At 41.6% G+C, this 144179-nt stretch overlaps 1 protein-coding gene and 1 long non-coding RNA gene across 2 annotated transcripts in view; both read left to right on the top strand.

Moving 5' to 3' along the window:
* foxp2 (forkhead box P2) overlaps positions 1-35059 on the top strand; it is a 95848-nt gene extending 60789 nt beyond the window's left edge. The window contains 15 exon segments of the mRNA XM_088989148.1: positions 4066-4203; positions 6869-6958; positions 7880-7899; positions 7901-8070; positions 8995-9280; positions 11193-11297; positions 18015-18102; positions 19787-19870; positions 23043-23253; positions 23787-23863; positions 24125-24226; positions 27227-27348; positions 28352-28421; positions 28865-29160; positions 32596-35059. Coding sequence (XP_088845274.1) covers positions 4066-4203; positions 6869-6958; positions 7880-7899; positions 7901-8070; positions 8995-9280; positions 11193-11297; positions 18015-18102; positions 19787-19870; positions 23043-23253; positions 23787-23863; positions 24125-24226; positions 27227-27348; positions 28352-28421; positions 28865-29160; positions 32596-32740 — 2004 coding nt within the window. The 3' untranslated portion in view covers positions 32741-35059.
* A 20722-nt stretch (positions 35060-55781) lies between these two features.
* LOC148881731 (uncharacterized) lies at positions 55782-128070 on the top strand. Its single transcript, XR_016113683.1, has 4 exons — positions 55782-55833; positions 56639-56686; positions 64401-64619; positions 128028-128070. It is a non-coding gene; the product is annotated as an uncharacterized LOC148881731 (long non-coding RNA).
* The last annotated feature ends 16109 nt before the right edge of the window (positions 128071-144179 follow it).

The raw sequence follows: 144179 nt of genomic DNA, 5'->3' as shown, positions 1-144179 counted from the left end.
TATTTGATAGCGTTGTCCCAATGCTAATTAGCATCACTAATGCGTTTCTGTAACACTTGATGACACAAGCTGAAAACAAACAATGCGCAGAATATTAAAGTAGTCACTGCCGTTAATTATAATAATACATTTCATTTGTAAGCGTCTTTCAAAACTCGAGGTCACTTTCAGTCACAGGAAAAGTTTTTCTGTGGGGGAGCAGCGGCAGCCAGACGTGCAAGCGTTCACTCAACCAGCAATAACTCAAATAAAAAGCTAGCTGGCTAACCACTAGATAGCTAACAGATAACCAAGCCAGTCAGCTAGCTAACTAATAGACAGCCAGCTAACAAGCTAGCCAGCTAATAGATTGCTAGCTAGCTGGATAGATAGCGAACAGCTAGCCGGCTATATAGCTATTAGATAGCCAACAGATAGTCAGCCAACTAGCTAGCCAATATCTATCTAATATTGTCTATACTCTAGTACTGTAGTCCGTATGTCAGGTGGAGTTCCTCAGGGGTCAAGTCTTGGACCCTGTTGGTTCTTGATAGGTCTCAATGTTTGGATTGGATTAGCCTTTATTAGCCTTGCAGTGGAGAAATTCACATTTCACAGCAGCAAAGTTATGAAAGGTAGAGGAAAGGAAAGGAAGAAGCAGAAAAATAAAAATACAGGAGCTGCTGTAAAGGCAGCCACTCTCGGGGCGCCATTTTGAAGTCAAAGGAACGGAAAAAAAATCTAACAACACAAAGAGTCAATTTTCTTTGTCGTATGAAGCAGTTCTCGATGAAAGAGGAGACGATCAAAGCATCCTTTTCATCAGTGGATCAGGGACGTCATGGTGAAATTCATGCACGTCTACTACAAACTAAATGTTGAAAGCAAACACAAAGCTGTAGCATCCATTGACGAAAAGTCTCAAATCTCCTGTCACCACATAAATCCGTTTCAATTCCAAGCCGCGACAGTTCCACATACGATCTTTCCGTTGAACAAAGCGGGGCTGTGAAAATGCTGCCCGTTACAGGCGCAAAAAAAAAAGCACAATAGCCCTATAGCTGTCCAGCGATGACAGTCAAATGGCATTGAGATTGGTCCCAAATCAAAAACAGTGCTGGCGAAAAGGCTAACAGATAAAAGGCTAATAGATAAAAAAAATGCTGAAAAAACAATCAGTATCCATTCCACATGATGCACAACGACACAAAGTGACAAAAGAAACAAAGGCTGCTGTCGGCCATCTTGGAATTCACCTTTTTACTTTCTATTCCCTTCGTCAATTCAACAAAATGCATTTTTTTACAACTAACTAAATTCTCCGCATTATTCATCGTATAGTTGTTTGACCATGAACGCCTTTATTCCCCCCACTCAGACAACCAAAGAAGCACTTTAAAGTGCAACGCGCGGAATCTCAATGCTCTTTGGCTTGATGTATGCGCCCGCATACGTTTGTTACTACCCCCGCCCCCCCCCAAAATAAAACATCTCTGAGCCGGCATCCAATTAATGCTCTTAATGAGTGCGTCTTTTAATGTTGTTTCCTGTCTTCGCCCAGAACCAGTCGTGGTTGTCGGCGTAATTACTTTACCTTGCGAATGTACCTTGAAGGGGTTCATCACGTTGAAGGTGTAAGCGCGCCATTTGCATAATTACACGCAGGGGCTGTTTAATTTGCAACTTTTTTTGACGTCTTTTGTTCCGATTTCCCCGTTTGTTGTGCGTACCACCTCCGCCACCCTTTATTTTATTTTTTTCCAGAGTAAAGGGGTCGCGGGGGTGGGGGTGACATGACAACAACATCCTCCACCGTATCCTACCTCCGCTCCCTCGCCAAGACTCTAATGAACAATAGAGGCAGGATTTGTTTGAATATGAATATGAATGTGCGTCAGGGGCCGTCTACGGGTTGACCTTCAGCTGTGATTTTCAGTTCATCAGGATTAGTCAAGGCGGGCGATCAGGAGCCACTAATGCATAATGACTTCTAAAATGAAAAATGTGTAGTGACCATGCAAATGTCTCGGCTAATCAAAGAGGAGGGGGAGGTGTGAGGGGGCTAAACAAGGACGTGTCAAGGCGTGACAGCGGCGGTAAAAGGAAAAGGAGGAGAGAGACACACGCGTGGAAAGTAATCAAGGCGCCTTGATTAGCCCGTCGATGTCTTATTGGCCCCTTGACACTACCGTCATGGCCGCTTGGACGACGACCGCCAGCGTCCACACCCGCCGCCACTTGGGCGTGACGATCTTGATATTCTAATTGTTGTGAAAAAGCTTCGGAGGTGGGCTCTAAACGTTTCATCCCAAGAGAGTTGATTTTGCTAAAGGGCGACAAAGTCGTGGGGGAGGTAAATTTCGATAAACAATAAACTACAATAGCGCGCCGCCGTTTGGGTTTGAATCCTTGGTTGTTTCACGTTTGCAGACCTGTCAACCTGCTAGACACGTTGACCTTACTACCACTACTACTACTACTACCACTACTACTACTACTAGTAGTACTACTACCAGTACTAGTACTAATACTAGTAATAGTACTAATTGTACTAGTACTAGTACGAATAATATTACTAGTACTACCTGTACTAGTAGTACTAGTAATAGGACTACTACTAATACTCGTACTCTTACTAATACTAATAATAATAAGTGGTGAGGGGGTTCAATAAACAATAAACTACAATAGCACGCCACCGTTTGGGTTTGAATCCTTGGTTGTTTCAACCTGCTAGACACGTTGACCTTACTACCACTACTACTACTACTGCTACTGCTACTGCTACTGCTGCTACTGCTACTGCTACTGCTACCGCTACCAATACCAATACCACTACTAATACTAAAGCTAATGCTAATACTAATACTACTAATACTACTACTAATACTACTACTACTACTACTTATACTAATACTACTAATACTAATACTAATACTAATACTAGTACTAATAATGCTACTAATAATAGTACTAATAACAGTACTAATAATAGTACTAATAATACCACTAATACTATGACTAATACTACTAATACTACTAATAATAATACATTTCATTTATAAGTGCCTTTCAAAACTCAAGGACACTTGAAAGTCACAGGATATTTTTTCTGCAGGTGAGCAGCGGCAGCCACACGCGCCAGCGTTCACTCAACCCGGAAGTAACATCAAGTTAAAGAAATATAAAATAAATAAAAAAAACTTACTGAGCAAACTATATGCATGTGTAATATTTCATTCCACAATTTTATGAACAAAATTTCACATGTTACAACATATTTTTTAAGCAATAAAAAAAAGTATGATCTTTGTTTTAGAGCATTTTTGAGCTATGGACAAATTGAATTTGTCCACAGCAAAAAAATAATTTGAATTTTTGTTCTTACGATATATGTTTATAAAAAAATATTATGATATTGTTATTTTATTGTATTTTTTACCCAAGATGGCGGCGCGTGTCCACGCAGCGGCTTCAATCTCTCCCGGCAAATTGGCGTTTTCGTGTTTATTATGTTTGTTAAAGTTGTATGTCAAATATTTAAATGCTGTATGTCATGTATATTAGCATATTTGACAATAAAGCTGACTTTAACTTTGATTATGACGGGAAAAAAAAAATAATTGAACTTATTTCAAAATAAAATTCCACTTAACCGGAACGTATCTTCTCGGAACGTTTGTTTCTTCTCGAGACTTTTCGCACTGACTGTTTTCTCTGTGTTTGGTTTTACCAGTAGCGATATTTGTTATCATTAGCATTCCTGCTAATATTTAATAACGGAAACAAAATTGTTGCGTTTCCAGAACAAACTTTCTTGTTTGCCGTCCACATCTATATATGTGTGAAAATCGTACAGAATACAGCAAAATACGGCCAGTTGACAAGTAGGTGATGGGAAAACCGAATATAGGCTACATGCTAATTAAGCTCCGTGTCTATTTTCGCTAGCTTCCTTTTCCCCCCAATGGGAATGACGAAGAAAATAAGAATGGCGCAACCCCCACCTGTCTTACCGCCTGACCCGATCTCGAAAACCAAACCAAAAATGTCCCTTCCTCACATCTCATCTCCGTCTCTTCGCAGGTTCCAGCCTCAGTGGCCATGATGAGTCCCCAGGTGATCACGCCACAACAGATGCAGCAGATCCTCCAGCAGCAGGTGCTCTCTCCCCAGCAGCTCCAGGCCCTCCTCCAACAGCAGCAGGCGGTCATGCTGCAGCAGGTGAATAGAGTCAAAAAAAAAACTCGGGAGATCCAAACGTGAATGAATAACAATACTATCTGGATGCCTAGCTAGCTATCTATTTGCTATCTATTAGCTGTCTAGCTGGCTATATATTAGCTATCTAGCTAGGTAATTGCTATCGAGCTGGCTAGCTATTATAAAATTGTTAAAATAATAAATACTCAATGTTCTGGCTAGCTAGCCAAGTATTAGCTAGCTGGATATCTTTCTTTTAGCTAGCTAGCTATTTGAGTCAGGAAACATATTAGCTATCTAGATAGCTTGCTATCTATAAGCTATCGATTAGCTAGCTAGCTAGCTTTCTATCTAGTTGAGTTACCGTTTGTTGTCGTAATTTTGGTGACGCTATCATCTTTAGGTGGTCACTTAAACATAAAGGTGAAAGATGTTCTTGTCATATGCTAGCTATCTGGCTATCTATTAGCTATCGATCCAGCTGGCTGGCTATCTATTAGCTAGATAGCTAGCTGGCTATCTATTAGCTAGCTAGCGAGCTAGCTGGCTATCTAATAGCTATCGATCCAGCTAGCTGGCTATCTATTAGCTATCTAGTAGCTAACTAGCTAGTTAGCTGGCTATCTATTGGCTATCCATTGGCGACCTGGCTAGCTAGCTGACTATCTATTAGCTATCTATTAGCTTGCTAGCTATTTGTTTATTTGAGTTATTCCGGGTTGAGTGAACGCTGGCGTGTGTGGCTGCCGCTGCTCACCCACAGAGAAACAGATACTGTGACTGTAAAGGCGCTTATAAATTAAATGTATTATTATTATTATTATTATTATTGTAAACGCTATGCTAGCCCAAGGAAAATTAGCATCGGTGTGAGAATGTAAACACACGTTGCGTCTTCCAAACAAACAAAAAAAGCCCATTTGTTAAAGCTGTCAATTACTGCCAAAGGGCAGCGTTACCCCCCCCACCCAACCCCGCCCACCTGCACTAAAACCAACACGCCGCTCGCTACGTCCGTCCTTGACATACTTTTTTACCAACAAGGGATCTGAAATTGCCTAGCTTGTTCCGCCTCGCCTCTAATTAAGCATCTCCCGCGTGTCGAGGGTTCAATTCCCCCGTCTGGTTACGGCGGGCCAGCTGCCGAGTGACACCGTAGGTGACGCTCCGTGTAACGTTTGGAAGCGCGGTTGGTGTCAGAGTTGACGCGCGTTTCTCATTTGCGGATTTGATTAAGGGAAGGGGGATTTTTTATAATTAAGATTGTCACTTATCGCGATGGTTTGTCTTTATTACCGGACTTTGAGGTACTTTAGCCTTCCATTATTCATCGAGGCGGAAATACATTTCGGTACAATGCGAGCTGGAGACGAATTGACCAGAGCATGACTTCGCTATCCGTCATGGATTAGCATCTTTAGCGCTAACGGCTTGTTTGCTTGTGGTCGATATTTTTGTTTTTGGCCAACTTGTATGTAGTTCAACAAAGATTCATGTGAGTGCAGGAATTTAGCATGCGCCCTATGCAAAATTCCATACAAAGTAAAAAAACACGATGATATAATGTATCGTCATTATTTTTTTCTTTTTTTTACTATTTAATGTATCGCAATATTTTTTTACTGTATAATGTATCACCATTTGTAATTTTTTTAACTATATAATATATCGGCATTTTAATTTTTTAACTAAAAAACGTATTGCATTTAATTTTTTAAAACGAACGTATCGCAATTTTAATTTTTTTTTCAATAAAATAATATATCAGCATTTCATTTTTTAAACTATACAATGTATCACAATTTTCATATTTTTTTTAACAAAATAAAGTATCACCATTCACATTTTTTTTCACTATATAATTTGCCGCCGTACAATTTTTTTAACTATATAATGTATCAGAATTTTAATATTTTTTAAACAAAATAATGTATCGATATTTGATATTTTTTTAAACTATTTAACATATCGCCATTTTAAATTTTTTTTCAACAAATAATGTATCACCATTTACATTTTTTTAAACTATACAATGTATCACAATTTTAATTTTTTTAAGTATATTAGTATATTATATATCATTTTTATTTTTTTAGCAAAATTATGTAGCACCATTTCATTTTTTTAAAACTATATGATGTATTGGCATTACATTTTTTTAATCGCCATTAATATATCGCCATTTTCGTATTTTGTTTATCAATATAATATATCGCCATTTTAAGTTTTTTTCACTATATAATGTATCGCTATTTTGCTATTTTTTTTCACAAAAAAATATAGCGCCATTTTAAATATATTTTTTAAGATTATGTGTCACCATTTTCATTTTTTTAACAATATATCGACATTTTACTATCTTTTTCACAAAATAATAATCGCTATTTTAATTTTTTTAACTAAAATATATCGCCATTTTAATAATTTTTTGAACAAAATAATAATATAAAAATAATATTTTTTTTTAAAACTATATAATGTATCGGCATTTATATTATTTTTTATCTATATACAGTAATGTATGAGCACAAAAAAAAACCTAGAGAATGTATCGCCATTTTTTTCAAAATCAATGCAAATATCTCCGCTGTACGTTTCGAGACTAAAAATATGTCCTCACATATGAAAGCAAATTTAAAGACGTTGCACTTTTACGCCTTAACCCTGCGCGTTTTTTTGTGCTCAGCAACACCTGCAGGAGTTTTATAAGAAACAGCAGGAGCAGCTTCATCTGCAGCTCCTCCAACATCAGCATCCTGGCAAACAGGCTAAAGAGGTATTTTGTATTCATTTATGTATTTATTTGTGTATTTATTTATTTTTGTATTTATTTTTGTATTTATTTATGTATTTATTTATCTATTTATGTATGTATTTATTTAATCATTCATTCGGGAAGGTGTGTCCTTCGGCCTTCATCAATCCATGCTACTTAATGCAGCGTGTTCGGCTATTGAAAATGTTGTCGCGCAACAACAACAACAACAATTTATCGTGAGGAAATGGAAATGCGGACTCATGAGCGTCCAAGTTGCACCGGGCGGCGCTCGTCAATCACCTTGACGGACAGTCAATGCAAATCGCTGGCTGATCAGAGAAGAAATACGTTCAAATTGAGCAGAAAACTGCATCTTTTTCTCTCTCTGTTTCTTCAAGTAGACCATTACTTAGCCCCCCCCGCCCCCAATCCCCTTTACACTCCGCCCACTCCCTCAACAGGAAGCGGCCCGGCGGCCTCCCTACGGCTTTGTTTCTGTTTGGATTTGTAAATTGTTTTATTTATTTTTTTTTTGCCGGCGTGAAATATGGAATAGAAATTGTTCCCTTATTTCTCCAGAGGAGGTTGGATGGGATGGGAGGAGGCGATTCCCCACCCCCACCCCCACATGCCGCTTCATTATGCAGCAGGTTCTTTCCGCGTTTTTCCTTTTTTTAATCGTGACACAGAGTGAAATGCTCGTGCGTGCAAGGAGAGGTCGTAGTTCTCTATTTTTGCCCCCCCTTCCAAAAGAAATAAAGAAAAAATAATTTAAAATAACTAGTTTCCTTTGACAGTATGTTTATTTGCTGTTTACATTTACAAAACTATTTCTTTTCTTTTTTTTATACCACTTTTGGACTTTTCCCTAACTCGAGGAGTTACTTTTAGCACAACTGAAGCTAATTCTCCCCATCCTCCACCCCCCTTTCACAACAGCAACAGCAGCAGCAGCAGCAGCAAACAGCAGCTGGCTGCCCAGCAGCTCGTCTTCCAGCAGCAGCTCCTGCAGATGCAGCAGCTCCAGCAGCAGCAACACCTGCTCAATATGCAGCGGCAGGGCCTGCTATCGCTGCCCGGGCCCGCTCCCGGCCAGGCCGCCCTGCCCGGACAGACCTTGCCCCCCTCAGGTAAGCCGTCTTATCGCTAACTTTGCTAGCCGATGGCGCTAAAACCTTCCGTATTCTCATTTTGTGTACGTGTTGTCTGTTCCTGAGCGCTCCATCACCTACTACGCTATTTTAGGAACGTTTTTGTCAGGTGGTCATTCGTCACCAAAATATCACGTCAGCGGTGATATCGACGTGTCATTGGAGGATAAATTTGGGCGGGGCTAAGTGTGTGGTCACATTGTACCTCGACTTTGTCGTCATCGTTAGCTGGTTGGCTGATCTCAGGAAGAAAAAAAACTCGATTTGTCATTAGTGGCTATCTATTGGCTATCTAGAAAGATATCTATTAGCTATCTACAGTATCCTAGCTAGCTAACTATTAGCCAGCTAGCTAGGTTTCTGTCTGGCTATCTAGCTAACGGAAAATGCGACTTTTCAACGACTGGCTAACTGGCTATCAATTAGCTCTCTGGCTGTCTAGCTGGCTATGTGGCTATCTATCCAGCTATCTATTAGCTAACTATCTACAGTATCTATGTGGCTATCCAGCTGGCTATCTATTATCTATCAGTTCTGAAGTAAAAGTTATCTGGCTAGATAGCTTTCTATTAGGTGTCTGGCTATATAGCTGGCTATATATTAGCTATCTATCCAGCTATGTATTAACTATCTTGCTAATGGATAGATGGCTATTAGCTAGCTAGATTTATATTATATATCTGTCTATCTAGCTGTCTATCAGCTATCTAGCTGTCTATCAATTAGCTATCTAGCTAGCTATCTATTAGTTATCTAGCTATCTAGCTAGCTGGATATTAGTTAGCTAGCTAGCTTTTTATCTGAGTGAACGCTGCAACGTGTGGCTGCCGCTTCTCACCCACAGAAAAACCTATCCTGTGACTGTAGAGTGAGCTTGAAAGTTTTGAAAATTTTCCTCTCCAGCCGGTTTGAGCCCGGCGGAGCTCCAGCAGTTATGGAAAGACGTGGCCGGGGCGGGTCACTGCATGGAGGATAACGGCATCAAACATGGCGGCGTCAACAACAATGGCGGCCCCCGCGGTTTGGACCTTTCCACCAACAACCACGTCAACGGCAACGGCAGCAGCAACTGCAACTCCTCCTCGACTACCTCCTCTTCCAGCCCTCTCAAAGCGTCGCCGCCTATCTCGCACCATTCCAACGGACAGTCGCCCGTTCTCAACCACAGACGGGAACGAGAGAGAGACAGGTACACACATCAATGAAATGTGTTAAAAAAAAAAAACAAGAAGAATACAAGATAAAACATATCTGCTTGTTTTCTTTACAACTTTACACCGGGGGAGTTATTTGTTCTGGTTCAAACGTTGTTAGCGACATGGAAAACACGATGTTTTGTTTATTTGTTTCATAGTTGATCACAAAACAACATAAAAAAAAAACGGTTTCGTTCTCCCTCAGGAGCGCTCGTTGCGTTGCGCAGCACTTAAGCTCCCATTTCGGATATCAAAAGCGAGTAAAGGAAAAGGCACTGCGGCGAACACACACATAACAACAAACCTCACCGGCAGACAAGAGGAGATAACACCCCCTCCTCGCACCCCCTCTTCCTCCTTACACCACCCGTACATTAAGTATTTAGTTATATCTGCCGCTTTTAGAAAAAAAAAAACTACCTCCCATGCTTGCTTGTCATGTAAACAGAATACATGATGCCTTGAGTGGCGTTTCCAGGATGTTTATCCTTGTGATGGCGTGTTTTATGAATGCAACCCCCCCCCCCTTGCCGAAAACTGACTCCTCACATATCGCCTGCATGCATTATTCAAAAGCTTTACTTGGGCGATATTATAATAAGGCCTTTACGGGTTCGCCGTTCGCAGGTGGAAGTGTCGCGTAATTGGTTTACAGTAGATGCTATCGACGTGGCGGCAACCGGATGGAGAAAACGACTTTATCTAGCTGCGTCTCGAGAGGGGGTGGGGTGGGGGGGGGGGGGGGGGGCTGGTAATGATCGAACGAGGGGTATTGCCAGAAACGCTGCTTACCGATCGATGCGGGGTAAGCCCTCCGTGCGTAAGCGAAGTCGGCCGAAAGGTTAAACTTGTCATCTTGGATCGGATGAACTTCTCCGTTGTACAGTGATGTCTCAGTTTACGAACTTAATTGGTTCCCAGAAAGTGTTTTAAGGCAAAAAGTGTGTCTTCCAAACATTAATTTCCTATAGGAAAGCATTCAAAATGAGAATAATCCGTTCCCAGGTCCCCATAGAACATACTTTTCTACTAAATAATCCTTAAAAATAAGCAAAATATGCCTTATTTTATGTATAAGTCTGCTATTGTATTCATTTTAAGTCTAAGCGCGAAGAAATTGTTCTATCAAACCGTTAGCCACACTGTATACACTAACGATAATATAGTAATACCTCAGCTCATAAATGTAATTGGTTCCCAGAAATGCGAAAAGTTCATCTGCCACACATTTATTTCCCATTAGAAATCATTAAAAATAAAACATAATTTTCTCCTAAATAAGCCTTAAAACTACGCAAAATCTACCTTATTTTATGTCAAATAAGTCTGATATTGTATTGTAATTAAATAAACTGTACTATATAATAGTCATTTTATTTACGTTTGTGATGGTTGTTGATGTAGTTGCCTCTTGTATGATATCCGAGTGCAGTTGCCGTGCTTTCTTGGCGATAATACCCTCACACACTATCCCCTGCTAGCTGCTTTTCTTTAATCCAAATCAACAGACGTTTTTCAACCTCTTCTATTGCCTGAGATCGTTGCTTAGACAACACAGTAACACCCTTAGCCACACGTAGCAATGGTCGACTTAGCATACTGGTACTGGGACGGGAAGTCACACAAACGCACAAATGGTTGTGGAAAAGTAGTCCGGAAACCAAAGTGGCTCTGTTCGGCCGTGTGGTTTGGTGTTCTTCCGCCGAAAACTAGTCCGCCAGCCACCGTGAGCGCTCCGTGTGTTTCCCGAAAACTAGTTTGTATGCCAAGATTATATTTTCGCAAATTTAATGTTCGTAAGGCGAAAGGTTTTTTTAGCTAAAGCATTCGTAAACAGAGGTATCACTGTAGTTGGTTCTGTTTGTCGTTTTTAACATCACATTCTCACGTCGTTATTCTACGCAGTTCACATCACGAAGAAAACGGAAGCTGCCATTCCTTGTACGGCCATGGCGTGTGTAAGTGGCCCGGCTGCGAGAGCATCTGCGAGGACTTTGGACAATTTTTGAAGTAAGTTCTGTTCATAACTTACCATGTATCTCAACAAGCTAACGTTGCTACATTAAATTAGCCGATGCGGATCTGTGTCTTAAAACGTCCCCCGGGTGGAAAAGTAAACCAACCGCCATTCTAGGAATGGAATATATATGTATATATATACAGGTAACATTGGACTTACGACCAGCTCGACTTACGACCACCCGTACTTAAGACCCTGACCTCCAGACCCTATTTTTAAAATTTGAATTCTGCGCCTGACACCGCAACGCGCTAGCAGGCCGGTAACGCGTAGGACAGTTTTGGTTGGGCAGCCAGCATCTCACTCTCGCACAGCAATCGACCGTGTGATGGCACCAGAGGGGGGTAGTTTGCGTGTCATTTAGCCTCCGAGTCTCTATTCAACATTTTGAACGGATTTCGACTTACGACCATTTCGACTTACGACCATTTTTTAAATTATATTTCATTCATGAAATGTTTTTTTTCAAAAATTATAAAAATAATATTAATGTAAAATCATTTTTCAAAAATTCATACACACACATGTATGTGTATATATATATATATATATATATATATATATATATATATATATATATATATATATATATACATATATATATATATATATATATATATATATATTACATATATATATATATTATATACATATATATATATATGTATATATATATTTATCACAGATTTTTAGGCAGTACTATATTTTTTGTGTATGAAATAAAATAATTATATGTTTTTATACACAGTATATAATAATAATAAAAATAATTGTAATTTAATTAAATCTAATTATTGAAAAAAATACAAAATATATATATACATGCATGTGTGTATGTAAATGTTTTTTACATTATTTTAAAAGAATGTTTATTATTTATTATCATATACTGTATATATACAATACTGCCTAAAAATATGTGATCAAGCCATATATGTTTGTATATTTTTTTTATTATAAATTACAATTATTTTATTGTTTATTATCATTAAAAACTGTATACATATATGTATACGTTTTTCTTATATACCTACAAAAATATACAACGATACTGGCTAAAAATCTGCGATAAACGGTCGGTCCAAATGATGAAGGTCCTTTCCCCGTCACCACTTTGACCTTGTTGACAGGGTTCAGCCCGAACGACCCCGTACTCGGTCAACCGCGATCCATAACAAATGGCCTCGGCGGCGTGGAAGCGACTGATAGGCTTGCGGAGGAAGTCGTCAAAAGGCTAATGGCAACTCGCACGGCCGCACAGCGGTCTCCACAACAAAGGCCCCGCCATTCAATTGTTGTCACGGCGCGAGGCAGCGGAGCAAATGAACTCTTCATGCTCCATCAACAATTTAGTTAATTAGCTCATTTGTAATTGGCCGGCTTTGTTGCCGGGATGTCAGTGAGGGGACATCAAAAGAGGGAAGGTGTTTGCCGCGCTGACGATTACAGGTTATCACGCCGTCACTCACCCGTTCTCCCTCACTCGGGGAAGAAAAGCCGGGGAATGCTTTCATTTGAATATTCTAATTAGATTTGTAATTAACTGTGAAATAACGATCTGCCGTGTATTTTCCGACGGCCGTTAAGCATCCGCGTCCGGAGATTGTTGTGACTTGTATTTTATTTATTTATTTGCAGTCATAAGCCCAAAAACTCATCAGGCTCGTACGAATTAACCGTAATAAACTGTTTATTGGGCGAAACAGCCAGACAGTATATTAAGCCGCATTTTCACGCATTATCAACTCCCTTTTTTAGTGTGAATCTGAATTGACACACAAATGAATCAGAGGCAAATGTAAATGACAGTCGCAGCCTGACAACTGCCTTTGCGAGGTTATATATTGTAAACCGGATCTGAAATTGTGGGGAAAAAATATATATAATTAATGTGAAAGATGTCCTTTGATTTAGTCTTTTTTAGTATAAATTTAAAAAGTTTTTTTTGTTATATTTTGTTCATGAAATGTTTTTTTTTTCATAAAAAAAAAAATACATTTAAAATAATAAAAATCATTCTATTTTGTTATATTCTGTTCAGGATTTTTCTTCATAAAAAAAAATGAAAAAAATAAATTTAAAATATTAAAAATAATTATTTTCATTCCTTATTCGGAAGATTGAAAAGTTGTTGAAAAGTTGAATTTTTAAAATATTTTTTTCCTGATTTCCCCCCCCCCCATTTAAAAAAAAATAACAAAAATAATTTACATTTAAAATAATAAAAATAATTTATATATATAATTTATATTCATTCTCTTTTTGGAAGTTCGAAAAGTCATTGAAAAGTCGCATTTTCTTTTTTAAAATATTTCGTTAATGATTTTTTTTCATTAAAAAATGTAATTTAAAATAATATTAAAAATGTAATAAATAACAAAAATTAAAATAATTTATATTTCCATTCCCTAGGAAGATTGAAAAGTCATTAAAGTCGCATTTTCGTTTGTAAAATATTTCGTTAATTTTTTTCATATAAAATAAAATAATATTAAAAATGTAATAAATAACAAAAAAGAAGCACTAATGCTAATAAAAAAAAAAACATTTTTTTTGTAATCAAACCTATATTTGAAAAAAAGTCAAAATGACATAAAAGTAACCCCCTACAACCCCCCCCCCCAAAAAAAAAAACCCTCAAATCCTATCTATGTCGACCGACATCCATTGTCCTCACATCCATAGGCATCATGTGTCACTTGAGCCCGTTTCTGTGGTCCGGTGCAGGTAGCCGAGTTTGCCTTCCATCTTATGGGACGAACACACGCATGAGGAGGCAAACGCGTGATGGATTATCACCCCATCCTCATATCTTTGCATCACCTCGGTTCGCTTACTTAAAAACGGTTTGTATGCTCTGGGGATGTAGTGGAAGTAGCTTAGGGGGTTAGTTAGGAGACCCTTTGTGGGGGTGGCGGGAGGGGGGGACAACAGGTCAGATTTTGGGGTAAGCTGGGAAAGTGATGCGGAAGGTGTTACAAGGGGGGGGGGGGGAAGTGAGGCACCCAGTTGCAAGGTTGCCTGACAGTTTTTTTTCCCGCTTTACACAACATCACCCGCAACATAACAGAACAGTGACTCGCACCCCCTGAAACTCAACATAAAAACAAGCCGGCGATGAAGAAGGCGGGCTCGTCTCCGCAACAAAGATGGCTGCTAGGCGGCGTGCCTCCGAGCGGTGATCGTCGATGTCACGCGGAGGCTTTTCATGTTTTCCGGAGATGCCATTCGACTACACAGGCGTCGCCTTTTAAACGGGGTTACATAAAGCGGTTGTCGGATTTGGATGACAGTTTCCGTGAGGAGGGGGGAGTTAAGGGGGGGGGGTGTAATCGCTCGCTGTTGTCGCCCGCGATGCATTTAGTCATCTTTTGTTATGTCGCGCAGGTGGAACTTGTCGCCGTCGGCGGTTAAAAGCCTTCTTTTCAAGCCTTTTTTTCACCTGGAAAAGGGGTGTCTGCGACGTGGTGAGCGTGGCGAATCATCGCCTTCCGCCGCCAAAAGTCGTCCGTTCGCCGGCCTTATTACTGCCACTGATGTCAAAATGGCAAACTCAGTCCTCTAACCTGATGTCTGTGACCCGCCGCTAATTAAACCCACAAGGCTAGCAGCCAAGTGTCTCGCTATATAACACACATATACCCCCCCCCTCACACTCCCCCCGTAGCCCCTTGATAGTTGACTTTCCCCTCTACCCTTCCACATGTCTGCCGCACGGTGACAAGACCTTTAAAAAACGAGAAGGCCATTACTTATGCATTGCCGGCGTGTTCTTTGTGCACATATGGCGTACGCGTGCTACGGACGCTAGCATGGAGGGTGGCTGTGACGATACACACAATTAGCCTAGCACTAATCGTCATGTGGATTTATTATATACTACTACTACTACTACTAATAATAATAATACATTTAATTTATAAGCGCCTTTCAAAACTCTCAAGGTCACTTGACATTCACGGGATAAGTTTTTCTGCGGGTGAGCAGTGGCAGCCACCCGCGCCAGCGTTCACTCATCCCGGAAGTAACTCAAATAGATAGAAAGATAGCTAGCTAATAGATAGGTAATACATAGTTGGCTAGCTATATAGGTAATAGAAGGCTAGCTAGCTATATAGGTAATAGAGAGATAGCAAGCTATATAGCTATATAGGTAATATATAGATAGCAAGCTATATAGCTGTATAACTATATAGCTATATAGGTAATAGATAGCTACCTATATAGCTATGTAGATATATAGCTATATAGCTAATAGATAACTAGCTAGATAGCCAGCCAGCCAGCTAGATAGCTATAGAGGTAACATCCGAACTACGACAGAGTTCCGTTCCGACCAAACGGTCGTAAGTCAAAATGGTCGTAAGTCGAAATCCATTCAAAATGTTGTTAGCGCCGGAGTGGACGCTGATAGTTTGTATTTATAATGTATACAGATGTGTGTTAAGGGGGCGGGGCGGAGGGGTGGGGCCTGCTTTTAAGTGTTAAGGATGCCCTCACGAGTCTTAGTATACTTCCAATGCATTTGTGTGCAATTTTGATATTTTATTGGGATTTTTTTGTGACTTAGCAAGGTGTATTTGTTAACGATAGCTTGTGCATGCTACCCCCACACTTCGTCAAACCAACCCCAACCCCCCCACCCGCCCGTCTTGTGGAATTATGAACGCGCAGTCGGACATGCTGCCATTTTCAATATTTCATAAGTGTCATAATCTTCCCTGTAATCACTTGGCTAACTCGCGCAAGGTGGAAGCGTCGGCAAACACGCGGACGGCGGATTGAATTTTGTGGGGAAAAAAAAACAATTCTAGAAATCCCTTCCACGCCCACCCCTTCACCCCCCTCCCTTTTTTTTTTGTAATGAGCTATCTTTAGGGACGGCGAGCAGCGTGCGCCGCTGCTTTTTGAAGCAGCTGTAATTCATGACACACGCCATACATCAAGCGCATAAGATAGCGTTATGGGCAGCGGAATGAAAAAAAATGTGTGGGGGGGGGGGGGGGGGATATTTGCAACATTAGTTCTCCTCATCTTGCAAAGGGAGGGGCGTGATTAAATGATTAATGAAAAGCCCGCTATTCTGCGTGCACATCCTGAAACAGCAATTAGGTGTTGGGTTGCAGGAAACAAGCCGCTTCTTCTCATCCCTCATCTCCCAAATGCTTCCTTATTTTATTTTATTTTTTGTTGTTAATGAAACAACTGTTTGGTTACAGATGTTGCCCAGAAATATATATATATGCAGTATTTTTCAATATTTATAAATATTTTTAAATATATATATTCTTAAATATATTTTAAATATATATTTTTAAATATATATATTCTTAAATATATTTTAAATATATATTTTTAAATATATTTTTAAAATATATATTCTTAAATATATTTTAAATATATATTTTTAAATATATTTTTAAATATGTTTTAAATAAATATTTTTATTTATTTTTCATGTTTTAAATATAAATGTTTAAATATATTTTTAAATAGTTTTACATAAATATTTTTAAATATATTTCTAATATTTTTTAAATATATGTTTTAAATAAATATTTGTAAATATATTCTTAACATGTTTTAAATCTATATTTTAAATAAGTTTTAAATATATATTTTTCAATATGTTTTAAATATATATTTTTCAATATATTTTTCAATATGTTTTAAATATATATTTTAATTATATTTTTAAATATATTTTTATATACGAGGATGCATGTGACGCTTCATAGTTGCTCATATTTATTTTTATTTTTTTCCACCTCGGTATTTGTGTATATTAACTCATTCACCGCCATTCCCGAATGTGTTCGTTTTTTGTTTTGTTTTTTTTTTTGCGTGGGGGTGGTGACGATGAAGCACTGGTTAGACCTCTGGCTATGTTTTTGCCTTCCACAAGGGGGTAACATATGCCTTTTGTCCATGTTAGCGCTTTGTTACAGCTTCATCTGTTGTTAAATCACTATATAAATCAATATGTAATGTATTTTATACATCCGTCCCCATTTCAGACTCAAATAACTCCAGACATATATCATTTAGGAATTAACTATTTTAAGAGAGTCTAAGGTTTTTTACACTGAATTGAATGTTTGTCGTCTTAAAACTCAATATTCTGTGGTTCCTGGAATTTGAGTGACAATGCCAAAAACCCTGGCACTGGAGTGGACACATTTTTTGCACAGATGATTTCTAAAATATTATATTTTTTTTGCTGATGACGATATTTAGCATATCACCGATTAATCTGTCAATTTAAATTATGAGTGTGTATAGTGTCTTTTTCTCCTCCCCTGCTTGTAACTGCTCACCCCTCCCTTGTCTGCTGTAGAGAATTGAAAAACTGTTCATGCGACGCAACATTTTTTTCAGACAAAATCGGATCGAGAGGGAAGATGCTTTTCGTGCTTCAAAATATTGCCGCTGTTGAATACCGCGCATTGTTTTGCGCTAAACGCAAAGACAAAGGCGAGGCGCTGAGCCAGCTCCTTTTATACCCCCCCCCCCCCCCCTCGGGCTAAACTGGCACGGCCCCCTATTGTCATGTCCAAACGCCATCATGTTGCTTCTAATTACTTCGTTTGAGTGCGGAACAATGGCGCCCTAACGGGAACCCGTCGATAGTCACCCGCCAAATTCGCATTGAAGGTGATGTTGTGCTGAATCAGCGATTGTGTTCACCCCCCTCCGTCCCCCTGCAGGCACCTAAACAACGAGCACGCCCTGGACGATCGGAGCACGGCCCAATGTCGGGTGCAGATGCAAGTTGTACAGCAGCTGGAAATCCAAGTAAGTGCTGGCAAAGTCTGTCAATTTGTCTTGTCGTCGCTTGCGAAGGCTGAAAAAATGACAACCCGTCGGATGAAACAAAGCTAGCGCACAATAGGATCCTCGGGCCTGGTGGTAAAAAGCCATTACGGCTTTTTTAATTGAATTAAGCACGCTTTATTTTCCCGGCTTTTTTCTTGTTTCTTTCCAATTAATAGCGAAAGCGTCTCGCCCAGCCTGTCGCGTTAATTAACTGCACTTTGCACCTGAAGAACGCTCAAAAAGGAGGGAACTATTTTCAGTAGGTGGAGCGTGACCTTATTAAGAAGTCATGCCGGCGAGATAATGAGAGCGCTGATTGAGCGACGTTATTGCACGGCGCCGCTGACATCTGCTCGTCATTTGTGTTTCGGAAACAGGACGATGGATCTATTACAATGCACACGTTAGGGGAATTGTCACTAGCCTGTTTTATTTGTAGTTAGTTATGTATTTATTATTATTTTTATTTGTGTGTATTTTTTATGTGTTTGTGTTTAGTTGAATTTTTTGTTTTAGTTTTATTATTGTTAAATTTTAGTTATTTATATCTATATATTTATATTTATATTTATATCTATTTATATTTATATTTATATTTATATCTGTATATTTATATATTTATTATCTACATATATATTATCTATTTATTTTTTTATCTGTATATTTATTTATTTATTTATATTTGTTTATTGTGTTCATGTATTAGTTTAATTTTAGTTTACGTTTTAGTTTTATTGTGGTTATTTTTATTTATTATAATTTTTTATATTTTTACATTTTTCTATTTTTTATTTTATTTTGTTTTAGTTTGTATTTTTATCTTGTTATCTTTTTATATTTTATTCATTTATAGTGTTTATGTATTTATGTATTGAGATAAATTTTTAGTTAGTTTTAGTTTTTTGTTTTAGTTTTATTATTACTAATTGTAATTGTAATTAATTGTATTTTTATTTTTAATTTCTAACGTATTTGTTATTTATTATTATTATTATTATTATTTTATTATTACTATTATTAATTTATTTTTGTTATCTGTTATTCGGTATTTTTTTAATTCATCTTATTTTATTTCATTTTTTGTATTTTTATATTTTCATATGCTAACATTTTCTTTTCTTTGAGGTGTAATTGTTATATTTATTTATTGTGTTTATTTGTTGTTTATTTGTTGTGTATATGCATTGATTTATTGTGTTTACATATTTAGTTTAATTTGTTTTCTTGTTATTTTTTATTTATTTTTTTGTTTTTATATTTTTCTTTTAATATTTATATATTTTTACATTTATTTTATTTATTTATTTTTGTTTTTTTTTATATGAGGCCTTCCTCAAAGTACGTTGATATGTGATATTTCGCAACATGACTTAGATTGATGATTAGCCACCGCTAACAGGACTTAGCACGCCGGCTTCGCCTCCCGTCATAATTTTCGAAAGACCCCCCTCGCCAGCTGCAGGCCGCTTCCCCGTCCCCTTAACAGTGTCCAGGAGACTCGAATCCCACCTCATTATTCGCCTCGTCACCGTCAGATCCTCTCGGCTGACCTAAATTCCGCCATTGACGCCGTTTGTTTTCGCCCGACTTGTCCGCATCATGTGTTTTTTTTTTTCAAATCACTTTTGAACTTCATTTCCGTCTCCTTCTGTGTCTCGAACAGCTTTCCAAAGAACGCGAGCGTCTTCAGGCGATGATGAACCACTTGCACATGCAGCCCTCCGAACCCAAGTCATCTCCCAAACCAGTGAGTGCATATTGCTCCGTAAACACGCCGCCGTCGAGTGACGACGTAATGGGATTTATATCGCCCGCTTCTAGCATTCTGACGACAACTTTGCAAGTATATTTAGATGACCAAAAAAGAAACCCAGCGTGAAGACCCGTGATAGATATAACCGCCAAAACAACCTGTTAGCTGCATGATTGAGCCCCTCGCGCTCACACGTTGTCATTTCGCCAACAAATTATAGCTGAAGATAGCGACTGAATTCCGATAACGACGCACAATTTTGTCCAAAATTGGTCCCGTGCGACGATTTGCTCTCGAACGTGTTTATTTCCCAAATGTTTTTCGGCTTCCAATTGTACGCATTGAAATATTGGATCGTGCTTACGTAGCTTCGTAAGTGTCTGTTAGCTTTGTAATAGCTTTGGATGAAGAGAATCACACGATAGCACAATCGTCGGATAATTCCATCCCGAATCAAACTTCTCTTTCAGTATATCATGGACCCCCCCCCCCCCTTTACCCTGTTTCTTCAAAACGCTAACAGAACCGTTGCGTGTCATCCAATGACGACGCTAATCCGCGCCCGCGTGTGAATGAAAGATGCTAATGATGTATTTTGTTACATAAAGCGCACATGAAAGAGCAGCTAATTGCATTTGATGGAGTTGAATAAAGCACCAGGGGTGGGGGTATTCCAAAAGAATTCCGAAATGAACATTTCGGGGGGGACTACTCATTTTAAGTCTAAGCGCTAAGAAATTGTTGTATGAAACCGTTAGCCAGACTGTATACGCTAACGCTAATACAGTGATACCTCAGCTAACAAACTTAATTGGTTCCCAGAAAGTGTGTTTAAGGCAAAAAGTTTGTCTACCAAACATTTATTTCCCATAAGAAACCATTAAAATGAGAATAATCCGTTCCCAGATCCCCAATAAACATAATTTTTGACTAAATTAGCTTTAAAATTACACAAAATATACATTATTTTATGTTTAATAAATCTGATACTATATTGTATTTAAAATAATAAACTGTACTCTATAATAAAGTCGTGTTTATTTACCTTTGTGATGGTCGATGTAGTTGCTTCTTGATGAAATCCGAGTGAAGTTGCCGTGCTTTCTCGGTGATAATACCCTCACACACTGTCCCCTGCTAGCTGCTTTTCGTTAAGCAAAATCAACAGACTCTTTTGTGTCCTCTTCGGCTTCACACTAGCCTGTGGTGAGGTCGTTTTCGGTCCCATAATAGCAAAAGTACTCCACTTGATAACAAACAACGTTTGCACTCAAAGAAAGGAGGTGAAGAAAAGGTTCGTCTGTCGAAAACTAGTTTGTCAGCCAAGACTATCTGCTCGCAAATTTAATGTACGTGAGGCGAAAAGTTCGTGAGCTAAAGCGTTCGTAAACTGATGTATCACTGTACTTAAGCTAGTGCTAACTTGACCTTCCTTCATTTTTTACATCGTCCGAAATTTGTGCCGGTTAATTTCCAAGCCTTTCTTCAATAAGTGTTAGTTTGGCCCCTCTCCTTAACTTTTATTCTTCGACGCTCATTAGCGCCAAGTGGCGACTTAATCGTACACCCGAAAGGCCCGATGGCTAGCTACCGTTTCCAACTTGACATTTTATCTGATTTATCAACGAAAACCTTCCTTCCTGCCCGCTATCTTTTGAAGTCACTGCCAAACTACGTCCCCACAACGTCGACTCACAATTAAGGGAATTTGGTTTGAATGCATAACCACGTCATTAGCATTCCCGGACCGAAATTAACGACACGACGGAAAGGTCAGTTTAGCGTTTTTTTTGTTTCCACTCGGCTGGAGTCCCTCACTTGAGATTCGGAAGCGGACAATTAGCGTAGCCGTAGCGAGTGGCCTTGTGGTTTTTTAATGGGGCGGTGAGTGACATATGAAGTAAGCGAGTCACTTTTTGTTAACAGAGTTCCGGCCTCTCGTTCCATCAACGTCAGCCAAAAAAATCGCCCTACGACGATAACCCGAAGAACCAGAAGCGACTCCCGATCTGGCGCCCGATAACGACGAGGCTGATCGTTGACTAATCCCGAACAGCTCGCTCTAATTAGAAAATCGCGTGATACAATTTGGAGGTTGTAATTAGCTGAGATGGGCTGGCTCCTTTCCACGAGTCTTGTTAGAGGAAACGCACGGTTGCATCGGGGAGGGAGACGCCAAGGGTTTGCCGGGGGGGGATCTGTACGTTGCTAAGCGCAATGCGAAAAGGCCTTAACGGTCACAAACAATTTCTGTACACATGCTATGTGTGTGTATCCAAAAATCTAATTTCCTATTCAGCATGATTCCAACTTGATCTTGGTTTCTTCTATCTTTGTGACTGCTTTATTCCCTGGATATGATAGCTGTCCATGTTAACTCATTCACTGCCATTCACAAATTTATTCAGGAATTGAAAATATGTCGTAGATGGAGTGCCATTCCTGAATTTGTTCGGATTTTGGGGTTTTTTTTCATGCTTGAGTGCCAATAAAGCACTGGCCAGACCTCTGGTAATGTTTTTTTTTCTTTTCAAGGGGCAGCATTTCCCTTCTTTCCATGTTAGCGCTTTGTTCCAGCTTCAGCTGTTGTTCAAGCGCTATACATATACCAATATGTATGCTATGTGTTGTATTTTGTACAGCCGCCTCCATTTCAAGCTCATATAACTCCAGACCCGTCTAATTTAGGAATTAACTCTTTTTGTTCTGATGAAATAAGAGCGTCAAAGGTGGCTTTTCTTGCGGGGAGGATGTAAATAAAGCGCCGGTCAGACCTCTGGCAATGTTTTTTCCCCTTACACGAGGGGGCAGCATTTGCATTTTGCACAGCTGCCCCCACTTCAAGTTCAGATATCTCTAGACTCATATAAATTAGGAATTAACAAAGGTCCTGGAATTCAAGTGATAATGACAATAACCCTGGCATTGGAGTGGACACATTTTGCACATCATCTAGCAGTGAATGAGTTAAGCGCTTTGTTACAGCTTCAGCTATTGTTGAAGTTGTTGTATTGACCAACTTTGAATTCTTGACCTGAGATTCACCCTCTAATCTTGATCTTCTACTCAAAAGCTGTGCTTTTCGTCAATCCAAAGCCACATCGCCATCAACAGGGATTGGTCATTCCTAGCTTCAGTAACGACGACATTTTTTTTCCCCTTCCAGCTCAACTTGGTATCCAGCGTGACCATGTCCAAGAACATGCCGTCGACGTCGCCCACTAATTTACCGCAGACCCCCACCACCCCCACGGCGCCCATCACCCCGATGGCGGCCATGCCCCAGGTGCCCTCCGTGTTGGGCGGCGCCAACGTGCCAAGCATGGGCGCCATGCGGCGACGCCACTCGGATAAATTCTCCATGTCGCTTTCATCGGGTAGGTCCAACTACGCAGAGCATGACGTATTCGCCGCTACGCACAGCGCTACATCTGCTAGCCATAGTGTTTAATCACTTTATATGTAAATAGGAAAACCGACGTATAAATATTACACGAATGTTAATTAAGTTCAAATAATGGCTTAAGTAAATATAATATTTATTACATTAGGACGTTTTCTGACTTTTGCTATTTAAAAAAAAAAAAGGGTTCCGCCTTTGATGTTTGTATTTACGGGTCTGTGTTTAACGCATCAATTATTCAGCGTGGGGGGCTAACTAACTGCGCGGATCTCATTTTATGGATTTATTAGTGTTTAAGATCTCTCACGAGAGACATTAATTAAAAATGCATTTTGTTCAACATGGAAAATGATGATTTGATGTGCACCCCCCTCCCTTTTCCCTCCCCCTGCCCCCTCCCCTTCTGCCTCCCCTTTTAATTTGATGAAAGCGTGAGCCAGTGCAATACCTGGAGGAATAAAAATTTACCAATTATTTCAGGTGGTGACACAGTATTTATTTTTCCAGAGATTGCCCCAAACTACGAGTTTTATAAGAACGCAGATGTCAGACCACCGTTTACTTATGCAACCCTCATAAGACAGGTGAGTGGGAAAGAAATTAACTTTGCCTGATTAGATTCAAATTAATTGTGGCACGAATCTCTGCTTGCGATTTGCGTGTGTGTGTGTGTGTGTGTATGTGTGTGTGTGTGTGTGTGTGTGTGTGTGTGTGTGTGTGTGTGTGTGTGTGTGTGTGTGTGTGTGTGTGTGTGTGTGTGTGTGTGTGTGTGTGTGTGTGTGTGTGTGTGTGTGTGTGTGTAGCATGTCGTTAGTAATGCATTATTTGATGTCATCTCATTCCAGGCTATCATGGACTCGTCCGACATGCAGTTAACGCTTAATGAAATCTACAGCTGGTTCACGCGTACGTTTGCGTACTTCAGACGCAACGCAGCTACTTGGAAGGTAGGCTTGGCCCCCACCCAATCAGTAAAAAAAATATATATATATATATATATATATATATATATATATGTGTGTATATGTATATGTATATGTATATATATGTATATGTATTTATATATACAGTATATATATGTATGTATATATATATATACAGGATGTATATGTATATATACAGTATGTATATATGTATATACATATATATACATATATGCAAGTGTCCTTGAGATTTTTGAAAGGCGCTTATAAATGACATTTATTATTATTATTGTTGTTGTTGTTATTATTATTGTTTACATTTATTATTTACATGTATTATATTTATATATATTATTTATATTTATATTTATAAAGAAATAATATATATATATATATGGATATATATGGATATTTTTATGTTTATTTATTTTTACATTTATTTCTGGATGTGTGTATGGATGCATGTGTGTATGTATGAGGATATGTATGTATGTATTTATGTGTGTATGTGTTTATGCGTTTATGTGGGTGTTTATGTATTTGTTTGTGTTTATGTATTTGTGTGTTTATGTATTTGTGTGTTTATGTATTTGTCTATGGGTTTATTTTTGTATGTATGTATTTTTTGTGTTTATTTATATATTTGTTTATGTGTTTATTGATGTGTTTATTCATTTATTTGCTGATATAAAATTGACTCAACTTTTTGGGGGTTAACTGCACACAATAAAATCCTCTGTCTCCAGCTACATCTTTTTAAAGTAGAAAAAAAAATATCTCTTGCCATGCAATTTGATTTTATGCAACCACTTGACCAAACAAAATGGAGTCCATTCAACAGAATATCAATATTTTTTTTATCAATCTACTTCCTCCTCTTCCATCAAAACTGACAACATCTCTCATCTCATCTTTTTAATAATATTTTTTTTCCTTCTTCCGTCGTATGCAATTAATTGCAAAAAAAATAAATCTCATGGTGGAGAGTGCTCCGGCGGACTAATTATACAGCAGCCACTCCATCATCAGCACCTTTTGTTGAGCGAGACACCCACTCCACCCTGCTTCCTCCCCCGCTTCCTCCCCCTCTCCCGCCTACTCGGCGCGCCTCCTTGCCTCCGCATATCATTGATTAATTAGGAAGAAAGATGGCCGTCAAGCCAGCAGGGGTAGAACGGAAGGTCAAACCTCGTCCGGCCTGTCACGGAGGACGAACTCTTTATTTACCCACACAATAGCGGCCCATTTGTATACGTGTCGCCGTAACTTTATTCGCTTGTCTCCGTGCACAAAGGTGGTGACAAAAGAAGAAGAAAAAAAAAGTCTTCTGGTGTTTTTGAATACATTTTAGATTGGCTATGCAAATGAGCGCTTGGTGGTGGTGGTGGACAATAGCGCCGACGTCACCGCGTATTTCCCTTTTTTCCAAACGGCGATGAGCTTCCTTTTGATTCCCGGAAAATAAAAATTGTTGAGGGGAAAATAAAGGAATGAAAGGTAGTTTCGTATCTGATCTTCTTTCAACCCCCCCCCCCCCCATTTTTTTCTCGTCTTTCTCTAGTCTCACCCAGAAGCTTATTAGTTCTAACTATATAGCATGCATAATAAAACTGCTCATTTGCTCATTAATATTAAAATTATCATATTCAGAGCCATGGGCATTAAGATCAATCAAATCCAGGGATTTTCAGGTCAGATGCGAAGATCTGCTTATGAGTTACCCCCACTCTCACCCACCCCCCCCCCCCTTTTTTTTCATGCACGGCAATCCGAGTGAGGTGATAAATATGAGAGGCAAGGGGACATTAAAGCCGCGTTGATTGTTTGAGCCTGATGCGGGTTTTAATTATACGGTCATAATATTTTTGGGGGGGAGGGAGGTGGGGGGGTTGCGCACATTGCGATGAAGAGAATCACCTCATTTGGGATGAGTGTGGCCATTTACGATTTTAAGAGCGAAAAAATGGCGGCCATCTTGCAGCTGTTGGATTGGATTGGATGTACGTTTATTCGTCTCGCAGTGGAGAAATTTACATTTCACAACAGCAAAAGTTATGAAAGGAAGAGGAAAGGAAAGAAAGGAGTAGTAAAAATAAAAATAAAGGAGCTGCTGGAAAGGCAGCCACTCTCACGGCGCCAACTTGAAGTAAAAAAATGTCATTTTAATTTTTTAATTATTTAAATTTGTAATTTTATCTTTATTTTATTTTTTCTTTTATTGTATTTGTATTTTATTTTTATTATTTATTTTATTTATTTTTTTATTATTATCATATGTTGTTTTGTTTTGTTTGTTATTACTAGTATAGTTATATTATTATGATTATTATATTATTTTATTGCATTATTATTTTATTATTATTATTATTTTATATTATTCCTCATTATTTGTTATTTGTTTTTATTCATGATTATTTTTCTTATTTTTTGTTATTTTTTATTAATTTGTATTAGTTTCTATTATTTTTTTATAATTTTGTCATTTTTTTATTTTTTATTATTTTTTGTTATTTTGTATTAGTTTTCATTTTTTTATTATATTTTATTTTTTATTATTTGTATTATTGTTTTTTTTCATTATGTATTTATTATTTTTTGTTTTTTTATTGTTGTTTATTATTGTTTATTTTTTATTAATGTTTATTAATGTTTATTATTTGTTATTATTTTATTATTTTTTTAATTATTTTTTTATTATTATTTATTATTTTTTTATTATCTTTTTTTTTACAGCGCGTTCATTAAAAGACAAGAGCGGGTTATTGACATGGCCATTATCACATCCGCATTATCACTTCTGTCAGCACCATAAGCCATTCGCTATGCTGATTACCTCCTTTTTTAAAGTCTTCTTACTTTGATTGATACGTACTTGGAAGAGCATTTCACTCATTTTTCTCCCTCTTTTATTATATTTTTTATTGCTAATTAAATCAATCGAGCGTTCAGAATTTTAAAAAAAATCAATAATGGGGTGCTAATGAGTGACCGGAGCATGTTCGCAATCTCCTTGTGACCCCGTAGAACGCCGTGCGTCATAACCTGAGCCTGCACAAGTGCTTTGTGCGCGTGGAGAACGTGAAAGGCGCCGTGTGGACGGTGGACGAGGTGGAATATCAGAAACGACGCTCGCAGAAGATCACGGGGTATGTCGCTTTTGTTTTTTCATGCTAGGGTGCCGATAAAGCGCTGGCCGTCGCCTCTGGCAATGTTTTTCTATTCCACAAAGGGGCAGCATTTGTCTTTTTTCCACGTTAGCGCTTTGTTACAGCTTCAGTTGTTGTTGAAGCGCTACATAAATCAATATGTATTGTATTTTGGACAGCCGCCTTCATTTCAAGTTAATATAACTCCAGACGCATATAATTTAGGAATTAACTCTGTTTTTCTGACGAAAGAAGAGAGTCTAAGGTTTCTTATGCTGCATTGAAGATTTAGCTATCTAGCCATCTAGCCATCTATCTATCTATCTATCTATCTATCTATCTATCTATCTATCTATCTATCTATCTATCTATCTATCTATCTATCTATCTATCTATCTATCTATCTATCTATCTATCTATCTATCTATCTATCTATCTATCTATCTATCTATCTATCTATCTATCTATCTATCTTATCCCTTAACTGGAAAGTGACCTTGAGAGTTTTAAAAGGTGCTTAAAGATTGAATGTATTATTATTATTATTATTATTATTATTCTCATTATTAGCCATCTATTAGCTAGCTTGCTAGCTAGCTTTCTATCTATTTGAGTTACTTCCGGGTTGAGTGAACGCTGGCGCGTGTGGCTGCCGCTGCTCACCCACTGCAAAACTTATCCTGTGACTGTAAAGTGACCTTGTGAGTTTTGAAAGGCGCTTAGAAATGAAATGGATTATTATTACAATTAATATTCGTAGGTCCTGGAATTTGAATGACAATGACAACAACCCTGGCACTGGAGTGGAAACATTTTAGCACATGTCTGGCTGTGAAAGAGTTAATAATAATTTGCTGCTATTAATCAATTCATAATTCATATTATGACACCCAAAAAATATATTTGACGGTGGCCTGCAAGATTTGAAAAAAAATCCAACCACTTCAGTTACTTAACCTCGTATTTCGTCACCCCCCTCCTTCCCCCCCCCCCCCCCCCCCAGAAGCCCATCACTCGTCAAGAACCTTCCATCCAGTCTAGGCTACGGATCTCCACTCAACGCCAGCCTCCAGGTAGGAACCCCCGAAACCAATGAAGGCACCTCATTGGTTTCCACCATACATACATAAGGTGCACCGCATTACTGTATAAGGTGCACCTTCAATGAATGACATATTTTAAAATGTTTTCCATACACAAGGTGCACCGCATTATAAGGCACATCTTCAACAAATAACATTTAAAAAAACCTTTTTCATACATAAGGTGCACCACATTACTGTATGAGGGCCACCTTCAATGAATGACATATTTTATAATGTTTTCCATACATAAGGTGCACCGCATTATAAGGCGCATGGTCAGTTTTTGAAAAAAAAAAAAAAAACAAAACAATTTAGGTGTGCCTCATAGTGCTGAAAATATGGTACCTACGTGAACCTAAGCTCAATTTCTTTTTGACCAAAATGACCAATCCGCACCTCTAAAGTCTAACTTTTGTCTGGGGGTCGCACAGGCCGCCCTGGCAGAGACCACCCTGCCTCTCCTGGGGACCCCGGGCCTAATGACCAGCGGCTCCATGGGTGGCTGCCACGCCCTCCTGGGCGGCGACCCATCCTGTTTGATGGGCGGGAGCCCGCCGGGCCTGCTTGGCGGCAGCCCGCCGGGTCTACTGGGCATCAGCCCTCCCGGCACGCTGAGCTGCAGCCCCCCCGCCTTGTTGCAGTCTGCCCACGATGACCTTGGCGGCTCGTTGGATCACCTGGACAGCAACGGACACGGCAGCCCTGATTACCCACCGCCCATACACATGTAAGTTCCGCACACCCACCCGGGTTTTTATACCTCGTAAAATAATAATAATAATAATCCATTTCATTTCTAAGCGCCTTTCAAAACTCTAAAGGTCACATTACAGTCACAGGATAAGTTTTTTTTCTGTGGGTGAGCAGCGGCAGCCACTCACACCAGCGTTCACTTAACCCAGAAGTAACTCAAATAAATAGCAAGCTAGCTAGCTGATAGCTAGCGACTAGATAGCCAATAGCGAGCAAATAGATAGCCAATAGCCAGCGAATAGCTAGCCATTTGCCAGCGAATAGACAGCCAATAGCTAGAGAATAGATAGCCAATAGCTAGCGAATAGATAGGTGCAGCTTGGAGTGGCTGCCTTTCCAGCAGCTCATGTGTTTTGTATTTTGTGTTTCTGCTTCTTTTTTTCCTTTCCTCTTACTTTTATAACTTTGCTGCTGTGTTACTTCCGGGTAGAGAATGGCTGCCACTGCTCACCTGCACAAAAAAAACAAAAAAAGTTCTTATCCCCGTGACTGTAAAGTGTCCTTGGGAGTTTTGAAAGGCGCTTAGAAATAAAATGTATTATTATAATAGCCAGCGAATATAGATAGCTATTAGTTAGCGAACAGCTAGCCATTTGCCAGCGAATAGATAGCTATTAGCTAGCGAAAAGATAGCCATTAGCCAGCGAAACCCGCCCCCTACCCAAATTTTTTTCCCATGAGCCGCAACAGGCCACTGACAGCTTTTAACGCTCACACTTGGCACTTTTTTACGATTTCGAAAGGCTGTCTGGGATTATACAACGTGTGCCGCCACCCACTTTGCGTCCTCCTTAGTTTAATTGCCTGATATTTAACCCACGGTACCATTGCCCTTTTTTTATGGTGTCAGGACCCTGAGGCAAGGTTACATTCATCATTCATCTCCCCCCACCTCCCCCACTCACCTTCCATCCCTTCCCTAATCCCGATCGTCTCTTGCTTGTGACTCCCGCACTTTGTAAATGCGCTTGAAAAAAATAGTTGGGTTATAAAAAATAACCCAATTTGGGTAAAAAAAAAAAAACAATCTATTTTTTGGGGTTTATTCATTTAACTCATTTGCTGCCGAATTTATTTGGAAATTGGTTTTTTTTTTTCATGCTTGGGTGCCGATGGAGCGCTGGTCAGACCTCTGGCTGTGTTTTTTTTCCATTCCACGAGGGGGCAGTATTTTCCTTTTTTCCATGTTAGCACTTTTCTACAACGCTATATAAATCAATATGTATATATTGCTTTTTGGACAGCCACCCCCATTTCAAGCTCATATAACTGCAGACCCATATAACTTAGGAATTAACTATTGTTTTCTGATAAAAGAAGAGCATCTAAGATTTTTTTACGCTGCATTGAATTTTGATGTAGTCGTAAAACTCAATATTCTGTGGGTCCTGCAGTGTATTTTGGACATCCACCCCCATTTCAAGCTCTGATAACTCCAGACCCATATAATTTAGGAATTAACTATTTTTTTCTGATGAAAGAAGAGCGTCTAAGTTTTCTTACGCTGAAGTGAAATGTTTATGTAGTATTAAAACTCAATCCTGGATCCTGGAATTCGAGTGACAATGACAAAAACCCCGGCACTGGAGTGGACACATTTTTGTACATCGACAGGCAGTGAATGAGTTAAATGAATAGGTTTCAAAATAAAAGTTGGTTTGAATAAATAAGCTCAATATTGGGGTCATTTCCCTTGTTTTTTTACCCCACCTTGGTTATTTTTAGCACGGTCCAAGTGTGCCAGCACCACTGTGTGTTTGTAGCGGTTTTATGAATATTTAGTGACAGGAGACAAAAAAAAAAAGCATTTTCTTCACTCATCTTGAGCCGAGCGCGAGAAACGACACTTTTATTTTGCCATTCGCATGACCGAAAAATACCCCTGACAAATGCAGGCTCAAAATGGCCATCCAATGTCCATCAGTGCTCACCGGCAAAGTCACATGACATTCTCTTCTCTTGTAATGGACAAAAGATGCACTTTTCCTCAAGTATGTCAAAAAGAGGAGCGCTTGTTTCATCCCACCAGACGTCCCTACACGAACCTGTCCAGGCGTGTTTACTAACCCGGCTGGCAAATGGAGTGTTAAGTGGGCCAAATCTGCCGCCATTTCCCCATTCCCCTTACTTCATGTAACTTTTAATAACGGAATGGAATTGATGTCCCCCTCCCCGCATTCCGTCTACCCCCCCACCCCGCCCGCCCTTTCTTACTTTTACTCCAACCAAGAGAACCTCAAAATGGAAGAAATGTGTCTCCTCCGCCATCGCTTTTAAATAATGGAGCGGCCCGTAGAGCTCAATGAAATCATACATCACCTCTTAAAGGCCTTTTTCTTGGAGAATGGACGCCGCGACTGGACGGGTAAGAGCGGGAGGGACGGCGGATAAGGGGTTGGGAGGTGTGGGGGGGGGGACACACCTGCTGTGAATGCAAATTCCTTCATAGTGTTTATTTTGCATATTCCACTCAGGTGTAACTTTTGCAATTCCGTTCAGATTCCAAATGGCAACCCAAATCCCCCACGGCTCGCGTTGAGCAGTGACGGGTGGGGGATGAGCCCCCACGCGTCACCCCCCCCCCCCACCCCACTCCACCGCCCTCCATTTTCATCTGAGGGGATTTTATTTTTATTTTTTTATTTTTTTGATGCATTTGATGTGTCGGAAATAATTAGGTTTTGTCAGACTTATCATGGCGGCGCCAAAATCGTGTTCGCCCTTGTTTTTTTTTTTTTTTTTTTTTGGGGGGGGGGGGGCGACAGGATGATTATTCTTGCTGTCGTCGTGGCGACTAAACAGCCTGAGATGTTTGCCCATTCGGAGTTTCAAAACATGGATCACGGCGTCCGAGCCGCCTGCCGAGGCTGAAGTTGATTAATGGGAAAACCTCGCTGCGTTTTTTTATTTTTTATTTTTAACCCCCCCCCCCCCTCCAAGCCCCACCCCCTCCGCCTTCCTCTTGAGGAGCGACACACGCAGCCCCCTGCATATTAACTAGCGGCTGCGCTTTCTATTAACTAGATAAAAAAGCTTCTTCTCTGCCTTTGCTCCGGGGGACTTAGGGATGAGAAATTCTCCATTATTTATCATGTGTTCTGTTTTTTTTTCTACACCCCCCCCCCCCATGCCCTAACCCCTTCCCATCCCATCCCAACTCCCGCCCACCCTTTTCCCGTATTTCAACCTGGTGTCATCAGTAAACTTTTAAATGCCAAACATGTCTGCGGCATTGCAACCTCATCATCCGCCATTTTTGTTTGGGGCTGTGTTATCACTTAGGGTCGACGCTGTGGAATCGTGTCAAATTAGCGTCTCGCATAAACCCAAAAAAAAACGCACGTGCATGCTGGATAATGCATGTCGTATCTACCGGAAGGAAAGAAATCCAAATGTGGTTGTGTGACAGGCCGTCCGTGCACGTCAAAGAGGAACCCCCCAGCATGGACGAGGACGACTGTCCCATGTCACTGGTGACGACGGCCAATCACAGTCCAGAAATGGATGACGACCGGGAATTGGAGGAAGGGAACTTATCAGAAGATGTCGCGTGATTTATTTATTTTTTTTTCTATCCCTTAGTATCCTTTTTTTTTTCTCTCCCAGACTTGGAAAGAAAAAAAAATGGACGCCAACTGCCGTCCAATCTCCTTTTATTTGATCCCCCTGTCACTCTTTGTCTCCACTGGGACTATTTATTGAGCATGCATCCGGACGCTCCAAAGGAACTTTTCCGCTGCAGCCCTGACGACGACATGTCATGGCATGAGATGCCTGCAAAAAAAATAAAAACAAATTAAAAAAAAAAAACCCACCAAAATAAAAGTATTTGATCCCTAAGATGGCGTGGACAGCACAGGACTCACGGATGGACGGACATATGGATGGATATAAGGACGGAGGACGCAAAATGAGCGAAATTCTGTCATATTCTGCCCAAAAAAAAGAAAAGAAGAGGAAAAGACGGACCGTTTTTTGTTTGTGAATAAGCCGAGCCACGTTAGCTGTTGATGTCTAGACACGATTGCTGGTTCAAATCAAGTCTGTTGTGTCACCGTTTGTAAGGTCGCTATTGCATCCGTTTATTTCCTTTTTCTTTCTAAATTCACCCCATTCAAACGCAGGCAACGACTGTAAATGGCATCACAACCAAAACAACGATATACGGAGTTTTTTGCAGCCCAAAAAAAAACAAAACATGGATGAAAATTGAGCAAAAAAAAAGCATCCTTCCTTTACCTCCACTTTCGGAAAGCTTTGTCAACCTGCAAGCAGTCACAGGCAACAGCTACAAACCAAAGCCGACACGAGCTAAAAGAAAACAAACGGCAAACTGCTCGTACCAACAAGAAGCTTTCATTTTTTTTTAACACAAAAAAAACTACCTTTGACCTCTGGGATTGTTTCCTTTAAAGGCCTCCTCAAAAGATGCTCTGTGGGGGAAACCCTGCAAAAAAAATTGGATCGGAATCAAAACAAGAAACATGGAAAAGCGCAGAATCATTTTAGGCCCTATTTTCCAGAATGGCACATATCCACACATGGCACACTGCGCCGTTGTGGGTGTGTTCACAACAGTCACCGCCAATCAAAGCGGATTCCTTTAAAGGACAACCGACACCATTTTTTTTTTGTTTCCTGACATCAGAAAAACGTTTTATAGCATCTAAAATACCCAAAACATGCAGGATGATATTTTTAGTCAAATGCAAAATACCAATAAAAATGAGTTAGTGTCCCAAAACTACTTCAAAATGACCTCAGAAAGTTTCCTTTCCAGAAGGTACCGCCCCCTTGTTCGTGACATCACGCCAGGACATCTTGCCTTGCTCTAGAATCAAAACAATGGCTTCAGATTGGGAGAAGATGCTTTCTTGTTACTCATCCAGTTATGAATATGATTCAAATAGTTCTGAAGAGGAAAGCATACATGTTTGCAATCGATTAAAGAAGTCCTTCCGTCTCATTTTGAGGCGTCTGGACTGCAATGTAGCGTCCCAGAAAATGCACAAGATGGCGCCCAAGCTCCGTTGAAAATGGGCTGATTTGTCTGCTGGGAATTTGTGTCAACTAGTATCAAATAGTAGTCTTGGTGCAACACAACGATTCACCGTCACGTTATTTATGTTTTTTCCTTCTAATTTCGCCATCAACAGGAAGTTTTCAGACCAAACAAAGTACCCAAAATGCATTGTGTGTCGCTTTCTCGGTCAGGGGCGTTCCTTCAGTGACGTTACGTGAGGACGAGTCACCAACTCAAAAACAAGACTTCCTGAATATTCAGCGAGAGTCTTAAAACGTAAAATATAGCTACATGCCGTGGAATCGTTGTAAAATACGCTCAGTAGAAGTCATTTGAAGTCATTTTACAAATTATGGACACAACTTGAGGCGTCGGTTGTCCTTTAAATGTGGCGGAAACGACAGTCTCACCCTGGACGTCTCTATGGAAAAGCAAATGGAGCCACTCTTCACTGAATATTAGCCTTCATTAGCAACATTAGCATTTTAGCCATACGACAAATGCGCTTTTTAAAAATGAAAACAAAGCCCGTAAACATCCTTTTTTTCCTGTTTGTTTAATTTCTGTTCTTAATTTAACCAAACCAATGAATTTGTCATGTGCTAAACGCCGCCGTCCCAAAAGCCACCAACGAACCAAACGTGATAAAAATATCTAGCAAAGCCAAATAGTGCAAATGGGTGTGGCCTGGTGATCACATGACTAACCAATGCCACTCCTACTACGACCAATACGAATCGCTATAATATAATAGCCATGTGTTGAAAGGATTTGCAGCGCTTACATTGTTTACCCGTTCAAAGTGTCGTTGCTTTAATGCAAGCGATCTTTGCCGTTGTCGGGGAAACCAAAAGTGACACCAAATTCTGAATATATATATATATATATATATATATATATATATATATATATATATATATATATATATATATCATCCGATCTGTTTCAGACAAATTGACCATTGACAGCACCAAACTTCTTTCAGGTCCCTTATTGCATTTATGATTTTTGTTCATTATTATCATGAATAATTATTAATAATAATTGTATACATTAATATTAAGATCATCATCATCACAATAATTAATTATTACAATAATTATAAATAATAATAAGATTTATTATTATTTCAATATGCGAAGAATTATTACTTCATCATCATCAATAATAATGATTATTATCATCTTAATAATTATTGCAACATCAATAATAATAAAAATATAATGATGATAATAATAATAACACACAAAAATAATAAAAATACTATTAGTACTTATACTACTGCGAAGAATTATTACTTCACCATCATCAATAATAATAATAATGATGATTATTATCATCTCAATAAATAATTATTACAACAATAATAATAAAAAATATATTAATAATAATAATGATAATAATAATAATAAAAATGATGATACTATTACAACTACTTATACTACTTTGAATAATAATCAATATTGTTATTTTTTATTATTATCACAATAATGAATTATTTCATTATTATTATTATTATTACAATTATTGTTTTTATTATTGTTGTGATAATTAATTTTTGTGATGTTAATAATCATTGTTATCATTGATGATGAAATAATAATAATTATTATTAATAATAATAGTGATAATTATTTTAATAATTAATTATTGTGATAATAATAATAATTATTATTATTATTGGGCAAAAAGATTCACTACAGTTCAACAGAATAACGTTAGAGTATAAATTATTTAAATTATTTATGACCCCAACAAAGCACATTATTTGCTTTTTTTTTTACTTGATTACATTTCATTATAATTTCCTTTCCAGTGTGTGTTTGCATACGCGCGTCAATTTCCCCGACAGAATTCTCATTAAATGACATCAAACTTTTCAATGAAAAAAACAAACAAATAAATAAAAAACCTCAAAGATAACCGACACAACGGCACCGTGTCGGCTTGCCTCGACCAAAGCGGATTAAAAGCTGCAAACCAAGCAAACTAGCATTTAGCTTTGAGAACCAACACACGGCAAAAGGCCTGCTTACTTCATCATTATCTTACCACACCAAAAAAATGAAAAATATAAAAAATAACAAAAGGTTCTCCCACGTATTCCCAAAAACGCCACAAAAGGCTTTGTAAACAAAAATAAGCTTCTACCTCTGCTCATAACCGAACAACAAATGTTACGCAACCCCATTGTTGACACGCCCCCTCCACCAACCTTGCGTCAAGCTACGCAACATTTTAATAGCTTATCCTCCAACATTTGTAGAGTGCTAATGTATAGAATACCCGTTAAGAGAATATTGTGTTTTAAAACATGCATGTCAGAAAAAAATAATCATTTGATGGCCGGAACAAGCTAATATTAAGAGCGATCGATGGAATTTGGGGGGGGGGGGGTCAGCCACAGAAAGCATATTACCTGTAGATTTGCATGGGTTTTTTTGTATAAATTCAGTTGAAAAAAATTACAAAAAAAAAACAAACGAAAAAAATAGTTGCTTGCACATACCAGAAAAACCTCCAGAAATTGCTCCTCCACTAGATTTTAGGGTTGTCTGGATTTTTTTTTTCTTCTGGGGTTTGAATTTTGTCTGTATTTTGATAACTGTGCATACTTATGTAAAGAAAACGACGAGAAAAAAAATGGTGGACCCATAACATTGACCTGACTTCTTTTATTTCCACTCAAAGTTTATTTTGTACGCCCCCTCCCACCCTAGCACTAGGATTTTTTTTTCACCTCCCGAGCTGTAAAACTTCAAAATCTGTGTTTTAACCTCCGCCGCATACTTTACCAAGCGTTTCTACCCCGCCCGTCGAGTCACGTACCTCCTTTTCCCCCACCGATATCCGAATAATCGGGACTGTGATCCGCCAATGGAGAAGGTCACTCGGGACTGTCATAGACTGTCAAAAAATACCCCCCCCCCCCACCTGCCTCCAAGACTTTTTTGATACTTTTCATGACTGTTTACTGTGTTCATATAAAAAAAAAAGGTTCTCTGACGTTAGAAAGGTCATGGTGGAGAATTGTAATGTCATTATTTTCCTGTACTTCATGGCATTTCACTGCTGAATAAAATAAAGGACCAAAAAGTTGGAATTTTAAAAAGCGACCTTGACTACCTCTAAGCATCACAGGCGCTTCATTTATTGACTTGTTAGCTTCGATTCATGCTAAGGCGTGAAAATAACCCCTTCCGGAAGGGGTGGGCGGGGCTTTGTGGTTAGCGTCCCTGCTACATTGTGGATTTTTAAGCAGTATTCGTTTTTATTTATTTGTTTTAGGTGAGCAACAATGGTGTATTTGTTTGCAAAATTAGCCGTTGTTAAGCTTATAATTTATTTACTCATTCACTGCCAGCCATGGGCAAAAATGTGTCCAGTCCAGTGCCAGGGTTTTTGTCATTGTCACTCAAATTCCAGGACCCACAGAATATTGAGTTCAAGAACGACATAAACATTCAATGCAGCGTAAAAAAATCATAGACTGTCTTCTTTCATCAGAAAGAAATAGTTAATTCCTAAATTATATGGGTCTGGAGTTATCTGAGCTTGAAATGGGGGCATATGTCCAAAATACAAGGCAGGACCCACAGAATATTTTAGAGTTTTAGGACTACATCAACATTCAATGCAGCGTAAACAAACTTATACTCTCTTCTTTTATCAGAAAAAAAAATGTTAATGCCTAAATTATATGGGTCTGCAGTTATCTGAGCTTGAAATGGGGGTGATGTCCAAAATATAATGCAGGACTCATAGAACATTGAGTTTTAGGACTACATAAACATTCAATGCAGCGTAAAAAATCTTAGACTCTCTGCTTATATCAGAAAAAAATAGTTAATTCCTAAATTATATGGGTCTCGAGAGTTATCTGAGCTTGAAATGGGGGCAGATGTACAAAATACAATAAAATACAATACATACATATTGGTTCAGATCGCGCTTTAACAACAGCTGAAACTGTAACCAAGCGCTAACATGGACAAAAGACAAATGATGCCCACTCGTGGAAGGGAAAAAAAAAACATTACCAGAGGTCTGACCAGCGCTGTATCAGCACCCCAGCATGAAAAACCCAAACACGAATAAATTCAGGAATGGCAGTTAATGAGTTAAATTAGCAAATGCGAATTTCACTTTGCAATGGGCAGTCGCCAATTCATTAGCATTAAGCTAGTTGGCTTTCGTTAGCCAAAATGGCTGCATTGAGTTTGGTATAATATTTCGGTGTTGTAATATGCTACATGTCATTTTCAAAATACTGCGGTGATATGCCGAAAGCCCATTTGGGAATCATTTGCGGGGGGGTAAAAAAAATAGATATCTTGTAGTTTCTTTCCATCTACTTGTCACTTAAAATCAAATTGGCTGGCGGGATTGATGGCTGTTGAGAGGTCAAAGGCGCTAACAGGCTAACTGAAGCGGCCCCGCCGCACCTTGTCGGTCACGGAGCCCTCATTGCGATTCAAACGCGAACCCACCGTGACCGAACGGGTCGCCCATTAGCGGGCGTTCCAAAGGATGCTCAGCAACATCGTAAACCCGCCACTCCTCGCCGACGCCATATCCCGAGAGAGGTCGGAAAACAACGACCGCCCGCTCCCTTCTTCCTTTTCAACCCGTTATCTCCTCGCCAATGGCGTTCCGGGGCATTAGCGCGCCTCCCGTTTTCCTCCCGCTATTTATGCCGCGGCGTGTGTTTGTGAATTGGAGTGAGGGATGGCATACGGAGCGCAACAAGGGCGTACCGACGCAACATCAGAGGCACCAAAGCGCGCCGGCGCCTCCTTGGCCACTTTCTGCGAGCATGAAATAATAATGTCTTGTGGTTAGAGAGGTATCCGTGAGTCACGCTGGCTGCTTTTCATAAAGTGGAGTTATTTACAGGGCGATGAATAAAAGAAAGGGCTAGCCGGTGAGGCAGGCCTTTTTCGCGTGAATGACATTGGGAGGAGGGGGGGGCGAAGCTTGTAATGTACTGTGGCAGTCGAGTATACCGCGAGACGCCACGCAGGATAAAGCATGCATTGGGGAAGGGAGGCCATTTTTATTTGTGTAAGTAGCCGGCTTTGAAGGCGCCGTGCGAGTCGTGTCGTTTTTCAAATCAGATGAATAAATCAGTCAGGCAAGAAGAGCCTACTAGACCATCTGAACTTTGCGTTTAACCAGAGGCACATGTAAACATTTCCATAGGTATCTGGTAACTTCTACAGACCCTCCCCCTAGCCTCTTCTCTGCCCCGCTAACTGCAAATAAGAACCGGTTTCCACCCCTAAATTAGTGCTTATAGCCACTTTCACAAATTGTTTGAGACAAAAGCTAGCAATTGTCACCTTGCTAGCTTGCATTAAAGTTTTACTTATAGCCACTTTTACACATTGAGATTTGAGACGCAAGCTAGCAATTGTCACCTTGCTAGCTTGTGTTAACATTTTACTTAGAGCCACTTTTCCACATTGAGATTTGAGACACAAGCTAGCAATTGTCACCTTGCTAGCTTGCATTAAAGTTTTACTAATAGCCACTTTTACAAATTGTTTGAGACACAAGCTTGCAATTGTCACCTTGCTAGCTTGAAGTAAAGTTTTACTAATAGCCACTTTTACAAATTGTTTGAGACACAAGCTAGCAATTGTCACCTTGCTAGCTTGCATTAAAAGTTTTACTTAGAGCCACTTTTCCACATTGAGATTTGAGACACAAGCTAGCAATTGTCATATTGCTAGCTTGCATTAATGTTTTGATCATAGCCCCTTATACACATTGAGATATGTGACGCAAGCTAGCAATTGTCACCTTGCTAGCTTGCATTAAAGTTTTACACATAGCCACTTTTAAACATTAAGATTTGAGACGAATGCTAGAAATTGTCACCTTGCTAGCTTGCATTAATGTTTTGATCATAGCCACTTATACACGTTGAGATATGTGACGCAAGCTAGCAATTGTCACCTTGCTAGCTTGTGTTAACGTTTTGCTTGTAGCCACTTTACAGCTGCACTTTACGTTGAACCAATGGTACATGTAAACATTTCCATAGTTATCTGGTAACTTATAGAGACCCCCTATCCTCTTCTCTGCCCTGCTAACGCCAAATAAGAACCGTTTTCAACCCCTAAATTAGGCATCTGCATCCTTATCGCATCCATTTCATCTCTAATAAAGAGCAAATTCTGACCCAACCATGCATGGCTGCTGTCCCTCCCACCACTAAACTCCCCCCAGGCTGCCAAATTGCCCGCTAAATAGTCCGGCGGCAATAGCGATGCTAATTGAGATCATAATTATCATAATTGCAGTGCCTGAGAAGCACATCGAAAATCATTTTCATTGCTCTCAAGTTGATTTTTGGACGCACAGTGTAAAAAAGAAATTGCATAGCTCCCGGGCACTGTCGCTCAGATTTGGGGCGGGATGAAACTTTTGAGACAACCCGCAACGACATCAACGGCGGCTTGTTCAATTCTACTCCAGCTCCGATTAATCTGCCAATATTTGGCATTCGGTTAAAAGTGGCTATGACCAAAACTTTAATGCAAGCTAGCAAGGTGACAATTGCTAACTTGTGTCTCAAACAATTTGTAAAAGTGTCTATAAGTAAAACTTCAAGGCAAGCTAGCAAGGTTATATTCAGTAGCTGGTATCTCAAATCTCAATGTGTAAAAGTGGATATAAGCATAACATGAAGACAAGCTCACAGGGTGACAATTGCTAGCTTTAATCTCAAATCTCAATGTGTAAAAGTGGCTATAAGCAAAACGGTAACGCAAGCTAGCAAGGTGACAATTGCTATCTTGCATCTCAAATATCAATGTGTAAAAGGGGCTATGAGCAAAACATCAACGCAAGGTAGCAATTCTAGCTTGCGTCTCGAATTTCAATGTGTAAAACTGGCTATAAGCAAAACGTTAACGCAAGCTAGAAAGTTGACAATTGCTAGCTTGCGTCTCGAATCTTAATGTGTAAAAGTGGCTACAAGCAAAACGTTCACACAAGCTAGGATGGTGGCAATTGCTTGTTTGCTTCTCAAATCTTAATGTGTAAAACTAGCTACAAGCAAAACGTTAACGCAAGCTAGCAAGGTGACAATTGCTGTCTTGCATTTCAAATTCTATTGTGTAAAAGTTGCTAGAAGCAAAACTTTAACGCAAGCTATCAAGGTGGCAATTGCTATCTTGCCTCTCAAATCTTAATGTGCAAAATTGGCTATAAGAAAAACTTTAACGTAAGCTAGCAAGGTGACAATTGTTAACTTGACTTAAGGTTTTGCTCACAGCCGCTTTTACACATCGAGATTTGAGACGCAAGTTAGCATTTGCCACCTTGCTAGCTTGCGCTAACGTCTAGTTTATAGCCACTTTTACTCTGATGTTCACGCATTCCTTTCACGCGCAATATGGCGCGACTTGTCTGAAGCGATGCAGGAATAAAAGAACAAGAAAAATAAGGTCCAACTATTATCTTTAATCCACGGTAATCACTTGTGGCATTCGTCGCTAATTCATAATGGAATTTCTTAATGGGATGCTTTCAATTACCGGGTCCTGCAGTTAAATTACCTCTTTGTCTCCAATCTCAACATGTTTGTTTTAACCGAGTCAAGTGTTGCAGACCTTCTTGAAGGAGAAGTTAGCTTGATATTTTTTTTATTCCTTCCTCTAAATTAAAAACCACGCGACATGATGCTAGCGGCGGCTAGCAAAGAAGAAAAGAGGAGCGCGGCGTTAGCTTCGGAATGGTGGTTTAAATCACTTACTGAAGATTTTTTAATGACGTTTCAGTGTTCTTGGTTATAATTACTCTTCATCCGAGATGGGCCGTAATGCTGTTGGACAGTCGCGGTTCAGGCTCGCTAGCTCGCTTCATTAGCGTGTCATTCCTATTTCACATCAGAGTCTTTAATTGTAATGCTGAATATGCACAGCTCCCCGCGCGAGCCTAATCAAAGTGGATCCACTTGTATTATTAATACCAGAAATCAGCCCGCTTGCTTTTTTTTTAATAAATAAAAGAATACAGACGCATAAATCAGCTGTCATTTATTAGCGCCGCCGTGGCATATCCGCCAGACATGCAAGGAAAAGGCAGCCCAACTCCTCGCCTTCCTCCCCTCATCACTCATCAACATTTAAAAAGTAGCAAAGACAGAGAGGAGCCAAAAGAAGAAAAAAAAGATGAAGAAACGACGCCGCATTAAATATACATGTTAATTCCGCCGTGGAAAAAATTCCGATTACAAAGCAGGTGCCAAGAGCTAACAAAAGTAAAACACAAACATCGATGATGAAAAAAAAAATCGCATAATTTGATCAATCTGGGTGTACCTTATAAAATGTCCGCCGCCCTGTCCGTCAAATCCGATGCGGGTCGAGTTGCCGCGTGACAGCTGCAGGTGGAAACGGGGAGTCGCATGAATGATTTATCGGACAATAATGGGTGCAGCGACATTAATTAGACATTAATGAGAGGCCTCACCTTCCTCGCTTACTTTTTAAGTTCTCTCGAGTCCCCCTGGTTCGATGCCACTTTGCTTCCAGCGTCAATAAATAATTGCTTCAAAATAATGATAATAATAATAATAATACATTTATAAGCGCCTTTCAAAACTCTCAAGGTCACTTGACAGTCACAGGATAAGTTTTTGTTCCGTGGGTGAGCAGCAGAAGACACACATGATAGCGTTCAATCAACCCGGAATAACTCGAAATAGATAGAAAGCTAGCTAGCAAGCTAATAGCTAATTAATAGATAGCTAGCTACATAGATAGCGATAGATAGCTAGATAGATAGCTAGCTAGACAGATAGCTAGAAAGATAGCTAAATAGCTAGCTAGACAGATCTATCTGTCTAGCTAGAAAGATAGCTAGATAGCTAGCTAGACAGATGTATCTGTCTAGCTAGCCATATAGCTAGATAGACAGATCTATCTGTCTAGCTAGACAGATAGCTAGATAGACAGATCTATCTGTCTAGCTAGATAGACAGATCTATCTGTCTAGCTAGACAGATAGCTAGCTCGACAGATCTATCTGTCTAGCTAGACAGATAGCTAGATAGCTAGACAGATAGATAGCTAGCTAGATAGCTAGACAGATAGCTAGCTAGCTAAATATATAGCAAAATAGATAGACAGATAGCAAGATCTTAGCTGGTTAGACAGATAGCTAGCTATCTTGATAGATAGCTAATAGCTAGCTAGCTAGATAGCCAGCTGGTTAGTTAGATAGCTAATAGACAGCAAATAGCTAGATAGATAGATAGCCAGCTAGTTAGATAGCTAATAGACAGCAAATAGCTAGCTAGCTAGATAACCAGCTAGTTGGTTAGATAGCTTCATTCTTTATTTTCAACCCAAAAGCAGAAGAAAAATGATTCTTTTTATGATAAACAATCAACACCTCGTCGGCACAATACTGACTGTCTCGCCATGCCCCCTGCCCCCGTCACCCTCAAAAAAGGAAAATTTAGCTTGAAATATTTCAATGGCGACCGAAAAAAAAACAAGAAAAACCCCCACAATCATGGCCGACGAGCTTGCAAAACAAAACAAAATGGCGGATTTGGTTGAAAATGACTAAATGGTGGGGCAGAAGATCGGATTCTGCGTTCTTGACATACGGGTCAGCTCCGCTAACGTGTGCCCCTCATGTGTTGAACATACATGTATAACCCCGGTTTGATCTCACACACACATACACACACATTCACACACGTGTCCCCAATCTCCATTCCCGACCACTTTGATCTGTCATTTGCATTTTTGCGCCTTCAGGCTGGAAATTGTGGATGAGATTTTTTTTTTCGTTTATTATTTTTGAACTCCATGGCATCTTCTTCATGGCTGCACAACCTGATACCTGGTGAATGTATTGTACGTATCTTATTTCTATATCAACCTTATGAGTGATCCGACAAATTGTTTATTGGCAATGGGGCCAGGTTAAAGTAAAGTAAAGAAAAAAAATCTAAAAAAAAAACAATTACCTGATGAGTATGCATGGGCAAAATTTAAAAAAAGAATAGAAAAATAAAATAAACAGCAAGAGAAAAAAAAAATACATTACCAATATGCATGGCCAAGAGGATAAAAAAAATTGACCAAAAAATCTATAAATAAATGAAACAAATACATGACTAAATATATGAATAAATATATTGATAAAATATATAAACAAATAAATAAATACAGACAGAAATAAAATAAATACATACATAGTTAAATACACACATAAATACATGAATGAATAGAAAAACAGATAAATACGTAGAAAAATAAATAGATTAATAGATAAATAGAAAAAATAGGTAAATACTTCAATACACATATAAATAAATAAATAAATAAATAAATAGACATATGTAAATGGCAATTACATATGTAAATTAATAAATAAATACACAAATAAATACATAAATAAATAATGAATAGATAGACACATAAATACATAAATAAATAAATACATAGCTACACAAATAAATGAATAAATATATACATTAAGGAATAAATAAATAAATGAACAAATAAATGAACCAATAAATAAATTAATAAATACATGAATAAATAAATGCACAAATAAATGAACAAATAAATAGATCAATAAATAGATCAATAAATAAATTAATAAATAAATGAATAAATGAACATATAAATAAATACATAAATGAAGAAATATATACATTAAGGAATAAATAAATACATAAATAAATAAATACATAAATGAACAAATAAATGAACAAATAAATAGATGAATAAATAAATGAATAAATAAATGAATATATAAATCAATACATAAATCAATACATAAATGAACACATAAATGAACACATGAATAAATAGAAGAATAAATAGAAGAATAAATAAATAGATCAATAAATAGATAAATATATGAATAGATGAATACATGAATAAACATGAAACATACATAAACAGTAAGCAGTAAAAACAAGTGAGCATACATGGCAAGGCCTCTCATTCATGCCTTATTAATTTTTTCATACTTTTTTTGTTCATTCAAGCACAGATAAACAGCACCGCCATCTAACTTCATAATGCATCGCTGCAAGTTTTATTTCCCAATATGTTGTGCAAAACGGATTACAAGGAGGTAGCTTTGCCCAAGGCCTTTATTTTTACTTTTTTCTTGTGTGCTATCTGCCTTATCCTCCCACTGTCTGCGACGCGTTAACAAAATGCTTGTTAGCGTTAGCGCGGTTGCCCGGGAGCGCGGGCTTTGATATGTTGTCAGGCCAATATGGCGACGCGCGCTGATTACCTCTCCGCGCCGCCGCATGTTTATTGATTGCGAGTTAATAAAGCGCACAGATGCCGCAATGCGTTCACGCCGTTTCTTTTGATGTGGAAGCCGAGCATTGTCAGGCAACCGCCTTATTATTATTATTTTGGCTTTTCCCACTTTGGAGTTTTATTGTCATGGCGGCGAGTGAAGTGAAGGGAAGCCATATTAGCAAAAAATACTTTTTCTGCGTGCCGACGAGGCGACTTTGGAGCGCTTTGATTTCGCAGCAAGAAAAAAAAAATGGCGGATTCTCCCTACTTCAGCTTTTTTCTGCGCTATCAGCCATCGCGGGAAAAAAAAATCTCGTGTCAAAGCGCATGATGAACATCAAAACATTTGTGTTTACAACCGCCAAGTGGTGTCAATTAAACACGCTAAATTATTCACACATTTATCTTCTCCCGCGACTTCCCCGGGGAATTTTTCATCAAGGCCCCGCTATTTGCTTTAAATTAGCGACGTCGAGCGCGTGCCTTTCGTGTAAAATCCCTCGTATCATTAAAGATTTATCCATCGGAAATCTGTTTGGGTTGATTTGGCTGTTAATTGGCTAGGAGGGACGGCGCGGCGCAGCGTGACGCCGCAACAAGTTGCCGCCGGCTCGGTTTCAAGCAGATTCTTGCCGAACGGCCATGTTGACGTGGCGGCCATTTTGATTGCACATATTATTTTACAGTATATATAGTGCTTTGTAACTCAATGAGTGATGTGTCGTTTACAAACGAGCCCGTTCTTCTATCAACAAAATGGCAGCTGACTGTTTTTGTCCTGTATTCCCCTCTCCCCAGTCTTCGGTTAAAGCCACGTGATTGGTCAAGAACGCAGGAGTGAGGGGAGGTTGTTTAAACATTAAAGAGGCAGGCAGACGACAGTGATAGAGTTTAAACTTTGATAGTTCAAAGGCAGAGTGTAAACTGCAAGGTTAAAATATCCCATCAATCAGGCTCCACAAACCACCAAACCCTCACAAAGATAAATAAAACGACTTTATTATATACAGTAAAGTCTCGTTATATCGATATTCTAGGGAGTCCGAAAAATATCGATATAACCGGGACTATCGATATATCCGACCCTGCGCGCATGTAATTTTCTCTGTGCGTGCATAGAAATAGTATCGTAATAAGCGGGACTATCGATATAACCGATATCGATATAACGAGGCTTTACTGTAGTACAGTTTATTTCTTTAATTATAATACACATTTATTATACATAAAATAAGATATATTTTGTGTAGTTTTAAGCCTTGGAAAATTAAAATTAGAAAGTAGAAAATTATGTTTTATGGGGACCTGGAACGGATTATTCTCATTTTAATGGTTTCCTATAGGAAATTTTTTTTTGGGATACACACTTTTCGCCTGACACACTCTGTCTGGGAACCAATTAAGTTCGTAAGCCAAGGTATCACTGTACAACAAAATAGAACCTAAAAAAAATGGCGACGTGGCTACATGTTATCAACCGTTTGCAACCAAAGAGGCATGCAAAAGTAAATAAATCAAACGCTCATGAGCCTCATATTAAATATGTAAATAGAAGCGCACTCCGCTGCGCCTGTTTTTCAATTGCTTCCTTGGCGCCAATTCGCTGGGGTGTTTATGGAGAGACAAACAAACAACATTTCATTTAATAGTCGACACTTAGCGAGCGCTCCCCCTGGAGTTTGGAATTAAGTGTTGGAATTGGATTAGAAAGACGGGAGCTTCTTCCCCCGCCGGGCCGAGAGTGCGGCACACGCCGCCACCGTATCGCATGAAGTGATCGGAGGCGGTTGAGGCTCCCACTGTTCGAGATTAAATTAGCGCAAACACAATAAACAGCTTGATTGTTTTTCATGTCCGCCTCGACCTCTCCCTCCAGTTATTGCACGCCGCGATATTATATTTTTTATGCAGGCTCTTGCTTTGTGTGTGTGTGTGTGTGTGTGTGTGTGTGCGCGCGTGTGTGTGTGTGTGTGTGTGTGTGTGTGTGTGTGTGTGTGTGTGTGTGTGTGCGCGCGAGCAATTTTATATAGATAGATAGTGAGGTAGGTAGGTAGGTAGCTGATAAATAGATAAGTAGGTAGGTAGCTGGTAGATAGATAGATAGATAGATAGATAGATAGATAGATAGATTGATAGGTCGATAGATAGATAGATAGTTTGATAGGTAGGTAGCTGATAGATTGATAGGTAGGTAGCTGATAGATAGATAGATAGATAGATAGATAGATAGATAGATAGATAGATAGATAGATAGATAGATAGATAGATAGATAGATAGATAGATAGATAGATAGATAGATAGATAGATAGATAGATAGACAAAAAAACAAAAGTGTAACAGTGAGAACATGGCTAGAAAACACGGTGAAATTTGGCCTCGTTTCAACTTTATTGATAGTTCAAAGGCAGAGTGTAGACTGCAAGGTTAAAATACTCCATCAATCAAGCTCTACAAATAACCCGCACAAGCCATCTGTACAATTTGAAGAGAAAAGACAAGCAAGGGAACCAGCTATTAATAAAATTTCTAGTGTGTCTGCCTGCATCTGTTGCTGTAGCAATATCACCACTTTCATATATATATATATTTTTTTTGTTCTTTTTGTTTATTTCTTCTAAACGTTACCTAAAAATAAATAAATGAATAAAAATAATTAAAAAACGGGCCTGCATCGTCCAAGGAAATATTAGTCTGGCAACAAATTGATTCTTGATAATCACCCTTTGTAGTGTAATTTAAGCCACTCTCTCTTGCAACTGGAATTCCTTAATATCATCACTTATTGCGTTGGGGTCGGGAGAGGGGGTGTGTGGGGGGGGGGGCTGTTGAAATCCATCATCGTCATTTAATGTGCTCCCTCTCCAAAATCTCATCCTTCTCTGAAGCAACTCTGACATTTGGAGAATTCTTTGATTAACATAATTAGACAACTTTGATGGGAGATTTGCCAAAGCCTTTTCTAACGCGCGAGTCTCCCTTCGCTAGGCGCGTGCTAATTCCGCGCGGATTACTCGTGACATTTCTCCTTGCGAGTTTAACCACAAGATGCGCAGCAAATATGAGCTGTTATTGTCGTCATGTTGTTATTTCTCTCGCTTAGTTTAGAAGAAGGTCATTTTATAATTGCAACCTGGAATGTGAGCGAATCCCGCGTTGAAGGCCTTGGAGGAGGTATCATGGATTGAGTGGCCGCTAACAAAACAAAACAAAAAAAAAAAAATCAATCAACCTTGTGTTTTGTTTGGTTCCGTCTCCTCTTAATCAACGTTAATGTGCATTATGTATCGAATACGAGGCCAGGATTGAGTGATGCCGATAGACTCTGGCAGCCTGCGATTTCTCCGCCGAGAGCTCCAGCAGTGATTTTATAGATTTATTTTTTTTTTTAATCCCCCGACTGCGCTGCTCTTATTGTTATCCCGGCGTGCTGAGGACACGAGCGTCACCCGAGGCTAACACCCGGCAACCTGGGGAACGTTTGGTTCTCGCTACAGGTGTCTCAAGTCATGCCGACGTCTCCTCGCAGAGGGAGTTTTGCATTCAAGTACGAAACGAATTCCTTGACATGAAACCCCTAGCTTGTCGGCATTTGTTTACTGATAGCTTTGCATTAGCATCCACTAGCTCGATGCTAATGTTCATGAACTCATTCGCTGCCATTCCTGAATTTATTCGGGTATTGAAAAGCATGACCTGGAGCGCCGTTCCGAAATGTGTTTGGGTTTTGGTTTTTCTTGCGAAGGGTGCCGAGAAAGCGCTGGTCTGACCTCTGGAAATGTTTTTTTCCCTTCCACAACAGGGCAGCATTTGCATTTTTTCCATGTTAGCGCTTTGTTACAGATTCAGCTGTTGTTAAATCAATATGTACAATATGTATTGCATTGTATTTTGTTTGTTCATGCTTGGGTGCCGATAAAGCGCTGGTAAGACCTCTGGGAATGTTTTTGCTTCCACGAGGGGGCAGCATTTGCCTTTTGTCCATGTTAGCACTTTGTTACAGCCCTATATGAATCAATATGTATGTATTGTATTGTCTTTTGTACAGTGGCCCCCATTTCAAGCTCAGATAACTATAGACCCATATAACTTAATAATTAACATTTTTTTTTCTTATGAAAGAAGAGCGTCTACGGTTTCTTACGCTGAATTGAATGTTTATGTCGTCCTAAAACTCTATTCTGTGAGTCCTGGAATTTGGGTGAGAATGACAAAAACCCTGGCCCTCGAGTGGTCATATTTTTGCAGTGAATGAGTTAAGATGAGTTACTGTATATTGTAACCGTTAGAATCTAACGCTTTGTCTGTTTGTCCGTCAGGTGGCCGCCATCTTATGATGTCACGGTCCGCTCCTCACCTTTAGCTTCGAGTTTGTCTTTAATTATCGTCCAGGACGAAGCCGCCATCCAGCTCATCAACTGGATCAATATTTGACCGCCGTTCCATCAATTGGCAGTAAGAAGGGGGAATGTGACTATTTTTATCTGATCCACACACACACACAACGCCGCGAATTGGCTCCCCGCAGGTAAGCGGCGCTAGCCTCGGCATGAGGTAAATTAAAACCCACATTTCTGCCGGGGAAATGAGGGATTTCAAACACTTGGCGAATTTGTCTTGTTTCCATGATGAGCCGTGTGCAAGCCTCATCTGCGAAATCTCACAATCTAATTAATCAAGTTGCGTGTGCGAAGCGTGTGCAGGATTTGCAGGGTGGGTCGGCTTGTTTGCGTAGAATTAGCGGTTTTATATGTTGATTTTCCAAGAATTTTTCGTCCTCAACTCAGAGGGGTGTCTTACAAGACTCCGGGGGAACCCGCCGGTGCCACGGGGAGAAAAGGACGTCCATGCGATGGGGCGTCACGCTTTCACAAATAAGGACCCCCGCTGTGAATTTAGCCAGTGTCGCTTTAGCTCGGTTTACGGTTTATGCTAATCTCAAATCTGCGGAGGATCATAGAAATCCAAAACAGCCTGACATTTTTTTTTCATTAGCATTCCGCGTCGGACAACAAAGGCGATTAAAAAAAGGACAAAGAAGACATCGGAATTTTCTCGGAAGTAGAATCCTCATATTTCATGGTTTATAACGCTATATCAGGAACAGGCGCCCCATCCTGAGCAGTCAGCATTTGTTTATTGATAGCTTAGCATTAGCATCCACTAGTTCGAGGCTAACGTTCATGAACTCAATCGCTGCCATTCCTTATCCGGGAATTGAAAATATGACGTAGAGCGCCATTCCCGATTTTTTTTTTTTCTTATTTGGGTGCCGATAAAGCACTGGCCATGGCCTCTAGCAGTGGTTTTTATTCTCCACAAGGAGGCAGCATTTCCTTTTTTTCCATGTTGGCGCTTTGTTCCAGCTTCAGCTGTTGTTAAAGCGCTATACAGACGCTCCTCTACTTAAGCATATTCGAGTTACGAACAAGGGTACATACGAACATTTTTGTAGTAACATATGTCGTATTCTCTCCAGTTGTACATGTACATATCTTTATAAGAGCATATTTTATGAAATACTTTTCAGTACAAACCAATACAGGTTACTTATACAAACCTTAAACAAACTTATATAAGCCTCAAACATACATTCCATACAAAATGTCGCACTGATGCAACTTACGAACGAATTCACCTTACGAACGGCCGTTCGGAACGTATCTCGTTCGTAAATTGGGGAGCGTCTTTATACACCAATATGTATTTATTCCATTGTATTTTGGACATATGCCCTCATTTCAAGCTCATATAACGCCAGACCCATATAATTTAGGAATTAACTCTTTTTTCTGATGAAAAAAGAGAGTCTAAGGTTTCTTACGCTGAATTGAATGTTTATGTAGTCTTAAAACTCCATATTTTGTAGGTCCTGGAATATGAGTGACAATGACAAAAACCCTGGCACCGGAGTGGACACATTTTTGTACGTCTGGCAGTGAATGAGTTAATCATCAAGCGTCGCGATAGTTTCTCGTCGGGATCCATATTCATGAAGGGCCGTGCTCATTTGCTAGCGATGACGTGTTATTATTCCGTCCCTGCGCCTGTTTATTTGCATTTATCTTTCATCCGATCCATCAAGGTGGTACGTCGTCTTCTTCTTGCGACCGCGGCTGACCCCCCTCAAGCACAAAGTCTGAGATTTTGATCGGCCGGCGTCAAACGACATCTTACGTGCGACAACAAGGATTTAAGATGGCGCCATTTATCACGCGAAGGATGCCAGGGTTCAGCCGGTGTCGCGGTCAACTTCAAAAGTACTCACTCATTAAGTCGCGCTCGGTCGGTGTGGACGGAGAGACAACTTTGAAGAGCCGACGTGAGCGATGTCGTTTTTATGTCCGTAGCAGAAATGGAAAATAAGATCATTCGGGGAGGACTGATTGATTGAGCGTGAATAAAAAAAAATAGTTTGTGGCAAGCTTTACGACCCCTTCTCGAGTTTCTTACATGGACTCATTTGATTGTGCGGCCTCAAAAACAAAAACACAATTTCATTTTAAATTCATTATCAATATTATCATATTTGTGCTTTTTTTCCACCTGTAATGTGCAGCATTTTCACAGACCCGCTTTGTTCAGCGGAAAGGTGGGTGCTGTTGGACAGTCCGCGGCGGTCGCGGCTTGGAAATGAAGTGGATTTACGTGGGACAGGAGATGTGAGACAGTCTCTTTTCGTCAATGGATGCTACAGCTAAGTGTTTGCTTTCAATTTCAATTTAGCTTGTACTAGACGTGCACCTTACACCATGACGTTCCTGATCCACTGGTATAAAGGATGCTTTGATCCTCTTCTTTTTCATCTTGAGCAGCTTCATACAACAAAGAGAAAGTGCAGAAGATTGCATGACTGTATCTTTTGTATTGTGTCACATTATTTGTTGTTGTTTTTTACTTAAAATGGCGACGCCAGAGTGCCTGCCTTTACAGCAGCTCCTATATTTACTTTTTCTACTTATTTCTTTCCTCTTACTTTCATCATGTTGCTGCTGCAAAATGTCAATTTCACCCCTGCGAGACGATCAAAGGCTAATCCTAGACAATAAAATAAAATATAGCTTCAAGCACAAGACCAACTGGAACTTTGGAGTTTCGCCAGTCCTCCACGAAGCATCTCCAGTAGGTCCATAATGCTGCTACTTGCTTCTTTTGGACTCCATTTTGAGTTTGACTGTTTTTTGACTGTCATGAATGGGGTTATTTCTATGTTTGTTGTCATATTAAGTCTTTTGATGCGGCGCTTTGTATACTGCGACAGTCTGTTTTGGCGGTTATTTGACAAGCGGAAGGACAACGATGACACTTCCTGCTTGAACACAGCTGGGTCTATTTGTCTCGGCTCACGAGGACGGGCGAGGGGGTGGCAACAGGAGGGGGTGATGACTTGTCATTTCCACGTCTCCCCTTCCACACTCCAGCAATCAGGCGGCGTGCCAAACAAACAAGACGGAGCGAACGGCGAGAGATGCTTCCCTGTTGTGTCTTCCCAGATGTGACTGGCGACAGATGCACCGCCGCCACCGCCGCTTGACAAAGTGTGACAGCGCGCCGCATGTGTTCCGGGGGCAACCGCGTCGTCAGCGCATGATCACGCGCGAAATCGAGTTTGTCGGTGGCGACGGCGCCGTGAACCGGAGGTGAGGGAAAATAAATAAACAGACAACTAAATAGACAAATAAATACATAAATAGATGCATAAATAGAAAAATAGATTCATTAATAGAAAAACCGACACATAAATAAATAGATACATAAATGGATACATAAATGGATACATAGATATATAAATAGATAGATAAAAACAATAAATAGATACAGAATTTGAGAAAAAAAGATACATAAAAAACAATAAATAGATAAAAGGATACATACATGAATACATTAATCAATAAATACATAAATAAATACAACAATAAATACAGAAATACATATTTACATAAATAAATACAACAAACAAAATCAATATATAAATAATTAGATAAACTAAATAAAAATAAATAAATTAGATAAAAATATAAATAAAAAACAATAAATAAATAAATAAATAAATTGACAAATACATAAATAGTTGCACGAATAGATACATAAATATATTAAAAAAACATTAAATACATGGATAAACTATTAGGTAAATAAATAAATAGATACATGAATATATACATACATAGATACATAATAGAAACAAATTGATACCTAAAAACAAATAAATAGATTAAAATAAATTAATGAATAAATATATATACATACATGAATAGATGCATGCATTGATAAATAAATAAAATCAAATAAATATATACATAAGTAAATAGATCAATAAAAATCGGTTTCTTAGGCTGATAGATAAATAAAAATCATAAGTAAAAATAAAATACCAAAATAAACCCTGACAAACGAGGCTGATTTTGCCATTCTTAGAGCTGCACACGGCAAGGTCAAAATCCTACGAGTGAAATTGAATCGTAGCGACCAGTCCCGTCTCTCACGTCGGCGGCCTCCCGCAGAGGCAGCGCTGCATGCCGGTTAACCGAGTCCTCGGCTTTGAGCGTCTCCAGGGAATGAGGCGAGGGAGTATCGGAATCCGGGTAATTACAGTCTGAGGGGGTCTAGGGGGGGTGGGGGGTAGTCTGTGATTACACATCAGCCCCGTAATGGATTCAGCTCTTTCCGAACGAAGAGGTACGCTCGATCGGCGCGTCTCGGCTACCCGCAGCCGAGGCCCTGGGTCGGCGTGGGAACGGGCGGGGCAGGGCCAGGTTGCCAGGTACATCCGCAAGATGGATTACGCCAGGTTTGCCGAGTTCAACATTGACACAGATTCATCGTAAATCATTATGCGAGAGGGGGGGCGAACTCGAAGTGATTTGTGCATTAGGAGCAGAAAATGGAGTTCAGCCAGTCAATGAGGGAGGGCATATTTCACATCAATCAACCCCCGCCAGCGCTTACGTGTTACCGGGGCTTAAATCTCACTTACACCGTCGGGTTCAATGGCTACGATGGCAATCAGCGAGACGCCTAGCGCGCTAACAATACCCTACTGACTCGCCAGAGGACATTTATTTCAAGTGAATTACGCAGGACGGTGTAGGGGGGGGGGGTCAATCGGACAGAATTAGGCGCCCCCGTTGGATGTTCAGATTGCAGTTTGCTGAGAAAAAGTTTAAAATTGGCTCAGCCAACTTTTCAGGTTGACCTCTTGCTGTAGCCATTTGGATTTTTTTTTTTTTACTGGTAGCCATTTTTTTCCCCTCGGAGTCCGCCATCTTGCGATGTCGACCCCGCCTCATCCTTTCAAAACTCCATTTGCCTTTCCTTTGCACACCTCCGCATTGTCGCCAAGCAAAAAGACTGTAATTTGATATAAATTAAGTATTATTAAAATTCACTCTTTTTGTATAATTAATAATTACAAGATGATATAGTTAGCAGACTGCCATTTTGAGGACACCTGCCTCACCTGTCAATCATCCACCATTATACAATACATCATTCCTCAAAAGCATGTAGAATTACATTAAAATGTTTATTACTCACATTTGCATAAAACGTTCCAAAACAATATTTATTTGTCGTCAATGTCAATATTTGCGATATATATTAGTTGACGTCACTCTTTACGCATAAACTGATGATGTTTGTTGGGACGTGAAGTCGGGGTTTTTTTTTCAGTACGCAGCTTGTCTCCCTCACGTCAATCAACGATGACGCAGCTGATGATTGGCGTGCGTGATTGAATGGACAAGCTCGGTTCCCGACCTGCCACGCATTTGGGAACTCGTTACCTGTGGATTATTTTTGTGTTTTTAATGTACTTTGTGTGTTTTGAATTCGACGAAAACTCGTGGGGTGGTTATCTTTCTTTTTTTTGGTGGGGGGGGGGGGGTGTTTTATTTATCGACAAATATGACTGACTGCTCGACGCACGGCAGGGAAGCAAACCAGAAGGAATCCGGATATGATGAAAAGTTCTTGACGCTCTATTTAACAACAAAAAACAAACATTTGGGACGTCAGACACAACTGCAAAAGCTGTTTTGTGCGCAGAGAAGCAAGTGACATGTTGTGAACGGTAAGCTTTTTTTGTGTGCGACACTTTCAACGAGTTCGTTGTGGAAATGAGACGAAATGCGACCATCCCCCCCCCCACCGTTTATCCTTGACCGTCCAAACACGTTGTTTTCTCGTTCTCCAAGTTCAACAAAAACAACTGTACAACGTCACCCCCCCCCCTACAAAAGGCTGTCATGTGCAAGGAGCCCCCTCCACCCCCCCAAGTGGGCCAACCGGCAGCCCCCAGGTGGTCCCTTTTGTTGCCCCTCGCTCACCGTAAGTTTGTCGATTCGGAATGACTTTGTGATGAAACTGCTTAGATACAATTTTATTTGGTGGTTCTCTTGTGTCACTAAAATAGTAACCCCCCCCCCTTAAGCACTTGTGATTTTTTTTTATTTATTTATTTTTTTTTTAATGGGGGGGGGGTCTTCCTTTATTGCACAGAAGCGGCCCGGCGATTAGGAACATTAAAAAAAAACACAGGCCAATTATAGTTTTAAATTAACTTTCTGGTTAGATTATCACATGTAAAATAATCCACACACCCCTCTTCACGCCCCCCCCCCCCCCCACATTTTTCTTCCAACAAGCAACGAAGCGTTAACCCTCCTATTTATTCCGAGCATCATTACGCCACTGTCAAAAAATAGCAAAGTAGGACAAAGTAAGCAATCAGTCAGGGTGCTGGATTGAGAATGGATTTTCGCCGCCCCCAAGCCCCCCCTTCAAAGGGGTCTGCGCTTAAAACTGTATATCACCCCACCCCTCAGGGGAGCGGGGATGTAGCGGCAGTAGGCCAATTCATTTCTAACCGCTATCGCTAAATACCGCGATGCATCACCAAGTCGCGCTGCTAGCGGCTACGTCGCTAGGTGCTATGTCGCCGCTATACATCATTGCACGACGTCATCGCATCCATCCTTCAACCCCCCCCACCCCAGCCCCCAAAAAAGTATTTTTCAAATGTTTTTGTTTTGTTTCTGCCACTCATCTGACCTTGCTGTAAATATTGACGTGTATTTTCATATACAAATCTATACATTTTCCCAAAGCTAACGTTGAATGTTTTTAACCATAGATACCTGCAATCACATGACCCCAGAGGACCACCATCGACCAATAAGAAGTAAGTTTGACAAAATATGAGGAAGAATATAGCCAAGTGAACTAAAATGTGAACTCCGAACATGCTAATTTAGCTTAGCCTAGCTTGCTATCTCTTTACAAAGTGCAGAGCCAGCAAAAAATAAAAACAAACAAATAAGCTCCATATTTATAGACGCAGATGAGCGAACATGCTAATTTAGCTTTGCCTAGCTTGCTATCTTTTTAGAAAGTACAGAGCTAGAAAAAACAAATAAGGTCCTTATTTTTTGACACAGCTGTATGAACATGTTAATTTAACTTAGCCTAGCTTGTTAGCTCTTCACAAAGTATGTCCTTTTGAAACAGTATGCAAGCGAGAACCAATATATTAGTTTTGGAAATCTAAAGTTGGGCGTTTGATTTGTCATCCGGGGTCATCCTATCTGCCCCTGTGGGGCGAAACGTACAGAGTGGTGGGGGTCCGCATGTGCTAATGGAGAGCCTCCATCGGCCAAGGCAACAGGAAATCAATAACAGATCATCTGCTTGGCTGCATCACCCCCCCGAATTCCCCCCCCCCCCCTCCATCGCCCTCGCCGTCGGAGTTCAAGATCACCAACGACTCCTTTAAGACTGTCGGGTGTTTGAAGAAGTTTAATCGTCAGTGGATTGTCCAATACTTTTTTAAACCCCCGCCCCTTACATAGATGACCTGGCTCGCTACTTTTATCCGTCGTCGGAAAAGCCCGTCAAATAGCACCATGCTAGCTTTTAAAAGAAAGCTCGCTTCCTTTTGTGCGACTCCATGATTGGACTTGAGCTGCGTACCTTTCGAGGTGATTACCAGCGCGCTGGATTATTGACCTCTTTGGGAAGTGAATTTGCGACTGGTGATAAAATAAGCGGAGGAGAAAAGATTTCCTTCTTGGGGGGGGGGGTTGATTGACGCGACGGGGAGTTGACTCGAAAAGGGTCGCGGGTGCGCGAGACTCAATTGACGTTCTTGCAAAGTTGTCGAGGACTTTTTAGCGATTGTCATCGTTCGCCGGCCACTTCTTCGTTGTAGTCCTCCGAGCCCCCCCCCCCCCCCCCCCCCCGAACGCTGCAGAAACAAAGAACTCAAAAGTACAGAGCTATTATGAACTTCGGTGTTATTTTCAAGTGATTACTAGGCAGTAGGTCGCGGAATCCAAAATGGCAGCGCTAGGGTGAAACGCGAGCGCAGAGGTTGATTAAAATGGCCGCTGTAATTTTACCTCCGTTATAATTATTTTCTCATTGTCTTGCCGTAGATACATTTCAGATGGAGGAAAATTTCAAGTATGTTAATTAGCATATTTTACTCCGTGCCCTGGCGTATTTTTTTTTTCTTCATTTTAATAGCCGATGTACTCGAGCCACGTGATTAGTTATGCGCGCCTCGATGATGTCAAGAACGGATTTGATTTTAAAGTGTTGTTTCACTTTAACAGGAGAGTTCTTCACACATACACCCAGTTATTTTAACACCGGTTGACCTTTCGGGACCGAAATGTCACTTGTGGGGACCAATTTGGTCGCAACTTGTCACTGGTAAAATAAAATATTTCATTTAATTAAAATAAAATATTTCATTTAATATATTACGCTCTGCTGTTTAATATTTCCCAAAAGATAGTTGAGTCCAAATTGCCATTTTTTTGTTGAGTTTTTCATCACAAACGAAGCACTTTATTCGTAAAATGATGCATTCAGGTGCGGCGTGGAAAAAACAGTTGCGGCAGAATTGTTTACTTACCGGCGCACCCGACGGGAATCTTTTCCAGGGCTGCTCACAGATGGGAAGTAGAAGGTTGGGGGGGCTGTGGTGGTGGAAGCTGGAGGGTAGGGGGTGATAACCTCCAGCCAGTATAAATGAGAGCGGCGCAGGGGGGGATTACGTCGCCTCGAACAAGGTTTTGACTCCAACATTAAGGTTAAAACCTTTTTCTATTACAGAGATCTGTGCTGGTGTTGCCCTCGCTGGCCTCTGTGTGTTTGTAGGTTCAATGCCTCGCTGCGAGGTCATCTACCCCCCCAGCCCCCTTGGGCGGCGGAGGGTGACCGAGGATAGCTGCCATCCATGCTGAAGCCACCCCCCACCCCACTTCTTTTTCAGACGATAGCTAAAATCGATCGAGAAGCCGAGCAACCGGGGTCCCCAAGTCTGATTTCTTTCAGCTTAGGGCTTTGATTGGCATCCCCGAGATGCGAGGCGCTGACCCACAGCTGTCCCATTAGCGGAGGGTTAATGCCCAGATCGCCCCCGAGCAAATAAAGGAACTCGGCGAGGGGCCTTTTTTTGATAGACCGCCAATCCTCCCTGTGACTGGCAGTCGCACCTCTGATGCCTTTGGACGCTCGCGGTTCAACTTACTTTGGATCGGGCGGAATATTTGAGTCATCACTCAGATGCCCGCAATGCCCCTCCTCCTCTTGCTAACTCAGTCCTGTTTGGAGTTGAAAAGGGCGGGAAGCCTTTTTTGAGACTAGGTGGACTCTGAGTCAACTTCAGAAGTAGAGCGGGTGTATACTACGGTACGGACGTTCGAATTAGCACATAGCGGTGTCATAGGCCACGTCAAAAGTTTGCATTTGTGGCTTTAGGGGCGTCTTGGTTTCGCCCATGGGGGTTTCCGACACATAAATGAATGAATGAATGAATATTGTGTAAAGAAAGTCCTTGTCTTCAAGTTTGGAAGGTCAAATGGTAAACATGGCTTTGATCCGCCCAAGGAACATTTCAATCAGAGGCCTCTTGTAATAACATTCATTGGACGATATATTACCCCCCCCCCCCATCCGCGCTCGCTCGCTCGTATAATTCCCCTGGTTTTGCGTCTATAAATATGAACCTGGAAGATGTACAATTTCTAATGAGAAAATAGATCCCTTCGGATGGAAAGGCGAGGCAGGGGGCTCTTACACACACATACACACACACCGCTATTTGTTCGAAGGAGGAGAGATGATACCTGGGGCTGTTTTGCCAGTTCTGGTGGTAGGGCGGACTCCAGCGAGGTCATTGCACATTTGCCAAATTAGCATTTCAATCATGTCGTCGGTACATGTGTAGCCGAGTGTGGAGGGGGGAAAAAATATATATATATATACTGTATATTTATATATGTGTGTGTGTGTGAACATGCTAATTTAGCATAGCCTAGCTTGCTAGCTGTTCACAAAATGCAGAGCTAGCAACAAATAAAAACAAACAAATAAGCCCCATATCTGTAGACACCGATGTGTGAACATGTTAATTTAACTTAGACTAGCTTGCTAGCTTTTCACAAAGTGCAGAGCTAGCAAAAACAAAGTCCATATTTATAGACGCAGATGCAGGTCCATGTATGCACATCTGCATCTGTTTTTGTGAGTGAAATGCTAAGCTAAATTAGCATGATTGCACATCTGCGTCTATAAATATAAATTTTATTTTTTTGCTAGCTCTGCACTTTTTAAAGAGCTATGGAGTTAGCCTAAGCTAGATTAGCATGTTTGCACACCTGCATCTATCAATATGTACCTTATTTGTTTGTTTTTTGCTAGCTCTGCACTTTGTGAAGACCTAGCAATCGAGGATAAACTAAATTAGCATGTTTGCACATTTACGTCGATAAATATGGACCTTGTGTATTTGTTTGGTTTTTTTTTGCTTGATCTCCACTTTGCGGAGAGCTAGCGAGCTAGGCTCAGCTAAATTAACATCTTCACACATCTCTGTCTATAAATATGGACCTGATTAGTTTTTTGTCTTCTTTCCTAGCTCTGCACTTTGTGAAGAACTAGCAAGCTAGGCTAAGCTAAATAAGCACGTTCACACATGTGCACCCAACATAGATGCACACACGCACGCATCTCTTGTTTCTTTTGAGTGCAACTTTCTGCTGTCGGATCAATTTTCCCGAGGTGTTGCTTTTTTTACATTCGGAGCGATCCGCGCACCTTCCCCCTCCGCTCAGATCCGGCATGCTCAGGGCCCCGTGTGGTGAAAGCGTTGAAGAGTCGGTGACAAATGGCAATTATATTTGTGTGTTCTTCATGAATCCATCAAACAGTGGCCTTTAAAAAAAAAACAGAAAGACTACCCAGATATCGCAGCCTGTCAACCGCCGATCGTGGCGACCAAATTGGGATGCTGCTTAGGCAGTCAAGAAGCGCTCACCCCGCAGTTTCCCCCTGTGATGTGTGTGACAGCGTGTGCCGGCAAATAGCATGTTTTATTCAACTACAAGTGTACGCTTTCAACAGTTGTTGATGTGCTAGAAATAGGCCGCTTACAAGTCCAATTTGGTCCGCCGAGCGTGCATGCGGGCGGGCAAGATACATGCGCTTTTAATGCATCCTGTCGCCTCAGATGCGTTTGGTTATCGCTGCAATGCTGTGGCAATAAGACATTTTTATTTTTTTATTTAGTTATTTTTATTCTTGATACATATTGGTTATATTGACCTACAATGGTCCCAAATATAAAACAGAAGTTTTTTTTAATTATCCCATCTCATAAATGTCATCCAAATTGCACATTAGGCATCATTTATTAATGCAACTAAGAAATAATTAGGGCTGTAACAAACGACTACTTTAATAATTGAATAATGTGTCTATTTTTGTGATTAAGTGAACCAGAGTAAAGCAAAAAAAAGTTTTAATTAGGGCCAGACATCTGGATTTTATTATTTTTATTTTTTTGCGGGGGCAGAATAAAATGGCCTGATCATATTTAGTGGCACCCAAGTTACAAAATTGGTACCAATATTTTTCTTTATTTATGTCTTTATTTATTTACTATGTATCTAGCTAGAGATATATCTAGCTAGCAAGCTAGATATCTCTCTATCCAGCTAGCTATTAAGCTATCTAGATATCTAGCTATCTAGCTAGATAAATATCTATCTAGCTAGGTATCTAAATGTTTAGCTAGCTAAATTGCTAGCTGAATAGATAGCTAAATAGCTAGATAGCTCGATACGTATCTAGCTAGCTTGCGAGGTATCTAGCTAACTAGCTATCTAGGTAATTAGCTATCTAAATAACTAGCTATCTAGATAACTAGATATATCGATAGATAGATAGCTATCTTTTTATTTATTTCTATTTATCTATATCTATTTTTTATTATGGTGACCAATCATAGAGCAAAACCTACTTAGCCACGTGTGATTCTGACATGACCTTTCACATCTTTCCATTTTTAGGGAAGAGGGTGGGTCTCATTATATTTTCATTTGCAGGATGGCGACTGTAGACGTATGTCATTGCCATTTCTGACAGGATCATCATTAGCGTGATCAATGCGTGCGCGTTGTAGATTATGATTTGGCTCCATTCATCTTCATTGGGATCGAAATAGAAAAAAAAGTACAATTCAGGGAACCTGCCGGACAGTTGAAGTCATTTGACACCCCCCTTGACACCCTCCCCACCCTTCCCCACCCACTTTGGTGACTACTTCAACAACTTGTTCTAGTTTGGTCAATTGATAGATTAGCAGAGCGTGTTCCGAGTTCAAGTGAAAGAGACGTGGGAGGTGGCGCGGCGGACGAGGTGGTGGTCCGCATGCTCAGAGTTGGACTTGGTCCGATCTTGGTGAGCTGTTGCGCGAGTGAGTGACGGCTAGATGATGCATCCGCCGAAGCGCAACAGCTGTAACCTCGTCACCCTGCCCTCGTTACTACACTTCACACTGTTGTTACGGGGCGGCCTTTGTCTTGCGAAAAAAAAGATGGAAGGGGGGGGGGGGAGGATATGGAGGGGAATCCATCAAGTGGCTCGTAAATCACTGCATACAAAGCCACGCCGCTGTCTTGCCGGCTGTCCAATTCCGACCGCAATGGAATCGCCATCCCACAAGTCCTTATTTGTTGATTGAAGCGGCTGGGGGATGGTGAGGTTAGTGCGTTTTAATTGCGACGCTTCGCGTTTCCTTCCGCTGGGCGTGATGTGTTGTTTAAAAAGTGTTGAAGCCCGATTTCCCACGCTCACAGTTTAACTTTAATTGTTGTGAATTGACACAGGGATGAAAATAAAAGGCTTGGAATTATATCTGGCCATTTTTTTAGCTTCTCTGGGGTCCAGAAGTTCGAAGTTGAAACGAGCATTTAAACCCGGTGTAAATGCTGCTGATGCATTTGTTTATAACTGCTATCCCATAGTTGACCAGCAGATGGTTGTGCTTTATTTTTCTTGACATTGCGTTGGGTTGTTGTTTCTTTAATTACAGTCCTCATGTAATGCGCCTCTCTTTCCAAACAGCAATTCCCTTTGACCTTCAATCTCCAACGCCATTCCATCAAGCCATAAATGACCATCACAAATGTAAATAAAGTGACTTTATGATACAATGCAGTGTATTTCTTTCATTACAATACAATAGCACATTTATTTTACATAGAATAAGGTATGTTGTGTGTAGTTTTAAGGCTTATTTAGTAAAAAAAGTATATTTTATGGAAACCCGGGAACGGATTCTTCCCATTTTAATGGTTTCCTCTGGGAATTCTTTTTTTGAGATACACACTTTTCGCCTTGCACACTCTGTCTGGGAACCAATTAAGTTCGTAAGTTGAGGTCTCACTGTATTTCGAATGGAAGCACACACGGTAAAAAATGAATGAAGACATCTAGTGGTGGTTGGTAATATTACAACTTCAATTTTTTTTCCCGTACCCCTTCCCAAACTTTTTTAAGCTGTACCGTGTTGCCCACCCCCGATCTACAGTTTAAAGTATCTCAATTAGAACAGTTGAGAAAGTGTAAAATGGGAAAACCGGGGTGGGGGGCTCTGATGTGTATTGTTATGGGAAGTGTACGGGGGTGAGGGTAGGAACTCCCTGTAGAGCTGAATGTGCAGGTACTCCTCTCAGCGAGACGCCCGATCCTTGGCTCACTCTCATCCTTCGCCGGCTTTCTTATCAGACGGTGTGGGAGGCGGGATGGGGGGGGTCGCCGTCTTCTGGCTCCAAGACTTGCTGAGGCCACCTGAGCGTTCATGTGCAAGGAGATCATTACTGTTGCAGACAGCAGCTATTTTGTAGCGCAGTTTTATTCATTTCCACCCCCCCTACTCCTTCCCAGCCTGCTTCGCATTAATCTCACGCACAACTCACCTGGGTACCGCTTGCAGCCGCCAACCGCGCCGGCTTTTTGTGCTCCACCGCCACCACATGTGAGGTTCTCTCCACCGTGGAAATGTTTGCCATCTGATCAATATCACGCGACGGAGCGCCCTTGAAGACTTGGCGAAGAAGAAGCGATGCGGGGCCAATACGGTTTTTAGAACCGCGCCCGGTGGCGGATTGCTGACAAAGTTTGCGCGCTCGTTTAGATCAACCGTTGGCGTCGACGAAAAGTTCTTTTTGGCGGGAACGCCGGCTGTAATTGTACACGGTTACGGCGCTTCCGTGACTGACGCGGTTAATTTTTCAATGACGTCAAGTCACTTCAATACTTGACAGATTACTTGAAACTTTTACTTTACATCACACTTTTATTTCAAAGAAATACAACTTGGGTCGACCTCGTGTAATTTTTTTCTTTGACTTTAGATTAGCAAAGCTACATAGCGCTTCGTAAACATTACATACGATGGACATATCTTTGGTCAGATAAACTGAAAATAACGACTGAATTTCGACAATTTTTCACGCAGTTGAAACGTGACCCAGGCGCGCTTGCGTTAGCAAATGCTAACCGTGAATTCAGAGTGACCAATTTTGTTTCTCGTTTGTTTTCAGATCAACCTCAGATCTAAAAAGGGCAAAATGACATCAAGATAACGTGCAAATGCTCACCCGTCTCCGGTGACCAAGGAGGGTTGACCTCTGGTAGGAGGTCATCACCGGCGGAGCCCTTCACGCCGGTTTCTCAGACGTTCCGTGGCAAGTCAAAGTCCAGCCTGTCAATCAACAGCATCGAAAGCTCCACCTGCTCGTACAAAGCGCCTTTGCCTGAAGGTGAGTCACTGTTCGTCAGCCGCTACCGAGTTCGGGGCTACATCTTACTTGCTAACCGCTGATGGCTAAGCTCAGCGCATCCTGCTTTTTAACTCATTCACTGTCATTCACGAAAATACGACAGAGCGCCATTCCCAAATTAGGTCGGGTTTTGTTTTTTTCTTGTGAGGGGTGCCGATCAAGCGCTGGTAAGACTTCTGGCAATGTTTTTCCCTTCCACCAGTGGGCAGCATTTCCCTGTTTTCCATGTTAGCGCTTTGTTCCAGCTTCAGCTGTTGTTAAAGCACTGTATAATTCAATATCTACGTTTTGTATTTTGTACAGCCGCCCCCATTTCAGGATCATATAACTACAGACCCATATAACTTAAGAATTAACTCTTTTTTTTTACTGATATAAGAAGAGAGTCTAAGGTTTCTAACGCTCTTTTGAATGTTTATGTCGTACTAAAACTCAATATTCTGTGGGTCCTGGAATTGGAGTGACAATGACAAAAGCCCAGGCACTGGAGTGAACACATTTTTGCACGTCTGGCAGTGAATGAGTTAAAAACAGTTTTTTTGCAAATGGGATGAAGTCATTTTATGTTTTCGTGATGTAACGTGAGCATAGTTGCTAGCTGCTATAAAATATGCATGCATAATTAATTATGACAAGGTTCGAATGAATACCCAATATGACTGACGCCGACGTGATCAAGGTTTTAAGTATTTTTCCGAAAAGTATCGTGAACACGGCCGGGTATCAACGCCTTCCGTTTATCGGCGCTATCCCTCACGTGTTTTGACCCTCGCCGCCCGCCGTCCGCGCAAGCGAGTCCGTCAACTTTGTCAGGTGCGAGGGCCGTAATCACCGTCGCCCCCCGATGGAAACGAGGTGTGAGCGCCTAACAAGAGCCGACAGCGCGGGGCGCCCATTAAAAGTCATGAGCCGACCTCATCCGGGCCCCCTCGCACCTCTCCGGGCCTTGGGCGAGCGGGGCCCTCATTAACGAAGGGAGCGACGGGATCCCGCCCTCGAATGGCGTCGCGCCCCCCCCTGCTCAAACCGCCTTTGATGCATTAGCGCGTACATCCGTCCCAAGGACGTTGATTGATAAGAGTCCGATGGAGACGCGCGCCGGGGTGAAGGAGAGAAGTCGCGTTTGATTTGCCGCACTTGAATTATGCATCTGGGGGTTTGCGGGGGTTTGACGTCTAGCGAATCGTCCCGCCGAGCGCCTCTTAATTGCCGCGCCAGGGCGGAAAGGAAATGTAAATAAATAAATAAATAAAACAGCAACTCAACAAGTCGCTCTCTGGAAGGCTTTCTGCGTGTTTAGCAAACGGCGGCTTTTGGCATCAATACGGCGTGTTTATTTCCCGCTGGGGGGGAGGAACAGAAAAGCCAAGCTGTTGTGTTTGAGTGTTTACACGGATTAACATAATCTGTTTGCCTGTGAAATTAGCCTCCTTGAGCAACCCAACCCCTCCTTTTCTAACGTAAGAAATAAAAATGGAGCTCGCTATGGGTATGAGGGCTTCCTTGTGTTCTTTGGCATCGGAACTAACTGCAGATATGGCGTCGGGGTTGTTGGCTTTTTGTTGGGCTCATCTGGGGCGGGTCCTTCCATCCATCCATTTTTATGTATTTATTTTAATCGTAATTGTAGCTAATGAGCTCCGCTCCTCAAGCTGCTTGAAACGTGGCCGAGTGCTTCGTCGGGCCTGGAATGGACGTGTCTCATTGTAAATTCCACCCTTTCAGTGTCATTCGCCGCTCTTCAGCCTGTTCTGTATTAAATGTAAAGTTGTCAGCGTCTTTAACTCATTCAGTGCCAGACCAAAAAGTGTGGGCACTCCGGTGCCAGGGTTTTTGTCATTTTCACTTGAATTTCAGGACCCACGGAATATTGAGGTTTAAGACTACATAAACGTTCAATTCGCCTTAAGAAATCTCAGACTCTCTTCTTTCATCAGAAAAAATAGTTAATTCCTAAGTTATCTGAGCTTGAAATGTGGACGGACATACAAAATAGAATACAATTTAGACATATTGGTTGATATAGCGCTTTAACAACAGCTGAAGCTGTAACAAAGTGCGAACATTGACTAAAGGCAAATGATGCCCCCTTGTGGAGGGATTAGAATCATTGCCCGAGGTCTGACCAGTGCTTGATCGGGAATAAATTTGGGAATGGCAATGAATGAGTTAACATTCAATAATGGCATATTTTGTGTTGTCCGTCGATGTCCAGTTGAGTGCTACCGACGCCTCTCTCTCACCCCCCCCCAACCCCTTTCTCACTCGCCCCAAAATAATCGCTGCTCTTCAATAATACATCCAAGCGAACGGCTGATTGTGTACCCTGTTTTTTATTTACCCTTTTTATTTTTCTTGACCATTCTGAACACTTTGAACACTCTGCCCTCTGGGTCCTTCAAAGTTTGGGAGGCTGAGCTTTGAGAGTTTTTTTAACAAAGTAGTTCAAGGTCCAGACTGGAGTTTAGTCGGTTCGTCGGGGGGTACTATATGCTAAAATCGCTCCATCCCCGCATGTCTTTGCATCTTCCTCATAATTTGCATTCAGAGTTCAGCGCGCGCTTGACGCATGTTGCTTATATCCAAGCAAGTCGGAGCTCCTGGTCAGCTCTGCACGCATTAAAAAAAGTGAACGTCGAGGGGGGGGGGGGACAGTGACAGTGGGGGGGGGTTGACTTTGATTAATCAAACATGAGCATCCAGCAGTCCTCTGCTTGCCGTCCTTCCGCGCTTGCCTGCTTTCTCCTTCGCCTCCAACCCAATCAGCAACAGCCCACTCCGACCGACGCGTGGAGATGGGCTGATGAAAGTTATGCAAATGTGGCCTGTTTGTACATTTTTTTTTTAGTCATACATTACCAGCCTGCATTTTCACGAATATCATTTTTGACGTAGAGGACTCTGTGACTTTTGTAAGACGTTCGTTCGTGGTCAAACCAGAGTCTAAAATGCAATTAGCACACTTGTTTGAATAGTTTATGGATTGTCGTAATTTTTGTGGAATTCTTCATTGCATAAAAAAAAACATTTTCTTACCCGCTAACCAACGGCTAAGCTATACAAAACCACTTGTTGCTAACAATCGCATCTTACCTCATTCACTGCGAGACGATGTGCAAAAATGTGTCCACTAAAGTGCCAGGGTTTTGTCATTTTCACTGGAATTCCAGGACACGAAGAATATTGAGTTTTAGTACAACATGAACATTTAATGCAGCGTAAGAAATGTGAGGCTATCTTCTTTCATCAAAAAAGTTAATTCCTAAGTTATATGGGTCTCGAGTTATTGGAGCTTGAAATGGGGGCAGCTGTACAACATACAATACAATACATACATCTTCTTTGATCAGAAAATAGTTAATTCATAAATTATAAGGCTCTGGAGATATCTGAGCTTGAAATGGGGGCAGCTGTACAAATTACTATACATACATTGGTTTATATAGCGCTTTAACAAGAGCTGAAGCGGTAACAAAGCGCTAACATGGACAAAATGCAAATGCTTCCCCTCGTGGAAGGAAAAAAAACATTGCCAGAGGTCTGACTAGCACTTTATCAGCACCCATGCATGAAAAAAAAACAAAACCCGAACAAATTCAGGAATGGCGCTCCACGTCATAATTTTCAATTCCCGAATGAATTAAGGAATGGCAGTGAATGAGTTAAACATACGTCAAAAGTGGCGGCAGTGACGTTTTTTGTCGCGAATACCTCAAATGCGACACAATTTCTTTTCCGCCATGTGGCTAATTCTCTCGAATTTCTAAACATCATTTCGCAGCGGCTTAATAACTACATTTGTAAAATCTGCAACAACACTCAGCCATATTGATTAAAAAAAAAAAAACGGTCCGAAGAGGTTAAATGTTAATCATCGGCGCGCACCTCCGCTAACGCTAATCGTTAACACGTTTGCTAGCAAAGGTCCGACCGCCAGACATCGCCGATCATCTTTGACGGCGACGCGCATGATAATGTTGCAATTATTGACCAGATTGTTAATCAAAACGGATGGTGAGGAATTCGTTGCCGCGTATTCCCCGTTTGGCTATGCATGCTAACCCGCGTACTAATTACCCAAATAAAACCCAGTCCACGCTTGAATTTTTTTAGTCTTTTTTTTACTCCAAAAAATGTGGTTTCACCAAAAATTGACCGTCTGGGTCCGATAATGTTGCATCCGGAGCATCCTCGCGTGCCTCTTCTGCGAGTTCCGGACGCTGTGCAACCTGATGGCGGCGGGGGGTGTTGGTTTTTATGTGCAAGACCTCCTAAGTGAACCTTTTGGCCTATAATGTTTCGTCCGCGACTCCCCGAATATGACGACGCTGTAAAACGTGACCTCTCCGATTTCTTTGCCATCCATCGACGGGAATGTCAAAACGGGCAAAACGGGGGTCGCCTTGTAAAAACGGCGTTGGCGTAATCAAGCCCGCTGACTCGCAACGGGGGCTACTCGCCGACGGCCATCTTTCTTTTTAATGAGGCTACATTGGCTTTTGTCGCGTTCTGTTAAGCTGCGCCTCTCCGCTCGACCAGTGGCGCGGTTTTTTTTTCGGCTTCTTTCTGGCTATGCTCGCTCGTTAGATATTTATCCGGAATCGGACATGCATTGAAAAATGTTAAGAAAAATATCCAGCGGTTATTTTACATCGACAATTGTCCCTCTTTTTCATTTTGTATGAATACGTTTTTTTTCCCACTGTTTGAAGTTGCTCATTTTTTTTGCTGCCATATATTATTTTGTAAAGTCAAAATTTTCAATAAACATCCGAACGATATCGTGTTTTTGCCATTCATGAATTGATTCGGGAATTGAAAAGCGAGTCATGGAGCGCCATTCCCGAATTTATTCGGGTTTTGGTTTTTCTTGTTTGGGCGCTGATCAGACCTCTGGCAATGGTTTTTTTTCTCTTCCACAAGGGGGCAGCATTTGCCTTTTGTCCATGTTAGTGCTTTCGGCTATTGTTAAAGCACTATATAAATCAATATGTATTGTATTTTGTACTGCCGCCCCCATTTCAAGCTCAGATAACTCCAGACCCATACAATTCAGGAATTAACTCTTGGGTGTTAAGGTTTCTTACGCTGCATTGAATGTTGATGTAGTCGTAAAACTCAATATTTTGTGGGTCCTGGAATTTGAGTGAAAATGACAAAAACCCTGGCGCTGGAGTGTCCACATTTTTGCACATCGTCTGTCAGTGAATGAGTTAAAAAGGAAGATTTTCCGGTTTTGTGCCATTTATCAAATCTCCAACCCACTTTTTTTTTTCTCTTACCGCCTTGGCACCTGATGAGGCGGCATTGGCTTGTTTTTATTTTTGATGACATTCACATGACGATTATTTAGTTTTTTACGTACAAAATGCAGCTCAGGCGTCCTATCGGTGCCGTCAATGACACGTAAATGATTTTACCACGTGAGATCCTTGTCGTCTTTGTTCCTCTCTTCTTAAGAGTCGCAATGTGTCGTAAATATTTAAAGACAACCCCCGCACCCTTCCCTCTTTTTTGCTAACGCTTTGCTGCTGTTCAAGTGCCTTCTAATCTCCACCATACCTGGAGGCGTCGCCGCGGCAATGCAAAGATAACATGAGCTAAAATCGAGTTGAGGGGGGCGTGGGTTGTCACCTGAATACCTTGACTTCACTTGCCCCCGTGTTGTATCTGCGCTATTGCGTGTTTAGCTTCCTTGTGACATTTTTTTTTTATTGTTGTTGCCATCTCTTAAATTGTCTGTTTCTGTCGTGGTGGGGGTGTAATTGAGGAGGACGCGGTGATGCTGGGATGCCTATTTGTTTGCTTGTACGCGCTTGAAATGACACGCCACAATAGTTCCGCGTCACGGGCGCGCTTGCATGCGTTGTCGTCCCCTCCCGAGTTGCACTTTTGATTGTTTGTTCTTCACATCACTTTAAATGAAGCGCGCCTCCCAATGGCCTCCAGTCATTTGCATCTGGCGGGTGATTGGCAGCTTGTTGCTTGCCTGCTTTCGCCGTTGTTGACTCGAGCGTTGAAGTGTCGCGCGCTGAGTGGGCGTGTTCATCGGGGAGCGTTTTAAAATTGACGTGGGTTTCATTCCGAAATCCAAGTAACATTTTTTTATAATTTACAATGCGAATATAATGGAAAAGCCCCCACGCGGCCATTTGTGCATTTCTATTGTTGACCGAGGCCTGTTGTGTGCGTGTTGAAGCGCCTCGTCGCGTCGCCTTTGGCCTCCTTTCATGCGGAAAGGCAACCGACGAAGGAGGTCTTCACACCACCAGCCATCACGGCTAATATCTCCGTCTCCGACTTATCGCTCGAAACGGCCTCTTTGCAGCGCGTTAGCGTGACTGACGGGCTCATCTTCGCGCACGCTAACAACTGATCTGGGAGCAGGGGATGAGGGGTGTTTGGTTGTGTAAGGGATCCGAATGTTTGTTTGTTTTTTGTTTTTTTGAACGTTGTTGATTTTTCAGCCAATCAGGCGTCGCCCCGAGCGAAGTGGGAGATGAATCACACTTCTACTCTATAGGGTTAGGTTTAGGGTGTACGAGAATTTGAATATTCGCCTCAGTTTCTCCCATTCGAAACCGTCACAGGTTAAAAAATGTATATGCAAATGTGGGCGACATTACCGCACATGTGGGGTTGTTAATAAATGAAAACGTGGCAGGAATAATTCCATTTCGGCATGATCATTCTTGGGCTGCGGCGCTATTAGCCGTGGCGTCGTTCGGGAATTGGATGTGAAGCGGTCACAATAATCAATCCCCGCCTTCGCCCGTTTTTAATTTTGACGCCATTTTGCAAGAACAAGAGCTAAAAAAGATAAACCCGATAAATAATATCCGACCCCGAGCGCGCTCGACTCCACTGCGACATTAATTTGCCGTGAATCGCACCTAATTCGTGTATCATGTCATTTCCGACTTATCAAGCCTAGTTTAACCCCCTCCCCACCCTGATTTCCCCCAAGATTGCTAACCGCCGTAATGCATTTCTTCATTTACTCGCTGGAAAATCAATTTTTTTGTTTCTTTCTCAGAGTTCATTAGGCCGCAATATGTTAGCATGACGCTCCCCTGAGCACCCACATGCCTCCTCCCCATTTGTATTTTTTTTAAAAGCAGTATCTGCTTTGCAAAGATATTCAAATCGCACAATCGTTAGCAACAACAAAATGTCGATGGCGGATGGGGGGGGGGGGGCGATTCCCGTTGCCGTCCTACTTTGCCTCCCTTACGCACATGTTTGTTTCTTGTCGCATTTGTAAATCATAACTCATTGTTTGAATGAGAGGAGCACGGCGGAGGTCCCGCTGGGAAACATCAAGTATTAAATGCCCCCCCCCCTCTCTCTCACCATCAACCACCCCCGCGTTCTTGTTTGAGTCATTCACGCTCAAACGAATAGCATCCTTCGTCTCCAGGTGATTGTGTCTCTTGCCGCTTTTGGAGAGATTTGCCCAAATGTGGCTGCCCCACGACACTATCCCCCCCCCTCCACCCCAAAGTGGTTGCCAGACTTTCTAAAAGTACCGCGCCAGCAAACAAAATCCTGTTTCCATTAAGCTCTGAGAACTCCGTAAACAAGATGCTATGTAGTTAGCAAGATTGTTAGCTAACTAGTGAGTGAGGTAGCTAGCGAGCGAGGTAGCTAGCTAGCAAGCGAGGTAGCTCTCTAGCGAGTGATGTAGATAGCTAGTGAGCTAGCTAGCGAGTTAGTTAGCTAGCAAGCAAGGCAGATAGCAAGGGAGGCAGATAGCTAGTGAGAGATGTATCTAGTGAGCGAGGCATATAGCAAGCGAGATAGCGGGCGAGATAGCGAGGCAGATAGAGGGCGAGATAGCGAGCCAGATAGCGGGCGAGATAGCGAGCCAGATAGCGGGCGAGATAGCGAGCCAGATAGCGAGCTAGTGAGTGCACAAGCGTGTGAGGACTCCAATGAGATGCCCCCCTTTTGTTTTCTGTCCAGCGTCAGAGCATTCTGTTGTGCCTAATTGCTTTAACACTAGCTCGGCATGCTAATTGCATGACGCAAAATCCCTCGACTTCCCCCCGCCCCCACATCATTTACATGGCCTGCTTGATTTGAAATTTAATCTGCTTGAAGGGCTTGTGTTTCATGCTCACTTTAAATCCAGTCCTAGTGGGACCCAAAGCAATTTGTATTATTCAGACTGGAAAATAAATCCTGTGTTTCGCTTTTTTTGCAATTTTATTTATTTATTTGTTTTTGTTGCATGGCAGGAAAGTTGTGCTCCGCTGCCAGAAACAAAACTTCTGGTGTGGCATCAAAGAGGCACATTGATGAAAGCGAGCAAACGGGGGGCGAGGTAGACAGGATGACCTTTTTGATGTACCCCTGAAAGAGCAACACGGACGCGGCCGGACGCTATCAAAGGCCAATTGAAATTTCCCTGAGGTCTCAGCCCCGCCCGTCTAGCCGGCTGAAGCTCCTCCCGGTAGTCTTCTTTGACCAAAATCCCCCCAAAAAGTTCTGTCAAACAGCTTCTTGACTTTGAAGGACAGTGTCCAACTCGAGTTCCTGCTGGATGTCTATCAACACAACTTGGCCGCCACCCGTCCAGTCTCATGTTGTTTGGATTTGAGTGGACGGTGGTCAAATTTTAATAATCATAATAATACCTTTCATTTACAAGCGCCTTTCAAAATTCTCAAGGTCACTTTACAGTCGCGGGATAAATTTTTCTGTGGGTGAGAAGCGGCAGCCACACGCGTCAGCATTCACTCAACCCAGGAGTAACTGAAATAGCTAAAAAGCTAACTAGCTAGCTAAGAGATAGCTAAAAGATAGCTAACTATGTAGCGAGCTAGAGATCACATTTACTGAACTTAAAATCGTATTTACTAATTCCTAGCTATCTTGCTAGCTAGATAGCGAGATAGCTACACAGCTAACATTTGATTTCTCACAAAAAATATTTTTACATTTATTTTATTTTAGCTATTTTGCAACAACTGCACAAAATTCCCCCGCATAAAAAGGAAGACTGAGCCTTATGTTGGTAGGCTGGGGGGAGGGAGGGGTGAGCAGGATTATTTATGTGAAGCGGGAGCTCAAGTTGAACTCAATGGTGCTGTTTTGCTTTTATGGATGGAAGAAATACAAAGAAACAAAAAGTTTTTTTTTTTTCCACTAATACCCCCTCCTCTTATTTTTCAACCAAAAGACAGAATACTGTCAATATTAAGTCAATTATAAATATTTATAATCGACATGTTTTTAAAAAATGCTGTCAATCAACAAAGGCATGCGGGGTGGTGGTGAGGGGGGGGGAGGATAAACTCCATGCGAGCCGCTTGGTCCGCATCTAATTTATATGCCACAAAAAAAAGAAAAGAAAGGCATCTCTTGCCAACCCGCTTTTGTTTTTGACTTTGCGGGCCTGCTTGTTCTCGGCGTAGATTAAATATAGAAGTTTTGCTGGATGTTTTTTTGCCGCTCGCACGGCAACAGACGAGGCGCGTCTATTGACGCCCGATGCCGATGGCGATTCATTATTGAAAAGGAAATCGGAGTTTGTTATGAGGGGATGGGGTGGCGGGGGCTTTGTTCTCGTCATCTATATTGCAGGGCATCTTTGTCAGTCAGCGCTCGGAGATCTTTTTTTTTCCTTCTCTTTTGTGTTTGTGTATGTGCGTCTTGTCGGCGGCGTAGAGAGTTCTGCGCTCTCTGTAGTGTTTGTCAGCCTCGACGTCCTAATAACTTGGCTTGCCTTGTTTTTTTTTCGACTCCAGTTCTGGTGCTAACTTGATCTGTTTGGTTGCGTGACCTCAAAAAATAAGCGTCTTGTCTTGGTTCTCCTGTCATAAAACACTTATTGGGTCAGTCGGTGGAGTCTGGCGTCCGACGCAAACACGGTGCATAGGCATGTCCAAGTTCTGCTGCCAACAGAACTGAAATCCAACGTCTCTGTTTTGCTTTTCCATTTAGCCTCTGATTTTTTTAAATCACTAATTTGTCTAAAATCATCGTCACACTATTTAGTTAATAATAATAATAATAAAATAATAAATAATAAAAATGTGAAATGTAAATTTCTCCACTGTGAGACTAATAAAGGCAAATCCAATCCAATAATAATGATGATGATGATGATGATGATTAATAATGATTATGATAATTTACAATAATCACAATACCACGACTACCAATACTACTCCTACAACAACTACTACAACCACTACTACAACCACTACTACAACCACTAATACAACCACTAATACAACTACTACAGCTACTACAACTACTACTACTACTACTAAATAATAATAATACCATTTATTTATATGCGCCTTTCAAAGCTCTTAAGGACACTTTACAATCACAAAACATAACATAAATAAAACCACAGATAACATAAGACACATCAGAGTATAAGGCGCACCTTGAATTCATGAAAAGTTTTCCAAATATAATCTATAAATATATAAAAGTTTCAAAATATAAGGCACACCACATAAGGCGCTACAGTAGCGACTGGTGTTGCTTCTTCGTCAGGGGGAAATTGAGTCTGTTATGCCTCGATATGACTTCACATATAAGGCGTGAGGTCATATTTTGAAGAAAATCAAGGCTTTTGGGTGCGCGTTATACACCAGCAAATACGATACATCACTTGGCACTTTGCTGTCATGGCGAACAAAATCAGCATATCCTCCTTTGTGCGTGCAGAGAAAGGTCACACCTGAAACGGGCAAATCATCTGGTGGGGGGGGGGAGGCACTCATCGACAACCCTCGCGATTGTTCACTTTAGCTCGCCGTCAACCTCCGCGTCCATCATTTATTCAAAGAACGTCAAATGCGCGCGGCGTTGGCATTCGTGGGCGACCAAAAGTGTCCTCCTTCTTAAGAGCGCTTGTTGTGGCATTCTGCTCTTGATTTCATGCTTTGCTGATGGAAAATTAGAGGGGGGGGGGGCTTCGGATGGTTAGCTTTATTGCTTCAGGACCCTTTCTCTCCCTGACAACGGGAAAAGCGATGAAGAATACGAGAGGCTGTGTCACTGGCTGCTAATGCACTCTAAACAACGCCGTGAGACGGCATGGAAATCCCTCAATGCCGTGTCAAGGAGAACACGTGACCCCCCCCCCCCCCCCACCCCAGATTATTGCTGTGGGAGGCTGGCATCCTTGGTTGCATTCTTATTTTATGCAGTATTTATTTTTGACTGGGTGGTGACAGTGGGGGGTAGGGGGGGGCGAATTTTGAATCCCCCCCCCCCCCCCCCCCGAATTGTTTTTTCTCCTCTTGCCTGTCTGTTGCCCAATGAAGCTTTGAGGATAAAGCGCTTCAGAGTAGTGCAGACACTTCGCTTGACTTGTTTGCTTGTTCAAAGACACGCCACAGTACACCGCTAGTTGAAAAGCAAGCGCGGCTCACTGAAGTGGGGGGGGGGGGCACCACAATAATCCCCCCCCCCAACCCTCAACCTCCCCAATATTATGTAAGTTGCTTGCGTTCAGTTTGTCACAAAGATGAAACCTGACACAAATGATGCGAAAGCTTCTGTGATAGACACAACCGCCCCCCCCCCCCCAAAAAAAGGCACGTTCTAAAGGGGGCTCATGATGCATAGGATGTGAAAAAATAGACAAAACAAAACCACAAAAATATGGTAAATATGCTTCAAAGTGTCCTTGGGTGCTTTGAAAAGGCGCTTGTAAATTTAATGTATTATTATTATTAAAGTCTCTGCTAGCTAGAAAATAACCGCTAGCTAGCTTGGTCAACTCAACTATGTCAGCGGAGTTGTCGTTTTTTTGGTCGCAGATCCTTTTCAGGTCACGGTGAGTTTAGCATTCTTACTCCCGAGTGTTTAATCAAGTTTCCTCCCTCCACCCGACGACGTCAATCGACGACGTCAATCGCAGAAGCTCTCGTTATTCCATTTCCACAAAAGCAATCACGCGGCAAAGTTAGCCGAGATCAAACTCATTCCAAGTCATCTGACTGCCCGGACAAATCACTCTTTGCAGAATGAGCTTAACATTAGGAACTTTTTTTGGGGCGTGTGTGTGTGTGTGTGTGTGTGTGTGTGTGTGTGTGTGTGTGTGTGTGTGTGTGTGTGTGTGTGTGTGTGTGTGTGTGTGTGTGAGACCTCCTAAGCAAATGGTGAAGGGGACTGACGGTGATGAGTATAAGAAGAGAAAGACATTTGAAGCTCAAAGGCACGGTCTGCCGCTGTGAGCCAAGACTTAATTACGACGACCTTACAACGGGACGATAGCCTAAAGCCACACAAAGTGCCCCCCCCTCCCCCCCCCACCGTCACCCCCCTCACACAGAGCGTAATAGATCCATCGGGTGCTCGGAAGAAGCTAAAGTGACCAAAATGGCCGTGTTAAATTGAGGCTCCTGGCGTCGTCGCGTGACCCTGTTGACCTTTGGCGACCTATGCTTTCTGATGAAATATTGGATGACTGGAAACGGGAGTATAGAAGTACCGTAAAATCGCTCTTACTTTTGCATGTCATCCAAAATGTTTGTAAACTTGCAAAACAATTCATGGTTCGGGTTCCTGTTAAATCATAAATTATGACAGTCGAGCTAGCTATCAAGTTTCCTACCAAGCTATCTATTTGCTATCTCTTAGTTATCTATTAGCTATCTATATATCAGCGATCTAACTGGCTGTATAGCTATTTAGCTATCTATCTATTAGCTGTCTATTAGCTATTTATTAGTGATCGATCAGCTATCTATTAGCTATCTATTATCTATTAGCTATCTAGCTGGCTGGATAGTTATCAATCTATCTATTAGCTATCTATTAGCTGTCTATGAGCAATCTATTATGTATCTATTTGCTAATGTTAGCTATCTATTTGCTATCTATTAGCGATCTATCTGGCTCGATAGCTAGCCAACTAACTAGCTATTAGCTATCTATTAGCTATCTACTGTATTAGCTAGCTAGCTATTTGAGTTACTTTCAGGTTAAGTGCCGCTGCTCACTCACAGAAAAACGTATCCTCTGACTGTAAAGTGACCTTGAGAGTTTTGAAAGGCGCTTGTTAATTAAATGTATTATTTTACTTTTATTATTATAAAATTTGGCTATGTGAAATATGCTTTAAACATTCCCAAAATAAATATATATCTATATATTTTTAAAAAGTGCATGAATAAAAGGCCTGGTCTGTGTCGTAATATTGCTGGACCTACGGCCATTTGCATTGCATGTAGCTACCTAGCTTCCAAGAGTTAGCGACTGCTACAAGTTGAACTTGTTTTTTTTTTAATTAAGTGTTTTGAGGTAGCGCCAGAGGCCCCGTCTCTCACTGATAAGTCGTGTGTGTGCGTGCGTGTGTGTGTGTGTGTGTGTGTGTGTGTGTGTGTGTGTGTGTGTGTGTGTGTGTGTGTGTGTGTGTGTGTGTGTGTGTGTGTGTGTGTGTGTGTGTGTGTGTGTGTGTGTGTGTGTGTGTGTGTGTTCCATCGCCGAGATTTTGCGTCTGCATGCCGCGGGGCTGAGAACTGTTTTAAAATGCAAGAATTTAATTTTGCCGTTATTCCCCCCCATCCTCTACACTAGAAAATGAAGTGTCATTAACTCACCCTCATTTCTTTATATTCACTCGAATGAGCTTCCCGCCCCCCCCCCCCCAAAAAAAAAAACAACAAAACTCCCTTTCTCTTAAGTCGATTTGCGCCGTCAGATTTTTTTTTCCCGGTGACAAAACAAATCAGAAAGCAAACGCGGGGGGCACTTGATCTCATTCATCATCTCCGTTTAACATCAAAACAGGCGGCGCGTCAATGGATATCAAAGAGGATCTCTTCTCCAACCACAACCCCCCCCCCAAAGAAAAAATCATTTTCGGCAGGAAGCGCTGGCATGTTTGACAGCCTGCCAGTCTTAACGAATGGGGAAATGTGGCGTTTGCCGTTAATGGATCTATATTCATTTTCAAATGAGTTGATTAGCCAGCACAATGTCTTTGGATTCAGAGGCCCATTACACATTTATGATGGTAAATTACTGAACATTTACAATCCAAATGAAATTTCATGAGGGGGGGGGGGGCGAGGATTTTGAAAAAATGGAGAGAGAGAGATGCCGGCCGTTCATCTCTTGTAGCCTTGCCTCATTGCGTCATTCTTCCTCCCTCAGTTGCCCCCCTGGCCCACCCCCACCACCGTTTCATGCTGCATATTGCATCAGTGCCCCCTGTGGTGCAATCGGGAATTGCGGCATTTTGCTCCTTGTTGTCATTTTTTTTTGTGATGCTTTTTTTTTTGGGGGGGGGGGGGTAAATGCCCCCCTCACCGCCTCCATCTTTTGTGTTGCACTACAGCAACTTTTCGCTTGCATTCCTATCATTTATAGAGAAAGGGAGTCATGATAAAGGGGTGGTGGACCTGCTCTCTTTCTTTCTCTTTCTCTCTCACTAACCCCCCCCCCCCACACTTTTTTCCAGTGTAGTGGCTTCATCCTCAGCCTTCCACCTCTAAATAATTCATCGTCCAATCAATCATTTTCTCTTTGTTTTGGGCCCCAGCGCCTGAGATGAAACGGGCCGCTGCCAAAGCTGCTTTGCCTCATCTGAGGCCTGGAAGACATGATCTGCTGCTGAGATTACAATACGCGTACACACATACGCGCGTGCGTCGGGGAATGTACGTCTGTCGGTAAACAAGCTGGAAAAATAGCGGGTTGACAAATGAGACGGGATGAGCTAAAACGTCTCGTGAATAGCCGGAATTAGCCTTGGCGCTAATGTGGTTGCGTGTAAGCGTCTGCTGGTATCGTCTGTAATGACATGCGCTAAATGAAACCCATTCCCCCCCAATTGCATGCCATTGTGCGGCACTTCAGTTACGGAAAGGGCGTGTGTGATCGCCGCTTTAGCCTGCTTAGCTTCTTGAACAGGCCTCCGCTTCGAAACCGGCGGCGCCGAGGCCTACTTAATAGCAGGAAAAGTCTCGGACAGACGATTTGATTCCGTTTGACTTCATTCCCTTTTGCGCAGCTCGGCAGGTGATGCCGTTGAATCTCTGCTCGCTTTTTGATGTGAGAACAACATAGCTGCAAGCAAGCGAGACCCTACAAGCTGCTTGCCTCCAATACTTCAATTGCCCCATTCTTATTCTTCTTATTCTTATTATTACTATCATTACTATATTATTGATATTATTATTATTATTATTATGAATAATAATATGAATAAACATTAATCTTAATAAAATAAATAATATTAATCTGCACATGATTACGAATAATAGGATTAATATAGTTAATATTATTCTATTTTTGTGGATAGCCTTAATTATTATTGGTAGTAGTATTTAATATTTGTTATTACAATAATACAAATATGAATATGAATATGAATAATAATAATCATAATATGAATAATATTAATAATTGAATAATAATATTAATGTTGCTATTCTACTTTTGGTGGATGGATAGATATATTATTATTGTTAATATTATTAAAATTAATATTCTTGATAATATTATTCTATTTTTATGGGTGAAGTATGTATTATTATTCCTATTATTCCTATTAATTTTATTACTATAAGTATTCTATTTTCCGGATGGATAGATGTGTTTTTATTATTATTGTTATTATTATTATTAGAATATTATTATTATTATTATATTTTTGTGAATTGATAAATTTATTATTATTATTAAATATTATATATTAATATATTATTTGACATGTATTATATATATTTAATAATGTGCTTTGCGATGATCCCTTTTTCTGTATGTACCTGAAATAAATTGCCCAGCTACCTGAAAAACAGCGAGAGTCCAATGACGCGCGACGAGAAGTTAACGCTGGAAATGATTCTTCTTGAAATGTGTCGGGTCTGTGAAAATAAGTCACCCCCCCCCCCAAACCCCACTTGCCCCCCCCCCGGTTGAATTGTCACATATTTATTAACAATTACTTCTTAAAATATTTGGTGTAATTTAGACGGCAAAACGTGACGAGTTCTCTGATTTTATTGGAACGTCATTAAGTGCCGGTGTAATTAACCCCTTTCAAAAATTAAAAGCGGCGTCCGTTATCAAAGCAAGCAAATGATTGAAGCCAAGGCTTAATTTATAATTTCACAATTTTGCATTGCTTCCGTAAAAGGGGGCAGGGGGGGGCGTTTAATAACGGACGCTTTAATGAACATGCCGCATAGTCGAATTTGCAGAATTAGCGACATTATGTTTCACTGCTTTCAGCGTTTGAAGACGGTATATACAAATTAAAAGTCAACAGACCCCTGTTAGTTAGTTTTGTTTCATTAAAATAATAAACCTATAAAAAAAAATACTCATTCACTGCCAGACGATATGCAAAAATGTGTCCACTCCAGTGCCAGGGTTTTTGTCACTTTCACTCAAATTGGAGGACCCACAAAATATTGAGTTTTGGGACTACATCAACCTTCAATACAGTGTTAGAAACTGTAGAATCTATTCTTTCATCAGAAAAAAATCCTAAGTAATATGGGTCTGGAGTTATCTGATCTTAAAATAGAGGCAGCTGTACAAAATATATTACATATTGATTAATATAGCACTTTAACAACAGCTGAAACTGTAATAAAGCGCTAATGTGGAAAAAGAGAAATGCCGCCCTCTTGAGAAAGGGAAAACACATTTCCAGAGGTCTGACCTGTGCTTTATCGGCAGCCTCCGCACAAAAAAACTAGAACCCGAATAAATACGGGAATGACGCTCCACGTCTCACTTTTCATTTCCCGAATGAGTGACTGTCATAAGTGACTTATACTATGCTAAACTACTAGAGTTGCGTAAGTGCGCACACCCTCCAGCTGGGGATGTGGCTGTTCAGAATTAAACCGATCTTATTCAAAGTTGCGTTCGATGATACTTTGAACCAAAAATAGACTTGCAATGTTCTAGTAGACTTTTTCCTTCAAACTTGCAAAGGGCCGCCACCTCCACAAGCCCTCGAAAACGGGGTTTGGGGGAGGGGGGGGGCATAAAACTGCCATCCAAACGTCCACGGCTCACTGCTTATTCAATCGCTCATGTGATAGTTAACAGCGCCACGGCGGCTAATGATTTCCTGTCATGTTCCGGTGGGGCACCACGGAACACCCGCGATTAAATACCAGCCGACAACGAAAGACATCAACGACAACGCAATGGCCGCCGTTCATCAGCCAATGCGGCGCGTGAAGGATGTTTGCGATATTCGAGGCTGTAGCGGGAGACATTTTTTTTTTAATCCGTGCGGATGAGGTGAAGTTTCTTTTTTTTTTTGTCTCGATGAAGCTAGGAGCCCATTTTTTTTTCCCTTCACCCTTGCAATTTCAGTGATTCTCAACGTTTTTTGCTTACGCTGCACTAGCTCCCACCCTCCAAAGGGATGTTAGATGTCTTTGTGTACACAGAAACGTTGGAAGTTGGAGGTAGGTAGCACTCACTTTCCAAAACCCCAGCGCCCCCCCGCCCTTCCCAAAACCCCAACTCAGGCCCCCATGTTGCGTGTGATCATGTATCTTGTATTCATCCGGGCTTGCCATCCATCCGCGGCTACGCTCCTTGCTACAACATCAACATTGTTTGCCGGACGGGCATCTCTGGCCTGGCGCCATGTGGAAACTTTGAGCGTATTTATTATTCAAAGGCCTTGTTTCCTATGCTGTTTCAGTAAGGGAGGGGGTGCAAAGGTTTTTTTTTTTTTGAGTGTGTGTATTTGGAAGACAGAGATAGCAAGCTGACACCGTGTCACTGACAGGGAATGCTTCAAAACCCCACGCTCGACTTTGTCCCCATTATTTGTTCGAGACTCTGAATGTGCAGACCAAATTCCATTCACACGTAGAATACAAACGCTCCCCAACTTACAAACGAGATACATTCCGAACGGTCGTTCATAAGGTGAATTTGTTCGTAAGTTGCTTCAGTGCTATATTTTGTATGTAATGTATGTTGAAGGCTTATATAAGTGATGGAAAATGTCAAAATAATCGAGAAATATAATATTGTGCAAATATAGATGCTCCCCAACTTACAAACAAGATACGTTCCTAATGGTCGTTCATAAGATGATTTTGTTCGGAAGTTGCTTAAGTGCTATATTTTGGATGGAATGTATGTTGAAGGCTTATATGTGATGGCAAAGATCAATCATCTAGAAATATAATAAAGTGCAAATACAGACGCTCCCCAACTTATGAACAACATACGTTCTTAATGGTCGTTCATAAGGTGAATTTGTTCGTAAGTTGCTTCAGTGGGATGTATGTTTAAGGTTTATCTAAGTAACTTGTATTGGTTTGGACTCGAAAAAATGTAATACAATCTATGCTCCATTAAAATATGTACTTGTACAACTGGAGAGAATACTTCATGTGTTACTACACAAATGTTCGTGTGTACCATTGTTCATAACTCGAATGTTGGTAAGTCGGGAAGCGTCTGTATTTTGTATGGAATGTATGTTTAAGGCTTATATAAGTATATTTAAGGCTTGTATAAGTAACCTGTTTTGCTTTGTACCAAAAAATAAACATTGAATGAAATATCTATAAAGATATGTACATGATCAACTAAGGGGAATACTACATATGTTACTACAAAAATGATCGTAATTTGAATGTTCGTAAGTAAGGGACCATCTGTACTCCTATCGGTGGATCCATTTGTAAGCTATTCTTATTTTATAGGATCCTCCAAAAAAAAGTTGGGATCTGCCATTTTTCTTTTGTTTTGTGTGCAACAATCTGCTGCAAATGGTTTGAGCTTTCGATGCTCTATTGGGCTTTTTTGGCCAGAATTGCTCTCCTGTGTTTTTGTTAGTCCTTCTCCTAGTTTGATATTAGTACAAAAATGATCGTATGTAGCTGGACATCCTGTCCGCTTTGCAGTTGACATTTTCATAGTTTCCGTTCCAGGCCGTAGCCTTCCTACCTTGCTTATACATGCGCAAAGTTTTCTCCAGGGTGTCCTCGCATCACCCCCAAAACATGCCCAGTAGGCTAATTGGTCGCTCTGAATTATCCAGAGGCGCAAATGACAGCGCGAATGGTTGCCTGCCCTGCCCTGAGGCCTCCGACGCTCCCACAACTTGCATTTATTTTGCACCTTGTTTACACACCGCCACCGCGACAACCTCGACGACATCAGAAAGTGTTTATCGAGCCAAATGGGAAGCATATTCACCGCGGAAAGGAAAGGAAAATCAATGTCATCGATTGGTCGAATTCATCAGAAGCTCGCGGCGATCGCTATTTACCCAAAACATTGCATCGGATCAATGAACTTAATCAGGCGTTGACCAAAAGGCACATGGCAAATAGTCATCAAGTGCAGTAGGGCCAACTTTGCGCCATCCACATGCAGAATTCATGGCCTGCCTGAAAATACGGATTCACAATGTGGTCATCTGTTCAAAAAAAATGAAATAATAGTTAAAAAATGGCAATCCGTGATTGTCTCTTGTCGTCATGAAAGGGAATAATTCTTGAACGTGCGCCAAGACTGTTGAAAAACTGCCGTTTTTTTTTTTTTGACGAGTGACACTTCCCGTCACCCGGATGCTTTTTATGTGTGGAAGTCATTAATAAAGCAGAACCCCTGAGAGACGGAGGTGTGTGGGGGGGGGGGGGGGCATGAAGAGTCCACCGCCTGTCGAACTTTTGCTGTTTGAATTGTCAGGTGCGATTTTGGGACTGTGATCTTCACACAATAGGGTTCAATCGCTCTAGTTGTAGTGCTATTTAGCGTTTTCTCCTCTGACAGTCTATCAGTTTTATTTTGGCGGTGCAGCTTTTTTTTCTTTTGTTATTAATGTCAGACACGGAATATTAAATAGAACCCAAAAGTAATAAATGGAATTCCCCACAGTGACGTGTATTCGTCAAAAATAAAAATAACATGAAATAAAATGAAATAAAATGAAACAAAATGAAATAAAATTAAATAAAATGAAATAAATGGAAATAAAATGAAATAAAATCTGCAGGTCGCTTAAAGTTTGCTTTTAATTGTCAATAACTCATTCACAAATGTAAATAAATAAAATAGTCATAATGTTTAATATATATATTAAAAATATGTTGAAATATACAGTTTATTAATTAATATTATATATACAGTAACTCATTCACTGCCATTCACAAGTTTATTCGGGAATTGAAAATATGACAGAGCACATTTCCTGAATTTGTTCGGGTTTTGATTTTTTCATGCTTGGGCGCCGATAAAGATCTGGCCATGGCCTCTGGCAATGTTTTTTCTTTTCCATAAGGGGGCAGCATTTCCCTTTTTTCCATGTGAGCGCTTTTTTACAGTTTCAGCTGTTGTTGCGCTATATAAATCAATATACAGTAAAGTCTCGTTATATCGATATCGGTTATATCGATAGTACTGCTTATTACGATACTATTTCTATGAACGCAAGGAGAAAATTTACATGCCACAGGATCGGTTATATCGATATTTTTTCCGACTCGCGAGAATATCAGTATCACGAGACTTTACTATATATTGTAGTTTGTAAAGCCGCCCCCTTTTCAAGCTTAGATAACTCCAGACCCATATAACTTCGGAAACTTTTTTTTCAAATGAAATCAGAGAGTCTATGGTTTCTAATGCTGAATTGAATGTTTATGTAGTCCTAAAATTCAACATTCTGTGGGTCCTGGAATTCGAGTGACAATGACAAAAACCCTGGCACTGGAGTGGACACATTTTTGCACATCGCCTGGCAGAAACTGAGTTAAAAATGTATTTATTTTTGAAATTGCCGTTAATTTTGGAGGATTTTTCCCTGCACCGTCCGTTTTACTCCCCCTTAAACCTCGACCGTTGCACTCCATTCATCCGCCCACGTGAGACAAACAACAGCACGGTCGCAAGCTGTCGTTTCCGACAGCTGGCTTTTAGTCGGCATATTGGATGTGTCAACTCATGAAGTGAAACGCCATACGTGCGTTCAATATTCATGTTTTCCTATTTGTCAACCAACATTTCATCACAAATTCATGAAAAAAGCCTTTCAGGCTTGCATGCAGGGACAAGGCTTTTGTGCAGCGTATACATTTTTTAAAAGACACCATCCATTTAGCCCTCATCGTCGGCGATTTGCATCCCGAGTTTTTTTTTAAGATAAATATTTTGTTTCATGCATTTATGTAAGCAACACACCAATGAAGCTTCCTCGTTCTTGAGTTGCTAATGGTTTTGTGTCACTTTGTATCCTGAATAATTAACACGTGTGCAACATCTTAATGCAAATTATATTGATCAAAACAGTTTTTTTTAATATACTCATGCAGTAAAACTCAAAACTTTATCGGAGGTGGGGGGTTGTTGGCTGAATACGTGTGTTTTAAATCATTCCAAGTCCAAAAAAAACTGATTCACAAGCCCATCAAAAGGGCCTGTAGGCACAAAAAGTGATAAACCAATTATGATAGAGGCCCTAAGATTGAACCTTGTGGGACTCCACTATGTCAGGGAGTATAACTCTAAAATTGTGTGATGTTGGCTGACTACGTATGCATTTGAACTCAATCCCAGTACCCAAAAAATGGATTCACAAGCCCCTCAAAAGTGCCTGAAGCCCCATGAAGTGAGAAACTAATACTGATAGAGGCCCTAAGATTGAACCTTGTAGGACTCCATGATGTCAGGGAGTAAAACCCAAAAATGGTGTGATGTTGGCTGACTACGTATGCATTTAAACTCAATCCCAGTACCCCAAAAAAACTGATTCAAAAGCCCATCAAAAGAGTCTGTAGGTCCGTAAAGTGAGAAACCAACAATGATAGAGGCCCTAAGATTGAACCTTGTGGGACTCCATGTCATGGAGCTGCCCGACGAGGCAGCAGTGCAAACCTGACACTGTATCTCGTCGCTATCATCAATTTGTTGTTAAGTTTCCCTGTCACAAGTCCTAAGAATGCTTCCGATTTTCACAGGTTGCCCCTGAAGAATCAGTCATCTTCTGGCACGGTTAGCAGTATGCATCCTCTGCGGTTGTTTAATTAGCCAGTGAATGTAGTTACGTAGCGCCGCAAAAACGTCCATTTTTCTTGCTTAAGGAGCATTTCTCGCTCTTTCTGTCTCTCTTTTACCGTTCGGGGAAATGCAGTTTATTTATCTAAATAGCTTCAGACCCAGCAGCGGTTATGTAAATTTTAATGGACTCTCAACAATGTGTTGCGGACTCGCTAAGTTCTCAGTCAAGGATTCTCGGTGTACATTTTTTTGTTTGTTTCCTTCATGGCTTTTCCAAAAACTTAGCTTAGCGCTTCCTCTCAGGGTCGACCGTAAAAGTGAAGTTGCCGGTGTTTATTGATTGATCCCGTCGATATTCTCCAGCGCTTAACCTTTACACTGGCTGAACGTGGATATGAAGTCCCTTATTGAATGTGTACTTTTTTGTTTGTTCTTCTCTGACGACAAGGCTAATCAATAGCCACATCGCGCATCAAACCGCGTTCAAATTAGCGCCGATATTTGAACGGCAAGTTTCTCCAAAGTGACATCTACTTTTTAAATGTTTTTATTTCCTCGCATATGCAAGATGTTAGCGGATAAGTATTCATTCTTTCACCTGAAGAATCTTTATACTTTACAGCGCAATCACCCGCCACATTATCTCATTAAAATGCACAAAGAAAACTCCTTCTCTTTATCTCCGATAATCTAATTAGCATCAGCCAGATGGTTTAATAAGCGATATCGGCTCCATTTAGCCTCCCAAACGGCCCGCTGGAGGTGAACGGCGCGGAGGAGGCTCGGCTCGGCTAGGCGGCTCCTCTTCACTCGGAATAGCTCTCCAGGGTTCGCGTTATTGCTTCCTCCTGCCTGAGGCGAAGCGCTCCCGATTGCGGAGTTTAGGGAGGATGAATGCGATCCAGGAGAAAGAAAGCTCAAAGTGAATCAAATAGGCAAGCCGTGTCGGATACCGCCGGGAATGTTTGAAACCAAATAAATGGTAGACTTCACCTTTGAGTAATTGAGGAGGAAAAATCTCTGATCGGCCTTGAAATCGTGTAGTTTTTTTTAATTGTTTGAAGCCTGTTAGTCGCATCGAGCTAGGCGAGCCTTAGCTGGAAGTTGCAATAGCGTAGCCTTGCCTGCTTTTTACGCCTTCACAGCGCTCAGTCGGGCTAGCTGATCATTAAAGGGAGGAAAAAAAGTTCAATGTCCGGATTATGCTTCGGCCGTCTCGGCTTCTGACACTTTTCCAGGCGTAATGAGCTCAACGCCTTTGCGGACGCTAGCCAACCCCCCAGCAAGCGTCCGGACGAGGTAGTCGGTCACCGTACGGGCGCTCAATTACACTCTGCTTTTTTTCCTTTTCCTGCCGGCCAGTCGAGAGGAACCGTCGTGACTGGCTCGAGGATAAGAAGATGAGCATGTGTAGAACGAACGCTATGCGATAAGGGCCTTGAGATTGACGCTTTGGAAATGGAGGCAGGTCAGTGAGAGGCTGTCGCGTTCCGCCAAGGGCAAGTGGGTCCAGCTCAACCTGATCGGGGCAAATGAAGCCCCCTCCTCTACCCGAAAACCACCATTTTGCCTGAGTAATAAACGGTAGCGCTAGCATTGGCTTATTTAACAATGTTTTTTTTTTTTTTGACATGACGACGGGGCAAAGAAAACACATTAGTCGGACATGTTGTCTGTTTCTCCGATGATTCGCTCATGGCGGCGGATAAATTGCGTTTTTGCTTTGATTTAATTAAAACTAAATATTGGCCAATTGTCAGGCCCTGGGCAGGAAGAGATGCTTGACACTGTAATTATCTCCTGAGGTGCTTTTCTCTTAAAGTCTGCATTCATGCGTGAAACCAATTCCGACTCGTCCGCGGCAGCAGGTTTTTAACTCATTCACTGCCGGACGATGTGCCAAAATGCGTCACATAAATAGAATTCAACGAATCACACATTGGAAAGGCCAGTGAAACATATCAGCTCATCTGCACGGCACTTTTATTTGTCATTAATTAGTATTAAGCTAGCAATTAGTTTGAAAGTGTACTTCTCTTTGTTTTATGTTTAGTTTGACAGCCAATTGGACAGGAAGTGGCAATGAACTGTTTGAAGAATTATTGACGACAGTGGGCGACTTCACTCATTGACCGCCAGACGATGTGCAGATGTGTCGACTCCAATGCCAGGTTTTTTGTCATTAATTCCAGGACCCACTGAATATACAGTTTTAGGACGACATAAACTTTCAATGCAGCGTAAGAAACCTTAGCCTCTCTTCTTTTGTCAGGAAAAAAAAGTTAATTCCTAAATTATATGGGTCTGGAGTTATATGAGCTTGAAATGGGAGCGGATGTACAAAATATAATACATATTGTTTTACAGTAAAGTCTCGTTATATCGATATCGGATATATCGATAGTCCCGGTTATATCGATACTATTTCTATGCACGCACGGAGAAAATTACATGCAAACAGGGTCGGATATATCGATAGTCCCGGTTATATCGATATTTTTTCGGACTCCCTTGAATATCGATATAACGAGACTTTACTGTATATAACGCTTTAACAATAGCTGAAGCTTGAACAAAGCGATAATATGGAATAAAGGGGAATGCTGCCCTCTTGTAGAAGGTAAAAAACATTGCCAGAGGTCTGGCCAGCGCTTTAAAGAAACAACCCGAATAAATTTGTGAATGAGTTAATTTTATTTATTTTTTGGGCAGATATTAAAAGTCACTTTTTACTTCTGGTCACTTTCACACAGGTTGGGAAGGAGGTACATCCACAACTTGCGCCTAAACGTCACAGAAAGAAAAGAAAAAAAAACGTCATCTGACGGACACCAGGCCTGTGACGAAACGTACGATTTAAAAAAACACGTCGGCGACGCCGTACCCGTGACTGATGCCTTCCCGCCACACTTTATTTTATATACACGGAGATGCGCGTTACCGTATATCAACCCCTCCCCATGCTTCTTACAGCTCACTACGGGCCTCTCTTTCGCTCTGTTTTCTCTTGAATTATTCACCGGTGTCATCGTGTTGACCTGTTCTGTGTCAGTACTGGAGCAGTGTGCGTCTGTGTGCGTGTGTGTATGTGTGTATGTGTGTGTGCGCACTCGTCAAGGCCTTTCCTATGCTCCCCTCATTCAGTCTTCGGCTGTAATTTGTGTCACTGACTTGAGTTTGATGGGTGAGCAGTTTCGTGCAACACCATGTCACCGAGGTGGAGCGCCCCACACACACACACACACACACACACACACACACTGCGCGACCGTCTATGCATACCTAGCAATGTGTGTGTGTGTGCACGTGTGTCACAGTGAAGAGCCCAGAGGAGACAGCCGAGGCCCACGCGGCAGCGCTGGCGCTAGCAGCTGCCACTTGTCACGTTAGTCAACTCAAATTTAGAGGAAGTCAATTCGGAACCTTTAATTCGCCCGATGACTCGAGCAGCCCGAAAAGCTAAGCTAAGACGAGCGTTTCACTCTCAAGGGGGCTACAAGTCATCAATCTTAAATTAGCTCCTCTAAGCTAATGGCAGTCTCAACCTGACCGGTCCTGTTCGATTGAATTATTAGCGGATTGACGACATAAAAAAATTACAAATTGGAAGAAGCGGATGGCTAATAACAGGAAGTGAGTGATGGAAGAGGCGGGGTAGGTAAAACAAAGTTAAACATCGGGCATTGCGCCTGCATCCCCGGCGACTTGCGCTAACACGTCGCAAGGGCACATTTTAGTCAAGGTGAGCCATATGCTAATGCTCATCGTCATTAGCGCTGGAAAAGGAACCACACGCAGAAAGGTTTTAGCATTTCCTCCCATCGCCGATACGTTTCTCCATCTTCGGGCTTTGTCAGAAATAGTTTGTAGTGTTTACGCAAAAAGTAGCGAAGGCCCAAAAATCGCCCAGATGCGCCTCATCCAGATTTGTATTTTTCTCCCAGGCCATACAAGAGACCCGCCGCCGCCTTGTAAGTGACAGATGTAAAGTTTGCCGCTGCTGCGGCGCTGCGCTGAATGACATTGAAAGCTACCCGTTTGTTTCCCCCCTTTGTGCAATTGGTTTTGATTTGTTTGCAATTGATTTAAGAAGGTTTTCAAGCTCAGGTTTACCTCATGACAGCATTTGATGATTGAATTTGTTGTGCCTCGTGTGCTTGGCTGCTCTCGCTCTGCGTTCCCGCGCGCCGCTGGTGTCGCTAAATCAGATCATCGCTGTCTTCTGTCAAGTGCACCCGCTCTTTGTTGAGTAGTCAAAGCTAATTTGGACGCACTTGTCATCATTTTTGTCAATTGAATATGTCCCTCCTCCCGAATTGAATGTGCTGTCGTTTGCATGTATCTTAAAGAGCAGCGGGATGGGCGTACAGCCCTGTGGGACACCTAAAGGTCCTAAAGTAGCTGCTGCTGACCGGAATTGCTTTTGTTGTCTCTTAGTCCCACTTTTGTGTCCTCTCTCGATGAGTGCGAAGCAAGATTGCCATTGATTGGATTATTTTTCACAATCATTTCCAAATCTCCAAATTTAGACTCCAAATTTTGGCCACTTTACTTTTCATGTCTTTTTAACTCATTCACTGCCATTCACGAATTTATTCGGGAATTGGAAATATAACGCAAAGCGCCATTCCCGAATTAGTTTGGTTGTGTTTTTGCTTGGATGCTGATGAAGCGCTGGTCAGACCTCTGTTAATGTTTTTTTGCCTGCCACAAGGGCACATCATTCCCCTTTTTTCCATGTTAGTGCTGTGTTCCAGTTTCAGCTGTTGTTAAAGCGCTATATAAATGAATATGTATTGTATTGTATTTTGTACATCCGCCCCCATTTCAAGCTCAGATAACTGCAGACTCATATAGCTTAGGAATTAACTATTTTTTTTCTGATGAAAGAAGAGAATCTAAGGTTTCTTCCACTGAATCGAATGTTTATGTAGTTTCAAACTCACTATTTTGTGGCTGCGGCAATTTGAATGAAAATGACAAAAACCTTGGCACTGGAGTTGACACATTTTAGCATATCATCCGGCAGTGAATGAGTTAAAGCATGTGAAGAAGTTACTGAAGTGACTGCCGTATCCGGTGCCAGGCCCCACCTTATCGGGTTTGCTTTCTGGCTAAGGAGTGCTTGTCAACCGCCTTCTCTCCTTGTACAAGTCGACCGATGGCTTCCTGCGGGGAATGCGGCGATCGAGTCATTATTCATCACCCAAGGCTTCGCCTCCCTCGCCAAGCGCCTCCATCTCGCCAACCATTCATCATGGCCTCCGACGCGGCAAAGAGCTAGATTGGGTCGAGTGAGGCCCCCGGAACACGAGTTGAGGTGCCTTCATTACGACCCTCGCTGGTGTTCTCGGGCTAACACCTCGGCGATATTAACTTAGGTCAATTATCGCTAGCCGTCCAGCTACGGGGCCTTCATTTCAGTAGTAGATACATGTGAACGCTATCGCCCGAAGCGCCGTCGCCCAGAGTGCTTTTAAAAGTAGCGGCGGAACTTTCCTGAAGCTTTTAGTTGACTTGCGCTCAGAATTAGACGCGTCGGACGTCGCCATGCGTGTTGGGCTCGAGACGAAGTGGACCGTAATGAAAGCTGCAGACAATCTAATGAGCTTAATCCAACAAACGCGGGGCCTGTACTCCCGCTCTGTTTTGATGAGCGTAGAGTGGGAACAATTTAACAATCGCGCACAGCGTTATTATCGATTGCCACCAAAGTGCTTCCGGAGACTAAGTAAGCCGAGCGAGTCGAGACGCCGGCGGGGGAAATGTGTCGACGTGACCTCCCAAACTGCACCGCGGCAGAGCGCGGCTTACGCTACCAGCACAGCCGCAGGTGCGTATGGAGTAACACGTGTAGTGATGTACCTCCTTCAGGCTAATCTGATTAAATGCAACACCCCCTTATGCCCCCCTCTCTCCACCATTTATTGCATTCTTTTCCAGGCAAGTCGCCAGCACATTTTGTGCTGGAAGTTTGTCAATAACCATCAGCATAGGATCTGTGTCAGATGACTTCTGGTGGTGAGGGGGGGGGGTGACAGTGGGAGGGGGGTTGTAGCCTTCAAGTGCTGTCCTTCCTCATCTTCAATGTCAGCCCTAGGGCTCTAAAACAACATATGTTCCAGCCCTCCTACTTGTCTCCAATCTTATACGCAAACACACACACACACACACACACACACACACACACACACGCACACACATGTTCCTTTTTTCTAGGAGCAGATGGCACCAAAAGCCCGAAACATAGTTTTTTTTAGCCCCGCCTCCTTTTGACTCCCATGACAAAATCATGACTTGGTTGTCCGCGCAAAAGCTGGCCGCTTTGGAGCATTTGTCTCGCACAGCGTGAACACCCATCCAAAACTCACACGTGTAAAAGATTAATCTTTTTTTGCCTTCAGGTAGGTGAGCTGGAAATCAGTGGGTGTTCAAAAAAAAATGTAAAAAAACAAAAGGCTCCTGCACCCCCTCCTCCACTCCCCCTCAGCTGTTTGCTTAGATCAGAGGGAAAAGGGCATATCCTCACTACGCTTGGAAGTCTTCTCGTTGCCGGAATATTAACCAGGAAATATTCCACTTTTGGAAGTTCACCCGGCGAAGCGCGATCCGGCTAAAAGTGCGATCAAAACGATGATTGGACAAAAATGCTCCACGACTTGACAGCAAAATGACACTGTCAATCACAAGGAAATTTTATGGCATTTGTTTGATCTGTTGTATACCGTGCCCGAAACCCCTCTGCGTCTAAAACTCATAAAAAGAATACCATATTTATTAGTGAGGCGATAAACGGATAAATATTTGATCACCTTCTGTTATTGCCCGGCCGTTACATCAGCAGGGTGAGCGGACGCCGCTTCCTCTTGTCAGCCTAACCACCCGCGACAATTACGGGGATGCTGTAACTTTAAACTCGAGAGGCGGCGGCACCGGATGCGTTTCTGTATGCTAATAACTTGGGGGGTAGGTGGTTAGGGGATGGTGGGATGTTACTCCGATTTTTTTTATTTCCTTCATTTTTGTTGTATGGGTCAATCTAATCCATCTCCCCCATTTGAGCAGAATTCCCCCAAGGTGAATGACTCTGGAGGCCTACCTGGGCGCTTCGTGGTGACCCTCAGCTTGTTTGCCGTTTTGTATACGCCGCTGTTTATTTAACAAGGAGCACAGCGAGTGCAATTTCCAGGGACTGGTCCCTGTGATAGTTGCCTTTGACACCCCGCCTGAGTAATGACCCTCATTATGGTGCTTCTGACAGCTCCCCAAAAAGACCTGATTTATGAATATGCCCGAACCGGAGGCTCGCAAGCCGTCGTACCCCTCGCCGTCGGCACCTGAGATGCTACGGATGTGGCGCGTGGGTGTCCACCCACATGGTGACGCTGACCGGGATAAAAATAATTCCTTTGCCCGTCCCATTGACTCGTTTCATTCTCGTTTGGTGAACCGTAGAGTCAACCAAATTCAGTTGGCCCGATTCTGGCATGTCAACGCACATTTGGTTGAATGTATTGTTGCCGTTTTTGATCTCAAATATAGCACACTTTGAACACTCAGAGCGTGTTGAATGAAATCGGAAATGATGCCGGTTTTGGGCCTAGAGTTTGGATCTTCCTGTTGCACAATAATGAGTCCGTAACGACGGATTCATTCGGACTTAGTCCGAAATGAGTGTGAGAGCATAAAGGTCTTTGAAATCTCAGGGAATATCAGTCCAGGCGCGAATCAGGTGCATGCACCGCCGTGCTTTACGCGGTGCATTAAAAAGTCTCAGATAAAAGATAAGCAATATGTTTTATTAATTTTAAATATGCATGACGTTTCAGGCGGTGGAGTGCGGCGCGTCGTCAATGTCCAAAAAGCTTGACTACTTATTCCTCCCTTCCACCCACCCTCAAATCGTGTCAATAATTAACGATGTAAAGGGGGTTGGTGGAGTGTCACTCTTTGCATAAACATTATTTTATAAGTGACCTTGGCTGCCCTGAGACATTCAAAGTTACATTAAGTGTATGCGTCTTAAAATGTGCATATGTAAAGGAAACAAAAAACGGAGATGCTCGATGGACTTGGCCCACATCCGGTCTTTGTAAAATCCGGTCCAATAAAAAGCAAATATTGGCAGCGTGACACCCTGTCTTATATTCAATTGATTTCCTTTGGAATTCCGGCGCTAAGCTCCGGGCTTGTACATAGAAGCTTAGCCCGATTAGCAAATGGAGATCTCGCCAACGGCACGGGCCTCGGCTCCCTCGGCGGCGTAAATAGATAAACGCGGTAAATACGTAAACATGCGCCGCTGAGCCTTTGGCGTTTAGTTCCCCCCGCACCCTCTTGATTTGCGGCGGCAATCCTCAGCAGATGAGAACAAAACGCTGCTGAGTAGCGATTCACGAGACGTTATTTATTTTTATTTTTTTCCCTCGACTGCAAATGAGAACGCAAATTGTTTATGGCTCGGGCGCTTCATCTTCCGCTCCGGCGGCAGGCAGCTGAAAGAGATTAAAAACGGCTGCACTGTATTTATTTACCCGCCGCCTCGTGTTGCCCGCGGCGCCGCTAATGGACCTGTAAACTCTTGTAATGAGAGGCGCGTGAAATGTTATTTATCCTCCACCTCGGCATCCTCTCCATTTATTTATTTTTTTGTTTTTTACATGGCTACATCCTTGCTGCGCTTTCCCCGCCGTGAATCTCTCGCCTGTCCTCGTCAGTGCGGCGCACCAGCTTCTTAAATCACTTATAATTTGATGGATTTATTTTATTTAATTCTCGCCCCATAATTCCTTTCACTTGCAATTTAGATTCACAATCCGGTAAGGCGTTTGGGTGTGCATCTGTCAGGCAGCGTTACTTGTTTCAGGCAGTCGCCCAGTTGTGCCAAAATACTGCCGCTCCCATCATAACTGGTAATCGTAAGAGGGAGCATATAAAACCTATTCTGGAATTTTTCCTTGAACATTTTTTTGTGCTTTCTACTGTCTTGTCAAGTGATTGCGTTTTTGTTTGTTGTGATTTGGGCGACTTTTGGTCCATGAAACTCCTCGAGAAATACCCTTGAGGTGAATGTATGCTTGACACACATCCCTTTCTTGGGCCAACGATGACTGTAGCCGTCGACTTTGTCCAGTCCTTCAGTTGGGCCAAAATACTACCACTCACGTCTTAACCGGTACTCGTAAGAGGGAGCATATAATGCCTACTCTGGCATTCCATTCATTTTGGAGTTTTGGGATTTTTCTTTGGGCCGTTTTTGTGCTTTCTACTGTCTTTGCTTGTTGTGATTTTTGGTCCATGAAAGTCCTCGAGAAATCCACTTGCGTAGAATGTAAGCTTAACACACGTCCTTTTCGTGGGCCGACGACTGTAGCCATCCACTTTGTACATGATAGCGAGCAGGATTTAAATGGACTCTTCGTGCCCCCTATCCCCAAGCCCCTCCCATCTTTCCGACAGTATTTGGAAAAGCTTCTAATCCGGTAAGCACTTTTTTTAGTGAATGACTTTGAGCAAGCTAATCTACAGATCACAGTGCGCGCTGACGAAGTATTTAGACAAACCGGCGGCGGCATGACGTCGGCCCTTGTGATGAATTAAAAAAAAAAACTTTGGTGATGTGTTTAATTACGCAAGTGGCTCCGCCGCCGTCGATGCGCTGGCATCCCCTCGCCGCTTCAAATGCTCAGATTACGCTCAGGTATCAACCGCCCAGCCGAAAGCCGATTACTTGTGTCCAAATACACTTGTCAGTTTTGCAAACTCCAGATGCGATCATTCCCCAGAAGACGGGTAATTACCGGGAATGGGGGGGATAAAATGCACATTGCTGTCAGCTGCTGGCGCGGGATGAGACAATCGCTCTGTAATGAAGGATTTTTTTACATGTGCGAGGTGAGCCGGGCACTCAAATTCCAAACCGCGATTGACCTTGTTTTGCTAACCGCTAATCACGCGCAGAAAAAGTCAACTCGCTAATATTTTGCGCTTGTGTTCGATTCCCGGCGACTGCCTATGTCGTCGCAAGCACCCGACGGAAATGTGACATTTTATTTGTTTTATCTGACCCGACGTCAGTCATTTGTCCCAAGCGCCCCCCCCCCCCCCCCCCCCCCCCGCCCTCTCGGTTGAAAAGGTCACACAATTAAATGGCTCTCGGGCCTTCTGCCGATGTCGTCGGGATGGCCGCGTATCACTCCGGGCGGGCTGTACGTGTACCTGATACACTCTGAGCATGAATATGATTTCAGAGATCATTAAAAATTCAACAGCCTGACCTAATTACCCGAGCCCCCTTTTTTTCGGACGAGGAGGGGGTGGGGGTATCCCTGTACGGCGTGCGCCATAGCCTCACCTGGAATCAATTACAATTACATGATAGCGCTGCTTTGTCAATCAATAACAAGCGTAATGGATCGCTACGATGCGACGCGCCGTCTTGGTCGCCATGTTTGCTAAGCTCCTGTAATTAGCGTGCGGTGGTGAAGTGGACCAGGCAACTTGGGCCAAACAGGGGAGGGGTGGTGCCGGCGTGAAATAGACTCCATTGTCTTCATTGAAATAAAGTTCCTCTCTGCGTTTATTTATCTCGATTTCTTTCTTTTCTAAGCATTGATCGGTCGCGCGACAAACACCGGCGGATTGCCATTACGTGTCGCAACAAAGCGTTTCATGAATCTTTTGACTGCAGTCGTTAAAAATGCCAGCCGGGGCTTTTCATGTCGCCGCTCATCGATTTCACGCCGCCGACAATGAATCGTTGATCAATCGGCTTACCTTGGCGGCCAGACTTAATGAGAACGCCCTAGAGTGACGACTGCTTGTTGTCGTTGGATTTTGTTTGCGGAATCGTACCGAACTGGCCACATCCTTGCTCGACATATCAAGCATATCAGCGAAATTCTGAATGACCTTTGACCCACTTTTGTACACTTTATTGGAATAACGCGGACGATATTGGTGTTAGCTTGACGAGCCTGTGTGTCCTACATACTTGGCAATAAAGATGATTCTGATTCTGATTCTGATTCTGACAATAATAATAATAATAATAATAATAATAATAGTGAACTAGATAATTATATTGATAGCTATATAGCTGATAGGTAGCTCGATAGCTAGCTAGCTAGATAGCTAATAGATAGCAAATTTATAACAAATACAGGACATAGCTAGCAGCATGTTCTACAGGAGACAAATTCCTTGTGTTTTCTACATACTTGGCCATTAAAGATGATTCTGAAAGTTAGCTGTACGAACACATTCATTGCTTTTAAATTGTTCCAAACTTATTGCCATTACTCGATTGTCATCTAAATTTAAAGCATAAGCGACATGATTCACATTTGACCGGCGATCAGCAAAATTAACTAGTTAACATAGCTTAGCCCTTTTTTGTGGGTTTCAAAACTATCTTGACTATAAACTTTGCTTACGGCGCATTTTGTCTGTTAGCGACATCGCGGGTTTCCCCAATTTGATATTGGAATAAAATGGCGGCAATTAAAATTCAGTGTATTTTGGTCCCCGCCCCCTCCTAGCAAGGAAAATTAGCTTTCATTTGTACTGTTACATGTGCTAGCCAAAGACAAAAGATTCTGACTAAGCACCGGGAACGTCAACGACGGCCACGTAGCCTGCTATTAGTTCCGCCTTTGCTTCTTCTTATGCTGCCATTGTCCTTTTCCGTTTCTACCCCACCCCGCAAGGAGAAAAGTGGAACTCAGTCTGTGTGGCTTACGATCGCGTGCCATAAAATACACGATGAAGCAACAAACCTTTGATTAAATGGATTTGAATCACAAAGCAAAAAGGACCAGAAACCACCTCTCCCATAGATTGCACTTCATAAGCTTATTCTTTATTTTTTTTCTTTCTTTTCTTCGCACGTTGACTTTTGACGCCCACCGTTTTCCGAGAGGAGCGCATTTGTGAACGGTGGCGCCGTGGCAACCCGAGATTAAATCAAGTCGGCCTGTAATAAAGTCAAATGTTATATTCATTTTGTCATCATTAGCGACTGGGGTACGCTAAAAGGCTCGGGGAAGTATAATGACTTCCAAATAAGTTTGTTGCGCTAATGGCAAGAGATGTGTGGAGGACTAATATTAGTTGGGGGGAAGGAGGGAAGGAGCTTCTGTGCTTCATTAGACTGTATTAGAAGAAAGAATTTTGAAACAGGTTTTTCTTCCTTTTAGGTGTCAAGTTCTGCGTCTGTAATTATACATTGAAAATAAGATCTGAAAGTGTTATAGCTACACCTGGGAGATGTGTTCCATATGTGTTTTTTTGTCTCGCCCACCTCCCCTCACCCAATAGTGTGAACACGATTGGAAAGGAGAAAAATGTAATTGCAACAGATGCCAATCCAAATGTTAGAACCTCAATATTAACTCATTCACTGCCATTCACGAATGTATTCAGGAATTGAAAATATGACGTAGAGCGCCAAATTTGTTCGGGTTTTTTTTTTTTTTCTTGTTTGGGTGCTGTTAAAGCACTGGTCATGGCCTCTGTCAATGTTTTTTTCCTTCCACAAGGGGGCGGTATTGCATTTTTTCCATTTTTAGCGCTTTGTTCCAGTTGAAGCGCTACATAAATGTGTTTTATTGTATTTTGTATAGCTGCTCCCATTTCAAGCTCAGATAACTCCAGACTAATATAATTTAGAAATTAACTATTTTTTTTTCTGATGAAACAAGAGTGTCTAAGATTTCTTACGCCACATTGAATCTGTATGTCGTCCTAAAACTCAATATTCTACAGGTCCTGCAATTTGAGTGACAATGACAAAAACCCTGGCACTGGAGTGGACCTATTTTTGCACGTCTGGCAGTAAATGAGATAATGTAAGTGCATATTAATACTACTACTACTACTACTAATAATAATAATCATCATCGTAATAATAATAATAACAGACACCCTCTATGTATGTATTGCATTGTATTTTGGACAGCCGACCCCAATTCAAACTCATATAACTCCAGACTAATATAAATTAGGAATTAACTCTTTTTTTTTCTGATGAAAGAAGACTGTCTAAGATTTCTTATGCCGCATTGAATGTTTATCTAGTCCTATGACTCACTATTTTGTGGGTCCTGGAATTCGAGCCACAATGACAAAAACCCTGGCACTGGAGTGGTCACACATTTTTGAACATTGTGTGGCAGTGAATGAATTTTTAAAAATAGGGAAAAAAAACACTTCGTTGTTACCGCCGTTGAATTTAAGAGCGACATTTACCCGCGGAACCGGCGCAAATCTATGTAAGTATCTCCACTGTTTGCATAATAGATTAGAAATTAGCATTTTTGTTCATTTTCCGTGTATGCACAGTGCCTGGAAGAATAACACGCCCATGCATATCAGATCAGGCTGCCTACGATATATTTTTTTTTTGCTCCGCCGTATATTATTTGACAATCTAAAATGTGTAATTTGCATGAAATTGCTTAATTAAAACACAGTCACTGGGGTATTAATTTCTTTGTCTGACAGCAAAGTGGAGCGAGGGAGTGCAGGGGGGGGGGGGGTGGAGATGTAAAACGCTGTCAGATAGCGCTGTCACAGAAGCAGAAAGGAAATTCTGCCACATTTGCAACCCCCTTACGCCCGTCCTCCATTTTCTTCTAAGAGCGCGGCATCGATGGCGAGGATAACGCCTGCCCTGCTAATTTGGGTTAGGGTGGTAAATGGAGGCCATTGCACTAGAAAGATACCAAGTTGGGGGTGTGGTCGGGGGGTGATTGTCGCCGGGCTGTTTTTTGTGCCATCACGCCTTATTGAATAAACAACATTTGGAATTCGCATTTTGCGCTTGTCAAAGCATGCGGAATAGCAAAACAGGGACTCTAAAATGGCGGCAAAAACATTTTTTGCCCGTTTCATGACATGAATTTAAACTAGGGAGGCGTGGCCTAAAATCGCTTTAGCGCTAGCCACCATGTCAAGTTTAAGAAATACAAACAGTTGATTTTATATTTGAAAAAACAAAATGTTTATGTTATAAAAATGACCAAAAAAATTGAAAGGAACTCCGCTGCTGCTGCTCTTTAATTGTTGCCACCTTTGTAAAATGTACGACGAAAAGGGCACTAGGACCGCTGAACCAAGCGGATGAACCAAAAAAAGAAAAAAAAAAATCTGTATATATAAACGCAGAAGGGAGGCGGGACCCTTTGGAGCTTGACAAAGAATAAGATCAAAGCACCTTTTTTTTGTCGTACCGCGCTCATGGCGTGTGTGCGCGGGTAAGCGCACCTGCGCATCTGTACCCTTTTCTTAAATATCAAAGGCAGCCAAGGCGCGTTAACATTTCAGTAATTCTAAAGATACACGAGGAGTTGGTATGGGGGGGGGTGATTGAGGGGGGTCGGGAACGATGCCAGGCGAGCCGGAGCGATGCAAGCAAGAAGTTGACCGACCAAAAAGAGCATGAAATGCTTTCTACGTGTATCGGGAAAGATGCAAAAGGTCACTTAAGCAAAAAATATATACAATAAGGTCTCGTTATATCGATATGGGTTATATCGATAGTACTGCTTATTACGATACTATTTCTATGAACGCAAGGTGAACATTTACATGCCGCAGGATCGGAGTCTGGTTGCCACGTAGCAGTTTTTTTTTTTTTTTGACGACGATACTAGTGCAGCGTGTTCTACCGGAAACAAATTCCTTGTGTGTTCTACATACTTGGCAATAAAGATGATTCTGATTCTGATTCTGATATCTATATTTTTTCCGACTCCCGAGAATATCGATATAACGAGACTTTACTGTACTAATAATATTACTACTACTAATAATAATACACAATAATACATAATACATAATAATACATAATTATACATCATAATAATAGAATACATAATACAAACATAATAATAATAAGAATCATTATATGTATATATTATATGTATATATTATCTATATATCTAACATCTTATATATATATATATATATATATATGCTGTTTACGTAGCCCGTTGTCGTCAATAATTCTTCCAACAGTTTATTGCCACTTCCTGTCCAATTGGCTTTCAAAGTAAACATCAAGCAAAGAGACTTGGAATTTCAAACTGGCTGCTAGCTTAATAACTAACCATACCTGTCAATCTTGGCTAATAGCGACCCTTATAAATGATTACATTTCTCGTATTATAGTCGCAGTACCCCATACATTATTTGAAATTATAGAAAAAAAAAACATAAGTACGTATTAGTTGACAGGTATGACTAACTAAAGACAAATAAATGTGCCGTACCGATGAGCTGAGAGGAGCTGAGATGTTTTACTGGCCATTCCAAATTGTGATTCATTCAGTTATATTTCTGTAACTACTCTAAATATATGTTTGTAATGTATATAATGGTAAAATAAAGGAAGTTTAGCATCAAAATGCAGAAATGGAAAAACAATATAAGAATGGAGGACGGGGGAGTATCCAAAGGGAGAAATGCGTATCGTTGGATGTGGTGCAGTGAAAGCTGGTGACAGCGAAGTCAGTAAGAGGTCGTCGTCACTCGTGTCAGCAACGTGAAGCCGTTAGGGCAGGCTGGCGCTGACAGGACCTCCAGTGAAACCTTGACGGGCCGCCTTCGCTGGCACCTTAATTGGTCCTTTGATGGCGTCGCCGAAAAGGTGGCGAAGGCAATGAAAATGGAAGGTGTCGGCCATTATGCATCCGTCCTCTCCGTGTCATGTTTTTTTTTAATCAGCACCCACTTCATCCTCTAAAAAACAATTGTGCATTTTATTTTGTAATTTCAAATCAGAGAGATTGAGAGTGCTGTTGTTAAAGGACAACCGACGTCTCCGGACAAGTTGTGTCCATAATTGGTTTAAAATGACTTCTACTGAGCGTATTTTAATAAGATTCCACTGCATATAGCGATATTTTACGTTTTAAGACTCGCGCTGAACATTCAGGAATTCTTGTTTTTGAGTTGGTGACGAGTCTGTACGTGACGTCACTAAAGGAACGCCCCTGACAGAAAAAGACACATTGTAGCGGTCCTTCCATCACGTCAATGTATTTTGCTGTACTTGTTTGATCTGGGGACCTTGTGTTGCACCCAAGAGCCGCCAGAAAAGGGCGTCCAAGCTCCATGGAGGGAATTTGTCAGCCTGTGGAAACGGGCTGATTCATTGCTCACGGGAGCTGGTCGCCATTTTTTCTGCCTCTTCTGGGACGATACATTGCAGTCCAGATGCCTCAAAATGACACGGAAGGACTTCTTTAATCGATTGCAAACACGTATGCTTTCCTCTTCAGAACTATTTGAATCATATTCATAACTGGATGTGTGACAAGAAAGCATAATCTCCGAATCTGAAGCCATTGTTTTGATTCTCCAGCAATGCAAGACGTCTTGGCTTGACGTCACGAACTGGGGGCGGGACTTTCTGAAAATGGCCAATTCGCAGCTCAATTTTTTGCAGATTTTGGACACTTTGAGTCATTTTTATTGGTGTTTTGCATTTGAATAAAAATATCATACGTGTTTTGGGTATTTTAGATGCTATAAAACGTTTTTCTGATGTCAGTTAAGAAAGAAAAAAGTGACGTCGGTTGTCCTTTAAAGCGCTATATAAATTAACATGGATTGTATTGTATTGTTTTTTTTCAACATACAATCCGTAATATTCATAGCTTATGACGAACTTGACATAAATATAAAACCTTTATTTTTTTTCCCCCTCTCCCCCTTTATGGTTGTGTGTGTTTTGGTGTTCTGGACCCCCCCGCCACTGAACGCGTTGATCAAATGGCGCACGGGGAGAGCTGTTTACAGCCCACCACTTCCTTTGGAAATGACCATAATGGATTCAGTCCTCTCATTAATGGACGCCGAGAGCTCGTTTGGCGGCCGGCAAACAAGCGGGCGTCATTGGCGGGTTGACGGCGGTCCAAATGCCAAATGCTCAAATCTTCCTCCGAGGACACACCGGAGTGGGGGTGGAAGGAGGCGTTGATACACATACTTATATAGGCATTCACTCAATGAGAGGTAGCTAGTTGCGCAGACTCTACTTGAAAGCGACCGTGTACACGACTGGAACTCCCTGGGAGACTCTCTCGGGGGGGGTCTGGGGCTCAAGGAGGTGGCAATTGATCCGGCCACTTGCAGTGGGCCGCTTGGCCCTCTTTAGCCTCTTGTCGTGCTCGGCAGAATCTGCAAGGCCCAATATTATATGACTGCGTGTTTAGTTGTCATATTGTATGGGGCCAATTGTATGGGTTTTTGTCATTGTGGCTCGAATTCCATGACCCACAGAATATTGAGTTTTCGGATGTCATAAACATTCAATGCAGCGTAAGAAGCCTCGGAGGCTCTTCTTTCATCTGAAAAAAGAGGTCATTCCTAAATTATATGGATCTGGAGTTATATGAGCTTGAAATGGGGGCAGCTGTCCAACATACAATGCAATACATACATATAGCGCTTTAACAATGGCTGAAGCTGGAACAAAGTACTAACATGGAAAAAAGGGAAATGCTGCCCCTTTGTAGAACAGAAAAAACATTGCCTGAGGCCATAACTTGCGCTTTATCGGCACCCAAGCATGAAAAAACTAAACCCAAACAAATTCGGGAATGGCGCTCTACATCGTATTTTCAATTCCCGAATAAAATTCGGGAATGGCAGTGAATGAGTTAAGTTGAATGTTGAATAGTATTAGATTTATATATTTTCTTGGAACGTGTTTTTTATTATTATTATTATTATTATTATTTTAAACATGTACTTACCTTAAATTGAATGTTAAACAGTCTAAGTGTTACATTTATTTATTTTTCTGTATTACAATACTCTTAATAAGAAAAAACATATATAGTCGACTGTCTATGTGCCTTATTTAGTAGCATATATATATTAATGTGCATATTCATAAGCAAAAAAACTAATAATAATCACTCAACAGGTTACTCATCAGGAATATGGGATGGATTCTATTTGTCCATACGTGCATCCATCATCCCGCTTCTGTGTACGATTGAGAATCTAAGTCCGAGACGTAGCGACTGATGCCAAATCTACTTTGACGTGAGTCTTCATTTTATCATCCTATCGCGGCATCTAAAATTAAGTCCTCCCTACAAATACTCACGTTCATTTTGCCTGCGCGTCGTCAGTGCCCATCATGAGATCTGAAGAAAAATAGATATAAATAAATAATAAAATATCCAATCATCCCAAACCGCAGATCTGGACTGACAGCCGTGAGTTTTACACGTCCGCCTCGATTAGCTTCTTCCCGTTAGCGCGAGCGAGCGACGCTTTACGCCGCGCGCCCAATCCGTAGCCGCGGCGGTCTCGTCGGAAGCGATAAATGGAGAGCGGCGGCGATTAGCCGATTCGACCAGCCGACATGATCAATCCACACTGTCGCCATAACGCAGTGTGAACTCCTGATTGACTTTCAAAATAAAACGACATTTCCGCTGCTGCTTTTCTTATCATTTTTGAGGGATGTCAATTAAATATGCCAATTATCGGATGCTCCAAAATTGGAATATCACATCACGTCGCCTTATTTTATTTTATTTTTTCATGTATTTACTTACAACGGAAGGAAAGTTTCATTGGAAAAAAAACAGGCTCTGCTTCAGATAAAAGGATCATTTGATCATATATTTTTTATTTTTGTCGCAAAGAGAAAAGCGTGCCGTTGAGTCGTCATCCCCCATTAAAGTCAAGCGAAATGATCTGGTCCGCATTAAAAAGCTTAATATATTAAAAAAAAGTGAGATATGTATCATGCATGTGGGTATGCATAAACATGATGGAGGAGCTGAAGTAGAAAATGAGATCTGATGCCGTCATGAAGAAGAGAAAAAAAAAAAAAGCCGCGTGCTCGGAATGCATTTAAATTTAAATATTCATATCATTATAATTCTGAGGAATGTGGCGCGCCCGTATGATATTTTATTGACGAGGTTTTTCAAAAATGAATGCTGTCCCTACTTCTTCATAAAAAAAATGACTTTTAACTTGCGAATATGCTACTTGCCGGATCACCGGACGGCGATGCGTTCAATGACCTGATGTGGTGTCATTGTTGATCCCAACTTCCTGATTGACGTTGTGTAGAAAGTTATAGTCGTGATATTCGTGATTATTGTCATTTATTGCCCCCCCACCGTTGTGGTGTTAATTGTCTTTCTGTTTGGTCGCCCAGAAATGAAAACCTTGAATCACCAAGCAGCCGTTCTGACGCTTGTCGTGAGCACATCGTCACACGTGTGATCAATAATGAATGAAAGACGGATTCAGATGGCACTGGGGGGGGGGTGTGATTCAATGACACTTATTATGACTCGCCTTTTAGATGCATTGCCTTCATGTAATTAAAATTAAAATAAAAATTAGCCACGGGAGGTTATTGATGAAATTACATTTGTTACAGTAACCCCCTATGCCCCCCCCCCCTCTACTTATTTTTTTCATAAGAGGACCTCCAGCAGTGCAATAAAGCAGCCATTAGTAGTAGGAATCCTAATTCTCTATTCATCTCCGTCCCTGAAACTGCTTTAAAATGGCCATAATTCTCCCCCGCTGGAGTTTCACGCCGCCTACACCCCCCCCCCCCCATTAGTTTACTGCCTCTTTCACTAAAACACAACGAGGCACGCCCTCGTAAATCTTCGACCTCCTTCATCTTCCTGATGGTTAATAAGCTAGACAAGATGGCCACCTCTGCCATCTTGTTTGGCTTATTCGTTTGCCGCGAATTATCGCCGTCTTCTTTATCCCGCGCGTGACGAGTGATTCTCATTTTTACAGGTGTGGAGGTGGGCAGGGGTGGGGGGGGATAGAGTTTTGAAAAACTGCGGAAACAACGTTATTACAACAATCAATAATAATAATAATAATAATAATAATACATGTATTTGACATGTAATACATGTCATTGATAAGCGCCTTTCAAAACTCAACGTCACAGGATACGTTTTTCTGTGGGTGAGCAGCGGCCACACGCGCCAGCGTTCACTCAACCCACTCATAGAAAGCTAACTAGCAGCTAATAGATAGCTAATAGCTAGCTTGATAGCCAGCCAGATGTCTAATAAATGAAATTTATTATTATTATTATTATTATTATTATTACAATCGAAAAAACAAGATGGCTGCCACTGCCCTCTACGGCGGCGGCCATCTTGTTTGTCTTATTCGTTGCCGCGAATTATCGCCGTCTTCTTTATCCCGCGCGTGACGAGTGATTCTCATTTATACAGGTGTGGAGGTGGGCAGGGGTGGGGGGGGGGGATAGTTTTGAAAAACTGCGGAAACAACGTTATTACAACAATCAATAATAATAATAATACATGTATTTGACATGTAATACATGTCATTGATAAGCGCCTTTCAAAACTCAACGTCACAGGATACGTTTTTCTGTGGGTGAGCAGCGGCCACACGCGCCAGCGTTCACTCAACCCACTCATAGAAAGCTAACTAGCAGCTAATAGCTAATAGCTAGCTTGATAGCCAGCCAGATGTCTAATAAATGAAATTTATTATTATTATTATTATTATTATTATTATTATTATTACAATCGAAAAAACAAGATGGCTGCCACTTCCCTCTGCGGCGGCGGCCATCTTGTTTGTCTTATTCGTTTGCCGCGAATTATCGGCGTGTTCTTTATCCCGCGCGTTACGAGTGATTCTCATTTGTTCGGTGTGGAAGGGGGGGGGGGGGGTTGAGTTTTGAAAAACTGCGGAAACAACGTTATTACAACAATCGCGGGCGACGTAATGTGCTATTTGCCATGCCGGCCCCGGGTCCCGCGGATGGAAATGAAGGGAGAAAATTGCCGCTAACTACTCAATTACGGCGCTGGATGGCGCGGCTGACCCCCGCTCGGCGGCGGTGGCTACACAGAGCCAATCGCCTTCCCCGCCGCGGCATTAAATTAGAAGCGGCGACGAGAACAATTGCACGTATCCATCGCGGGGAAGACATTTGAATTACCTCCGATGCCTTGGCTTCATATTGAGCAATTAAGCGTGGTGATGGGATTTTTTTTTTTTTTTATGCGCGCCGCCGTTCGCCGGACGGGCGGAAACGGGATTCTGTCCTTGGATTTTCAATCGAGCAATTAAAGGCCAGGTGAGGAAATCCACATCAAGACGTTTCGTGAAAAAGATACAATAAAATAGGCGTTGTTGCTAGCTTAGATGTCGGATTGCATCGGAATGTTCAAGGGCCCCGCCCTTGAATAAATTATTGAAATTCGACACTATTTCTATTTACTTGTTTACGGTTTTCGTTCCCACGCTAGCGGCGTCAACATGGATGCCGAATTCGGATGAACGGAAACTCATCAGTCTCAAGCATTCTCCATCTTGTATTTTGCCGTCCTCCATCTTGTATTTTGGCATTCTCCATCTTGTATTTTGCCGTCCTCCATCTTGTCTTTTACCGTCCTCCATCTTGTCTTTTGATTGGCGTTTTGGCTTCGGGAGCAAACGTGAGCGACTATCTCGCGTAAGATTTCGCATTTCGCTAGGATGTTTGCGCTGCGTGCACTGCGTTTAGCTAGCTGTGGAAAGACGATCCCCTTCCGCGCCGCGTTCGGAAAGTGCGTAACACAATAACTTGATTTATTTTGCCGCTCCCTCTCGGTTGGAGACATTTAAAACCGCTGTGCATAATTGTACGCCGCCCCCCCCCCCCCCTCACGTTTACAAGCGTCCGTTTCAGTCGAGCTCTTTTTGTTTAGACTTTGATGCTAAGTACTACGAAGCAGACTTGACTTCACGGTTACCCAGATCCAAAATAAACCCGAGGCCAACGTGCCAGGAGCGCTCTTTAGCGGTTTCACCCTGACAGCTGCGAGTCAGACGATCCCGCCTCCTTGTCATATTTATTTTTTGTTTTCATCCCGTGCAATCGGCAGCATCCGCGGTCTCGTAATCAACGCCGCGGTGTTTCCCGGCTCTACGTTGCGGTCGCTTTGACCAACCGGAGAAGCGCCTTGGCAGGCATTGTGACGGCTGGCAACGGTGTAGTGCTTGAAGTGGGTGGAGGGGGGGCTGAACGGTTTTCAGGATAGACCTGTGTAACTTTAAGAAACTTAGCTTGACTCCAAAGGTAAAACTGTAATAATAATAATAATAATAATACCTTTCATTTATAAGCGCCTTTCAAAACTCTGTCATGTTACAGTCACAGGATACAGCGGCAGGCACGCGCGCCAGCGTTCACTCAACCCGGAAGTAACTCAAATACATAGCAAGCTAGCTAGCTGGTGAATAGATTGCTAATAGCGAGCGAATAGATAGCTCATAGCGAGCGAATTGATAGATAATAGCTAGCGAATAGATCGCTAATAGCTAGCGAATTGATGGCTAATACCTAGCGAATAGATAGCAGTATCCTTCATGTGCGCCATTGTAGGGCGTCTACAGCCGCCTTGCTCAAGGGTACGTTGTCGGTTTTGTATTTTTTGGGGGAGAATCTTTTCCAAATAGCTTTTTGTCGATTGTTTTTAGTGTCGTTCATAGTTTTCGACCTAGCAACACCTGCCCCCCCACTTTTTTTTCTTTAAAATCCTACAAGTGCAATAATTGGAGTGAGTGAACGTAAGGTCATTTTAACACGTGGGATTTTTCTTTCTTTACATCTACGGGCAGATTTAACTAAACATTATACCCACCTCTCCAGACCCCCCCCCCCCCCCCCCTTTCTCTGCCTTTTTTTATCTTGTCTGGGCAATGCATTGTCACTGGAGGGGCTAAATACACATTCAACCTCCCCCTTTTTTCTTCTTTTTTTTCCATATTCGCCTGAGTGTCAAACATCAAAACATTGACATCATTAAAACGCTCGCCGTTTGGGGCCTTTTGGAGAATGGGAAACCTATTGCGCGCCCCTTTTTTTTCCCAGCCTCCTTGAGAACAAAATAAAAAAAAACCATTAGTTCTTTCTGGTGACAAAAACGCCATCTCGAGAATCGGCGGGAGGACTTACCTTTTGGGATCAATTATGTGGCCAGGGGGCTCTTTTTTTTTTAAACAGCAGCACCTGATTAAAACGCCGCCCGTTTCCCGAGGTCCCTTTTGTATGTAGCACCCGGCCCACCTCTCGCCGCGGCTATTCATTAGCATATTGTCTTTTTTAAAAGTCTTTGTATGTTTAGCACGATCGCTCTCCATCCCCAGTCGCCCGCCATTGTTTTTCGCTGCTGGAGCGCAAGGGGATAAAAAGGAGCGGGGATAAAGAATACGTGTGCGGCGTTTTTGTTCCCGCTTGTCATGAGATATAGGAACATGGCAGTGGGTCAGCCATGTTTTTTTTTTTTCGTGCCGGTTTGGCACAAGCTGCTATCAGCGGTCTCGCAAGGGCTTTGACAAAAGCATGTGGAACACTGGAACACATCAGACATAGGCAGGCGGGGGGCTCGGGGGGGTGTAGCGTATTCTTCGGATGTGGACCGAGAGGCCCTCAGTGGGACTGAAGGCAGAAAGGAAATGCCTGCCTGGCTTCTCATGTGCCAAATGCCACAACCCCATATACCCGCCTTTTCAGGTGTGTCTGTTTGTGGGAGGTAGGGGGCGCAGAAGAGCACAGCGGGGGGAGGGGGGGGGTAGTTTATTTTTCAGTGGCTTGGAGGTGGTTAAGAAGAAGTTGTTCAGGAATGACTGACAGAGAGTCAGTTAGGCAAAAAAATAAACAATAAAAACGTGGTGGTTAGCATCTTAGCCTAGCGATGGAGGTTAGCATCTTAGCCTCGCGACGAGATACCTTTTCATTCGCTTTTGAATCATAAAGTGCCATTTTTGACAGATTTAAGGTGAGACGAGGGTGATGATCTCTACTTTTTTTTTTATTTGCATTAAAAAATAGACTTTTATTTCCCTCGTGAGTACCCCCCCCCGACCGCTTCCATATATAAAAGTGCACATATTGCGCAGGCTGTCGCGGGGTTAATGCCCGACTTTACAATCGGTTGAAATGGGCAAATAGTTTGGTGAAAAGGGCGTGTGTCACATGTGTGCGTGTGTGTGTGTGTGTGTGTGTGTGTGTGTGTGTGTGTGTGTTTGTATGACTATACTTGTGAGGACTACCCTAAGGATTCCAGGCATCCATCCACATCTGACTTTGATTAATTGGGCTGGCACCCCTTCATCTCACCTTCGCTGGGAATATACTTTTTTTCATCTGCTTTCGCTAACCCTCCACGCGTCCCCCCCGCGTCCCCCACCCATGCTGACTGTCAGCAGGTAAAGAAGACACACTCCACAGAGCTTTGCCAGTTCTGCTCAAATCAGTCGGGCGCTGTGAAAATGATGGATGGCGTATGGTTGTTTTTGGGCTAATTTGCAATGTGCTCATCATTTGCTTGTCCCGTTGACGTTCTTCAGCTTTCCGATAGCCCCGCCCCCTCACCCCCACCGTTTATTGTCTCAATTATTTCGGGAAGGGGGTGTCCAGGCTTTTGTGACCCCTGCCGCCCTTCCGCTATTCATCACGTGAGGTTCCTGACGGGGCCAACACGGTGTTAACATGCAGAAACAAGTGGCCCGTACGGCTGCCAAAGCGCCCCCCCCTCCTACCCCCCACACCCCTTCCATCCTTGGTGTTTAACCTCCCTCAATTTGCCCGTCTGGATGAAACAATACTTGTGATCAGTGCGTGTAATGGCACCTTATTAACCCCAATTACCGCAATTAAAACCCTGCTGCCACCGGGCGCCTTTCAAGTCTTAATTAATCAGATGGCAGCGAAGAGGCCGTCGTATGCCCCCTGCAAACCCCCCCACCCCGCCTCCCACGCTTAGTGTCGGCAGCTGGCACTCGAGCTCATTCGCCTCCCCCTCCTCCGCCGCCCTGACCGAACATGTGGCCTCACTAAAAAGCACATCTGGCCCAACAAAACGTACCCCCGCGCCGGCAGTCAAATGCCTCCACTTGACAAATGAAAGGCAACCAACCCCCTGCCCCCCCCCCCCCCCCCATACTCACTCTGTGATGTGGCTATAATGAACGCGACAAGCCCCCTTGGCACGGTGCCTTGTTGGCAAGCTTGGAACACTGCCCAGTTTGTTCCTCGCTAATTACTTAATTGATGCATTGTTTTTAGCGATGATACGGATTTACCCCCCCTTCATCGGTCCCTCCCTGTCGTTGCATGTGGCTATGATACAAAAGGAATTACACCCCATTAGCGAGTCATGGTCCCTTTCAGCGGGCTGAATTAGTCGACTTAAAACCGCGATGGCGGCTTCCTTAATTGAGCGCAAAACACTTGATAAAGGGTGCAGGGGGGGCATAATGCCATGTAAATAAAACCAACCCAGCGCTGCCTTTCCACGCAGCCGCCAGAGACAAATAAAGCACCGACTGGAGAGTCGTTCACTCCGACGCAGAGCTAATTTGATGTCTTGCTAGCCGATACGAATGTGAAATTAGCAACCGTGAGGTTAATGATGACCATTCCCTCCCCTATATGAGAAAATACAGTGATCCCTTGGCTTACAAACTTAATTGATTCCCAGACAGAGTGCGTAAGTGTGTATTCCAAAAATTAATTTCCTAAACGAAACCATTAAAATGAGAATAATCCGTTCCCAGATCACCATAAAACATAATTTTCTACTTTCTAATTTTCTAAGCCGTAAAACTACACAAAAAAGAGCTTCTTTTATGTATAATAAATGTGCTATGGTATTACAATTAAAGAAATAAGCTGTACTGTATAATACAGTCGTTTTATTTACCTTTGTGATGGTCGTTGATGCCTTGATGGGATGGAGTGGTCGGTTTCATCAGCATTAAACTTGATGAGGAACGTAGCCTTCATCTTTCTTTCTAATTTTACCTTGTTCCTAATCAATTGTGTTCTGTATAGCTGGGTTGATATCTTTTTGCATCAAGTGAACAGGCTTGTGCAGGTTATTTGTGGAGCCTGATTGATGGGAATTTTAACCTTGCAGCCTTTGAACTATCAAAGTTGAAACGAGTCCAAATTTCACAGTTCCCTATCCATTTTGTTACACTCTCTCTGTCGTCTGCCTGTTTCTTTAATGTTTAAATCGCCTCCCCTCACTGCTGCGTTCTTGACCAATCACGTGGCTTTGTACCGAAGACTGGGGGCGGGGAATAGATGACCAAAAAAAGCCGGCTGCCATTTTTTTGTTAGGAGAACGGGCTCGTTCGCGAACGACACATCACTCATTGCGGCAGCTCCGTGTGTATCCCGAAAAATAGTTTGTATGCCAAGGTAAAATTTTCATAAATTTAACATTCGTAAACCGAAACGTTCGTAAGCCAATGGGTTCGTAAACCGAGGTATCACTGCAACACTAAACACAGCGCTTTTTCCAGCACTCTCTACTCCCGTTAGTTTGTTTGTCAACTTCGATACATGGTCCCCACGACGTACGTATTCCCCTCCATCGGTGTGTTCATCCTCGCGATACTCTCTGACGGCTTCCCGCCAACAAGGGGGGCTGAGAATCCGCCAGATGAAGGCACGCGGGGGTCCACTGAGAGATGCCGGAGACACAAACAGAAGTTTTTTTTATGTGCCTGGTGCGGTCACAAACAACGTCTCGCGCACTTCGGTAGCTCTACGGTAGCTCTACGGGCTTCAAGGACTTTCCAGGGGAGGGAAAAGGGAGCAGCCCAAGCGTTATTTATTCATCACCGTACCTTGTAGTCAGGAAGCAACAAGCCCCCAGAGTTGTAAACACACGAGAATGCAGGCTCCAAACCCGGGGAATAGCAAGTTTTCGCTAGCGTGTAGGGGGGTTGGTTGACGACAAGTGATCTGACCGGGGCGGGGAAACCCAAAATAAAAAATAAAAAAATGGCCGACCGTGTTCGGTGGCGTGCTAAATTGACTTTGGCTGAATATTAAGCGAATCGGGTGAGGGAATAATCAGGTAAAAAAATAGTAGAAGGGAGGCTAAAAAATAAATAATAAAAAAATCAGAGTGAAAGAGAAATTGAATGTGCCCAAGGAAAAAAAAAGGGGGGGGGGGGGGCGTAGCATCCCTGGGTAAAAAATAGCATCCCCTGCAAAGACATTTGCGATTATGGATCGACATGAAGTCGGAAAGGAAATGACACCTCTTGTGACTTTCTATTGCATTAGCATAATGCGGAGGGGTGGGTTGAGGTGGGGAGCGTGAAAGCGAAAGGATTCTCCTGCATCCTCCAGGCTTTCTCGGACATCCTTGCAAACTTGATCCCCGTCGCTTGTTTTGAGTCACAAGAAGGAGTCATGCCATGTTGCCCTTCATCCACGTCAATTCAACCTCAATCGTGAAGCAATGGCGGACACCCAAAAAAAGTGTTAGCAACCACGTTTTTAGTGTTTCTTTCTGCATATTTCATTGCTGGAAATTGCCCGTCACAAGCTAACACTAGCAGGTGGAATGGTAGCGTTTAGGCGGCGCGTTAGCATCCCAACTTGATTCACGTTGTCAATGTTTTTCTTCATAATGATAATCCATTTCATCTCTAAGCGCCTTTCAAAACTCTCAAGGTCACTTTACAGTCACAGAATAAGTTTTTCTGTGGGTGAGCAGCGTCAGCCACACGCGCCAGCGTTCACTCAACCCGGAAGTAACTCAAATAGAAAGAAGGCTAGCTATCTAGCTAATAGATAACCAGCTAGCTAATAGATAGCAAATAGATAGCCAAATAGATAACTAGCGAAATAGCCGATTTAAACAGTTCCTACATTGGCATAAGACCTCTAAATATCCTGCCCAGATTTTGTTGTTGTTTGATGGCGGCACTCAAGGCTGCCTAAACGGGCTTTTTTGTTTTACGTTGACTTTTCCGATGAGCGTTTAAATGTAAACCAAGAGGCGAACGTTAGCAAAATGCGAACTAGCAATACCATTAACGCCGGCGTGTCTTTTAAAATTATTTGTCAATAGTCTGATGCGGCCGCCTGCCGTTTTGGGTTTGTTAGCATTTGGTAGCGAAGAAGGGGTGGGGCAAGGGAAGCACGGGGGAGCACGCGGGCAAAATAAGCAAAAGACCGCGGAGATGATTAAATGTGAATCTCTGATGTGCAAATGAGCGACTTCCTCTCCTGGTTCCAGATGATGTCGGCGGTCCAGATGTCGATTTGGGGAAGGGAGGGCGATGATTGTGTCATCAATTCGCGGTTCTGCGATGAGAAGCTTGGCCGACTAATGACTGGCAAAGCCGGTGAGTTTGGCGAAAGGGTGTAGGGAGCTAATTCAAATTAGCCCTTTCACCCCCCTTCCCCTTAGCCACCCATTCACGCTGTCCAGCCGGCTCGCATACTGCGCTACGTTTGAATTAAGAGTTTGCCAATGTTTGTGTTTGGACGGCTACTGGGCTCGGAACCGTCCACCAGCACAGCTTGACCCGTCTTTTTCTCACCACGCTGCTGCAACAGCTTCAGTGGAGGCTTGATTAAAAAAAAAAGCACAAACAGTAGGGGCCGCCTCTTCCTGGGTGGGAGGTAAGCGCCATGGCGAGGAGTCAAACCGGGGTAGGGGGGCGACGTGGGGGGTGTCTCGGGGGAAATAAAAGATTTGGAATGGGGATGATTTGAGTAGATGAGGACGGCGCGGTAATTACAGACGTCCCCTCGATCACCGCCGCTGATATGGCCGCCGTGTCGTTCGGCGGTAGGCGAGCGCGGCGGGCGAGCGCAGCGGGCGGGCGAGCGCGGCGGGCGATGAAGGCGGCGGGCATGTGCTTTTTTGACATCAATGCACCAGTTTGCATGAAACGGGTGAGTCACCCTATGCGTGACTGTATTTGATCACATTCTGATTGCGGCCATTTTGTCTGTTTTTGTTATTTTTTTTTTTACTTCTAATAATACATTTCATTTCTAAGCGCCTTTCAAAACTCTCAAGGTCACTTTACAGTCACAGGATAAGTTTTGCAGTGGCTGAGCAGCGACAGCCACACGCGCCAGCGTTCACTCAACCCGGAAGTAACTCAAATAGATTGAAAGCTAACTGACTAGCTAATAGATAGCTAATAATAATCATAATAACAATACAGTAAAGTCTCGTTATATTGATATTCTCGGGAGTCGGGAAAAATATCGATATAACCGGACTATCGATATATCCGATCCTGCGGCATGTACATTTTCTCCTTGCGTTCATAGAAATAGTATCGTAATAAGCAGTACTACGATATAAGCAATATCCATATAACGAGACTTTACTGTAATACATTTCATTCGTAAGCACATTTCAAAATGCTCAAGGCCACCTTACAGTCGCCGGATAAGATAGATAGCTAGCCAGCTACATAGCTAATAGCTAATAGATGGCTATCTAGCCAGCTAGATAAAGCGCTGGTCAGACCTCTGGCAATGTTTTTCCCTTCCACGAGGGCATTTGCCTTTTGTTCATGTTAACGTTTTCTTACACCTTCCGCTGTTGTTAAAGCGCTATATAAATCAATATGTCTGTGTTGTATTGTATTTTGTACATCCGCCCCCATGTCTAGCTCATATAACTCCAGACTCAAATCATTTTAGGAATTAACTCGTTTTTTTTCTGATGAAAGAAGAGAGTCGAAGATTTCTTAGGCTGCATTGAATGTTTATATCTCCCTAAAACTCAATATTCTGTGAGTTTTGCATTTTTGAGTGAAAAACAAAAACCCTGGCACTGGATGGACACATTTTGGCACATCGTCTGGCAGTGAATGAGTTAATAATACTAATCATACTAATAATACTAATACTAATAATAATACTAATAATACTAATAATACTAATGACACAAAATATACAAAAAATACAAAAAAATACACAAAAAAAAAACCAAAAAAAACAAAAAAAATTTAAAAAATACAAAAATACAAAAAATACTAAAAATACGAAATATACGAAAAATAAAAAAAAAAAAAATTAAAGACTAATGACAAGAATTTTCCTTTCCCCACATCAAGCTTGTTGCTGTTGTTTTTTTCGTCCCTTATCTGATTGATTCCGACAATGGCCGCCACCGCCGTTATTCACATTTAGCCTCTCCCGATTACCTTATTTTGCACGTCGGCTCTCCATCCATTTGCCAATGCGTCAGCACCCGAGCGCGCCTCCTCTTGCGTTGACATTTGCGACGGGGGCCCCCGAGGGCCTGCGAAGGCTCGCCATCCAACAAGATAATTGTGCCTAGAACCCCCCCTTACTCCCCCCTCACTAAATTAACCTCTGCACGCAAATTTATTGGCCGAGCGGCTTGCCTGCTATTATTTAAAGCGGACGCTTATTTCTGCCTTGCAGTGGATGGGGGTGAAATTTATGTCAATACGCAGCAGCCATAGCATCATACACAAAATGTCCTTCAAATAAAAGCGCAAAATTGAAGTGGACGATGAAGTCGCACGTTATAATTAGCCGAACGTGACCTTTTTGACCCCTCCCCTGCCCTCTTAACTTTCTTCCTCCCGCCACGATCTCCATCGTCATCCGTCGACGCGTTCAATTAGACAACGTCACTGAGATATGTCAGCCGCTTCGTGAATAAACATCAATCTCGACCGCGGCGCTCGTCGACCAAATGACCGAGCGAATCGACGGGCTGCTCGGGGGGGTGGTTGAGGGCTAACGTCAGCCGCACCGGCGATGGACCGGCGGGGCGTCGTGATTTACAATTCAGTTGGCATTTTCTCCCACCAATGAGAAGAGAGCATTCGTCAGATTTATGAGACGTTTCCCAGCCTCTTCGTCACCGTGCCCGCTGACATCCCATCGAGTCGCTCTGGTGTATCTGCCCGCGTAGCAAACGCTGTCCGTCTGCCAATTTTCCATGACGGCGGCCATGACAGATTTGTGCAGGCGAGAGATGTCCGAGGCAGGCGCTCAGGCTAGTTGAGTGCGGACGTTTACACCCATGTTTTTTTTTGTGCATGTCTTATCTTGAGAGGAAGTTGCACACAAAGTGCCTTGCAGAGTTAGGGATAAATTACAAGCGATTTCGACATTTCTTGACAGGTCCGCAATGGGGCCGCGGAATACGGTTCAATCATTAATCATATCGGAATATTGGAATTAAGCTCGCTTTTCATCAAAGCGATCATTGGTTAGCCGTTTTGCATTTTTGCTCATTTTGGAAAGTCAGCGGATTGCGGTTTTTATTTCTTTATTTATTTTTTGCACTCGTCGGTCAATATCTCTTCCGGTCTCCTTTCCTTGGGTGAATTATTCAAGGTGCTAAGTAGCACTTTGCCCCTTCCCCTCCCAAAAAAAGCAATCTGAGTCTTTGGTTGGGGCTAATTAGCCGACAGTTGCCTCAAGGCTCATAGCCCAAGGCGATCTCAGAGACCAATCGCTGGCTCTTGGGGAGGAAAGATCGCCGACGTCCTTTCACAAAATGCCCCAATGCCTCAGGTTTTAACTCATTCAATGCCAGACATGTGCAAAAATGTGTCCACTCCAGTGCCAGGGTTTTTGTCATTGTGAGTCAAATTCTAGGACACATAGAAAATTGAGTTTTAGGACTACATAAACATTCAATGCACCATAAGAAACCTTAGACGCTCTTCTTTCATCATAAAAAAAAGAACTTCCTAAGTTATACAAGCCTGGTGTTATCTGAGCTTGAAATGGGGGCGGCTGTACAAAATACAATACATATTGGTTTACAGAGCGCTTTAACAACAGCTGAAGCTGTAACAAAGCGCTAACAGGGAGCAAAGGGAAATGCTATCCTCCTTATGGAAGGAAAAAAAAAACATTGCCAGAGGTCTAGCCAGTGCTTTATCGGCACACAAGCATGAAAACACAAAAAAACCCCAAAAATCGAAAATGATGCTCCATGTCATATTTTCAATTCCCGAATAAATTTGTGAATGGTAGTGAATGACTTTTGAAGACGTGAAAAGTAAAGTGGCCAAAATTTGGAGTCTATTCCAGGAGATTTGGAAATGATTGTGAAAAATAATCCAATCAATAGCAATGTTGCTCCGCGGGCATCGAGAGAGGACGCAAAAGTGGGCAAAAGCATGCCGGTCAACAGTAGCTACTTTAGGACCTTTAGGTGTCCCACAAGGCTGTATGCCCATCCCACTGCTCTTTAAGATGCATGACAGTGAATTGGCTAATTTCGTCTTTTTTTTTTTAATTTGTCACTTGACCTGCTGAGAACTGAATAGAAATCCTTTGCATTCTCGTACAGGGGTGGTGCAATAAAAAAAAATGCATGTGAAATGTCGCGCCAGCTCCTTTGTCTCTGGTTGACGACGCGACCCTCCTTCACTGCTCATCAACCCACCGCCCCCTAATTTATAGGCAGGCATAAAAACAGGATTTATTTTCTCTCTTTTTACCTCCGACTCTGAGATTACAAGCATGGGGAAGTCATTTTGTTGCACCCTGTCAGGCGAGTTTGCAGGGGTGGGAAAATGGGCTGGTTGGTAACTACGTCGCTCTGGCCCTAAATGTCCAAATTTGCAAGGGTATGGTGGTAGCTGCCCACAGTCACTGATCTCTGAGGACACGCTACACGCTGTACTATCATCCTGAACTCTATTTTTTGTTCTTTCTCATTTTTTTTCTGCAAGACCTCACTTCAACCACTTCACCCCTTTCTTGTTGTTTGTTTTTGCATTACTACATTACACACTTTACATACGTCACTACCTCACTTAACATACGACACCACCTCACTTCATATACGTCACTACCTCACTTTACATACGACACTGCATCACTTTACATACGTCACTACCTCACTTTACATACGACACTACCTCACTTTACATTCAGAAATTACATGTATTGTCTGTTGTCAATTGTATATCTTTTTTAGCCACGTTATTAGTGCCTTGCACGCTGGGTCCGAGAGGACATTAATTTCATCTGTGCTGCATGTCATCCATATTAGCATATTTGACAATAAAGCTGACTTTGACTTTTTGACTTTAATGGCGGACCCCCAAAAAAGCAGGCAGGAGGGAGGAGCAGGGTGTATTTAACAAATGGTATTAAATAAAATCAGAAGGAACAAAATGTCATCAGAACAGAAACGTCCAAAGTAGCAAATAAAACCTGGCGTAAAACATGACAAGATGAAACAAACCTGACATGTATCGTTTCTACTTTGTGAACTTTTCAAATGAAGCTCTCTCCTCCGTCCAAAACGGTTCCGGCAGGCCATACATGGCGGCTTATCCGAAAAATAAATAAAGTTTTCAAGGACTCCCTCCCGCATAAGATGAAAGTGATTTACTAACTTCTCCGAAAAGCAACCTGGCTGCTTTTGTGCTGTCAGCACTTTTTTTTTATCCACCAAATTATGACTTAGAACCACTGCCGTATATTCCTGGCCAGATAGGGTCTACTTTTTATAGTTTTGCCCCAAGTCTTCTGCATCTTCGGAATATGATAGATTTAAAAACCCGGATAAAAGCCACTTTTCTAATCAACTTTTTTTTTCCCCAACTCCTCCTCAAGCCTTTTTTTTTTAATGCTGTTTTTCATTATTTATAAGTGTTCCGAAGGTGCTACCGAGCTGATTTCTTTCATGAGGCCCGTGGAGCCTGGCGGAATTGATTAGATAAGCTCAGAAATTACAATGTCGAGCACGCGGCGCTCTGAAAACGTACACTGGAAATAAAAAAATCTACCCAATGTGAATATTAATACCCAGGGCTTTATAAACGCATATTCCGACGACGCACAAGGGCAAGTTAACGCAACGGAGTTTCATGAACTGTCCAATATGCACCACGCTAATATTCCAGATCAAATGAAATATTAGCCTCTCGGTTCTCATTGGACGCCTTTCCCGAGTGTTGCGTTATAGGGCCCCCATCACAATTTCATCATTAGCCATCCAAAAGTCTCCGCTAATCTTCCGTTTGGCTAAATAATTCCCCGAGATGTTCATCAAAACACTCGATAGCATATTTGAAAAGTTGAAGGGAATGATTTGAACGGTGATCAAAGGCTGACGCCATTTTTTTTTTTTTTTTTGCGACTTAGGCCGTCGAGCGGATGAGTCCGAGAGAAGAACATGAAACGCTTTGTCTCCTGTTGAATATTTCATGGCGGCGACCTGTTGTTTGCTGCTTAACGAGCAATGTGCCATGTAAAAAAAGAGAAAGAAATGGTGATTAATCATGCAAAGTTTTCAAAGGAAATGCTAATTTTGTACATACACACACACACACACATTGCTTTTTACCTGCCAAAGCCGCGCTCCATTTTCCACAGTGAATATTTTAGCCCTCCAGAAAAAACAAACTGGAGTCAAAGCGAGAAATGGGGGTCAATGTACCTTCAAAAAACACCTTCACCTCTCTCCCCCCTTACTCAAAATGTCTCCAGGGTTAGTTTGATGAGCGGACGCTGTGGATTGCATTTCATCCAGCAAGCGTTCCATTTTATACCTGAACTTTGTTGTCGACTGCAAAGTGCGAAGAAGGTGCGATGATGGCCTTGCTTCACATCTATTTGCTATCTATTAGCTGTCTAACTACCTAGTGAGCTAGCTATCTATTAGCTAGGTAGCTAGCTAACTTGATCTATTTGAGGTATTTCCGGTTGAGTAACTACCTATCTATTTGATATTGATTTGCTATCCATTAGCTGTCTACCTAGCTAGATAGCTGTCTATTAGTTATCTATTAGCTATCTAGCCAACTTGATCTATTTGAGTTATTCCCGGTTGAGTAACTACCTATCTATTTGGTATTGATTTGCTATCCATTAGCTCTCTAACTAGCTAGCTAGATAGGTATCCGTTAGCTATTTCTTAGCTAGCTTTCTATCTATGTGATTTACTTCCGGGATGAGTGATCTTGAGTTTTAAAAGGCGCTGATAAATGAAATGTTTGATTATTATTGTTATTATTATAATATTGTAATTGTGATTCTTATTGTTATTGTTATTCGTTAGCAAGTTGACGCACCCATAATCAAATAAAAATGAATAGGTCAAATAAATAAATATGTAAATGAATAAACAAATAACGCGATATATACTCGATTATATATAAATCAACATATAAATAGGTAAATAAAAATAAATAGGTTAACAAATACATACATCAACAAATAAATCGGTAAATAAATACACAAAAACAAATAGGTAAATAAATAGATAAATATGTAAATAAATAGATCAATAAATAAACAAATACATACAAAATAAATAGATAAATATAAAATATAGATAAATAGATGAATCAACAAATAACCGAATAAATAATTACATGGGTAAATACATGGTAAATAAATTGGTAAATAAATAAGTAAATGCAAAATAAATAGGCAAATAAATAGATGAATAAACAAATACATAGGTAAATAAATACACACATAAACAAATACATAAATGAATAAATAAATAAATACATACATAAATAAATGCATAAATACATAAATAAGTACATAAATAACTACATAAATAAGTACATAAATAACTACATAAATAAGTACATAAATAACTACATAAATAACTGCATGAATGGGTAAATAGTCTGGTTCTAATATGATACATTATATATTATAATGCGATGGCTGTATGTGTGTGCCTGTTTGTGTGTGTGTGTGTGTGTTTGCGGGGGGGGGTGTCCTACGGCTTTATGGATCACGATTATTCCGGTAGGGACGTCCGGTGCCCAATTTAATTTTGCTTTTGCATGCTCTCACTAGCCATCCAATTTCCTTTCGTCAATTTCCCGTCGACGCCGCGGCCTATTTACCTCAAGCAGGACTGACACTCGCACCACGCCGAACGAGACGCATTAGCCGCACGCGCGCCAGCCGCTAAACGGATCCCGATCGCGGCGGACGGTCGAGCCGGCGCGCCGTTAATCGTCCCCCGACGAGGGAAATAATGAAGCGTGTGCCGCCGTCTTTCAGCTCGACAAGCCTTCAATATCCTCTCGTGAAGTGAAGTGCGGGTAGGGAGGAAATAATGATCTAAAAAGAACCAGAAGTGGGGCACTGGCGGAGTGTTTCCAGGGTGTTGGGAGTGGGGGGGGGGCAATCAATAAAGGCATCTAATGATAAATATGAAATTGCTGTGTGAAGTGAATATTATTCCCCCTCTTGGAGGATGCCGGCTCGATTATTAGGATGAAAGGGGGGGGAGCCTATTTGTATGTAAATGGAGATTGATTATATTTATTTGCTAGCGCAGGCCCGTCCGTGCAGGCCCGCGCAGGCGCATGACTACACTCAAGTCGGCAGCTGTCCATGCACTTGTGACAAAAGCAAGAAATAATAGAGGGGGGGGGAGAAAGATCATTCTTTTCACCTCTCCACCAGATTTTAATTACCAGCCTTTCTCATTATGGACGCTGTGTCCACCAGAGAGTGGGGGGGGGGGGGGGGGGTGCAAACTCCAAGAATGAAGCACCAATTCTCTAATTTCTTAATTACTTTTTCGCTCGCCTACTTGTGGACATAAATTGAATGTTTCTTCCACCTCCACCACCCCGTCTAACCTACTAAATAGGCTATCACGACTTGGCGGTGACGCTCGGTGAAATCTATTATTGCCGTTTGCATGGGGCGGGGGCCATTTTTTTTTTTTGTGGCGAAGTGGCGCGGGAAGAACAAAAGAGCTCATGAAGGGGTGGGTGGGGTTGGAGGGGGGGGCGGGAAATAGGACAGAAATGATCCTTCATAAAAGTGACGTCAGGTCCCTAATGAAATCTTTTGAGTGCGACCATAGAAAATGGCGGATTGGAGATCTGACACTTAATGCGCTGCATAGAAATGGAGGACGTCAAACACCCCCCTCCCCCCTTTTCTTTCACTTGATGTCCCCTGATTAATTTACAGCACTTTTGTTACATTGCCGTCACCCAAAAAAAATAAATTAACCACAGTGGAGATATCAGGAACAGGGGGTGCAATTTATTAAAAAGATGAGATTAAATAAAACACCTAATTGACGGGCGGGAGGCCTCGCATTGTTGTCGAGGGAGAAAAAAAAAAGAGGCGGCCACTTGATTTCCTGTGAAAATTAATCGGCTATCAAACAATCTGCCACTGTCTGCGATGATTATGCGGAGGAGGAAGCCGGGAGCAAATGCCCTTTGTGTAGGTGAAATGTGTCGCCGACTGTCATCGTAATATACCTCGGCGGAATGAAGGTTAATTCTGATGTACGGCCTGGCGTGGCCGTCGTGATGGGGGCGGATCTGGAAAATAAATGAAGCTGCAGGAAGCTCGAACGGCGGAACGCACGCAAACGATGGACGGCTGAACTTTGGAGACCATTATTGGGGAAATAGTGGCAAATTCTATGCAGGCACCCAAAAGACACCTTTATAGAGGCCAAGCGTAATTGAAATGACAGCAGGGTGGCATTTTGCTTGTTACAAGTCACATTTGCAGAGGTTCATCTTCCAGGTCTGTCTTACCCCCGACACAACCCACACACACACACACCCCACATTTCGGTCTCACGGAATCTGTCACATTCTTGGAGGGAGGAAGAAGAAAAAATCGACTGTATAGGACAAAAGTCAAAGGAAATATAGAACAGATTCATCGCGATTAATTTGTGAGTGAACTACGAATTTATCAATTTGATCGTGAATCAATATTTGAATTATTTGACAGCACTAGTGTGTGTGTGTGTGCGTGTGTGTGTTTGTGTGCATAAAAATCACTATACACATGCATATATGTGTGTATGTGTGTGTGTGTGTGTGTGTGTGTGTGTATGTGTGTGTATACGCGTATGTGTGTGTGTATATGTATGTAAATGTATATGTGTGTGTATCTCTGTATATGTGTGTGTATGTATACATGTGTACATATATGTATATGTATGTATATGTATGTATGTATATGTGTATATATGTATATATGTGTATATATGTATATATGTGTATATATGTATATGTGTATATATATGTATATACTGTGTATATAGATGTGTATATGTATATACTGTGTATATATATGTGTGTATATATGTGTGTATATATGTATATTTGTATATGTGTATATATATATGTGTTTATATGTATATACTGTATATATGTGTGTATATATGTATATATGAATATGTGTATATATGTATATATATATATGTATGTATATATGCATGAATGTATATACATGTATGTATATGTATATATGTGTGTATATATGTATATTTGTATACGTGTATATGTGTATATGTATATACTGTATATATGTGTGTATATATGTATATATGAATATGTGTATATATGTATGTATATATGCATGAATGTATATACATGTATGTATATGTATATACATGTATGTATATTTGTATACACGTGTGTAGTGATTTTTATACTCACACGCACACATACACTCACACACACTAGTGCTGTCAAATGATTACCATATTTATTTGTGATCAAAATTGATTAATTCATAGTTCACTCACAATTAATCACAGATTTTTATCTGTTCTAAATTTCCTTTTATTTCTTTGTTAGATACATTTTTTTTCTCCCCCGCCCCCTCTAAGAATTTCACAGATTTAGTTGACTTGTAACAAGCAAAATGCCTCCCTGCTGTCATTTCAATTACGCTTGCCCTCTGTAAAGGTGTCTTTTGGGTATACACTGTACATATACAGACGCATATATACATTGAAAAGATATTTTCCCTTTTTTTCATGGCATCACATCATCTCATATTTCTGCGTCTCTTTTGAGCCTCCCTCAGTTCAGTTGTAATTTTACGAGTTTTTTTTTTTTTCTGTAGCGCACAACAGAAACTCAACTCCTTGTGTCTTTACGGCGCATGTAATAAATACATGCGGCAAGCGGGTCGGGTTGCCCCTCCTCCTCTCCCCTGCACACTGTAAAACGGCATCGTAAAAAGCACGCAGGAAAATAGCGTGCATCAAATAAAGTTGGGAGTTGTGTAAATCTACCAAAATAAAAATGCAAAAAAATAGATCTATATATGACCATTCTGGTGGGCTGTATATGAATAATCATGTAGATTTTTCAAACTATTGACGCCATCTTTATTTCATCTCACCCATGGCGACAATGTTTTTTTTTTTTTTTGGTAGCCCAAAGCCAAACATGCAAAAATCTTCACTTCCTTTCTTTTCTTCCTCTCTTCTCCTCCTCCCACTTCTCCCCCCTCCCCTCCCCCGTTGCCCCCACCCAACTCACCCCCAGTATCATTATTAGTATTGAATTCATTTCTAAATTCAAAAAATTGGCTGAGGAAGATCATTTGTTGCGGCTGATAGTAAAATCAATATCTTTTATGTTAGGGCAGCTGAGGTAAGCCACCCGTCCGTCTCTCTGGGTGGCTTCCAGCACTTTGTCGAGTGTGTGTGTGTGTGTATAATGTGTGTGTGTGTGCGTGTGCGTGTGCGTGTGTGTGTAATGTGTGTGTAATGTGTGTGTACACGTTTGAGCAGCCAAGAGCAGTACAGACAAAAGGCGAGTGAAAACTGAGGGAGTGGAGCCATCTTTTGACAGCATGGACGCACACACACACACACACACACACACACACACACACACACACACACACACACACACACACACACACACACACACACACACACACATTTCCCTCCTCGCTGATACACACACATATTATTACAAAATTTGATGGATGTGATTTTTTTTTCAAAATAAATGAATAATCGAATTAATCACTGATTATTTATTATGGTTCGGTTGCACTTAAAAAATGATCATCAGGAATTCTCAACCACCCTCAAAAAGAAAAAAAAATCCTCAATTTTCTGGACTTAAAAAAAATAATCATCAGGAATTCTCAACCCCCCAAAAAAGAAAAAAATATCCTCCATTTTTTGCACTTAAAAATAATCATCAGGAACTCTCAACCACCCCAAAAAGAAAACAAATATCCTCCATTTTTGCCCTTAAAAATGATCATCGGGAATTCTCAACCCCCCAAATATCAAATAAATCCTCATTTTTTTTGTACTTAAAAAATAATCATCAGGAATTCTCAACTCCCCAAAAGAAAAAAAAAATCCTCCATTTTTTTTACTTTCCTCCACAAGAGCAAACTGCTTCTTTTTGCAATGTATCAAAATAATAATAAAAAAAACGATTATTATTATTTTTAAGGTACCACATAACCAGTCACTCAATCATCATAATTTATTTTAATTTTTGAACACCCGCCCCTTTTAATTTTGCGGCTCTAGATGGCAAATTTCCCCATTGTGGTACTATTAAATACATTTTGATTCTGATTTTGATTTTCTATCCAATCAATTTTAAATAGCTTGAATTAAATGGACTTGTTTTCCAATGTAATTATTAACCAACAAAACAAAAAAAAACAAATATATGGGGGGGGGGGGGGTGTACACTTATAATACTGTGCAAAAAAGTCTATTTTATATATCTCTTTCCGATTATTGCAGGTGATTATATTCTATAGATCATCCCCCACCCCCCTTTTTGGAGCCCAGTGACGGAATGAGGACAACTTATCCCAATGAGAGTCGAATCAATCACGTCCTTTTTAATCACCGCGCCGCTTTCATAGTGTGGCAGCCATGATGGAAGCCTACGTCGGGGCAATCCCACAAGACACCCCCCCCCCCCCCCCCCCCCCCCCACTGCTGAACACGCCACACGCATGCACGTTTGCACACACTCCGACAATTTTCATTTCTCAATTACATTATCTGATTAACCAATCAGTTACCGCCCTTATCCATAATTAATGTCCCTCCAACTATGAGAATGTAGATTAGTCGGAGTGCCAGTCTCTCGTCTTCCCTCTTTGAGACTCGAAAATGGGGGACTGAGGGGGCCGGGAGGGCTTGATTTAGTATTTTTCGTGACCGTTTGGCGGCGTAAGGCCAAAATGTGCCAGCGGATTTTATTTGACTCATTCACTGCCAGACGTGCAAAAAAATGTGTCCACTCCAGTGCCAGGGTTTTTGTCATTGTCACTCAAGTTCCAGGACCCACAGAATATTGAGTTTTAGGACTACGTAAACATTCCATTCAGCCTAAAAAATCTTAGACTCTACTTTCATCAGAAAAAAAAGGTTAATTCCTAAGTTATATGGGTCTGGAGTTATCAGAGCTTGAAATGGGGGCGGATGTACAAAATACAGTACATACATATTGATTTATGTAGCGCTTTAACAACAGTGGAAGCTGGAATAAAGCGCTAACATGGGGAAAAAAAGGGAAATGCTCCCTCATTGTGGAAAAGAAAAGAACATTGCCAGAGGTCCGACCAGTGCTTCATCAGCACCCTAGCATGAAAAAAAAAAAAATCAGGGATGGCGCGCTACGCCATACTTAAATTCACAAATACATTTGTGAATGGCAGTGAATGAGTTAAAGTGCTGCCGTGTCCAAAAATGTTGGTGACTGCAATATTAAGCCCCGCCCCTTTTCAATGTAGCAAATCAATGAAGCATTTTTTTGGCTTCTAATGTTAACTTCCTTCCGTTTTATGGTTTTTTTTTGTCGCAGATCCTGAAGGTGCACATGAGGGAGTCCGCCAAACCCCCCCCACCCACCCACCCACACCCTCAACTCAAGGTAAGACCCGCTTTTCTGCGGAGAAGGTCTCGAAACATCTGTCAACACTCAGTCGGGGGAATATAGGGAGGCCCGGGGGTCTCGTTGAGCGCCGCTCACATTGGCACGGATGCCCTGTTTATTTGACCCGACCCCTTCTTCGCCGTATGAGGTTCGAGGCGTCCCGCGTTCTGTCTGAAAGGCCCCTTTGTCCTACAAGGAGGGGGACGATCACGTATTTGCCACCAGGGGGACGGAATGTAAACGACTCAGCAACCGATCCGGCTAATTTGGTATCCGTAGCTAATGGAAGAGCGGACGGCTACTCAGGGTGACGGAGGTCGGCGCAAATGTGGCCGTGGAAGTTGGCGTGGAGTCGTTCTCCGTCGCGATGGAATATTTGGATAAGATTAGCAGTGGAGAAAGGTACATTTCACAGCAGCAAAGTCGATGAAAGTAAGAGGGAAGGGAAGAAAGAAGTAGAAAAACAAAATACAGGATAGCCACTCTCGCGGCGCCATCTTGAAGTAAAAAAAAAAATAAAAATAATATGACTACACAAAGACAGTCATTCAATCTTAAGCAATTTCTGCACCCTCTTTATTGCATGAAGCAGTTCTAGATGAAAGAGGAGAGTATCAAAGCGTCCTTTTCACCTGTGGATCTGATACATCATGGTTAATAATAATAATAATAATAATAATAATAATAATACATTTGATTTCTCAAGGTCACTTTACAGTCGCAGGATCAGTTTTTCCCTGGGTGAGTGGAGGCAGCCACATGCGTCAGCGTTCACTCATCCTGAAAGAAACTCAAATAAATAGAAAGCTAGCTGGCTAGCCAGCTAATGGATAGCGAATAAATAGCTTATAGATAGCCAGATATCCAACAGCTACCCAGAGAGCTTACATTCAGCTGGACAGCTAATGGCTAGCTATCTAGCTAATGGTAAGTGAATAAATAGCTAATAAATAGCCAGATAGCCAGCTGACAGTCAGCTAGATGGCTAATAACTAGCTGGCTAGCTAATGGATAGCAAATAATAATGAATATAAATAGCCAGATAGCCAACAGCTAGCCAGATAGACAGCTTACAATCAGCTAGACAGCTAATAGCTAGCTAATGGAAAGCAAATAAATAGGGAATACAGCTAGCCAGAAAGCCAGCAGGTTAAATTTATGCACGTCTGCTACAAGCTAAATGTTGAAATCAAACGCAAAGCTGTTGCATTGATGAAATACTGTAAATCCGCTTCTATTCCAAGCCGCGGCAGTTCCAAGTTGGACTTCTGCTCAAAAGTTTTGAGACACCCAGGCATCATATTTAACCCCAAAAATGAGGGCAGCATATTTGTTATTCCACTGTCGCCATGTTCAGGTCAATCGTAGCAAATGCATTTTCAAAAAGACCCCCTTTTATCTCTTTGCTGGCTTTTCTTAAAAATGACATACTGGTTTGAGGTGGAATAAATGTACTGGGGTTCCATCACCCCCCCAACCCCAAACCCACTCCCACACACCTTTTTCAAAATTACGATTATGATGGTGCAGTCAGACCGGGCGGACCAGTCACCGGATCATTGACATGCAACAAAGCTAATGGTGGCGGGTGGGGGGGATCGGTGGGGGGGCGGGGTCTAATCTTGGCTAACTGACAAGATATAAATTGAGGAGACATCTTCCACTGATTAGCTCCCACACCCACAATTATCCAACTGAGGTGTCAAGCAAGGTTTAACATCTCCACTGATTCGGCTCTCCCGAGACATCCGGGAGGCAAGGCAATCGCTTTTAATAACCGCCACGCCGTCCCCGACCGTCTCCTCTTTGGATTGCCGGAAATTCCAACCGTCCCGGATTGGATTCCTTCGAAAATTAACCTTTACTGCGCAAAAAAATATATAATGATAATGCCTTATGGAATCCCAGCTAGCATCTGCGCTAATTTTTGAAATTGCACATTAGCCAACTATGATTTTTTTAAAACTTTATGTACCTTGTACAGATAACATCCGACTTATGACCTGATCGACTTACGACTGCCCGTACTTACGACCTCCAGACCCTATTTTTCACATTTTAATTCTACGCCCGGCACCGCTACGCGCTAGCAGGCCGGAAACGTGTACGACAATTTTGGCCAGCCAGCGAGCATCTCACGCTCGCGCAGCAATCAGCCGTGTGATGGCACCAGAGTTTGCGAGTCATTTAGCCTCCGAGTCTCAATTCAACATTTTGAATGAATTTCAACTTACGACCATTTTTGACTTACGACCATTTGGTCGTAACGGAACTCGGTCGTAAATCGGATGTTACCTGTATTTGGTTGTTAATTCAATGACCCTCCCCTATCACACCCCCAATCCCAACATTGAACTCCGCCGTTTGCACTTGCTTGACCTCATTTGATGTCATTTTGAAAGATGACCTCAAGGGGGCGGGGCTAGCAGGGAGAAGGGAGGAGCTTGAAAGTTACCTGGAAATGATGGACACACTTGAGAATTCTTCCCCTTTCTATTTTTTTTCAATCATCCCCCCTCCCATCACTCATCCCTTCATCCCCACCTGCTACCCCCCCCCCCCCTCTCTCGCTCCCTAACGAAGTGTTTGCTTCCGGTGATGGAACGTGATTAATAATTTATTGTTTAGTTTGACTAATTGATCTGTTGTGGGAGCCCGGGATAAAAGCCAGGATGCACAATGCCTTTCATATGGCATTTATCCACAAGTCACAAGCGTGGCTCCCTCCAGATGAATAATGAAGCAAACAAGATCAAATAATTATCACTTGGGAGTCGCATGAGAGGCGCAGAATGGGGGCATGGGGGGGAGAGAAAGAGAAAGGGCGACTTACAAACAGCACCGAGTTTATCTTTCTGCACAACAAGGCAGAGGAGAGACGGGGACAACGGATTGCAAGGACAATAGATAAGTTCGGGAGTGAGAAAACTTTTACGCTGTACATTTAAATTTTTGAGGCTAGCCAGCTTATATTTGGTACGTACAAATATTTTTGACTAACATCAATTGGGGGCATTCATAGGCAAAATCACAAGAACAAGAGTAGATTTTGAAGCAAAATCGTAACCCACGCTTAAAAAATTGAACACCCCCTATGACCCCCAAACTGCTTGTACACAAACACATTACATTATTTTTGTCTTCTTGCTTCATGCTAACGCGACATGTATTTCCGGCTTGACTGGCAGCCATCTTGGTAGGGGCAACCGTCCCATCATTGGTCGGCATGCAGAGGCGCGTGTCGTAGCAACGTGTTCATTTCTGTCGTTGCGAGCTTGGGCACTTCTAAATACACATCACATCTAAATAAAATCAAAACAGAGTATGAAATAGGTTCAAACAAAGTACATAATTAACAAAAATATGAATATATATATTTAACAATCACTAATGTGGCAAGAAACAACATTAATGCATTTATAATTGCATGTATCTGTGTTCATATGAACACGCTCGGAGTAAATGGGTTCACCCATTTTGTATTTTTGTTGAGTGGTTTTCTTCTGTTTGTGTGTTTCAGTCAAAATGGCGGGAAAAGAACGTGTGAGATTGATCACCACATACGCATCGACAAGGTAGGTTTCAATAAATTTAGACGGTTCGGTTCAATTTCGACAAAGAAAATTTACATCTCGTGGTCATGTATTCTTTATCCTCTGTAATGAGCTGACTAAAGCCTATACTAAGTCTATACTTTTTTTATAATCTGTGTTACACTTAGAACCCTGGTAAATTATATCAATGCTTTGTGTTTCTCTGAATCCATTTGAAATATTTGAGTGTCAAAAAAGTAAAACATACTACGCACTTTTTGGGGTACTTTCGGTGAGGCAGGAATATTCTCGGTTTTCCTAATTTAGCACGCAGCCTGGATCGAAATCTTGTCCGTCAAACTTTCATGGCACGGACACGGCCGCGGTCCGTCATAACAACTCAGCCAAGTCAGTCGAGCGCTTCCTGCCGGAACATATCCGGGCCCTGTACTTTTCCCTCTAGAACTGCTCCACAACATTGTATAAATACGCTAGTGGGTGTATTTGGGGCGGGGACACCATTTTTTCTCGTAGCAACGTCAGGTGAGGCAATGTGACTCAATGCATCTCAAGTGGCATTTGCGTCTTAATGTTCGACTTATGAAGGATGTTGTGAAATGATTCAGTATTTGTCATATTGAATAATATACCCCACCCCATCCACACCCGTGCACGCTTGAATAAAAGATCATCCTTGATTCATGTAAGGTGTGAATAGCGAGGTGGAGGAAGTTGGTAGGGTGAGTTTGCATCTTGAGAGATGTTCATCTGTTTGCAGATGAATTGCCAGTTTTGTCAAACTAAACGTAAAACGAAAGAGAATTAGGAGTGTTGTCAAAGTCAATAAAACAAAAGAGAATTAATTGCGTCAAACTAAACATACAACATCTCAATTCAACATTTTGAATGGATTTCGACTTACGACCACTTTTGACTTACGACCGTTTGGTCGCAACGGAACTCGGTCGTAAATCGGATGTTACCTGTATTTGGGTGTTAATTCAATGACCCCTCCCACCTCGCCCCCTTAGAAAGAGAATTACGAGTTTTGTCAAAGTAAATAAAGCAAAAGAGAATTGCAAGTTTTGTCAAACTAAACAGAAAACAAAAGAAAATTGTGAGTTTTGTCAAACTAAATATCAAACAAAAATGAATTGCGAATTTTTTTCTAACTAAAAATAAAACAAAAATGAATTGTGGGTTTTGTCCAACTAAACATAAAACAAAAGAGAGTGACACGTTTTGCCAAATTGAGTTTTGTCAAACTAAACATTAAGGAAAAATGAATGGCGAGTTTTGTCCAACTACACAAAACAAAAGAAAACACTCCGGATTGACACAAATTTGAATTGCACGGCATTGGACGACACGGCGAACTTTAACGCGCCAAATCTCGCCCGTTATTGCCCCGTAAATAAGGTTGAACGCAACCATGCAGTGCAAAGTGCCAATTTGCGCGCGGGCTCTCAACGCCGCCACCGCTGCCGCCGCCGCTGCCCTTATGAATATTCCCACGACGACGCGCCAGAGTGTCATTAGCCGCAAGTCGGCAGATTAAAGAAGCAACTAAATGCCCATATCATTAGCCTCTTAACATATGACATATATGTGTGTAGGAGCCTGTCTAATTAGGGTTGATTGATTGGAATCAATGAGAAAGGGGGGGGGGGTTAAAAGGGGGCGGGCTTTGGGGCTGGTACTCTTGTCAAGGTATCCTGAATTCAAGTCGTTTTCTCTTATTTCTTATTTGCTTTCGCTGTTGAACAGGCAGACCGTCTGGTTGCCTTTGATACCCCCCACCCCCTTATCCGTCTCAAAAAGTAGTCGCCTAATTTTGTCACGGATATTACACCGCCGCGCGCATGAATCAGTGCGGCTTGTCATCATTATGTGAACACAAGCCGATATTAAATGCGACGGGTCTTGTTGCAAAGGTGAGGCGTCGCCCCCCTGGCGTCAATCACGATTGGTATTCCGACAAAGTCGCGCGCATCTGCGTTTATTTATGTCAGAAATAAGCAGCTTAGCGCTAGCAGCTATTAGCTAGAGACGCGCACCTATCCGCCTGGCTGTCTCTCGGCGTCGAAGGCCGCGTTTGAAGCGTTTGATGGCGAGGCTAAATGAATCCCGCCGAAAGTGTTTAGCGCCGTGGCAACAAAAGCCCGGTCCGTGTTTGTACTTGTCATTAGGAAGTGCATCTGTCGATCCGCCGCCGCTCTCTCTCTGCGGGCTTCCCAAACAGCACAGGTTAGGGCGGAGGACTTACAGCTTTATCCTCCTGTCAGGAGCGTAGCTTTAGATCTATCGTCACCCACCGAATTTGACGGATGTCTCTGAGGAGGCGTGGAAAGAAAAAAGTAAAATAAATGAAATAAAATGGCGCTGTTGACTGTACAAAGGCTGGTGTTGATGAAACACATGGAGGGCAATAGTAATTAATTCTGTTTGTATTGGTAGTAGTTTTCAAAGCGGCGTGGAAAAAGCGCGACTGTCGCGTAACAAAGTGGACTGTCAAAGTAAACATAAAACAAAAGAGAATTCCAAGTTTTGTCAAAGTAAACATGAAACAAAAGAGGAGTACTTATCAGACAACGCCAGCATGCGACTAGTTAGCATCCGTCGTCGCGGTGGTAGAAGCAACGGCGTTTAGATATACAGTGAGACCTCAACTTACGAACTCAATTGGTTCCCAGACAGAGTGTGTAAGGCGAAAAGTGTGTATCTCAAAAAAAATTCCCATAGGAAACCATTAAAATGGGAATAATCCGTTCCCGGGTTTCCATAAAATTTACTTTTCAACTAAATAAGCCTTAAAACTACACACAACATACCTTATTCTATGTATAATAAATGTGCTATTGTATTGTAATGAAAGAAATACACTGCATTGTATCATAAAGTCACTTTATTTACATTTGTGATGGTCATTGATGGCTTGATGGAATGGCGTTGGAGGTCAAAGGGAATTGCTGTTTGGAAAGAGAGGCGCATTACATGAGGACTGTAATTAAAGAAATAAACTGTGCTGTAAAAAAAGTTTTCTTTACCTTTTTGATGGTCGTTGATGGCTTATGGAAGGAGAGTCACCTTCCATAAGGACTGTTGGTAACTTAACCTCTGGTGCTGTTCGGTCGTGTGCTTCCACCGAAGATCACTATGCCAGCCGTGGTGGGTGTGTATTATGAAAATAGTGCTTACTATAAGGTTACATTTTCAGAAATTTGACGTTTGTAAGACGAAAAGTTTGTAAGATAAGGTGTTTGTAAGTTGAGGTCTCACTGTACAGTCAAACCTCGGTTTTTGAACGTCTCGGTTCTCATCCCATTCGGTTTTCAACCAAAAATGTCATATTTTTTATGCCCCGATATACAACCGAAATTTGGTTCTCAACCAAACTGAGTGCATCTGAATGCATCACTCGACGACCCTCCGCTTCCTTATACGTGACATCTTCCTCATTGCGACCGACGCATTAATATTGTTGTTTTATTTTTGCAAAAATGCAGACATATTTGGTTAAGATCTCTTGAATAGTATGATTTTAAAGCAAGCAGCGGTTGAGGTCGGTTTGAAAAGTTAGTGTGCCCTGTGATTGCCCAAAGACAGCTGGGATCGGTGCCAATACGCCCCGTGGCAGACAGATAGAGAGCTTTTTCTGTACAGATGTTAATGTTGATGTGAAAAATTGGTGAAAATAAAACATTACAGTTTGTTTTTATAGAATTTTACACATGTCTATTACGTTTTTATCCGGTTTATGCTGTGAAATTGTTAAAAAGTTGTTTTCTAGACTTTGAACGGATTAAGATTTTTTACATTGATTTTAATGGAAAGTGCTGTTTCGGTTTTTGAACAAATCGGTTTTCGAACAGGTTTCTAAAATGAATTATGGTCGAAAACTGAGGTATCACTGTATTCTACAGTATAATAAAGTGCCAACAAAACAACTGATGATGTGTCTGTGTAAGCTCTCAGTCGTACAGGAGTGGTCCATCGATGAAAAGGGTTCTTCAGCCGTCATCTGTACTTCTTCTACCTCATCTACAGCAGTTGCTGACGAAGCTTCTTGGATAAGAAGCGAAACGTCCGACACCTTCAAAGAAATACAGATGGCGGCTGAAGAAACCTTTTCATCAACTGATGATGTGTAAAATAACATAATGTACTTTTGCGAATATGATCCAAAATAATAATAATAATAAATACTACAAAATCAAAACAAAACCTATTTTCGCTGTTTCTCCAACACCCATTCCTCATATCCGCGGCGTAATCCAAATGCATGCCGCAAATGGCCGCCGCATCACCTAAATTCAGCCCTCCATCGCAAACAGCGTGGCCTCCATTTACCTTTGGCGACGCAACCCTTGCTCAGGGCCGCCATTTTTTTTTTGTGCTTATTTAGATGCACTCGAGCACACAATGGGGGTGCATTAGCGGCGTGTTCGCGCTCTCTCCGCCGCTGTAATTTCATTGTGGTTACCGCATGCATCCTACTTGACTCTCAATTCAGTGTCTGGGATGAGGGCCAAATAATGGGATTTTGCCTGTCGGACGAGAGCTCGCCGACCCTTATATTTGCCACGTAGGCGCCTCATACATATAATAAATAATTACCTGCTCTCGGTGTGTGTGTGTGTGGGTGTGTGTTTTGTGCACATTGTATGCAGATATGCCAATTGGCTTCTGCGCGGATGCTCGTTTGGCGGTTCGTTGTCAAGTGCGCTACTTCTCGGGTATTTGTGGGCGGGAGGGTGGTTGCAAATGGACTCGAGAGTAATGGCGAGGGGTGTGATTGATGGCGGCCATTTTGAAACGGAATGTCTACCGGCGCCGTGGTATGTCATTAACTCATTCACTGCCACATCCGAATAAAGTCAGCTGGAAAAAGATCTCATACAACGAAATCAGCAAAATAGAAAGGTCCAAAGTAGCAAAGAAAACCGTGAGTAAAACATGACTAAATGAAACAAACATGGCAGGGTGAAAACAAACAATGACTCGACACTGAATGGTCGTGCTGGGAGTCCTTTTAACTCGTATGTCGTAGAGCGCCATTCCCGAATTTGTTTGGGTTTAGTTTTTCATTCTTGGGTGCTGATAAAGCGCAGGTCATGGCATATGTTTTTACCCTTCCACAAGGGGGCAGTGTCCATGTTAGTGCTTTGTTCCAGCTTCTGCTGTTGTTAAAGCGCTATATAAAGTTATATGTATGTATTGTATTGTATTGTATTTTTTGTACATCCGCCCTCATTTCAAGCTCATATAGCTCCAGGCCCTTATCATTTAGGAATTAACATTTTTTTTCCTGATAAAAGAAGAGCGACTAAGATTTCTCATGCTGCATTGAATGTTTATGTAGTCCTAAAACCTTGTACAGCCGCCCCAATTTCAAGCTCTGATAACTCCAGACCCATGTAACTTCGGAATTAACCCTTTTTTCTGATGAAAGAAGAATGTCTAAGATTTCTTATGCTGCATTGAATGTTTATGTCTACCTAAAACTCAATATTTTGTGGGTCCTGGAATTCGAGTGACAATGACAAAAACCCTGGCACACATCATCTGGCAGTGAACGAGTTAATGAAAATGCTATTTATTTTTTTTATTTTTTAACAGCTCAAGCAATAAAATAAATGTTATATATGATATCAAAGTTATTGATTACAGGTTGAATTTATATGTGCGTTAATATATAAAATATGAATGTGCATTACATAAAATAAAATAAAAACAAGACTGACGTCATCTTGATTGCGTTAGCTTGTAAGCACGCAAAACAAAATCAAAATAAGGAAGAACAAAGTCTGTCTTACATTTGCGCATAGGCGTTAATTTATTCCAGTTAGTGTTGTTCTTTAATTACTATTACCAGACACCCCCCCCCCCCCCGTCTTCTAATCTCCAGTCCTTAACAGTAGCTGTCAAAAAGCATGAATTTCATCCGCCAGAATACAAACACTGTCCTCTCTTTTTTTTCTTCTGTTGCGTAAAAGGCCTTTAATCAGGCCCCGGCGTATTTGCTGTTTGTTTCTGGCGCGATGGGGGAAAACATGGCTTCCGAATGCGTTCTCTCGTGGCGTGACCTCGCCAAAACAATTCCCACGGAAGGCGAGAGAAGGAGAGTTGAGAGGGAGTTTTATAATCAAGCAAATTAATGAGTTTGTTCAGCGAGCAAGCAAACGCTTTGTTGCGTTCGTTGGCATCAGAATGCCGCGTCGTGGCGCTCGTTTGAAGCCACGCAAATGGAGTTGGAATCGCGCGACAAAGCCAACCAGGCGGGCTATTTACAATCGGGCGCGTCAACCCCCCCGCCCTCCCTCGCTTTAATTCTGTGTTAATACCCTGCAGCGCCACGACGGCCCCTCTCTGACAGCGGGCTGTTTAATGAGCAGCCATTTTGTCCCTTTGACTGCGGCGGCATTGGGCTTCATTAATTCCTGAGGGTCTGAGAGGTGAGGCAAGTTGAGGTGGGGCGGGTGGGAGGGCCACCGTACGTGTGTGTGTGTGTGTGTGTGTGTGCGTGCGTGTGCGTATGTGTGTGTGTGTGTGTGTATGTGTGTGTGTGTGTGTGTGTGTGTGTGTGTGTGTGTGTGTGTGTGTGTGTGTGTGTGTGTGTGTGTGTGTCCGCCACTCCCCGGAGACCTATCACAGTCTGCTGTCTGCATGCTTGATCAACTTTTTTTTTCTTTTTCATATATATGTACATATGTATATATACTGTATGTATGTACTGTATATGTGTGTGTATGTATGTATATATGTGTGTATGTACTGTTTGTATGTGTGTGTATGTATGTGTATATATGTGTGTACATGTGTGTGTATGTATATATGTGTGTATATGTAATGTATGTATGTATGTATGTATGTATGTATATATGCATGCATGCATGCATGCATGCAGGTAGGTAGGTATATGCATGTGTATGTATGTACATGTGTTTGTATATATGTGTGTACATGTATGTGTGTGTATATATGTGTATATATGTAATGTATGTAATGTATGTATGTATGTATGTATGCATGCATGCATGTAGGTATGTGTATGTATGTACATGTGTTTGTATGTATGTATATATGTGTGTACATGTATGTGTGTGTATGTACTGTATGTATGTGTCATATGTGTGTGTGTGTGTGTGTGTGCGTGTGTATGTGCATGTGTATGTATATGTGTGTGTATGTATGCAAATGTGTGCGTGTGCGTGTGTGCGTGTGGGTGTATATATGTGTTTGTGTGTGTCTGAAAGTGTATGTGTGTGTTTGTATACGTGTATGTATGTATGCGTGTGGGTGCATATATGTATGTGTGTGTATGTACTGTATATTTGTGTATATGTGTGTGTATATGTGTGTGCATCTACGTATATGTGTATGTGTATATGTATATATGTGTGTGTATGTACTTTATGTATGTGTCATATGTGTATGTGTGTTTATGTATGTATGTATGTGTGTGGTATGTGTGTGAGTGTATGTATATGTGTGTGTATGTATACAGGGGTGTGCGTATGTGTGTTTGGATGTGTGTTTGTATATGTGTATGTATGTATGCGTGTGGGTGCATAAATGTATATATGTGTGTGTATGTAAATAATATTTTATGTATGTAATTTTAGAATTTTTTTAAATGTATTTATTTATTAAGGTCGGTGAACATCTACGTTAGAAGGAAAAAACATTTTTTTCATATGTATGGAAGCAAGTAAATAGAGTATGATGTCAAACTAAACATCGAACAAATGGAACTTGAAAGCACAGGTGAATCATTAACACCTGTGTGGTGCTTCGCTGTTGTGAACAACACTTATGGGAGTGTAGATCCAAAATATGACATCCTGAAGACTGCTAACACCGCGGCCATCTTTGATTTGGTTTTGTTGGTGGCAACAAGCCGATCCCATCTGTTAATAGAGCGCTAGCCATTAGCCGTGTCTTTTACAAAAGAGATGTCGCTTCTCCCCTCGGTCCTCCTCCCTCCGCTCATTGCCTCTTCCCCTTCACCCTCACCCCCCCCCCCCCCCGCCTGCCTGCATCGGCAATAAATATCATGTCAGGAGGATGGCAATGCTCCTTCATGGAACACTGCATGTTTATTAGAGGCAGGAGAAGTTTAAGAGAAATGCTAACAGTGTTCATTAATGGGCCGCATCCGCGTTTGATGAGCCATGGCGCATCCCAGCCACCGGGAAAGCAGGCGGGAATTTTTTAAGGGCTTCGGAGTGGGGGGCGAGAAGTGGGGGTCCGCAAAGGGGGGGGGGGGGTGTTGTATAGGTGCAGGCGTTTGATGGGCTTAACGGCCGCCGGTAAACGGACGGTAATTGTGTCCAAATTGTGCGTCGAGAAGGCCTTTCAAGGACTGACAGTGACGGAGCAATTACGGCAAGCCAAGCGAGCTGTGTCAAATTAGCCCTTTGCTACCCCCTACTTCTTTTTCTCCGACACCTTAGCCCACCCCGCCCTCTTCCGCTGACAGGGGGACTCATATTTCTTTGCCTCAGCTAGCGACGGCGGAGTTATAAAGCCTTTATGGTGAATGATAGGCATGACTGGTCGTGGCGACGTGATGATTCAAATTGTCACTGGCGAGCGGGGGGTTTGGGGGCGGGGTCACGCGGCTTGCTATTTAGAGGAGTCATTTGAGCGCATGTGTCAACCTGTAGGGGGCGTGGTCACGCCTGCAGGAAGTGGAAACTAGCATGCAAGATGTTTACGGTTTCACTTAGCTTTTTGGGGGGGCGGTGCTTAACATTCCGATGAATTTTGCTAATATCATAGCAACCGGATATTGTAAATAGATTTTAAAGTCAAAGAACTGCCGTTTTAACTCATTCACTGGCAGACACATGCAAAAAATGTGGTCACTCCAGGGTTTTTGTCATTGTCACTCGAATTCCAGGACCCACAAAATATTGAGTTTTAAGACTATATAAACATTCAATGCAGCGTAAGAAACCTTAAACTATCTTCTTTCATCAAAAAAGTTAATTCCTAAATTACAGAGTTATCTAAGCTTGAAATGAGGGAGGATGTCCAAAATTACAATGCAATCCATACATATTATTTTATATTAGTGCTTTAACAACAGCTGAAGCTGGAACAAAGTGCTAACATGGGGAAAAAAAGGAATGCTGCCCCCTTGCGGAAAAAAAAACATTGCCGGAGGTCTGACCAGCGCTTTATTGGCACCCAAACATGAAAAAAACAGACACATTGAGGAATGGCGCTCTACGTCATATTTTCCATTTGTGAATGAATTCATGAATGGCATTGAATGAGTTAGTAGTAGTAGTAGTAGTAGTAGTCGTAGCAATCGTAGCAGTATTAGCAGTAGTTTTTTTTATGTATTTGGTCGCTGAAAAGTAGCTTCAGATATTTTCAGCCAGACATTTGAAACCGCGCGACATTTTCTTCATTTTAAGCCACTTTTTCGCAGAACAGTAAAAAGCACCCGTTCACTAAAGTCAATTGTGATTGGTAGATACGCAAGGGAAGGGGGCGTGTCTATCCAGTAGGTATAACGCGCCCGACTTGGTAATTATATCTGACTACAGAGTGCGAGATGTCTTCTTTTGTGGGCCTACAATGGCTGCATAATTCATAATTAATCGCAATCAGTTCCGTCATGTTGGCTTTTGTTTTAGCCGTCTTTAAAGCGCTGATGTTTAGAATGCAAACGTATCGGCTGCGTGTGCAAACTAGATGGGGGGAAGGGGTGGGAGGGGGGGGTATGAAGATCACAGCGGTGAGGATCAATAGAAGTGATGATTCAAGATGTCAATCCATACACGCAAACACTATTCTAATTGATTTTCTCCTATTGATTGCGTCGGCCTCTACGCCGCTTCTGCTTTAAGGCGAGAATAATGTTTGTGTTTGACGGCTGGAGTCGGCCAACTGATTAGTCTCGCCGCCACTTCCGAACGGGGCTTTTTTATTAATTTTGATTTTTAAACAAACGTCGGATGAAAGAAGCGTCAATTACATACACGGCCTCGTTTGATTAGCAGTTTATGAATTATACATGTTATGACCATACTTCCCTATACTGTATATATAAATATAATATATATATATATATAAAAAATTAAGATATTATATTAATATATAATGTAATATAAATCATCAATCAGTCAATACACATATATAGATATCATTTAACAAATCTAATATATATATATATATATATATACAAATAAAAAAATATACTATTTATAAAATATATCATATTTATAAAATATCCACAAATATTTAAAATATACAAAATATCACTAATAAAATATAAAAAATATCATATTTACAAAATATAAAATAGAAAAAATATCATATTTATAAAAAAAATAAAAAACATGAATAAAATATAAAAATATCATATTTATAAAATGTAAAAAAATATCATATATAAAAAGTATAAAAAATATCATATATAATGTAAAGTAATCTAATGTACCGTGTATATATAATGTCAAAATGTAATATATATGTATATAAAATCACATATATAATATAAAAAATATAGATCTAAAAATATGTATAAAATGTTCTATTTATAAAATATAAAAAAATATCATATATAATGTAAACTAATCAAATATATAATGTCAACAAATATATATATATATATATATATATATATATATATATATATATATATATATATATATACTGCTTTAAAATCTCGATTTTTGAAATGCGTCAGAAATGTGGTGTCAGAGAATCAACACCCCCCCCCCCCCCCCTCGACGAAGGAGCAGCCATTTTTTTGCCGTGCATGTGTGATGGCTTTGCGTGTGTCGCAGTCCAAATATTTCAATCTGGCGTCTGCCATTAATGTCACTTTCAACTCATCATTTCCCAAATTATGCTTAATAATAGATAGCTTGTGGCCATCAATGTTAATGCGGAAGTGCGTGGAATTTAAGTGACATGGCGTTGTTAACCTTTCTTGATTCACATCGCGCTTCCATGCCAATCGCCCAAAATCGGAAGAAGTGCACTTCCAACTCCCCCCCGCCACCCTCTCTGAAACTTTCCTTTTAACATTACCGAAAATGGCAAACAGTTGGTTAGATTATTGATTTGAACTGCTTCAAAATATGTGCATGTGCGTCATTGCCAAAAAAAGCTCCTGTCACATTTTATCGCGAAGCTCTGAGCAATATTTCCTGATTTTTTTTTTAAAGTATTTATTTATTTATTAACATAATTTGGTTTGAAGAATTAAACACAGGAAATTTTGTGCTTTTTTAACTCATTCACAACCAGGTTTTTGTCATTTTCACTCAAATTGTATTAAATAATAAAAAATACTATTAATAATAATAAATAAAAAAATAATAAATAATAATACATAATACTATAAAATACATGAATAGATATATAGATGAATACATGATGAATAAATAAATAAATAAATAAATAAATAAATAAATGACTACATGAGTAAATTAATACATAAATATTCCAATAAATTAATACATTAATGAATTTATGAATTCATACATTAACAAATCAATTAATTGATACATTAACTCATTCACTGTCGGACGTGCAAAAATGTGTCCACTCCAGTGCCAGGGTTTTTGTCATTTCCACTCGAATTCCAGGACCCACAGTATATTGAGTTTTAGCATGACATAAACATTCAATGCCGTGTAAGAAACTTTCTTTCATCAGAAAAAAAAAGAGTTAATTCCTAAGTTATATGGGTTCTGGAGTTATATCAGCTTGAAATGAGGGCAGCTGTCCAAACTACAATGTAATACAATGCGCTTAAACAACAGCTGAAGGTGGAACAAAGCACGAATATGGAAAAAAGGGGAAATAACATATACATGTTACAAATAAACATGCCCAGAGGTTTGACCAGCACTTTATCGGCAACCAAGCATGAAAAACGACAATCAGTGAATGAGTTAATGATCTAAAAAAAGTTACTTGCGCTCTATAAATGTTACCAGTGATGATGGTGATATCTAGTTTCCTAACACTAGTCACTGTAAGTTGTTTGAATATAACCCTGGCTCTCTCGCAAAGTAGCTAAAAGAGACGTCTTGCTGTCCTTGGTGGTCTCTTGTCCCGGTTATCGTCAGCTCAATTGGCCAACTGAGTCCTCACCTATTGATTTCCGTTTAACCCGCTAAACGATTGCCCCTTTCAGCACCTTGGACAGCGCCGCCTGATGTTTGATTTTCAGGTTGCCTCAGGATACAAATGTTGATTTTTATGTGTATTTTTTAATTATTTTTATTTTTTTTTTGCTCTTCCCGCATCTCGGGCAGCCGCCATTACATATTAACAACGTATGTTCTGAAAAAACATGATGAGCAGAGTTGCCTCGCCGGATCAATTATTGACACTGTCCTTTGCGCAACCCGAAGTCTTTCGATGCTTTCCCTTTATTGACGCAAAAAATTCATTACAAAAAGATTAAATTATTTTTTTGTAGACAACATGTGGCTAACAAATGAATGTACATAATGAAAAAGTCCCCCCCCCTCCATTTCCTCAAATGACTCCTAGACCCAAAAAGTGAGTGAAG

The sequence above is a fragment of the Hippocampus bargibanti genome, linkage group LG22, assembly GCF_051943395.1.
Source record: "Hippocampus bargibanti isolate YZ-2025 linkage group LG22, ASM5194339v1, whole genome shotgun sequence".
Taxonomy (NCBI): Eukaryota; Metazoa; Chordata; class Actinopteri; order Syngnathiformes; family Syngnathidae; genus Hippocampus; species Hippocampus bargibanti.
Note: the sequence above shows the minus strand (reverse complement) of the source record. Positions and strands in the feature narration are given on the sequence as shown.